The sequence below is a fragment of the Myxine glutinosa genome, chromosome 5, assembly GCF_964187855.1.
Source record: "Myxine glutinosa chromosome 5, kmMyxGlut1.1, whole genome shotgun sequence".
Taxonomy (NCBI): Eukaryota; Metazoa; Chordata; class Myxini; order Myxiniformes; family Myxinidae; genus Myxine; species Myxine glutinosa.
In genome coordinates, this window is record NC_136265.1 from 150,747,867 (window position 1) to 150,892,045 (window position 144,179).

Here is a 144,179-nt window from a genome sequence, read left to right on the forward strand (position 1 = left end):
GAGAGGAAAATTAACATGTAAGTCAATGGGAATTTGGAGGTGTCCCAGGATCAACATTATTACACTACTCCTGTCCTTGTGATACAGGTGAGTGACATGGTTCGGTGGATCCTTCCCCATTCACTCACACAAACCCACTAATCAGCCACACACATTTATCTAACAATCAAAAACACTCATTCCAACCCCCTCTGCAAGACCATGGCTGAAATGTCATTAAACACGTGTGATCCTCACTCAGGCAGCGAGGAGGTACCGTACAAGCAAGATTGTGGGGGCGCTTCAGGCTGTGGTGCCCGCAGTCCCAAAAATCAAGCGTCCAACTTGCGACTTCTTCACCCCCCCCCCCCCCCCCCCACTCCCTTCAATTCTCATCCCCATGACAGCCAAACAGCTCCCTAGCTGTTGTCCCCACCAGGCTCCTTCGGCCTCATGCTCTCATAGCCTGCAGGTCGCCAGGGGTCTCCATACCACTGGTTGCCCATGCAGACCCCCCTCCTACGGGTTTCCAATTTCCAGACACCACCGGCTGCCAGGGACAAATTACCTCAGGGGGAGCCTGCAGTCACCGCTCCTCCAGAGCTCGGGTGAGTTGGTGCAGATTTGTGGGAGTATAGTGACAGATGTTAAATAGTGGTTGGAGAGGTGGTGTGGGGGTGGAGGTTGGACTTGGAGGAATACGTGGAGATCCCTGCATCCTACTATAATTCACCAAATGTCCGTCTGTCCGTTCGAAGGTACCGCAAAAACAGCTCAACCGATCGCAACGATATTTTGGGTGGGTAATCCTGGGACCCCTGGGAGTAAAATTGGCTATATTGTTTTTCCAATTTTTCCAATTTTCCAGTTTTTCCAAACACTATGGAATAATATTTACCGATATGAACAGTGATGTGGCTTTTGTTGAAATTCTACAAATACTGTTTATTCTACGTACCTGGAGAGAGTAGATCGACTCCTGACGAACTCTTCCTATAGGTGAGGGCGAGACTACCGGAAGTGGGGCTACATCCGGGCACTGTGGACCATAGCAACCTGGCTGCCGTTGAAAACAAAACCCGTCTGACAGGTTAATGCTATGCTGCACTGCACTGTTCAACACCATTTTAACGCTATTTTCACGTTTCAAAATGCCCAAAAGCTGTGTAGTTTTTGATTGTACGAACCACAACTGGAAACCGGGAGAGAAAAGATCTTGATAGATAACAATTGGGAATAACTATTCACTTTTGTATAAGACCCACTCGATTGATTAATCTTTTCATTATTGTTCTAACGGTCGACTAGCATGCGACCATTTAGACAAAGGAGGGATTAGGCCAATTAAAGTTCTGTGTATTTCCACATGTATTTCCCATTCCACATTTCCCATGTGTATTTCCACATGACTCTTCGGACAGTATTTCCACATGTAAAAAACTACACCTTGGTACCTTCCAAAAAAAATTCTGCGAAATCGAGCGTCAAATTTCCACAGGGATCTAAACCAAACATTTCGTATTATTTTTCATAAAACTTTATATTGTTAGAAAAAGAATTACTTCTAGCTTGTCGGAAAGTTAAAAATTTAAAGATCAGACAAGAATTAAGCGAGTTATAATCAAATAACCAACACCGTTTCCATAATTTCCGGCTGTAACACGTGCCCTTTTGTGGTTTGTTTTCAACGTATCCAATCACGTGACTGTTGTCGCGAAGGGTGCACTAACCGGAAGTTACGTAGTTCCGCGGGCGGCAATGTAAACGTGCGGCTCCGAAGTAACACGGCAGCGTGTGCAAAGCGACTGAGAAACAGGTGTAGTGGCCGCTTCCGTGTTACAGATTCGGCGCACACTCTTCACACATAAAACGTGCGACCGAGAAAGACGTGTAGCGGCCGCTTCCGTTTTGCAGAATTCAATCTTTTTTCAAAATGTGCGCCATGTACTGTTTAGATTTTGATGATTTGCGTGTGATGTGATTCAATCGATGTTTATATGAATTGTTTAAAATAAAAAAAGCCTCAATTTGTGATATTTTGCCTTTTCATTTGGGCCTCCCAATTGAAGCCCCACCCATAGGGCGGGTGCCGTTGCTAGTAATCATTAATTCATGAGGCCTATCCATTATGCAAGTCCATGCTGCAAGGCCTGGGAAACGTGGCACGGTGTGGCTGGAATTGTCGCCCTCATTAAAGAAAGTGGGACCATGGGATTGATGCCTATGCAGAAGAACGTGAAGGACTTTGGACGCAATTGTCCACTCTGCTAGTATGGGCTGACAACAAACACAACAACAGGCATTTTAAGGCCATTTTCCCTGCAAGAGCGGGGGTTAGCCTTGCGGTCCCCATGACAATCTTCTCCATTTTGCCCTATTTTCTGCATCTCCCCTTGTTTAACCCCCTTGCCCACATTTCTTCTTCGACCATCTTTAGCCAAGTCTTTCTCGGTCTTCCCCGTCCTCTACTTCCTTCTACATTAATTTCCATCACTCTTCTCAACCGGTCACTTTCATCCTTCCTCAACACATGACCAAACCATCTCAAACTGTTTCTCTTCACAGCATCCATCACAGGCTCTATTCCCATCATCTTTCGCAATTCATCATTTGTCTTCCACTCTCTAAACGATACTCCGCACATCCACTGAACCATTTGCATTTCCACCCTTTCCAGCCTTCGTTGCTGCTCTACATTCATGACCCATGTCTCGCTCCCATAAATCATAACACTTCTCACACATGCAGCATACACCTTTCCCTTCAGCTTCAACGACACTCCCCTCCTGGTCAGCACGCCACTCAGTTCCCAAAACTTTTTCCATGCACATCTCACTCCAGCAACCGTTGCCGAGTCTGATCCACCTTCTCCATTAAACATGTCTACTCGGGAGCAAAATGTTTTCACACCTTCCAGCAGGAAGTGATGTTTGTGAATACGAATTGTGGTGTGGCTGGAATTGTCGTCCTCATTTAAGTGGTACCATGGGATTGATACCTGTGCAGAAGAACACAAAGGACTTTGGAGGCAATTTTCCACTCTGCTAGTATGGGCTGAAAAAGAGAGAATTGGACAGTGGTTGGAGAAAGATTGAGTCTGGATGCCTGGGACCGACTATGACCTGTCGTTGAAGCAGCTTTTCGATGCCGCACTCTATGGTATTCGGTGCCACACTGGTGGGCGTTTTCATGGTCAAGCACGAGCACAGTAATGATCATGATACAAACAAAAAATATCTCTGCATCATAATCAGAACATTTATGACGTGCTTGCTGGAAATGTTTGCCTTGTGGCTGATTTAGATGCGGGTGAACTTGTCAAACACCCTTTATTTGAATTTCTTGGAAATGCCTTGGGCATGGTTGGGGGAAAAAAGCTCCTTTTAACTTTAAGAATTTGCATGCGATGTTGTGACCATAATTATCGAAAGCCTTCATTCATTTTTGGGGGTTTTTTCTTGTTATAAATAGAAAAAAAAAAAACCTTTAATTGATTTGTCAAAGGGCTTGAAAAAATTTAACGATAATCATATTGTTATGTGGAATGGGGGGAGAGGGAGTCTGGGCGAGGGGATCCATAGCTAGACTATAGTAAGTGTAGTATGGGCAGAATGCTTCGATTAGTGGTCGATTGCCATGTACCAGGGATCTGTCAGGTTCAGTCGTTTGTTGCACGTGACATTGAGGATGCAGCGTACATAATTTGTAGACAGCCGAGTGTGATCTGTGGCGCCGAGTGGGTTAAGAATTGCATTCAATCCAATCGTTGTACATACGTTTGAATATTCCCATTTACCTCTTTGGGTCCATTTGACTCGCTTGGTTCGTTCCGTTTCTGTTTACAGCGTCTTGTTACCCTCTTCCCTGTTTGCTTTACAAATAAACACTTTAAAAGGTAAGTAAACGTGTTTCAAACATCTGTTTTTGTTATGCGTTCGGTCCATTTCCCGAGGCAAAGGTCTCGTTGCTGCGATTTCTGCACTGACGGAGCTTCAGACGTGACTATGTCTCTTCGTTGCATTTCATTAGGTATTTATTTTCTTACATGAACCAGATATTTTTTTACATGTTGCGTTGTGGTTTTGCAGCTGGGGTGCAGTGAGGTTCACCATGGGTCAGAGGGCGGGGAATCTATTGAAAATCGTCTGTCGTGTTTTTGGGTGCATCTCTGACAGGTGTACAAATTGATGGGGGTGCGGCAGGTTTAGGTGGCACGAGGTGTGTGCAGGGTGTGGGATCGCTGACATCTAGTTCAGCCTGAAGTCCTGCTTGCTACTTTTACCTTTTCTGCTGTATTGATCCTCAGCGCTGGTTTTGACACGTGATATCGTCGGATCATGGCTACTGGTACTCGGGCATACATATTTGCATTTTATTACAAGTACCCATTCACTTTTAAACTAGAATGGAAAAATAAAATCACTTCTTTGGGTGAGTTTTCCGATGTTGTCGAGGAGCCACCAGATATGATGTTTTCCTTTTAAAAAGACAAGTCCTGACATGATTTGGCATTATTTTTTTTTGTATACAAGATCAAGGCCCGTGTAAAAGCTAACATTAATCACATAAAAAGAAACTGACATGTAAAACATATGATGAAGGGAGCGGGAGACAAGATGGGGAGAGAGAGGGAAGCACACAAGTACAACAATAGAGAACAGGGACATCGGGAGATCTGTGGAAGGGAGAAGGCTTGTGGGGAGGAGGCATGGGTTGGGGGAGGAGGTGGGAGAGGTATAAAACACATGGACACTGCTATGAATTCAAGGAAAGAAGTCGGTATTTCAAAAAAAAGTGAATCTGGGGTGAAATTAGTGGGGCTAGAAAAGATCAAGGTTTTGGATGGGGGAAGATAAGAGATGGTGGTGAACAGCCGTTTTAAAGACCTGGAGGGAGGAGTGGGATTGAAGAGAGTGAGGGAGTTTGTTCCAGAGGCGGGAGAAAAGAGGAATGAAGGAGTGAAGGTGAGCAGAGAGTCTTGATTTTGGCAGTTTCAGCAGAAGAGGGTTGCTGGCAGATCTTGTGCGACCTGCAGGAATATTTGGGGGACAGAGCACAGACAGAGCTCGGGGAGCTATGTCGGAGAGGAGTCGGTAGAAGAAAGAAAGACCACCTACCTGCCTGCGGTGAGCGAGTAAAAGGCCCTCGGAGTTAGCTTCATCGCGGGAGATTCCAATGATTCTGAAACCTTTGGTTTCAACAGCGTGAAGCCGAGCTAGGTGTGAGGCAGGCACAACAGCCGAGAGGGGAGAGCGGTATTCCATTGAGCTGCGGATGAAAGCCTTGTATGTGGTGAGGAGCTCAGGTGTGCCAAGGAAGGATGTCGCACGACGGAGGATGCCCAGTCGGCTAATGGCTTTGGAGGCCAGCTTGGAAATGTGGTTTTCCCAGGAAACGTCATGGCAGATAGTGAGACCCAAAAGCTTGAGTGACAGAACTTCTTGGAGAGGGTTGTTGAGAAAGTAGATGGGAGGGTTGTCCAGTCTGTCTTGTCGGAGAGACACAGTGAGAGTGTGAGATTTGTCAGGATTGAAAGACATATTTAACTTGTTTGACCAGTCTGTGATTTTGTCCAGGTCTGCAGAGAGTGAGGAGGCTGCATCCTGCTGATCTGAGGGATGAGGTATGGAGCGTTAGAGAGTGGAGTCATCAGCAAAGTGATAGAGAGGATTTTCCAAAGAGTCGGAGAGATCATTGATGAAGACCAGAAAAAGCACAGGGCCCGGAACACTGTCTGAGGGAACTCCAGCCTGAACAGGAAGGGGAGATGAGAGAAATCCATTCAGGGCCACACGTTTCCTATGACCAGAGAGGAAGTGCGCAAGCCATGCATGGAGATGTCCATGGATACCATTGGAGAAGAGTTTGGTGAGCAAAGCGTGGTGCCACACAGTATCAAAGGCGCGTAATACATACGTCAAGGGAGACGGCTCCAATTTCCTGTTTGACATTGAGGACCTCCATCCATTGTTGAGACAGCAGAAGCAGCATGTCCAGAGTAGAGTGACCTGGTCTGAAACCAAATTGATGATCCAAGATCAAGCCATTGGAGAAGATGAAGGATTTGATATCCGAAGCAATGATGGATTCCATGACTACGCGGTGGGCGCCATGCATGAACAGTGGGTGAACGGGGCTTGGCATCTGCTGGCCTTCTTCAGCCAGCAGCATCGCCCTAACAAGCGCAAGTGTAGCGCTTTCGACCGCGAGCTCCTCGGCCTTTACCTGGCTGTTCGCCATTTCCGCCATCTTTTGGAGGGCCGCCCGTTCACGGCGTTTGTGGACCACAAACCCCTGGTTTTCGCTATGGCCAAGGTTACGGAGCCGTGGTCGGGCCACCAGCAGCGCCACCTCTCCGCCGTGTCCGAATTTACGACGGACATCCAGCACATCACGGGCAAGGACAACGCTGTGGCCGATTGCCTCTCCCGGTCCGGGGCGAACGCCGTCCACCTGGGTGTGGACTTCGCCCGCATGGCGGCCGACCAGACCGCCGACCCCGCATTGCAAGCCCTCCGGACAGCGGACACAGGCCTGCGGTTGGCCGACGTCCCCTTCGAGGACACAGGCACAGTTCTCCTGTGCGACGTTTCCCTGGGCCAACCTTGCCCCATCGTGCCCACCGGATGGCAGCGGCACATTTTTGACGCCCTCCACGGCCTTTCCCACCCGGGCCGGAAGGCATCACAGAAGCTCGTGGCAGCAAAGTTTGTCTGGCACGGGCTCCGTAAGGACGTCTGCGACTGGGCCAATGCCTGTGTCGCCTGCCAGCGCGCGAAGGTCCAGCGACACACCCAGGCCCCGTTGGCACCATTCAACGTGCCCGCGTGGCGCTTCGACGACGTCAATGTGGACCTGGTGGGACCTCTTCCCTCCTCGCGGGGCTTCACCCACCTCCTCACGATGGTCGACAGGACCACCAGGTGGCTGGAGGCTGTCCCGCTGGCATCAACAACATCCGCCGACATGGCGCAGGCTTTCATTGGCACTTGGATTGCCTGTTTCGGCGCGCCCTCAGACATCTCCTCTGACAGAGGCCCGCAATTCACCGCCGAGCTTTGGGGCGCAGTCGCCCAGGCCTTGGGGGTCAAGCTTCACCGCACCACGGCCTACCACCCCCAAGCCAACGGCTTGTGCGAGCGGTTCCACCGCTCGATGAAGGCCGCTCTCAGATCCAGCCTCCAGGACGACGGTTGGGCCGACAGGCTCCCGTGGGTCCTATTGGGCCTCCGAACGGCCCCAAAAGAGGACCTCCAGGCTTCCACTGCCGAGCTGGTCTACGGCCAGCCACTGCGCGTGCCGGGCGAATTCATCCCTGACGCCACCGGCCCCTGGTCCGCGGCTTGCCAACGCTCGAACCTCCAGGAGGCCGCCAGGAGATTTGCCCCCGTGCCCACGTCCCACCACGGCTGCCCCCAACCCCACGTTCCCCTAGCACTTCGCACTGCGGAGTACGTTTTTATCCGGCACGCCGCCGGATGGACCTTTTTATCCGTACGATGGACCTTTCCGGGTCCTGAAGAGGGACGACAAGTCGATCATCGTCGACATCGTCGGCAAGCCGGACCGCATCTCCATGGACCGCCTCAAGCCGGCCCATTTGGACCTCGACCAACCTCCACGGTTGGCCCTTCCTCCACGACGGGGCCGTCCCCCGTCAACCAAGCCCCCCGCCCGACCATCCACCGCCACGCCACCTACCACCCCCACATGAATCGCCGGGGGTCGTTTCGGCCGGGTCATCAGGACCCCCCTCAAACTGACTCTCCCGGTGCAGGTTAATTCTGGGGGGGCGCATGTAACGGTTACTGGAAGCATGACACAATTACCGTGCACTGGCCGATGACGCAACCGGCGAGCGGTCACGTGTCCGGACTCGCCCGGGTGTGTCCAGACTTGCCTTTCTAGGGCGAACACTTGCCTTGCAAACCATGTCCCGACGAGAGGCGTGACTTACCTACTTTGCATACCACGCCCCGCCTGAGGGGCGTGGCTTTTGTGTGTTCAGTTTGCGAAATAAATTGCCGCCTGTTCGAGGGGCGGATTCAGTGTGCTTTTGAGTTCTTTGGTTTTGAGCTAAATAAATAGCTCGGTGAAACTTCGTTCCTGTGTCGTCCATTTTGTCTGGCTTTATCGTGCGAGCACAGCTCCGACATATATACAGACTTGGCATTTAATATGGAATATTTTTTTTGTGGGGGTGAACTTACTTTTCAAGATGTCTTAGAACCAAAAGTTCATTGGAATTATTTTGAAATTATTCTAGATTTTGTTAATGTGACCTTTAAAAGAAACAAAAACCACATTTGACATTTCGAAACAAATAAATTGATCCTTGAAAGTGATGTAAACTGATATCGAACTCAATTCATGGACAGTACTGTGTTAAACTTCTGTACGTTTTCCAGAAGTATCTCTTTATTTTGCACATTAGCCAAATTTTTTTTTAAACAAAAACAAAAGTTAAATGACTGGGATTACGGACAGTAAAATTACAGTTCAGTACTTCGTGTAACCCCCACGAGCATTCAGGAGAGCACGTACACGTTGAGGCATGCTGTTCACGAGATTTGCCAAGGTTTGGACAGGAATCGCTTGCCATGCAGTGACAATAGCCTGCTGCAATTCACGCACAGAGGTCGGCTGTTGGTCCAAGTGGTCGATTTGATGCGTTAATTCTGCCCATACGTTCTCTATCGGATTCATATCCGGGGACATGGCAGGCCACTCCATATGCTCGACACCACGGTCAGCAAGAAAGTGTTAGATCATGCAAGCATGATGAGGCCGTGCATTGTCATCTTGGAAGACAAAGTTTCCTCGAAAGGCTGCACGAGCAAATGGAAGCAATGTTTCTTCCAGAATGGCCCTGTACTTGAACTGGTTCAGGTTTCCATTCAGAACAACCAGGTCAGTTTTGCCCCCTGCATGAAAAGCAGCCCAAACGGTCACCCCACCACCTCCAGCTTGGACTCTTGGCACTATACAATCTTTGTTGTAGGCTTCATGCACTTGTCTGCGCACTCGGACGCGGCTATCTTGACGATAGACCAGAAATCTAGACTCGTCACTGAAGATCACGTGATTCCAGTGTCCTGGCTGCCATTGACGGTGCTCTCTGGCCCACTGCAATCGGCGCTGGCGGTGTTGTCTGGTCAGGCGTGGCTTTCTCAGGGGACGCCTGGCATGATAGCCTGCTTGAACCAGTCGTTGGTTGACTCGCCTTTTGGATACAGGCACATATGTCAGTTGCTCGCACTCAGCCCTAAGCCGATTAGCTGACTTGGTACGGCCATTGCGGACTAAGTGGTGCAGCTGGCGATCATCCCTCCTTGTGGTTCTGCGGGGACGTCCTGGCCTCGGTATTGGAGTAGGGACACCCCTCTGAGCATTTCGTTTCAGGATCTTTGACACCTGACCTTGAGTGATGCCATACTGCTGAGCAATAGCACGCTGTTTCATGCCGTAATTTCGTAAAGCCACCACTTCCATGACAAACAGCATTGTCGAGTTGACGGACCATCTCCAGAGGAAGCGGCAATAACTTTTGGAGACGTGCAGCAGTTGTTTTCCACTAATACAGAACGCAACAACCCTTGTATGCGCGACTGTGAAGCCAATCATCAAATGCACCTGTCCGTACATTTTGCCACGCCACCTGTGATATAATCCTGTTGTTGACTTCTTGCTGCGACAGACAATCAGTGACATGGTTCTTTTAACAAATAAATCACCAAAGTGTAAAAGAAACTCACCAGATTGAAATACTGAGTTAATAAAGTAAACCCAAGTCAAGAAAAAAAAAATATTCCATATTAAATGCCAAGTCTGTATATATATATATATATTTGTATATATATATATATATATATGTATATATATATATATATATATGTATATATATATATATATATGTATATATATATGTATATATATATATATATATATATATATATATATATATATATTGTTACGGTCCGCGGTTAAGGATGTTATGTTTGCCGAGCGGAGGCCCCGCGTCCTAACAGTTACCCCGATTAACCCTTCCCGAACGTTGGCTGGATCGCGCCACAGCTATTCAATATGGAAAACTCTAAAGCGACCGAATGTAAAGAAAAGGAAGAAGAACTAGACAAAAAAAGGTTGAAAATACTACTAAATTTATTTACTATTTACAGGCTCAAAATAACCAAGGAGAAGGAAGGATAATAAAATAAAATAGACAGAGGGACGGACCAGAAGGACACTGAAAATCGCTAGCTTATCCTATGCAGTCTTAATTTATTCCCAGGGACAAAACAAACAGAACAAACTCACGTACACCAAAAGGATGGAAAGGCAGGACTGGCGGGAGGTGGATGGCTGGAGGGAGAGGAAGGTCCGGAGCTGGCTGGGGCTTGATCCCGCACGGGACGTCGGGCTGGACCTCGACGGCCGCTGATGCCACCAATCCTGTTGTGTGCGCGGGATCACGGGTCGGAGCTGCTTGGTGGAGCCAAGCCAACGCTGCTCGTGGGGCGTCTGGCGTGACGGGTTCTCTCTCACTCTCTCACTAACTCCAGGACTCTTTCTCTCTTGCTTAGTCCAACCACTCTTTCTCTCTCTTGGTCCAATCACTCCTCACCACCGCCAACCCAACGCAACCAACGCAACCACTGACCACCACAACGCAACCACTGACGACCAACCCAGCTCTGACCAAAACCACACAACTCAGCTCTTTTGCAACTTCTTGCGCGCGCGCCTTTATAGTGCCTCCGGCGATTAAGCCGCCGGCTTTTAGGACACGCCCATCGGTGTGCTCACCTCTGCCCTGGTTGGTCGCGCGACCCTCTGGCTCCGCCCTTGATGACGACGGGCGGGCACGCCTTTCTTCCCCAACCCGAGCACATGTTCAATGGCGGCTTTGGGGCGAAAACAACCCGCAGCTGTAACAAACTGGCTTGGCCATGACGAAAGGGGAAATGGAGGTTTTTGGGAATGGGAATGAAGGGAATCTATCTATTTCACTTGGTGCAATGGAGTGTCATTTTAATGGAAGACAAGGCCTTACCCTGATACACATAATAAGGAAATAAACTACTGAACAAGGGTATTATAGTGTCCTTCAATGTATGCTTTATGGAATTAACTACCGGAACGCCCTTTGACCTTTATACACACTGGAGCAAGGAGGGCTCAGACTAAAACAATAATAATAATAATTTACAATACAATACAACACAATCAAAAAAACACAATCCTCATTTCCGCAACAATATATATATATATATATATATATCTATATTTTTATATTGTTACATATTTATGTGAATGTATGTGAATTACTATTCAGGTCTTTGCTTATCAATGTGTAGTCGATTAAAGGTTGTTGTGATTAAAGGGTCAGGAGCCCTTCTGAGAAAAAGGAGACCGGAAACGGAAGAAGAAAAGACACGAGGTCCTGGAGACGCGACGATTCTTCTTCTTCCTCGCCAAGCTCGGACGCGAGCGGTATCGATTGAGCAACGTCAGAGAGTCGGCGTTTCAAAGCCCGTCTGGCGAGAGGAGTTACCGGGACGTGTAACTACCCTTTGACACGTCAAGTCCCTGTGGGTTCGTGCACGGAACCAAGCAGCTGGCACAGTTCGCCTCGCCGTCTACAAGGCCGCGTACGGGTCGCACCTAGGGCAGCGCGCGCTGGGCAAGCTGCGTGTTGCTTTGCCTGCTTTACATTACCCGCTTTGCTTGGCCAGGAGGTGCGTGCTGCAGCCGTTGTTTCCGGTACGGGACGTGCCCGGTGAAAGCACGTCAGGAAGGGTCCGTTCAACCGCCCACGTGCGGAGATCGAACTACAGGAGTACGGAGACATTGTGAGCGACATTGACCACGGAGGGAGTCGGGAGTGGGGCTCACGTGAGGAATGTATAAGATGGCCATCTTAGAGTTATTAATATTATAGATGAGTTTACATCTTTGTACTATTGATTGCTGATTGTGGATGTTTGTTGATTGCTCGGGGAATATATCATTGATTATTCCGGATCCTTGGTGTGGGGTTTCTTATTGATTGGAAGTAATATTGATTGCGTTACGAAAGCGCAGAAATAATAGATCTTTCTGGCGGAGTTCCTCTCACGGTCCGGGGGTCACCGAGACCAGGTAGTCACCGGGAGGACCACGTAACAGAATTGGGGGCTCGTCCGGGATCTAAAATGGGATAAAATAATAAAATAATATTTTTATTAATTAAAATTTATTAATTAAGTATTAATTGGTAAATTTTTGGGGAAATTGGGGTAAAGTCTTGGGTGAAGGTTAACAGGTGTTAATGATAGGCACCATGGCGTTTGTGCCACAGAACTTTGCGGTAACCCCGAGTGAGGCACAGTTCCGAGCGTTACTAAAGTCGGACCTCTTGAAATTGGCCAAACATTTTAACTTGGAGGTCCGAACTAATGTGAGGAAGGCAGAGTTGCAGACCACGGTGATACAATCTTTGGTGGGATTAGGAACATGGGACGAGTTAGCCTGGGAGTGGCTACCCGAAGAACCAGAAGACGTTGAGCTCCGGAAACTGGAGTTGCAATTACGGAGCCAGGAACGGATCAAAGAAGAGGAAAGGAAAGCAGAAAAGGAAAGAGCAGAAGAAGAAAGGAAAGCAGAAAAGGAAAGAGCAGAAGAAGAAAGGAAAGCAGAAAAGGAAAGAGCAGAAGAAGAAAGGAAAGCAGAAAAGGAAAGAGCAGAAGAAGAAAGGAAAGCAGAAGAGAGGAGAGAAGAGAAACAAGCAGAGGAAAGGAGAGTGGAACGAGAACTCCAGGAAAGGTTAGAAGGAAGAAAAGCAGAGGAGAGGAGAGCTGCAAGGGACCTCGAAGCAGAGGAGAGAAAAGCGGAAAGGGAATTAAAGGAACGTGACATGGAGCTTCAGCAAGAAATTAAATTCAAGGAGCTGGAGTTAATGAGAGAACGGGGAGAGGGACCACCCTTGCTGACGGGGTAGACACCTAGCCAGAACACCTGGGATGTGGGCAGACATGTGAGGCTGGTTCCACCCTTCAGTGAAAAGGCAGTCGCGAAATTTTTTCCGCACTTTGAGAAAGTGGCTCGACAGTTAAACTGGCCGGAGGAGGCCTGGACCATACTAGTGCAAAGTGTGCTGGTGGGAAAAGCTCAAGAGATTTATTCGGCGCTACCAATGGACCAATGTGCAGATTATGAGGTATTGAAGAAGCACATCCTCAAAGCCTATGAGTTGGTTCCGGAAGCTTACCGGCAAAAATTCAGGAATGCCAGGAAGAGGGAGAGTGAGACCCATGTGGAGTTTGCCAGAGTGAAAGAAAATATGTTTGATCGGTGGTGTGAGTCAAAAGGAGTCGGGAACGACTTCGAAGCATTGCGTGACCTGATGCTGGTGGAGGAATTTCAACAGTGTGTCCACGAGGACATCAAAGTGTACCTGCAGGAAAAGAAAGTACCGAAGTTGTGGGACGCAGCCACCCTGGCAGATGATTATGCCTTAACACACCGGATAGGGGTCCACGAACCTAACTCCTCGCCTAGATCTCCGCAGGGGAGGTGGGGAACAGCAGGTGCGGAGAACGACAATACATGGCGGTGGCCTCGAGAGGATTATGGGGACAACGCGGATACCCCACCTGTTCGAAATCAGAGGGCTGCGGGCCCAAGACAAACTTATTTTTCGGGGGGCCCGAGGCAGACCACGAGATTTTCCTCCGGGCCTACTTGCGCTTTTTGCAAGAAACCTGGACCCTTGATGTCCAGTTGTTACCTCATGAAAAGGGAAGACCCAGAGCGGAGTCCGACTAGTACAACTCCGAATGCGATGGCAAACGTAAGAAATCGCCCACAGAAGAGTTACCAACCATTTATTTATGAGGGGTTGGTCTCACTCAAGGGAGACTTGACTAACCCAAGACCGGTTAGGGTTTTGAGGGACACAGGAGCCCATCAATCCTTAATGCTTGAAGGCATTTTGCCATTGTCAAAGAGTACCGCAACTGGTGATAGTGTTCGGTTACAAGGGATCGGTGGCTGTGTTAGTGCCCCACTTCATGTCATCCATTTTGAATCCGATTTGGTGTCAGGACCGGTCACCGTCGGTTTACAAGCCACGCTTCCTGTAGAGGGAGTATCTGTGATTATCGGAAATGATTTGGCCGGGGGGCAAATTTATGGTAACCCGAGGGTTGGTAAAGAGCACAGCAGGGAAAATAACACCCCACCAGCTCGGGGTGGCGACAAAAGTTCCAAGTTATTTGTAGGGGGACTCAACTTCAACACAGAGGAAGAAGTTCTGACCTCTGTCTTCAACAGATATGGGCCGCTGGTGGAAGTGCGGGTGGTAAAAGACAGGTAAACGCAACGGTCAAGAGGGTTCGGCTTTGTCACGTTTGCAAGCACAAGAGACGCCAGAGAGGCAGAGAAGAATTGGAATGGTAAGGATTTGGAGGGTCGGACCATAACAGTAGGGAAGGCATTTCGTAGGCGTCGAGAGGTCTACAGAAGAGGACCACTTGGCAGGAGTTTTGGGGTTGGCAGCAGCCGATATTACTATGGAGGCTCCCAGAGTTATGGCACTTCCCGAAAGAATGAATGTCAGAGCACTGGCCGAGAAGGAGACCGCCAGTCAGGTAACGGCTGGGACAAGGGGTCCCACCGTAACGGTTAGGAGTCTGGAGAAGTTGAAGCACTATATACGGGGGAGCCGCCGAGCCGGGGCTCCTACACGGACTAACCGTGAACGCCACGTTCTTAAAGGCGTCCAGGTAGTGGACTTTCCTGCACGGACTAACCGTGAACTCCACGTTCTTAAAGGCGTCCATGTAATGAACTTTCCTCCCCGGACTAACCGTGAACTCCACATTCCTTAAGGCGTCCATGTAGGGAATACTCCGCTGAGCCTCCCGAAAAAGTGCTATAGAGAGATTTAAATTTGGGGGCTTTGGTCACCACCCCTTAACCGTCATTCAAGAGAAACTAGAAGTGGTTGACGCTTGGTCCAGAGGGAATTAATCTAGGGGATTGTGTGAAATTTTGTTGCTTTATTTTTGAGTGATGACTGTGCCCGGGGGGAACTGATGAGTTGGGGGGGGGGGGGGGGGTGAGTTATCTGGTTTGTTTATCCAAGTTGGCCGGCAAAGAAAGTTTTCGCTGGGTTCAAACTTTCTTTCTTGAAGGGGGGGAGTGTTACATATTTATGTGAATGTATGTGAATTACTATTCAGGTCTTTGCTTATCAATGTGTAGTCGATTAAAGGTTGTTGTGATTAATGGGTCAGGAGCCCTTCTGAGAAAAAGGAGACCGGAAACGGAAGAAGAAAAGACACAAGGTCCTGGAGACGCGACGATTCTTCTTCTTCCTCGCCAAGCTCGGACGCGAGCGGTATCGATTGAGCAACGTCAGAGAGTCGGCGTTTCAAAGCCCGTCTGGCGAGAGGAGTTACCGGGACGTGTAACTACCCTTTGACACATCAAGTCCCTGTGGGTTCGTGCACGGAACCAAGCAGCTGGCACAGTTCGCCTCGCCGTCTACAAGGCCGCGTACGGGTCGCACCTAGGCCGCGCGCGCTGGGCAAGCCGTGTGTTGCTTTGCCTGCTTTACATTACCCACTTTGCTTGGCCAGGAGGTGCGCGCTGCAGCCGTTGTTCCCGGTACGGGACGTGCCCGGTGAAAGCACGTCAGGAAGGGTCCGTTCAACCGCCCACGTGCGGAGATCGAACTACAGGAGTACGGAGACATTGTGAGAGACATTGACCACGGAGGGAGTCGGGAGTGGGGCTCACGTGAGGAATGTATAAGATGGCCATCTTAGAGTTATTAATATTATAGATGAGTTTACATCTTTGTACTATTGATTGCTGATTGTGGATGGTTGTTGATTGCTCGGGGAATATATTGTTACGGACACGACTTATTGAGATGTTATGCTGGGCCGAGCGGAATGGCCGCCGTGTTCGCACAAGTTACCCGATTACACTCGAACGTTGGCCGAATCGCGCTATGCTAAATCAATGAAGGAAAGGACACAACGGCTGGGTTAAATGACACGACACCAGGGGTACAGTTCTCAAGACCTCCGGAGGAGGATATAATATGGGATATGCAGAACGTTTAGATTACACTGACAAGAGGTACAGCACAGAAAGGTGGGCACTTATACCGGTCTTATCTTAGCCCCGACAGACCACAGACAAACGGGACAAGGCTGACTCACACAGGGATTGATGGCAAGGAGGGGCAGGTAGTCGATGGCTCAAGGTGCACCTTGGCTCAGGGGCAGAATCGACCCGGTCCGGTCCAGAGATGCGGGAGGTATCTTTCAGCGCTAGGAGGTGACGTCCTTTCTCTTTCGTAGCTGAGGCGCATCTGACGTCACCTCCGGTAAGTGGCTGCGTATATCCAGCGGGGAGTGACACGCCCTCGGCTCGTTAGCTCCGCCCCAGATGGAATCGGTCCGCCGCTTCTTATTGGGTGCGGGGGGGTTACCGGGCTCCGCCCTTGACGAGGAGCTGACAGTCAGCCCCTGTGTGGTAACCCCGTCGGAGCACATGGGCAATGGCGGCTAACCAAGCCGGAGTGAGGACGCACACTCCCCGCGCCGCCGCCGCACCGCCCCCGCTGTTGTTGTAGTTGTTGTTGTTGTTGTAGTTCCATGAGGAAGAGATGCGGGGAGGTATTGGGAGGTCCTAAACTCACTACTGGTGCCATACAATCACATTCTGGTGCAACGAAGAGTCAGAATTAATGGAAACGAGTCCTTAACTGACATAGACTAAGAATAACTAGCAAGATGTCCTATAGTTGTCTACGTGAGATGCGGTGAACCTGGGCACGACATTTAATGGGGGAAAAAGGGGAAGGTCGGGGCTACAGAGTGTTGTTTACAGACAATGGGACTAGGGAATGGGGGATTGGGGATAGTTGGGGAGTATTGGGGAAATAGGGGAATATTTACAAGCGGATATGGATGGAGGCCAAATCCCATATCCACAACATTGCACCCTTCTCTACCTCGGGGCGTCCCGACCCGATAAATTTTTACCTACTTTAGTGTGGCACTCAGATGTAGTTCCCTCTACTATTAACTCTATCCTGAGTGCGACAGTTTTACAGATGTTCACAAATGAGTAAATATGTCCCCCTGCGACGTTGCACCCTTCTCCTCACAGAAACACACCCACAGGATAACCGAATCGCGGAAAGAATTCTCAAACTAAACATACAGCCGGTAGGGAGCATTATTTACACAAGACTACACTGATATTTACACTACGATCCAGGACCTGTTTTTGGAGGAACACATGCAGATGTTATGCATAGAGAGAGAGCACGCATGCCAGCATCGATACACCAACCCACGAGTGCTCTGTGGCCTTACGGCCTTTAATAATGTGCAGAGCACCCCTTCCAAGCACCAAAAGCACCACCCTTATTCATACAGTCAGCACCATCCGGTGCACCAATAAAGTGCTCAACGTCACCGGTGGTGTCGCAGCCGGCCGATGTTCTGCCACTGGTCTTGCCTTGGAGCCCACTTGGTGTTCTGGCTTCCTTCAAAAATAAAGAAAGGCGCCAACCGCGTCCATTTCTAATTTGTGGCCGTCAGGGGGCCAACTATTAGTGGTTCACCTGTATGGCATAGGTGCCACGTTGACCCATAGGTCCATCCACGGGTGGTGCTTGGCCGCAAAAGAACTGCGGTCCATTGTGGGTGGCCACCAAAATTGCGGTCCATATTATGGTGTATCGATCCAGGCAGCAAGCAGCGAAAGTGCAGGCCCACAACTGCGGAGCCAGCACCTCTCTCTCCTCTCTCTCTGCCCCAAAGCCAGATCCTCGGAGGTGGGAGACAAAAGAAGAAGACAAGTGAGTAAGGTGGTAAGGGCACAAAAGTGCACGCAATATAAGATGATGCACACTGGGGGCACATGGGAACCAGGTGAGACAGGTACGTTCCTACCGTACGCCCCCCCCCCCACCAGGTAACCTACATTGCCCCTCCCTTACCCCTTACTGTATCCACAAAACACAACACTACCCATAAACATCTACTTTACACATCAACAAACATCCCTACTGTCTTCCCCGTTCCTCCCATAAACCAAATTCGTCTTCTCTCCCTCCTAACCAATCAAATTTGCCATTTCCAACTCTCATCAAAATTTGCCATCTCCAATTCAACATCAAAATTTGCCATCACCAATTCATCATCAGTCCCTCCTAAGGAGGGAGAGATGGAATCACCCCAATGTCTCATCCACGTCGTGATGCGTCTCACAAATCCAAACAGCAATTCTCCTTTCCTGCACACAGAACAAAGAAACACAGGTGTGGAGTCATCATCACCACCTCAGGTAAGTGGCTGCGTATGGTGCGACAGGTTCATCAATCCTAACTATTTCCTAAATGACTTTAACAACTTTACATTACCCGGGGTCTTTCTCCTGCCAAACCATTGGCCCACTTACACTATGGGTTCTAAAAACCAATTCCCATTGACCAAACTGTGGTGCTTTTCAATTTGGGGTCTCACTCCCCCGATTAATCTCCCGGTGCCCTCGCACAATTTCTGGGCCGCGACGTGTAGCTCTCCCAGCCGGTCTACCCACCTGCACACCTCCACCACTGTAGTTGCCACCCGAGCTTTCCTGCTCCTCACCCTAACCTATCTACCTGGGGAAGGCCCTCTGGCGCTCTCCCCACTCGGTGCCCTCTCTGGCACTGGGCTGCCCGATCCACACCCGGGATCCTCAGGCACCCACTGACACTAACGGCTCCCAGAGCCCACCTGCGGCCTCACCTGGCCGACATCCTCACAGTGGTGGAGTGCCCAAACCAACTACACACACTAACAGGCTACACGCCCAGCCATTTCCACAACACTAATGCACCCATCCGCAATACCATTCTGCAACCGCACCACAAATGCCAATATCCAACCACAATTTACCTATACCCTCTACCTAACACTTACACTACCCGCCCCGGGTATCCGTGATGGGGGTCCACTCTTACCCCATCCACACCTTCGCACCATGTACACCACTCCGTACCACTTACTCCATGTACTCCACACACCTGTACTTGCACACCTGTGCTCTCATACTTGGTGCCGCCTGCACCCTTCTCTCCCCAAGCGCATTCGCGCTGATCCACAACACTCACTACTCATACACTGCTCCACACTGCTCCACACACCTGTCCAGTTCTCACACAGCATCATCTCATCTAACTACTCCCCTCTGAAACTTGCGCTTCCCAGTCGTCCCTTTAAACTATTGCGCTCCCACATCATTATCATCCACACTAAACTACCTGCGTCCCCACTACAGGTATCAGTCACTAACTAAACTTAACGTTACCTAATGTCAATCTCTTCTAGATCCCTACAATATAACCTAACCCACCCGGCCTAGTTTTCACTGCCATACACCCCCTACTCTAGTGCTCCTTTGCCCCACATTTGTGAGGGATGACAGAGTTGCCATCCCACCACATCGGGCATCTCCCACTACCAATTTTGCACATCAAATTTCAACAAATCAAAAATTTGCCAATCACTGCCCATCATCTGCCAATCATTACTGCCAATCCTTTGCCAATCATCAAATTTTGTTTTTCTAATTTCGGGGCCAAAACACTATCCTCGTCATTACAGTCTACTTACTAATGCCTCTCGGTGCGCCAATTTACTTCTAAAGCTCGGCTGCGTACAGCCAAGCCATGAATGCGGGTCGTTTGGTGCCAGCGGCTGGACACGTCCCGCATTCGGTGCAGGGCAGGAGGTTTACCCGGGCTGAGATCCCTCGCACCATCTCGGTACGGAGCCCTCCCATGGCCCGATCTCGACCTGCCGGAATGCCTCAACAAAAAGTGGTCGCCATGACGACCCTTCCTATCGGGCTGCCCGCTCCGCCTAGTGGAGCCCGGACGCGGCCGTTCCAAGCGAGGCACAGCGTGGATCGCGTACGGCGGTTCTTTCGAAACCGCCGTGGTTCGGATCCCCGCTGGTCCTCGCGGCACGCGAAGCTGCCCGACGCGCACCGAGGGCCCGATTCGGCTAAAAGTCGCTCTAACCTCTAACCCGGTTACCTTCGATGCCTCACCTGCATGCTTACACCCCGCAACCCGTTCCTTGCTCACACATCCAGCCATTTCCATGCTCCTCGTACCTTTCCTTACACACCTCGGTACACTCATTCCACTCACAGCCTTGGTCACACACCTGACCACCGAGCACCTTGGCACACATTCGTCGCTCGCACACCTCACCAACACACCTCTTCGCGCCCCCTCCTCGGTCACCTCCTCTGTGACAATCACAGGTGTGCTCTCACTCGCACACCCAACCACGTGCCTCACTACCAATTCCAGCGTGCATTCCCATTCACGCTCTACCATTCCAGGTGTGCATCCTTCCATTCCAGGTGTACATCCTCGCTCACCTGTCACAACCAACTCACGCTCCTTGTCACTCTCACTACTCTCACCTCCATTCTTGACAGCGCACTCACCCTTACTCTTGACAGCGCACTCTTTCCTCATGCACCCGTCCGTTACACACCTCTCTCGCGCACACTCTCCCGTCACACCCTCTGTAACACTCACCACAGGCGTGCATTCTTCCTTGTCTTTGACAGCGCACTCTTTCCCCATGCACCTGTCCGTCACACACCTTTCTCGCGCACACTCTCCCGTCACACCCTCTGTAACACTTACCACACCGCGCTTCCATGTGCTCCCTCGCACACGCGCTACGACCGACTCACTCTCGCCAGCACCCTCATTCCTGGGCACGCACTTTTTCCTCACACACCCCAGGGTCGGACTTTCTCGCACACCTCCTTTTTCGCACACCAGACCTGTCGCACACTTCACCAACGGCCTCTCACGAACACCCGGGTCCATCTCGACCCCCAAGCTTCTTAAATCCCCTGGCGCACCATACGCACGACCATATTGGTCACCACTTACACCGGGTCCTCTTCCTCTTCGCTTCTCCTCCATCACCTGCGAATCCCTCATCCGGTTAATGAGCACATCATCACGATCCGAACACAGACTTCGGACCAATTCTTTTATCTCCTCTTTTATCTCTTTCTTATCCCCTCTCCGTCGCTTCTTAATTTCGCTCACCCCTTCTTCCACTTCTTCTAATTTCTGCTTCACCTCTTTTATTCCCCGGTACGTCTCCTCAAGCTCGTCCTCCAAGGCTACCTTGACCGTTTCCATGTGCGTCCTCACGTGCCGGTCCTTCGTCTCCATTACCTCTGTCACCTCGTCCAACCTCGTTGTCAGTCCCTCACGTACCATCTGACATTGCTTCTGTGTCGCTATTAAGTCATTTTTTATGTCGTTTTGTGTCGCTCTTAACCCTCCTAGTACCGCAGTGTTCCTTTGAACCTGCTCCGTTACTTCTTTTTGTCCCTCCGTCAGCTGTTCCACCTCCTGCGTCAGGTCCTCTATGCCCCCTTGTAACTTTACAGTCCCCTTTCTCACCTCCTTCTCCATGCGCTCCTTACAGTGCCTCACCTCCTCGCGCACTCCTCCGACCTCCTCACTCACACCTCTTCTGATCTCTTCTCCCATCACTTGCATCTCCTGCCCAGATGCCACCCTCATCTGCTCCATTTCCTCCCTGTGAGCTTCCAGTTTGGTTTCTACCCCCATTCTGACCCCCTCTATCTGCTGCCCCATTTGGTTAACTTCCCTTTCCGCTTGGTCCCTCATGTCCCTCAATTTGCCTTCCATACTGTTTTCTAACCCCTCTAACCCCTTTTGCATCCCTTCCATTTGATTCTCTTGAGCGGCCATTCTGTTTTCTACCCCCATTAACCCCTCCTGTATTTCCCCTAATCTATTGTCTAATCCCTCAAATTTGTCGTCTAACTTCCCAAATTTCTTGTCTAATCCCTTAAAATTATTGTCTAACTCCTCACCGGTACCCCTCGCTTCGTCCCTCATTACCCCCCATTTGGTTTCCCATTACCCCCATTTGGTTTCCCATTACCCCCAATTGGCCCTCCAATCGCTCACTCTGAGCATCCATCCGGTTCCCCATTACCCCCATCATTCTGCTTTCCATTTCTTCGCTATTCTTGTTCATCAGGGCCTTCATTTGTATAAAAAAAAGGTTCAAATCTACCAGCGGCGCTACTCCGGTCGCGGGCGCGGTCGCCGTGGCCATGTGCGAGGCGCCATTTTGCGCGCCCGTAACCTCGTGCGCGACGACGCTATTTTGCGAGCCTGCTACCCTCACTGCTTCGCTCTCCTCATGTCCCTCAATTTGGTCCTGGATCGACCCTGCCTCACTCTCCTCTACCGGAACCCAGCCGTCTTGATTTGCCATAGCGCGACTTTCAAAATTCGGGTTTTTTTTTTTTTTTGTAAAACACAATCAAATTTCGCCGTTATAATTTCGAGCGCGTGAAACGCGCTCCGGGACCGATCCCACTCCCCGACACCAATTGTTACGGACACGACTTATTGAGATGTTATGCTGGGCCGAGCGGAATGGCCACCGTGTTCGCACAAGTTACCCGATTACACTCGAACGTTGGCCGAATCGCGCTATGCTAAATCAATGAAGGAAAGGACACAACGGCTGGGTTAAATGACACGACACCAGGGGTACAGTTCTCAAGACCTCCGGAGGAGGATATAATATGGGATATGCAGAACGTTTAGATTACACTGACAAGAGGTACAGCACAGAAAGGTGGGTACTTATACCGGTCTTATCTTAGCCCCGACAGACCACAGACAAACGGGACAAGGCTGACTCACACAGGGATTGATGGCAAGGAGGGGCAGGTAGTCGATGGCTCAAGGTGCACCTTGGCTCAGGGGCAGAATCGACCCGGTCCGGTCCAGAGATGCCGGAGGTATCTTTCAGCGCTAGGAGGTGACGTCCTTTCTCTTTCATAGCTGAGGCGCATCTGACGTCACCTCCGGTAAGTGGCTGCGTATATCCAGCGGGGAGTGACACGCCCTCGGCTCGTTAGCTCCGCCCCAGATGGAATCGGTCCGCCGCTTCTTATTGGGTGCGGGGGGGTTACCGGGCTCCGCCCTTGACGAGGAGCTGACAGTCAGCCCCTGTGTGGTAACCCCGTCGGAGCACATGGGCAATGGCGGCTAACCAAGCCGGAGTGAGGACGCACACTCCCCGCGCTGCCGCCGCGCCGCCCCCGCTGTTGTTGTAGTTGTTGTTGTTGTTGTAGTTCCATGAGGAAGAGATGCGGGGAGGTATTGGGAGGTCCTAAACTCACTACTGGTGCCATACAATCACATTCTGGTGCAACGAAGAGTCAGAATTAATGGAAACGAGTCCTTAACTGACATAGACTAAGAATAACTAGCAAGATGTCCTATAGTTGTCTACGTGAGATGCGGTGAACCTGGGCACGACATTTAATGGGGGAAAAAGGGGAAGGTCGGGGCTACAGAGTGTTGTTTACAGACAATGGGACTAGGGAATGGGGGATTGGGGATAGTTGGGGAGTATTGGGGAAATAGGGGAATATTTACAAGCGGATATGGATGGAGGCCAAATCCCATATCCGCAACAATATCATTGATTATTCCGGATCCTTGGTGTGGGGTTTCTTATTGATTGGAAGTAATATTGATTGCGTTACGAAAGCGCAGAAATAATAGATCTTTCTGGCGGAGTTCCTCTCACGGTCCGGGGGGGTTACCGAGACCAGGTAGTCACCGGGAGGACCACGTAACAGAATATATATATATATATATATATATATATATATATATATATATATATACATATATATATACATATATATATATATATACATGTATATATACGTATATATATATATATACATGTATATATACGTATATATATATATATACATGTATATATACGTATATATATATATATACATGTATATATACGTATATATATATATATACATGTATATATACGTATATATATATATATACATGTATATATACGTATATATATATATATACATGTATATATACGTATATATATATATATATACATGTATATATACGTATATATATACATGTATATATATATCAGTCACTATGCGATTTCATACCATCAGTGGTGAACCGCCATTAAGGGGTATCCCATCCAGCTATGCTGTACCTTAATGGGAGCGATAAGTGCCATCTGCCACATGGCACATTACCTCTGGTATCCACTCATTATATGGAATCCCCTGGATGCAGCCGGGAGCAAACCAATCCAAATATATGTGCAGTTCTCCAGCTTTCAATGAGCGCAAGTAATGACGTCACTGCCATGTACATACGCTCTGCCTGTCAAGCTCTCAAGAGAACCCTCTGACAGAGCAGAATTTTGATCTTAGTTCAGATACTGTCATAAGTGTATGTAAAACTCACAGTTACCGACCTGGTTTCGCCCTTTTGGGGCTCATCAGGGCAACGCAGTGAGTACTGCATACACTTATGACTCTGAAAACCTTTCGGTTATATACCAGTCACTATGCGATTTCATACCATCAGTGGTGAACCGCCATTAAGGTATCCCATCCAGCTATGCTGTACCTTAATGGATGGGATACCTTAATGGCGGTTCACCACTGATGGTATGAAATCGCATAGTGACTGGTATATAACCGAAAGGTTTTCAGAGTCATAAGTGTATGCAGTACTCACTGCGTTGCCCTGATGAGCCCCAAAAGGGCGAAACCAGGTCGGTAACTGTGAGTTTTACATACACTTATGACAGTATCTGAACTAAGATCAAAATTCTGCTCGGTCAGAGGGTTCTCTTGAGAGCTTGACAGGCAGAGCGTATGTACATGGCAGTGACGTCATTACTTGCGCTCATTGAAAGCTGGAGAACTGCACATATATTTGGATATATATATATATATATGTATATTGTGAGAAACCACCGGTGAAACCACCTGTTCTCACGACCGATTTGGTGCCCCGCCCACCGCGTGACGTGGCATCCTTGGAGCCTCACGCGATCGGGGGGGAATTCGGCACGTGATTGGTGGAGGGGTGAGAGAGCGCGGTCGCCATCTTAGGCGACGCACACGGCTCGAAGGCTCCGAGTGGGAAATATCATAAGGGTTTTCCTTGAAGCCTCCGGACAGCCGAGTTGGGCTGGTCGAATACCGTTCTGTATTTTACGAGCGAGGAACTCCAGAAGAGAACGAGTGATTCCCGGTTTCGTGTTGGAGCTACTGGCCGACCGTTCCTGCCGGCCTTGTGCGGTATTCCATCCTGTTACCCTCCGAGTCCCGGAGGTCGTCGATTGGAACCGCGAGAGATATTACCTGCGTCCTGGTTGGAGCTCCTGGTGCCGACCGTTCCTGCAGGCTTTGTGCAGTATTCCATCCTGTTACCTTTTATGGTTTTGTGATCGAGCCAATAAATAATCGTGCCTTACCCCTAGAAGGCCGATTAAAACACAATTGTGTTTATTGAGTTCTCTTTTGTTCACTCCGTGGACTACTTGAAGCCCGGACATTAACGTCCGTATTCCGTGCTGGGATACATTCCACAGACGGGATCGCGACAAATGGGTTGCTCGTCCTAGGATCATTCAAGTAAGAGCCATTCGATTGAGACGGGAATTCTGCAGTGGACGACATCTTCTGGCATCTGTTCATCGCCTTCTCACCAGCGGACGCCGTCTCGGAGGAACTTTCTCGCCGTAGGACGCTGTCTTGGGCAGAGAAGTGAATAGCCTCGGATCCCTCCAAACAACCGACAAAGGATAAGCGAATAGCCTCGGATCCCTCCAAACAACCGAAAAAAAAAAAAAAAAAAACGTGAGTATTTGTACGTGGTATTTTTCTCATTGGCAATTTGATGTGCGGGTGATATTGCGTAGTTTGTGTCGTATTTCCCCAACAGAGCGTTGTGTTTGAGCGTTGTGTTTGAGGTTGTGTTTTGTGCCTGGTCGTATGATAACTCGTAGCCAAGCTATGTCGACCAGGGAAGTGAGAGTTCAACCTGATCATGTTGACAGTCACGTGGGTGGCGAGGTGAGCGACGCAAGCAGCCTTGACCCGGTCACTCAACCCGAGATGTTAGGAAGCGATCCCATCATGACTAAATGCATGCGTTCGCCCTTCTGGACCGGGCTGACTCCGGTTCAACAACTTGACATGTATAACAGGGAGAATGACAGGGCAGAGGCAGAGCGTGCGGCAGCAGCAGAGAGAGAGCGTGCAGCAGCAGAGAGAGAGCATGCGGCAGCAGAGACAGCAGCAGAGAGAGAGCATGCGGCAGCAGAAGCTGAACGCGTCAGAGAGCATGAGTTGCGAATCTTGACTGAACGACTGCGGGCAGAGGGGTCTGCTGCAAGAGTCCCGGAAACTGTTCATGTTCGTTTGCCGGACTGGACGGGAGACACGAAGCCAGAAGCGTATCTGGAGATGGCGGAGAAGTTGTTGGCTGCCGGTGGCATTGATGAGAGCTTGTGGGTCGGCCATCTTGTGAGCCATCTATCTGAGAAGGCGAGGGAGGTATATGCGAGGATGGCAACCGAGGACGCAAACAGATACAGGGCATTGAAGGCCGAGATTTTGAACGCCTATGCGGTGTCCGCATGTATTTATAGGAGAAATTTTTTCAGCTGGACTCGTGAGTCCAGTCAAACCTATGAGGAACATTCGCGGGCCTTGTTGGAACAGCTGCAGAGATGGTTCAAGGGGAGCAAGGTTGAGTTACCTCAAGCGGTGGCGGAACTCCTGGTGCGTTACCGTATCGATCAACAGCTTCCGCCTGACTTAGCATTGTTTCTTGTCGACAAAGACACTGCTTCCTTGGCAGACTGCGTCAACCTTATTGATAAACATGTTTTGGCGTGCAAAATGCTGCAAGTCACGCAGTCGCGTCGTAAGACGGAGGAGTCTGCGATCAAGACCGCCCCCCGTCTGCCCGGCGGCTGGATCGAGGGGAGGGGTTCTCCGATGCCCTCCACTGGTGGCGGTCGCGAGCCGCAGACCAGGGCAGGGCCCTGGTGCGATTTCTGCAAACGCGTGGGGCACGGTGAAAACCGCTGCTTCTCTAATCCCGCTAGTCCGGCCTACCGAGGCAACCCTCCTGTTAAGTCGGAGGGAGATCAGTGGAGCTCATCCGCCGGGCCCTCGCACACGACGGTGGCATCGGTGACCGAGGTCACTGCCACCGAGGCTAATTCCATTCATCCACTGTACCAGGATTATTCAGGGACAGCCTTAGTGGGTGGCCCTGATTCGATGCTGAAGTTTGAGGCCCAATACCTTCGGGATACTGGGGCGACACGGTGTGTTCTCCGGGCGGGGGTAGTTCCGGCCTCTCAGGTGCATTATACCGGCGAGTATACCCTCCTTCGGGGCATTGACCGGGTTCTTGGCCGGTATCCCCTTGCCCTCCTCGAGGTCCGGAGTGACATTTTTAAGGGTCCAGTGACCTGTGTGGTGGTACCCTACTACCCGATACCCGGGGTCTCCTTGCTGATTGGCAATGATGCCATGGCCAGGGAGGAGTCATTGACTCTGACCTGTGGGGGGGTCACTAGATCCCAGAGTAAACAGGCGGAGAGAGTGGCGGAGTCAGACATATCTTTACTCTGGCCCGAGGAGCCTAGCGCCTCGACTCCAGTTCCCGACGGTGACGTTGCGTCAGCTGAAGTCCACCCGAACCTCCCGTCCAGCCACCCTCAGGTGCCGTGCTCCTCAGGGACCGCTCCCGCCATGTCGCGATTCAGCAGGAACGCTAATGCTAAGGTATATGTGGGAAACCTGGGCAATGGAGCAGCGAAGGCCGAGCTAGGGAGGGTCTTCGAACATTACGGACCACTCCGCAACGTATGGGTGGCTCGAAACCCACCTGGATTTGCAGTTGTTGAGTTTGAAGAGCCACGAGATGCTGAAGATTCGGTCAGAGCCCTTGATGGAAGGTTAATTTGCGGATCGCGTGTGTGCGTCGAGATGTCGAATGGCATGTCGCGGCGGCCTCGTTTCAGACGCCCTTTGGTCCGCAGGCCTTTCGACCCGAACGATCGATGTTACCAGTGCGGTGAAAGGGGTCATTACGCATATGACTGTTGTTCTCGACACCGGAGGAGTACCCGCCGCTCTAGGTCTCGGCCCGTTCCCTTCCTGTCAACGCTTCCCCCAACTTGAGTTTGGCCCCCTTGCCTCTCTATTGTGCTTGTGTGAAGTGTAACTCTTGTAGGGTAGATATTAATGTGGTGTATGGTGTTAACTATTGTGTGTGGAAAAAAAAACCAAACTGGTTCATTGTTAACCTGTTAATGCCTGTTAATGGCCTGTGCGTTAATAATTGCGTTATTGTTGCGCTATTGCGTTGCGTTGTATTGTGGCGTTGTTGCGTTATTGTTGTTAATAAGTGTTAATACTTGTTAATGGCGTTAATTGCCTGTTAGCGATTACCGCCATCATCTTGCCATGTGATTTGCACCTACTACAAATACTGGTTTTTAAAAAACGCCGTCTATTCGACGGGGTTTTTACTTAGGGGGGGAGGACTGTGAGAAACCACCGGTGAAACCACCTGTTCTCACGACCGATTTGGTGCCCCGCCCACCGCGTGACGTGGCATCCTTGGAGCCTCACGCGATCGGGGGGGAATTCGGCACGTGATTGGTGGAGGGGTGAGAGAGCGCGGTCGCCATCTTAGGCGACGCACACGGCTCGAAGGCTCCGAGTGGGAAATATCATAAGGGTTTTCCTTGAAGCCTCCGGACAGCCGAGTTGGGCTGGTCGAATACCGTTCTGTATTTTACGAGCGAGGAACTCCAGAAGAGAACGAGTGATTCCCGGCTTCGTGTTGGAGCTACTGGCCGACCGTTCCTGCCGGCCTTGTGCGGTATTCCATCCTGTTACCCTCCGAGTCCCGGAGGTCGTCGATTGGAACCGCGAGAGATATTACCTGCGTCCTGGTTGGAGCTCCTGGTGCCGACCGTTCCTGCAGGCTTTGTGCAGTATTCCATCCTGTTACCTTTTATGGTTTTGTGATCGAGCCAATAAATAATCGTGCCTTACCCCTAGAAGGCCGATTAAAACACAATTGTGTTTATTGAGTTCTCTTTTGTTCACTCCGTGGACTACTTGAAGCCCGGACATTAACGTCCGTATTCCGTGCTGGGATACATTCCACAGACGGGATCGCGACAATATATATATATATATATATATATATATATATATACACACACACACACACACAAGTTCAAAACACACCTGGTCACAAGTGTGCCGCATTGACCAGGTCCTCAGTCGAGGTCCTCAGCATCATCCCGTTTCGGCCCTTCAACCTCGATACGGTCAGCTAAGGTGGGCCAGCAGGGGCACGTACACATCCACATGCAGCAACTGCACCTGGATGCGTACATACCCCCATCCCCAGCCAGTGCGAACAACAACACCACCAACAACAACAACAACAACAACAACACCTCCACATCCAGAATCCACAGCACCAAACAAACATGGTGGAACACTCAAACACCCACCTTTATACCCTTCACCACTCACCAACAAAACACACCAGATCATTCATACACACCCATACACACACATACACACACATACTATACAGAACACCAACCAAACAACCACCTACACTTACGTCATACACCACTCAACACACAAAAACACACTCATGCAAAAATTAATTCATGCAAAAACACACACCCTCACCCACTCACTCATATACACAAAATAAGAAGTAATAATGCTTTAAAAAAAAAAAACAAAAAAAAAAAAAAAAACCCCCCACACACACACACACATGAACCAACCAACACCGTTCGACGTGCCTCCATAAACTTCCTCCATATCCAAAATGAGCCTTTCAAGGCAATCTGGGCCACCTTGTCACACATCCTCCTTCTTTCTGTCCCACACACTCCAAGCCGAGCAAGAAATGCAGAAAAGGAATTGCCAATATACCCTCTACACCCCACCTCAAATGGCTGACACGAAACGCGCCAACCCTTCTCCCGGCACTCTGCCTCCAGCTCACTGTACTTTCCTCTCTTCCTCTCGTGCACCTCCTCCATGTTCTCTTCCCAAGGTTCCTGTGTCGTCCATTTTGTCTGGCTTTATCGTGCGAGCACAGCTACCACGTGTACAGACTTGGCATTTAATATGGAATATTTTTTTTGTGGGGGTGAACTTACTTTTCAAGATGTCTTAGAACCAAAAGTTCATTGGAATTGTGTTGAAATTATTCTAGATTTTGTTAATGTGACCTTTAAAAGAAACAAAAACCACATTTGACATTTCGAAACAAATAAATTGATCCTTGAAAGTGATGTAAACTGATATCGAACTCAATTCATGGACAGTACTGTGTTAAACTTCTGTACGTTTTCCAGAAGTATCTCTTTATTTTGCACATTAGCCAAATTTTTTTTAAACAAAAACAAAAGTTAAATTACGACTGGGATTACGGACAGTAAAATTACAGTTCAGTACTTCGTGTAACCCCCACGAGCATTCAGGAGAGCACGTACACGTTGAGGCATGCTGTTCACGAGATTTGCCAAGGTTTGGACAGGAATCGCTTGCCATGCAGTGACAATAGCCTGCTGCAATTCACGCACAGAGGTCGGCTGCTGGTCCAAGTGGTCGATTTGACGCGTTAATTCTGCCCACAAGTTATCTATCGGATTCATATCCGGGGACATGGCAAGCCACTCCATATGCTCTACACCACGGTCAGCAAGAAAGTGTTGGATCATGCGAGCACGATGAGGCCGTGCATTGTCATCTTGGAAGACAGTTTCCTCGAAAGGCTGCACGAGCAAATGGAAGCAATGATTCTTCCAGAATGGCCCTGTACTTGAACTGGTTCAGGTTTCCATTCAGAACAACCAGGTCAGTTTTGCCCCCTGCATGAAAAGCAGCCCAAACGGTCACCCCACCACCTCCAGCTTGGACTCTTGGCACTATACAATCTTTGTTGTCGGCTTTATGCACTTGTCTGCGCACTCGGACGCGGCCATCTTGACGATAGACCAGAAATCTAGACTCGTCACTGAAGATCACGTGATTCCAGTGTCCTGGCTGCCATTGACGGTGCTCTCTGGCCCACTGCAATCGGCACTGGCGGTGTTGTCTGGTCAGGCCTGGCTTTCTCAGGGGACGCCTGGCACGATAGCCTGCTTGAACCAGTCGTTGGTTGCCTAGCCTTCTGGATACAGGCACATTTGTCAGTTGCTGCCACTTAGCCCTAAGCCGATTGGCTGACTTGGTACGGCCATTGCGGACTAACCATTGCAACTGGCGATCATCTCTCCTTGTGGTTCTGCGGGGTATATTAAAAAAAAAAAATTCCATATTAAATGCCAAGTCTGTATATATATAGTCAGTTACCGACCTAGTTTCGCCTTTGTTGGGATTTCATCAGGGCAACACAGTGAGCCTTCCATACACTTGTGACTGAAAACCTTTCGGTTATATATTTTTCGGTCATTATGCGACATCATACGACAAAAAGTCAGGAGCCGCCAGTAAGGTGTTACAGAACCTTTGTTTTTGATTCAGAACTTACTGTATCCTTTTCAATCAGAAAATAAAAAGAAATGTCATTGGCAAAACTTGAATGGCAATCGGTAGAGCACATACCCCTGCCAGGGTGAGCAGGCAGTTTGTTTTGTATCCCACTGATAGGCCGGATCTCGATTTGGACCTGAGCCGAAATCTAATCGGCTTGTTCTTGTCACCAAACCAACGCATCCACCAAGTTTAGTTTTAACTCGTCCATGACGTTTTAAAATATCATGTTATATATCGCTTTTTGCACGATCCCTCAATGGTGAAGAATCGCTTAAAAATTCAATACCTCTCGTATCGGAATCCATTTTCAGATCAAATCGATTATGAAATCACCAAAATCAAATTGATTCGTCCTTGCCACACACCCAATCGATCCACCAAGTTTCGTCCAAATCCATCCACAACTTTTTGAGATATCCTGCTATGTATAGTTTTTGTCCCTATCTCTCAATGGCGAAGAATCACTTAAAAAATTCTACTAACCGGATCCGAATCCGGATCTTCACCAAAATCTAATCATTTCGTCTGTGTCATATACACTACCTCTCTGCCAAATTTTGTCCGAGTCCGTCCACAACTTTTTGAGATATCTTGTTCACAGACAGACAAATGAAAAATCACTCATAGAGCGACACTTGGCAAAACAGAACAAAGTAGAATGGCACTCAGTGGAGCATCATTTTGACCTCAAAAATAATTAGTGTTTGAATTCAGTTAGCTGACATGCAAATCGCCTTCAAAGTTTAAGTTAATCTGATGAAAATTGACAATTTTAGAAATGTGGCCGATGTTGACCTTTTGGCCTATGTTGACCTCAAAAATAGTTGGTGGTTGGTTTCAGTTAGCTGATATGCAAATCCGATTCACATTTCAAGTCATTCAGATGAAAATTGAGGATTTTAGAGATTTGAAAAAAGTGGTTGACCTTTGGCCTATGTTGACCTTATGACCTATGTTGATCTCAAAAATAGTTGGTGGTTGAATTCAGTTCGCCGATATGAAAATCCCATTCACATTCCAAGTCAATCGGATGAAAATTGAAGATTTTAGAAATTTCAGAAAAGTGGTTGATCTTTGGCCTATGTTGACCTTTTGACATCAAAAATATATAGGATTTTGTCCGACTACGAACTCTACCATTTGGTGAAGTTTTGTGAAGATCAGTTTAAAATTGTGACCTGTTGGCAAGTATAAGTGAGTGGACAGAGACACACACACACACACACACACACACACACACACACACACACACACACACACACACACACACACACACACACACACATACACATACACATACACATACACATACACATACACGTACACACACACACACATGCAAAAAAAAATTTTTTTGCCAAGTAACAAACAGACAGGGGTGAAAACATAACCTCCATCCACCTTCGGTGGCAGAGGTAAATATTGACACCCGAGACTTAATATTTGTTAGCACAGCCAATGGACAAAATAACTGCAGTCAAGTGCTTCCTCTAGCCATGAATGAGCTTCCTACACCTCTCTACTGACAGTTTGGCCCACTCCTCTTTTGCAAACACCTCCAGTTCTCCCAGATTTGAAGGGTGCCTTCTCCCAACTGCTGTTTTCAGATCTCCCCACAGGTGTTCAATGGGATTTACATCTGGACTCATTGCTGGCCACTTCAGAACAGTCCAACGTTTTGTCTTGAACCATTCCTGGGTGCTTTTTGAAGTTTGCTTGGGGTCATTGTCCTGCTGCAAGATCCATGACCTTCGACGGAGACCCAGCTTTCTGACATTGGGTTGAACATTGCGCTCCAAAATGCCTCGGTAATCTCCTGATTTCATGATGCCATGCACACATTCAAGGTACCCAGTGCCAGAGGCAGCACAGCAACCCCAAAACATCACTGAACCTCCTCCATGTTTAACTGTAGGGAAAGTGTTCTTTTCTTTTAAGGCTTCATTTTGTTTTCTGTAAACATAGAGATGATGTTCTTCACCAAAAAGCTCTAATTTGGTCTCATTTATCCTCAGGACATTCTCCCAGAAGGATTTTGGCTTGTTCAGGTGTGTTTTTGCAACCTCCAGTCGGGCTTTCTTATGTCTCTCTCTCAGCAGTGGGGTACTCCTGGGTCTCCTACCATAGAACCCCCTTTCATTTAGTTGGCGACGGATGGTGCAAGTTGAAACTGTCGTACCTTGTGTCTGAAGTTCAGCTTGAATTTGTTTGACAGTTGATCGAGGTGCTTTCTCCACCATTTGAACAATCCTTCGCTGCAATTTTCGAACAAGTTTTGTCTTGCGGCCACATCCAGGGAGGTTGGCTACAGCGCCATGGGCCTTAAACTTTCTGTTAACATTGCGTACGGTGGACACAGGAACATGAAGGTCTCTGGAGATGGACTTGTAGCCTTAAGATTGTCCATGCTCGGCCACAATCTTGTGTCTGACCTCCTCAGACAATTCTGTGGTTTTCTTTATTTTCTCCATGCTCATTTCGATACACACAGTGATGTGCGAAGTACTCCTTGATATATTTTTAGGTACACTGCAAATCTAATGTCTCACTTTTGATTTCCCTCCGTCCCACAGCACCATCCCACACTCCATCAATGATGACCCCTGCATCTTATTAGTCCCCTACCGGTGTACACCGGAGGGGATGAAAGGTTTGCACGCCGTCCCTCCGTCTGTCAGACCGTCAGTCCGTCACGCAAAGAACAGTTTTCCGGACTTTTTTTCTAAACGCTTAATGCTAATGATTTCAACCCTGGCGCATGGTTTCCTCATGATAAGTTACAGGTCAAGTTCGAACTTCACGACGTTTCGATCATTTTTGACAAAGTTATGGCACTTTGAACTTTGGTAATTCTGATAATTCTGATGATCCTTAACTCAGTGCCATTTTAAGTTTTAATTTCCTTTAAAAACCAATTTCTCTGCAATAATAGGACCGATTGAGATAAAGTTTTCACCATATGATGGACTCGGTCTGTAGAATATTTTAATGGTAATTATGACGTCACAGGTCACGTGGTTCGGCCGCCATATTGTTTTTCGTGAAAACACGAAAACCCCTTTTTCTCTGCAACGGCTGAACAGATCGAAGCCAAACTTTGCAGGCATAATCGCATACCCATGACGAACAAAAAAGTCAGCGAGCATGACGTCATGCGTTACATGGTTTCAGAGTTATGACCTTTTTAAGCATGAACATTTAAAACCGAGCTCCTCCCTCATTTTTGATCCAATCGAGGGGAAACTTCACAGATCTGTTCAGCACTAAAATGTCCTTTTGGAATTTGCGATAGGGCACGTGGTTTGGCAGATATAGTTAATTAAACGAAAATATTTTAAAAAATGGATATCTCTTGTTTATTCTCGAGTTCTCCTCAAGCCGCAATGCGCATCCTCAGCCTCGTCTCGCGGACGTCAACAGCGCGACACAGCGCGCGCTTTCCGGAGGGGTGGAGCCAAGCCGAGCAACATATATATATACACATCGATCATTGATCGTGAACCGGAAAATATAATAAATTACTGATGGTTTCAGAGTTATGACGTTTTTAAGCATGAACCTTTAAAACCGAGCCCTCCCTCATTTTTGATCCAATCGAGGGGAAACTTCACAGATCTGTTCAGCATGTCAGTCTACTAAAATGTCCTTTTGGAATTTGCGATAGGGCACGTGGTTTGGCAGATATCGTTAATTAAACGAAAATATTTTTAAAAATGGATATCTCTTGAATCGCTAGTACCTCAGACCGTGAGTTGGTAATAATTTATATAATTCACACAGTGCAATGCGTGTAGGCCGCTCCACAGAGCGACCTTGCAGGCTTATCAACGAGGCGAGGCGTGACACACGTGTCTCAGCATACCTCAGATCAAGTTTGAAAACCAGCATCAACCGTGCATAAATTTGCATGTTCGATCATTTTTGGCAAAGTTATGGCACTTTGAACTTTGGTAGGGGACATGTATTGCAGCGCAATACTCAGAATGCTTCTTGTTTCTCAGATGATGCAATCAATCGCTGCAGCCGTTTAGACGCCAGGATGACATTTTATCATCTTGTCGATTATCAAGTCCAGACTTGACGGTTTAAATTCTGAGTGTGCTACTTCTGGTTGCCCAGCCCTAAGGTTCGTCCATTCCTGCTGTCACTGCTTTTTTATACTTGTCACAAACAATACGGGGTCGACGTGGACAGGGTAATTACTTCGGGGACAGGTCTGGTTACACACAATTTATCACGAATATGAATTTTTTTTATGCCTACGCAGACGAAGAAGAAGCCGTCGGAGGCATTATTTATTTTTGAAGTAGGCAGACGTGTCTTCGAGGCAAACAGGATAGTGCAGATGTTAACGCTCTTACCTTTAAGTTGCCTAGTCTGGGTTTTATTATCGAGCAACTATGAACTGTTGGAATGGCATTTTAAAGGGTGGTTCAGTGTCATCACAATGTGCGTCATCCATCAAATGTGCTTTCAAATTGGTGTAAAGTCTGATAGCATTTGCTCATATAGGTTAAAGATCCCACAGTGTCCTCGGAGATTTTTGGGAGTTTTCACCGGCGGCCTGAACAACTACAAATTTAAGTAGTTGGCACCTGCTGGCGAACATTGGGCCTGCCGACCTAGTTCTTTAAATATTTGGGCCATACGCATTTACCTGGGCCGACCACACATATGTTGGCAATAGATTGGGCCATTAAAGTTGTCGTAGAATGAGGGTTTGAAATTTTCAGCAAACTCGTCACTATTTTAATTTAATAATAATTTTGATATCTATGTCTAATGTGTTGAATTGATTGGACGTACTGCTGTTGTTAGGCTTTACGTAAGTGTCAATTCGCGTGTGTTGACAATTTGGACAAAACAATTTTCTGTTGCTGTACAAGTGTACACCTGTATTGAGGTAGTTTTTATATTCGTGTTTGTGGTTCTATAAATATTACTGAGGTATGTGAATTATATGACGTGAACTTTCCCATGAAGCAGCTTCAGTTGGGGGTATCTCTGTTTGTCAATAATTTTCAAAAGATCTTAACCCCGTAGGCAAATTGTGTTAATTTAGGGCATGCAAGGTTTTTATGGGTATTGAGGGGTGCTGAACTCAAATCTGCTGTGTGCCCAGCTCAAAATGGCCGATAATGCCTCATAATTGAGAAATCCAAGAAGGCCGCCACCGCCGGGCTGAAATGTATTTATGTACATGTATTTTTGACTAAATAAGGTAGAAACTTGAATGGAATGTGCTTTTGTAGGTTTTCATATACACTACCGGTCAAAAGTTTTCGAACATCTCAATTTTTCCAGTTTTTATTGAAATTTACGCAGTTTAATGTCCAGTGAATAACCTGAAATGGTACAAAGGTAAGCAGTAAACTGCGAGGATAAAAAAAGTTTAGGTTAGCAAAAACGGGAAAATAATGTAAATTGCAGTTATGTTGTTAAAAAAAAGGCTTTCTTCAGGGAACAAGCAATGGGTAACAACTTACAGCTGTTCTGCAGCAATGTAAGTAAATTATGCCTTGAAAGTTGATGCAAACAATTCCTACAGGTGTCCCAACCTCTGCTGATTACTTGATTACGAACCCCCTCTCTGTAAAAAGCAGTATTGGAACAGACTGTTATTACACCCTCTGAAGCATTATTTGGACAATATTGCACTGCAGGAAGTAGTATATTGGAAACTGGAGGAAACTCTGACAGGAAGAGGTCTGGCAGACCCAAAGCCACAACAGAATCAGAAGACAAGTTTCTGCGAGTCAACAGCTTGCGTGATGGGCGGCTCACAGGACAACAGCTTCAAGCACAGCTTAACACTGGTCGAAGTAAGCAAGTCTCAGTTTCAACTGTGAAGAGAAGACTTCGAGCTGCAGGTTTGACAGGTCGAGTGGCAGTAAGAAAGCCATTGCTAAGATGGCGAAATAAGAAAAAGAGGCTTGCCTGGGCCATGAAGCACCGCCAGTGGACTACTGAAGACTGGAAGAAGGTTTTATGGACCGATGAATCAAAATTTGAAATCTTTGGTTCATCACGCAGGGTTTTTGTACACTGTCGAGTAGGCGAAAGGATGGTTCCTCATGTGTGACACCAACTGTCAAACATGGAGGAGGAAGCGTGATGGTCTGGGGCTCTTTGTGCAAGTCGCCGACTCTGGATCCAGCAAGAGTGACTGGCACCCTGAACCAAAAGGGCTACCACAGCATTTTGAAGTGCCATGCAATACCCTCTTGTATACGCCTAGTTGGTCAGGGGGTTCATCCTACAGCAAGATAATGACCCTAAACACACCTCCAGGCTATGTCGAAACTACCTTCGAGGAAAAGAACAAGACGGTAGGCTTCAAATCATGGAATGGCCAGCACAGTCTCCAGACTTAAACCCCATCGAGCTGGTTTGGGATGAACTGGACAGAAGGGTGAAAGCAAAGCAACCTACAAGTGCAACACATTTGTGGGAACTTCTGCAACAGTGTTGGGAAGAACGTCCCGAACAATATTTGATGTCCATTGTGGAAAGAATGCCACGAGTGTGTTCGGCGGTTATATCTGCAAAAGGTGGCGACTTTGCTGAGTCAAACATTTAAAAATAAATTTACTTAAACAAAATGATTCTATGATTTCTTTTTTATCTCCAATTGTTTATTTGTTCTATGCTTAATTTCAGAGTACATTGAGACATTAAACTGCGTAAATTTCAATAAAAACTGGAAAAAGTGAGGCGTTCTAAAACTCCCGACCGGTAGTGTATGGGGAATCCAATGCCATATTCAGTTTTGAAGTAAAATGTGAATAAACTGCTTGAAACTCATATTTATTTCTAAAATATTCGTTTTTAACGATTAATAATTCGTCGACCAGATAAGATCCACAAGCCCCATCCCTCTCCCTCCCCACCAGGAACACAGACCGCCCATTTAAGGACAGAGGCACACTACGTATGATTTAAATGTTGGCAGGAAACATATTAGGGATGCAATTCCCATTTTGGCGAAGCAAAGTAAGGTATCTATATAATAATACCGTAAGGACTCGACTTTGTTATCCCTTTTACGCCGCACCCAGTGACCCGATGCCCACGGCACTAATGGATTTACGATCTACGAACCGCGCTCTTTGTTTATCACGTACAGCCATACTCGAAAAATCTGAATTAGCCGACGTTGGGGCCCAAAAGCATCCGATTAACTGCCGATACGACGCCATCTTACGACGCCATCGTATTGGCGTCTGCTGGGCGAAGGCGAAGCAAGCCGTCCGCTGATTGGACAGGCGAAGGCGAAAGCAAGCCGTCCACTGAGTGGACAATCCAGAGCATGCATTTGTGCCGGTGTCGGTGATCGTTGTTCATATATGCACTCTTCATTCTCATCTTTCTTCCTAACTCTTACTCGGACAAGCAAATCCCCTATGCCATCCATAATGGTACACTCTATCCATACACTACATCCTCCCTTCCGTGGATGTTCCACGGGTTTCGGCTAGTCTCAAATAACACTGATGCGCTTCGACTTAAACCAACATTTGACAAGCAATTTATTTATTTGTAACATGACAGCAATGGCAAGAATTTTTACTTCATAGTGCATGAATTGCATGAGTTGATCATATCTGCTGTCAAAGCGTTATATACAGTCCTTCATTGTGTGTACAGGTAGATGTGCCCACATGAACTTATTCCTGGTTGTCATGAGTGTTCCGGCAGTTGTCGCCAAGTTTGCTGCAGTTGCACGCCTCGATGCATTCCATGCGAATTTTCCTGCAGCTGCAGCGTTGGCTGAGGCACCCCTTTGTACAACCACATGAGGTGATCTCCCTGCAAGCTTTCGGCATAGGTGGCACATAGAGTAGCCGTGGCACTAACTGACCATCTAGGTGCATCCATCCCATTTCGGTCACTGAAGGAAGATCAGGATATGGCGAGTGTGCTTGGTTCCAGACACTTGCTTGATCGTGTGAACGCATGATGTGAAACTTTGCTGCATCTGAGGTTGGTGGCAGAGTCTCTTGTGTACGACCGATACAAAACAACTTGACTCGTGCTTTGTTGCATGTACCGACCTCGGGCATGCCATATATCTTACAGATGAATTTCTCTGTTGATGTAGCTATGTTTTCAGTGAGAGGGCCCTTGCCAAGGCCAATCAGATCAGTGTGATGTTGCTGGAACACCTGCCAGGCTGTTTCCTTACAGTGGCCACTGAACTGACAAACACTATCACAGCCGGTGACAAACACTATCACAGCCGGTGACGGCATGGAAGGCAAGTAGTGTGTCCACTTGATCAGCAGACATGCGAATTTCAAGTACTGGGAAATACTTTGGAGCCTTCGACGTCCCAGCTTTCATGTCGAGACGTGTACAGCCCATTCTGTCATAGTGTGCTGGAAGTAGAAGAAGCACGTCTGTATCACGCACTGACACAACTATCGTTTCCATATGAGCATGGATACAAAATCAGCTGGGTATGAGCTTCTTGGTCGTCAGCCCTCAGAGAGGAGACAGCGAGATCTGGATCAGATGACTTGACAGTGGTCGCTTCGGCGAACCCCCCTGCTACTACAACCACTGGTTTATCTGTCGGGCTGTGTTCAATCAGATGGTTTGAAAGTAGTAGAGCGAGATCTGCTTTATTTTCCTCGAGTGCCATAAAGCTAGACCAGTCTGATGGGAGAGGAGCTGATGACTCGTTTTCTATTTTACGACGTACCGGTCAGTGGCGCTGCTTGCGTTTGATCCTTCTTCCTGCTTTGATTGATTCATATTGATACCTGCCGAAGACTATGTCGATCCTCTGGTATTTTGTTCCCATCTTGAACACAGTGTTGGCAAAGGTGTCAGCATCGTCATCAAACATTCTAATGTCAGTTGGCTTTCCCAGTGCCATCACGAGTGCTTGGCCATCAATGAGCAGGCAGCTGGGTTCATCGAGTGTAACATTTGCAGGGGTTTGGACTTGTTGCGTCAGTATGTTTGCTAACACAGACATGTTGGTGGAATGTAGACTACCACTAGATGTGGCCAAAGATAGTGGGACGGTCATGAGTTCATGCTGGAGGATGTTTTCTAGGTTTACGTCATGCCCTGCTCTATAAGCTGTTATGAGCCTTTGTAGAATGTTCCTGTCCACTTTGATAGTGTTTTGCTTGCCCTTGGAAAGTTGCACGACTTTGTACAAAGAGGCAAATGTCTTGGCCTTATTCTTTTGAATGGGTGATTTCAGATCCAGGTGCTGGTCACTATCTGGAGGCTCCCACAGACGTTTGTCCACGAAGACTTTAATTTGCACCTGTCCAAGGGGTTCTGCACTAAGCAGAGATTCTTGAATCACAGGCTTGACCACATCCTTGTTGATTATGTTCTTCAATGTGTCACCGCCATCTTGAAACACACCATGCTGTTTCAACGATACAACTATGCTGCCTTCATCAGAGTCGTCTTTCTCCATCCTACTTTTCGTGCACTCATTGTGTGTGTACTCATCGACTTCATCGTCCGTTGTCAGTCTCAGCATTGCTGTTGTCTGAGAAGCTATGACCGTTCTCAGATTATACAACAATGTCCATCTACTGAGTGTGGATGCTATTCTGGTGATACCTACTAAGCCTCCACTCTTCTTTCCTGTAGCGTTTAGCCATTCCGTACTTTGGTCCGCCGATACTTGATTGAAGCATCGATCATTGCGTTTTACTACGAAGTTGCCTTCCTGGAACTCGAGGAGGACTTCTGGTGGGAGAACCGACATCTCAGCCAGGTATACAGTACCCCATCTGGCGTAGTTAATATGATCGTACCTGAAGAGGAATGGCAGCATACATTTGAATGCATATAGGTGGAGACCCCATGATCCATCACGTTGTGCTCTTGTGAAGCAGAGTATGAAGCTGACCATAGTCATATAGTCCCACCAGAATTCAGCATTCGGATCATCAACTACAAGAGCTGCAGCGATCTCTTTCATGGGCTGCTGAAATCTGTCGGTAGTCAGTTTGTCGACCATCTGTGCAATGTGATCGGCGTCTATGGATGTGCAGACATCTGAGAGTTCGGCTCTCAGTGCAACATCAACCCCTTCCAGGTACGTATAGAGCCGTGGGAGGAGTAGTTGCCAAAGAGTCTGTAGGGTAAGTTTGTGCGTCCTGATGGCACATGCATACCCCTTTCCTCCCATGACATGCTGCGCAGCATTGGCTCCCAAAAGATCACACCCTACCCACAGCTCGCTCAGGCCAGACTCACTCATGTGTCGTCCTATTACACCCAGAAAGTTCATGGCAATGTGAAGTCCTCCAAGGCAAGGTATAAGCATGTCCTTGTACTCTTCTACCAACCACTTCAGTTCCAGTAGCTTCGGATAACGTTCCTCGTCCACCGTCAGAACGACATGCTGCTGTTCCATCGATTTGGCTACATGGAGCACTTGCTTGACGTCTGTGTTCAACGTATCGAGTTCAGATGCAGGAGCCTGTATGATAGGTAGGTACCCTACTGTAGTTTTCTCCGGGTTGACTGTGCTCGCCTTTTGGTTGTACAATATCCAGGAAGGCATTGGTTTGTGAGTTGACCGGGACAAGATGAAGGCCATGTCAGTTGCTTGCGCATTCTGTGCTGAGGGACATTCTTCAGGTGACTGTGTGAAACAATCAGATGCGATCACACCGCTGAATGGACGCTCCGTGATTCCTCTGTTTAGTGCAGGTATGATGTCAGTCATCGCATCGGGGATGTGGAATGTTCCTGTCTTGGAAATGTCAATTCCATTGAGGAGATCACCTTCAGGTGGACCGCGTTGCCAGGCAGCCACTTGAGTGGCATGGAATGTTCCTTTTCCATCCAGAGTGTACTCATTAATGTCGACGTTGTCCGTCGAGAAATGGAGAAAGCGACCCTTTACTAGATTTTGGGGAACAACAGCACCATCGTCGTCCATGGTCTCTAATGGCTTCTTAGTCAGTGCAGTGTCAAGTTTGATTACCTCACGGTAACTCATGACATGACCTGCCTGGTGAAACATGTTCACCAACTCTTTCGAACGTGTAGCTGAGTGAAGGGTACTGGCCATTCCTATGTGCTTCGGAGTGAGGAACTTGTCTCCATTGGCTGTGTACATAAGATCCTGAGCAATGCTGATGATTCTAAGCTGCCGTCTGGCTTCGTTCTTTTCATCGACCAGTTCGTCATCCTCCAGTAGACGCTGACCACCTACTAGTAACAAGTTGAGGAACATGTACAGGCTGTCGGGTGTGCTGTCTATTGCTCCGTCTTCGCTGATGTCTATCCCTTTTGGTTTGGGATCGTTTGGGATCGGGTTTGGGATGGGATTTTGGGATTTGGGTTTGGGAAGGATGTGACAACATGTCACAACGGATCTGCAATACCACATGAACCATGCTCAGGAACGTATCCTGATCCTCATGTTTGAATGAAGGAATGAGTCTATTAATATCAGTGGTGTCGTCTTTCACCATTGCTGATACTGAAATATGCCGGAATTTGGATGGAACCAATACAGTGTGGTTCATTTTGAGGCTGATCATGCAGTACGGTACAACGACTTCGTATTATGCCCTCAAGACGGTCAGCTAATTTGTCCTTGAAAGTGTTCCTCCGACTCAGAAATGAAGATGGTACATCTATCTGAGCATCACTAGCTATTGTGCAGTACCTGTCCCACACATTTACTAGATCCAGGATATCAGCTTGCTCTGATGATTGTTCAAGTTCTTGGCAAAGCCACGCTAACCTCATCTTTGTGCTCCGGAGTGACGTCATTTCCGTGCTCTGGAGTGACGTCATCTCCGTGCTCTGGAGTGACGTATTTGCTAGGCGTTTTGTCCTACGTTCGAACTTGACGATGCAACTCGTGTGATATTTTCCATCTGCAGCTGTAAGATCATTTACACAAGCTAGTCGAACTCTTAAGAATTGGTCATACTTCGCTGCTTCCAATATTTCGCTGCTGACTTTCATTTCTTGTATGAGATGAAGTGCTTCTTTCTGATCTTGTTGACAAAAGATACACTGCTTCCAATCTATCTGAGGGGTTTTGCTCCATAGACTAACATTTTGCAGATGGGAATTTGGTGTGGATGCAGACGCACTTTGGTCATTCATTTCTTTCAATCCAGCCTTCCTTAATCTTTCAACTCTAAATTTACTCATGTAACTAGATCGGCAGTCCTTATGCCATGAGAACGGTTGAGGTGAGTCCGCTCAAAGTATTTCAGTAAGTCGATCGGTTGCATCTCGGAAATTGTCATTATGTAATTCCGACCGGAGTTGCCTAATATACTCAAAGGCAAAAGTTATTGTGACACACAAACAACAAACAAAATCAGTGTTAAACTTTTACTGCCGCGAATGAAATGTTATGACATGGAAAGACAAATGTTTCAAGGTATGGTAACGATCAACATTCCATAAGAACAGCGCACCTGGCATATGCAAATGAGCCACAACACAAGAGAGGGTTCACAAGCAAGTTCACACAGTCAGTAGCGAGTGTGTCCACCTTGTGCATTGATGGAGGCCTGGCACCTTCGCCTCATTGAGGCCAGTAAACGTCGATGAAAGTCCTAGGGATGATCATTCCATATCCGAGGAAGGATTTGGCAGAGTTCCTGCAGCGTTGTTGGAGGATTCGGATGACGTCGTAAACGTCACTCCATTTCATCCCAGATTCCCAGACGTGTTCAATGGGTGACAAATCAGGGGATCTTGCGGGCCAGGGTAACACATTAACATTGTTCTGATTAAGATACCGCTGTACAACTCGAGCAACGTGTGGTCTGGCGTTATCGTGTTGAAACGTCACTCCAGGGCCGTTCTGTTGCAAAAACGGTAAAGCGGCCATTTGCAAAATCTCGTCTCGGCACCTCACAGCATTCAAGTTCCCCTCAATCACAATCATTGGCGTCCTTGCTGTAGCTGTTATCCCACCCCAGATCATAATGCCCCCACCTCCAAAACGATCCCCTTCCAGAACACATGGCCTGATGTAACGTTCACCTGTGCGCCTGTAGACACGTGTCCTACCGTCAGCTCGGTGAAGCTGTGCAAAATGGTGTTTCTATGGACGTTGAATCGACGAGCAACGTCACGCTGCGAGCTACCAGACTGAAGCATACCTATAGCTCTCCATCTGTCATTTTCCCCGAGGCGTGGCATGTCGAACTTGTTCCAGAACGATGAATAGAGGTGTTTTTCTGACTTCTGCACTTCTTAAGACTGCATTGAGTGGAAATGATAAGCGTCTGGTTGTCTGGCCTTTTAAAGTGAACATTGCTGGCCATTTTTCTCGAATATGTCATGCTTCTTGCTAATTTCGTGCAATTCGAACAACAACTGCTTGGTTGCGTTTCTTCGACCATTTTAACACACTCTTTCTTTGCTGCAAATCCAAAAATTCATTCACAAGATTACCAATGAAAAAATTCCATGTCACAATAACTTTTGCCTCTGAGTATATAATCAACTGACTAGAGCCCATCACTGCTGACTGTCATGAGCTTTTGCTTCTTGTCTTTCTGGCATATGAGGCATAACTGTGGCTCCAGTGACACTGGTCTTTTTCGAGTACGGTCTGTGCCTTCAGCCATGTTTTCAGTCACCGGTAGATCAATTCAGACCTGCAATAAAAAAGAGAGTTGATTATACCATCGTTAGTAATTACAATGACATACAAAGATGTTCACATCAAATATTCGATTGCAGCATATTGGACATATCTGAAAAAAAATGCAAAGTAAGTAAATTTTGGATTTTTCAATTTGGAGGCATTATCGGCCATTTTTGAGCTGGGCACACAGCAGATTTGAGTTCAGCACCCCTCAATACCCCTAAAAACATTGTGTGCCCTAAATTAACACGATTTAATTTGCCTTCAGCACTTTAAATATGCACATTTTCAGAAAATTTACCCAGTCTAAGTCATGTGATGCATGCAGTACGTGACCTTTTAATGTTTCTGACAACATAAATGTTTCTGACAAACTCGCATGAGTTTTTGCTCAAGTTTATTTATTATTATTATTATTATTATTATTATTATTATTATAATATATTATTATTATATAATAATAATTATTATTATTATTATTAGCTCACCTGGAACGAAGTTCAGGTGAGTCTTTGCGATGGTGCGTCGTCAGTCCGTCAGTCCGTAAACACTTGCAACTTCTTCTCCGAAACCGCTGATGAGATTATGGTCAAACTTGGCACAAATTATATTTGGTATGTTGGGACTAAAGTTTGGATACAAGATCGAGGCTCGTGTAAGAGCTAGCACATTGAACATGAAAACATGCACAGACACATAAAACATGCAATGAAGGGAGCAGGAGACAAGATGAGGAGAGAGGGGGAAGCACACAAGTACAACATTTGAGAGCAGGGATATCGGGAGATCTGTGGGAGGAAGAGGGATTGGGGGGAGGGCAGGGGGTGGGGGGTGGGAGAGTAAAAAAAAAACAACATATGGACACTGCTATGACTTCCAGGAAAGAAGTCGGTAATTTAAATAAACTAGCAACGGTGCCCGCCCTATGGGCGGGGCTTCAATTGGGAGGCCCAAATGAAAAGGCAAAATATCAGAAATTGAAGGCTTTTTTTTATTTTAAACGATTCATATAAACATCCGTTGAATCATATCACACGCAAATCATCAAAATCTAAACAGTATTTTTTAGAATTTCAATAAAAGCCACATCACTGTTCATATCGGTAAATATTATTCCATCGTGTTTCAAATCGTGATGATCGTGAATCGTGATCGATAAATCGTGTTCACAATCGCTATGTCGTATGTACTCCCGATACGTGTACCAAATTCCCGATACGTGTAACTGTACCAAATCAACAGTTAAAAGGATTTTGAGCCGATAGGTGTTACGGCCTTTGCAAGATCGATGGAGACAGCGATCTGTTAGCGTATTCACCGCCCAAATAGCTATGTGGAATTATCTCATGTGGAGATTAAACGGCGTTTGAACTGTGGCCGAGGTCATTATCTATCTATAATTCCAGTAATCTCTGTGTGTATGTTTGTTTGTACGTTTGTTTGTTTGTTTGTATGTCTGTGACCGCTGTTTCTCGACAACTACCGGTCCGATATACTTGAAACTTGCCAGGTATATTGCTGGGGACCCGAGGATGTGCCTTTTCAAGGTTTCATATTAATCGGACAATTACTTACCGAGCTATGTCCAAAAAACGATTCAACCAATCAGAGAGCAGCGAGCTATCGCGTGTGCCGAACGTGGCGGACACACTCTGCCTCGGATGGCACATTTGAGAGCGTATTCATTTATTTCACGTTTGCAAACTATGTTGCCGTTAAACTATGTTTTAAAACTAATAAAAACTAATTTGCGATTCATCGTAACTGCGATATACGACCTTCCGGACAGTGAGGACTGCACTTCCGGCATCCAATCACAGAACGCGTTATTGCGTAGGCGTGGCCGATGTGAGAGCGAGCTGATGCTGAGCCCAGCGCGTGCGCCATTACGGTACGTAATTCGATTTCTTCCGGAGAAAATAATAAGTTCTCGATTTCTTATGCGCATTATTTCTCCCAATTCAGTCAGAGCGAAGGGCGGAAGCGAAGAGCGTTGTTTTTTTTGTTTACGGGCGTACGGGCGGGGTAGAGTGTACGGGTAGCGTTTTTTTTTTTTTTTGGCACATTTGAGAGCGTATTCATTTATTTCACGTTGGCAAACTATGTTGCCGCTATGTTGGCGTTAAACTATGTTTTAAAACTAATTAAAACTAATTTGCGATTCTTTCGCTTTCCTGCGCATTTGTGCACGCTATGGCGATTTCTTTACCAAACTCCGCTAGCCGTTAGCTTTGGACCAAACCATTTCATGTAAATAGAGGGGGGGGATTGTCACCGTACTCGCAAGCCGTTAGCTTTGGACCAAACCATTGCATGTAAATAGAGGGGGGGGGGGGGGATATACTTTTAGATATATATATAGTACGGGCATGCCCTAGTTTACTTTTAATGATGTTTATATACGAATGATGTTTAATGATGTTTATATTGGCTTTGGGTCGTCCTTTCCGAATATCTCGTGGGATTGTAAGTTGGAGAGACGGCCGTGATGGCGGGGAGGGGGATGGAATTCTCTCAAGCAGGGATTCAACCCATGTCCTTATAAAAGGTCTTTGCCCGAGGTCACCGAGTTCGATCGGTGCAGCTGTGCAGCGATCGGTGCAGCCGTTTGTGCAGCGATCGATGCAGCCGTTTGTGCGGCACCCGGGAAAACAACATCGTCACAATGAGAACAATGAACGTTATGCAAACGCGAATGTTATGCGGGAGTCCAAACCTGAGAATGCTGGAGACCAAAGCCCTTTGTTTATGTTTAGCTCTTTCACGAGCCTCGATTCAGTATACAAAAAAAAAAAAAAAAAAAAAAAAATGAAATTGGTTAAACTAAATAGTCTATTTTACTCCTGGAGATCCCAGGATTATCCACCCAAAATATCTTTGCGATCGGTTCAGCAGTTTTTACGGTACTTTCGAACAGACAGACGGACGGACATTTGGTGAATTATAGTAAGATTGTTCACGGCATTTTTAAACAAAAATTTTGGCATTTAATTTTTTTTTTTAAAGAATGAAATTGTTCACGGCATTTAAAAAATCTGGGTTTGAGAGAGTCTTTCGGGGGTCAAAAGTGGATCCAGGTTTGACCCCCCCCCCCCCCTCCCCACGCCTCCTAAAAAAATAGAACTACACACGCTTTTGATGAAACTTGACCACAACCTTCATCACCCATGATGCGCCAACGTTTTCTCACGGCATTAAAAAATTCTGGCCCTGGGGGGTCGGTCTATAGGGGAGAGGGGTGGGTTACCTCCCCAAAATAGGTGTTTGCTTTGATTTACTTGATATCAGACATACATATACGTCACTTCAAAAATTTAATAATTCTCATATCCGAATCCATATTCAGATCTTCACCAAAATCGAATCGCTTCGTCCTTGTCAGACACCCAACTGGTCCACCAAGTTTTGTCCAAATCCGTCCACAACCTTTTGAGATATCCTGCTATGTATAGTTTTTGGCCCTATCTCCCAATGGTGAAGATTAACTTAAAACTATCTAGTAGCCGGATCCGAATCCGGATCTTCACCAAAATCTAATAATTTCGTCCTTGTCACATGCGCTACATCTCTACCAAATTTCGTCCGAATCCGTCCACAACTTTTTGTGATATTTTGTTGACAAACGGACAGACAGACAAACGGACAAACAGACAGACAGGGGTGGAAACATAACCTCCATCCACATGGTGGAGGTAAAAATGATAGCATTAATTATTTAACGAGCCCAATTATTCCCGACTTCTTGTTGGGTTACTTGGGGAACGTTTTTTTCCTTCCAACGTTTTGTTTTGAACGTTTTTTTTTTTTTTTCGTTTTTTTTTTTTTTTTTTGCCTGGTTGGCCAACCCCAACATTTGCCTGAAGGTGATGGAAGTTTGGAATTTGCGGTCAGGATGCCGGCGATAACTAACCTCTTTATGATCGAGTCGGCAACTCGAGTCGGTGACTTAAACTCGAATCAGCACATTTTGTGAATTGAGATAATGACTTAGTGACAATGTCAGGAAAATAATCATTAAATAAACATTTATTGAAAACAGGGTTTTTTGGGGGGTGGGGGTGGGAAGGGGGTTATACTCTAAGTCAAGACTCGTATAAGAGCTAGCACATAAAACATATAATACAGGGAGCGGGAGGGGAGACAAGAGGGGGAGAGAGAGTGAAACACAACAACAGTAGAGAACAGGGACATCGGGAGATCTGTGGAAGGGAGAGGGCTGGGGTGAGGTACACAGGATAAACAAGATGGACACTATAGGGGATTTCAGGAAATAAAACAGGGGATTTGAAGGAGGTGGACTTGGGGTGGATTAACGGGGGTAGAAAAGATCAAGGCTTGGGATGGGAGAAGATAAGAGATGGTAGCGAACACCTGTTTTGAAGACCTGGAGGGAGGAGTGGGATAGAAGAGAGTGAGGGAGTTTGTTCCAGAGGTGGGAAAACAGAGGAATGAAAGATTTTGGCGGTTTCACCAGGAGAGAGTTGCGGGCAGATCTTGTGCGACCTGCAGTATATTTGGGGAACAGAGCACAGACAGAGGAGGGTCGCAAGGCTTGAGAGGAGTCGGTAAAAGACAAAGACCACAACCTGCCTGCTGTTTAAAATGAATGGTTTGTCATTTGCAATTGGGCGCACGTGCAGTTGTTCGGTCAATGACGACGTTTGCGTGTACGTGCGTACATGTGCAGTGCTCACGGCTGCACGATCCCCAATCATTCCATTTCCACGCTGAGGATCAATACAGCAGAAAAGGTAAAACTAGCAAGCAGGACTTCAGGCTGAACTGGATGTCAGCGATCCCACACCCTGCACACACCTCGTGCCACCTAAACCTGCCGCACCCCCATCAATTTGTACACCTGTCAGAGATGCACCCAAAAACACGACAGACGATTTTCAATAGATTCCCCGCCCTCTGACCCATGGTGAACCTCACTGCACCCCAGCTGCAAAACCACAACGCAACATGTAAAAAAATATCTGGTTCATGTAAGAAAATAAATACCTAATGAAATGCAACGAAGAGACATAGTCACGTCTGAAGCTCCGTCAGTGCAGAAATCTCAGCAACGAGACCTTTGCCTCGGGAAATGGACCGAACGCATTACAAAAACAGATGTTTGAAACACGTTTACTTACCTTTTAAAGTGTTTATTTGTAAAGCAAACAGGGAAGAGGGTAACAAGACGCTGTAAACAGAAACGGAACGAACCAAGCGAGTCAAATGGACCCAAAGAGGTAAATGGGAATATTCAAACGTATGTACAACGATTGGATTGAATGCAACCACTCGGCGTCACAGATCACACTCGGCTGTCTACAAATTACGTACGCTGCATCCTCAATGTCACGTGTAACAAACGACTGAACCCGACAGATCCCTGGTACATGGCAATCGACCACTAATCGAAGCATTCTGCCCATACTACACTTACTATAGTCTAGCTATGGATCCCCTCGCCCAGACTCCCTCTCCCCCCATTCCACATAACAATATGATTATCGTTAAATTTTTTCAAGCCCTTTGACAAATCAATTAAAGGTTTTTTTTCTTCTATTTATAACAAGAAAAAACCCCAAAAAATGAATGAAGGCTTTCGATAATTATGGTCACAACATCGCATGCAAATTCTTAAAGTTAAAAGGAGCTTTTTTCCCCCAACCATGCCCAAGGCATTTCCAAGAAATTCAAATAAAGGGTGTTTGACAAGTTCACCCGCATCTAAATCAGCCACAAGGCAAACATTTCCAGCAAGCACGTCATAAATGTTCTGATTATGATGCAGAGAAATATTTTTTGTTTGTATCATGATCATTACTGTGCTCGTGCTTGACCTTGAAAACGCCCACCAGTGTGGCACCGAATACCATGGAGTGCGCCATCGAAAAGCTGCTTCAACGACAGGTCATAGTCGGTCCCAGGCATCCAGACTCAATCTTTCTCCAACCACTGTCCAATTCTCTCTTTTTCAGCCCATACTAGCAGAGTGGAAAATTGCCTCCAAAGTCCTTTGTGTTCTTCTGCACAGGTATCAATCCCATGGTCCCACTTAAATGAGGACGAAAATTCCAGCCACACCACAATTCGTATTCACAAACATCACTTCCTGCTGGAAGGTGTGAAAACATTTTCCAGCTCCCGAGTAGACATGCTGAATGGAGAAGGTGGACCAGACTCGGCAACGGTCGCTAGAGTGAGATATGCATGGAAGAAGTTTTGGGAACTGAGTGGCGTGCTGACGAGGAGGGGAGTGTCGTTGAAGCTGAAGGGAAAGGTGTATGCTGCATGTGTGAGAAGGGTTATGATTTATGGGAGCGAGACATGGGTAATGAACTTCCAGCCACACCGTGCCACGTTGCCCAGGCCTTGCAGTAGCAACGAAGGCTGGAAAGGGTGGAAATGCGAATGGTTCGATGCATGTGCGGAGTATCGTTGAGAGAGAGGAAGACAAATGATGAATTGCGAAAGATGATGGGAATAGAGCCTGTGATGGATGCTGTGAAGAGGAACAGGTTGAGATGGTTTGGTCATGTGTTGAGGAAGGATGAAAGTGACTGGTTGAGAAGAGTGATGGAAATGAATGTAGAAGGAAGTAGAGGACGGGGAAGACCGAGAAAGACTTGGCTAAAGATGGTGGAAGAAGAAATGCGGGCAAGCGGGTTAACAAGGGGAGATGCAGTAAATCGGGAAAAATGGAGAAGATTGTCATGAGACCCGCAAGGCTAACCCCCGCTCGAGCAGGGAAGATGGCCTTAAAATGCCTGTTGTTGTGTTTGTTGTCAGCCCATACTAGCAGAGTGGACAATTGCCTCCAAAGTCCTTTACATTCTTCTGCATAGGTATCAATCCCATGGTCCCACTTAGATGAGGGCGACAATTCCAGCCACACAGTGCCCCGTTGCCCAGGCCTTGCAGCATGGGCTTGCATAATGGACAGGCCTCATGAATTATGATTATGCAGGGATCCCCACGTATTCACAAGTCCAACCTCCACCCCCTCACCACCTCTCCAACTACTATTTAACATCTGTCGCTGTACTCCAGAAATCTGCACCAACTCACCCGAGGTAGAATCCCTGAAGAAATGTATCCTTGTGATAAAGTGGCTAGTCCACAAATTCAATACCTCATCCCAAACAAAAACTGTCCCTGGCCACCATCCCTATGCTCTCCATCTGACACGACGTCCACCATCATGTACACATGCACCAATTTCCCCATCATTCATGCTACATCTTCCAGAAAACTCACAGCACTCCCATCACTTCTTGCACCTGCAGCACTCACCAACTGCAACCCCAATCCCGTCACCACCATGTGAAACCCTCCCAACCGCAGTGCCCCCACTCGCACACCTCCGTGCCTCACATTCACCCACACCCATTACACCCAGTCTGTTGCCTACCCCCTCTGCACTTCCATCGCTAGCAGCATCGCTGGCGTCCACATCCCCCTTTTCTCAGGTTACCACCAAAGAAAGCTTTTAAACAATCCACTTTTAAGTATTTACAATATAATGTTCAAATGCATGAATGCTAATGTTAGTCATTCTTGAACTATACAACATGGTTTGGTCATCAGGAAAACTCCCCTCTGTAACATTGTATTTTGTTATATTAATGGTGTTGTATTAATTTGTGATTGCAATGAAAATAGAGATATTGAGTTTAAAGGAGAATGAGGAAATGGTGTGATACACTGAGAGCTGGTGAGAGCTTCATACATAATGTATGAAACGAATAGATGTTTCATTACATTTCATAGATTACATTTTTCATTTCATACATTACATCATGTTTCTCAGGCCTTTACCGGACTTGAACCATTACCGGATTACCCAAGTCCCTAATTTACCCTATTTATGCATTACGCACCCGCATTTTTTGTAATGGTACAACCCACAACAATCCACAACTCTCCCCATTTTTGTAATGGTACAACCCTAACTTTGGATCGGATGAAGGGTGCGAACTGCGAACTTCAGGGACATCACTTAATAGCTTGGCCGCTTTCTGAGCGGATAGGTGAGCGGCTTGCAAAACGGTTGATACGGAACTATTGTGTCTGGCTCAAGAAACGATAGCAAGCGCTTGCTAATGGAACAGTTTGTTGGCAAGCATCATAATGGGTGGTTTGCTGTTACCTTTCCAGCAGTAGTTAGGGCAGGGATTTGTAACGTGGCCATGGTGCCATGCTGTCGTAGATAGCTAGCCTACTCTTCCTGAAGGACACCGTGGGGATCTTTAACGTCCACCAATGAATGCTGGCAGACGGGACATCTGTTTATCGTATATCAGAGTGACGGCACACACATTGATAAATCACTCTGTCCGTGCCTGGGAAACACCATGGTGGCAGTTTATAGCCGGGTCAGGATTCGAACCCAGGCTAGATGGCTTATAGGGAAAATGTGCTTACCTCTAGGGTAGGCCATCCTACCAGATCTGGGATATCGTAGGACGTAAATAAGGAATGTCTTGTTTTTATCAACAGTCTTTATCTGCTCATATCTTCCCTATGGCAGTGAAGCATCATATGATATGTCAAAATCTAACTGGGAAAACCTGAAACCATCCAATCGAAGCTTTATCCGTACCTGCGGACACACGCACCTTCCCCACCCACAAAATCCACAATAACATTTCCTCCCCCGTTGCCAAGCAATTCTCAACCACATATTCCATAAAATATATCACAAAAAGATGCTGCCATGGCCTGCTTACACGTGAATTCCCCATTCCCATTCCAATCACATCCCAACCACAACTCAATTTCCATCCTCACGACCACATAAAAACACAAAACCTTCACACATAAACAAACGCCACGCACAAGACACTTTGTGGCACACATACCAATCCCCTCACCAAACATGCCATCACTCTCACCCGTCCCCATTCCGAATTACTCGTGTCCCAATTTATGAGCAAGTACTAAACACCTGGGACAGTAATCATCAAGGCACCTCTGGGACAGTAATCATCAAGGCACCTTACCTTAAGTGCAGGTAGTTGTAGGTTGGTCGGGTCCAAGAGTGCCATCCACTCTACTGGATCCCAAAATTTGTCCCATAGGGCCTATCAATTTTCCTCAAATTGCTCTTTTATCCTGACAAGTATGTGGATCCGCCTCCTCCGGTGACCTTTACTACACTACTACCATTGGCTACGACAGCTCTGCCCCTCTACCATGCAAGGGCCACCGGGATAAGTTGAGCAGCCGAAACGCCAACATGGCCAATGAGTGTCCATAAGGGTGCGACCCACCACCCATCCTTCGGCCCCCTGTGAGGAACACGGCTCAACCAGCCCCAGCTGGCCAATGTGGTGGGCAACTGCTGCCAACTCTGCCATTCCCAAGGCCTCGGACCTGGGGGGCAGGTCGCAGTGCATGGATTCTAGATCACGTCCCATGCACCTCTCACATCCCCCAGTCCACCCACATGCAGCCCCCAGTGCCCACCCACACTTGACTGCGCCCAAGGTCTAGTCAACAGCCATGCTCCCCAAGGAGACTCAATCCCAGAAGACATGGTCCACACACCTCGGCCACCCACAGCACCACGTTGACCTCCAGACTGCCCAACGCCATCCATACAACCCCACATTCCAATATTGGTGCCGTCGCCCCCGTAGCCAGTTGAAGGCTGTGTCCTGATACTCTATCCATTTGTGTCCCAGCCTCCAACACTTTGGTCTAACACACCTGGATCAATAATGGTGTCACTGCTTTCAGTGTCCACCTGGCCTCTTCACAAAATTCACCCTTAAATTTTGCATCTAACCCTCAGATTACCCTCTGTTCCTATTGTCCATGGCTCCATCATAGGAGAGGGGGGTGGATTCATGCTCGGGACGGGGGAAGTTCCAATCCTATCCTCATCAAACTCGACCCCCGGCTTGCTTCCATACTCTTCGGGATCCTCCACCCGCTTGGCCATGCCTTTTACATCCGCCATTACGTGCTGGCCGGCGGTTTCCCCCCTCGCGCGTATTTTACCTCAGGCAAAGAAAATTAAAATTTTTCGAAAGTGCGATGTTGCACTTTGCACACCAATCGACTAAAAAATTTTTTACACTGCGGTACTACGATCGCCTTCCCCTCAACAAGAGAAAGACAATCGTTAAAAAATTCGATTCCAAATGCTGAGCGCAATTTGCACCCAGCGGGTGTCGGTCTCACAACCCTCGGACACTGAGTGTCCGTCGATTTTGAATCCCACACTCCTGACACCAGTTGTCGTGTCCGTGGCCGATAAAGACCGGTCTCGGACGGAATAGCCGAACGAGCTTTAACTCCAAGGCGTTCAGTCAAAAATGACGGTGTTCTTTACACGCGAGGGAAAGGAGAATGGCGAACTTACCTTCACAGGTTCCACCAGACGACTTCGAACTTGCGATGATTAATTCAACCGACACGGATTTAAAATGTACAAAAATCCTGGCTGCCGGCGAACCGGCGAACAAAGAAATGTAGAAATGCGGCGAACAAAGAATGCACGATAAAATAAGATTCCTAAATGGGATGTCACCACACAGACCCATAAACAGACAAAGGGAAAAATAAAGGTGACAAGCGTTACGCCTAGGTCCCCCGTCGGGGAAGTGATGTGAGTTGACAAAGTGGAAGACGCAGAAAACATGCTATGATATGATATTTCGCTCACAAGGTTCAGACATACATGGAGGCGGCCATCTTAGATTTTGACGTGGCGACCCAATTTTCAATAGCTTTCTTCCTTATGCCTAGATACATCCACCCACCAGATTAGAAGTTGGTACTTCGCTTATTTTTCAAGATATTCCGCTCACGAGGTTCAGACATACATGGCGGTGGCCATCTTGGATTTTGACGTGGCGACCCAATTTTCAATAGCGTTCTTCCTTATGCGTAGATACACCCAGACACCAGATTAGAAGTTAGTAGTTCGTTTATTTTTCAAGATATTTCGCTCACAAGCTTCAGACATATATATGGTGGCGGCCATCTTGGATTTTGACGTGGCGACCCAATTTTCAAAAAAGTTCTTCCTTATGCCTAGATACACCCATACACCAGATTAGAAGCTGGTACTTCGCTTATTTTTCAAGATATTCCGCTCACAAGGTTCAGACATACATGGCGGCGGCCATCTTGGATTTTGACGTCGCGACCCAAGTTTCAATGGGGTTCTTCCTTATGCCTAGGTACACCCACACACCAGATTAGAAGTTGGTACTTCGCTTATTTTTCAAGATATTCCGCTCACAAGGTTCAGACATACATGGCGGCGGCCATCTTGGATTTTGACGTGGCGACCCAATTTTCAATAGGTTTCTTCCTTATGCCTAGATACACCGACACACCAGATTAGAAGTTGGTACTTCGCTTATTTTTCAAGATATTTCGCTCACAAGGTTCAGACATATATATGGTGGCTGCCATCTTGGATTTTGACGTGGCGACCCAATTTTCAATAGCGTTGTTCCTTGTGCCTAGATACACCCACACACCAGATTAGAAGCTGGTACTTCGCTTATTTTTCAAGATATTCAGCTCACAAGGTTCAGACATACATGGCGGCGGCCATCTTGGATTTTGACGTCACGACCCAATTTTCAATAGGCTTCTTGCTTATGCCTAGATACACCCACACACCAGATTAGAAGCTGGTACTTCGCTTATTTTTTAAGATATTCCGCTCACAAGGTTCAGACATACGTGGCATCAGACATACATGGCGGCGGCCATCTTGGATTTTGACGTGGGTTGCACCCACACACCAAATTTGAATGCGGTCCTTCGCTTACACACGCACACACGCATGTACTCATGCACGCACACACGCACGTACGCATGCACGCACACACCGACGGACGGACACACGGACGGAGGGGAAAACCATAGTCCCCCTTTCGCTCTGCGGTGCGACGGGGGACAAGAATATAGAGAGTGGGTTTGTATGTACTTAGCTCTGAGCGTCTCCTGAACCCCCTCGGGAATCGTCAAAGCCCCCGCATCCTTGGCGGGAACAGCACAAGCCTCCGTGCACAGTTTGCTTACGGGAAACACAGGCCTCTGTCCGCAGTCCATGCGCTGGAAACCGCAGGCCTCGATCCGCAGTTCGCTCCTCCTGGTTCCGTGCGCAAAGCGAGCAGGCCGCGCCTGTTCCGTCACTCCAGCCGTGCTCGTCCTCCCGATCGTCAAGACCTCCAATGTCCCTGGCGCAAGAGCTTATCAGCGACCGTTCACTTCCAGATCCAGAAACCGAGAGAAAGCCAAGAGAGAAAATGTCAGGGACACCGTTCTTTATGAAATCCTGAAGCAGAGAGAGAAAACATCGGCCCTCCAACTCCTTTGTACTCAAGGCTCTTACGTCATCCGATGCTGCCTGTGCCTGCTCCTATCAGCCAGTCCCTCTCTTCATTGCTCGCCAAATCTCACCAATCGCTGCTCTCCGGGGCGTGGCCTCCCGTACCTGCCTGCTTGAAGTTACCACATGTCGGTGGTATCATCGTTGGTGCTCAAAGCCCTGTTTCCGGTTACCTTTTATTTAGTGTCTTTTAATGCGCTTTTGCCTGGCTTTGTGCGTGTGCTGCATTGCTATAAGGAACAAAGGAAAAATAACAGAGGCCATTACATACAGGGGATTCATTATCCATAATCCCTAACTAATTCACATAGCCCCACCCGTCTCATGGGGACACTTATACATTTACACGACATACGGTTTATCGGATCCCTACTTATGTACATGAGGGTTGTTCTTCTAGAGAGAGAGACAGAGACAGAGACAGAGAGAGACAGAGACAGACGGGGACGGGAGGAGACCGAGAAGGGAGGAGACCAAGAAGGAGGAGACCGAGAAGGAGGAGAAGGAGACCGATGGGGGAGAGGTGTTGTTTGTCAAAGAGGACCAAGTGGTACGAGGTGGAAAGAGGAGGAGGTGGAAAGCAAGAGGGCTGTCAGATGCTTGTGATTGGCAGGTGGTGGCAGACCCAAAGCCACAATTGGTATTACCAGAGGAGATCTGGTAATACCAATTGTGGTTGATCTGTGTGACAAGGTTGCGGCCTGACATTGTCGTCTGGTCAGGTGCAACAAGACAGGTCATCTTAGGGGAATTGTCTGTACTTGGGAAGAGAACATGGAGGAGGTGTACGAGAGGAAGAGAGGAAAGTACAGTGAGCTGGAGGCATGGTGTCGGGAGAAGGGTTGGCGAGGTTCTTGTCAGCCATTTGAGGTGGGGGTGTAGAGGGTACATTGGAAATTCTTTTTCTGCATTTCTTGCTCGGCTTGGAGTGTGTGGGACAGAAAGAAGGAGGATGTGTGAGAAGGTGGCCCAGGTTGCCTTGAAAGGCTCACTTTGGATATGGAGGACGTTTATGGAGGCATGTTGAACGGTGTAGGTTGGGGTTGTGGGTGGTGGTTCATTTCAGTGTAAAGGGGTAGTTACTGAGCACGGAAGAGAAACGGAGGTGTGTTTGTGTGTGTGTGTGTGTAATGTATTCCGACTTCTCTTGTGTTTGTGTATGTGTATTCCCTTCTCCCGACTGCCTGGCCGCAACTGAGGTTGTGGATCTACTGATGTACCAACTATTGATGTGGATCCATGATCGAGGTTGTGGATCCGCCGTTTGGAGAGGTCCTGGGCTGAAAGGATTGAAACCTCGAGGAAGAACGGTGCCCAGCTGATGATCCATGCAGTCGGGAAACGAGTCAGTTGCTTACGGGTTAACGTTCTTGCTTTAGGTGGAGAAACTATGTTTGAGGTTTACAATTTAAATAAAGTTGAATATGGGATGTTGTGAAATTAACATCATTTACAACAATCCATTAAATTATTTAAGTTTAGGAACAACCGATACTGTACAATTAATTAAGTGTGTGTGTGTGTGTGTGTGTGTGTGTGTGTGTGTGTGTGTGTGTGTGTGTGTGTGTCTGTGAATAAAAGAGAGAAAAAGAATTGTGAGGAACAGAAATGAAAAAACGAGATGTGCGTGCGTGTGTGTGTGTTTTGCAGGAGTGGGTGTGGTTTTACATGAATGTGTGTTTGTTTGAGTGGTACATGCTGTAAGGGTGGTGGTAGGTTTTTTTTTTTTTTTTTTGGTGTGTGTGTGTGTGTGTGTGTGTGAGTGAGTGAATGGATGAGGGGCTGTTGATTCTGGGAGTGGAGGCAGTTTGGTTGGTGTAGTCTGTGTTCTCACTGGCTGGGGGTCCGGTGGGGGTATGTACGCATCCGGGTGTAGCTGCTGCATGTGGAGGCGTATGTGCCCCTGCTGGCCCACCTTAGCTGACCGTATCGAGGTTGAAGGGCCGAAACGGGATGATGCTGAGGACCTCGACTGAGGACCCGGTCAGTGAGATAGAATAGCGTCAAGGTGGTTGCACTTTTAAAGAGGTTGGCATTGCCATTGCCATTGGTGTGTCGGATCTTCCGATCATTTTCGCCCATTTGAACCAGAAGCATTCCCGACTCTGCAAGGCGTTTCTGACATTTTTGAGAGAGAGCGGAAAATCCATATAGTATTGCCATATTATTATTATGGGTTACCTCAAAGCTCCTTCATTCACTGCTTTGTCTGGGTGCGTGGCGTATATAGAGCCTGCGGCTCTGAATACTCCACACACATAAAAAGAAGAGGAGGAGGTCGTTTTACGTAACGATTAGGGGTTGGATGTTAACGTGGGAGGGTCTGGTTCGTGCTGCCATTTTGTGAAAGACACGAGACTTGGCTTGACAGAATTGCGAGGTCACCGATCCGAGGAAGGAGACGAGACCGAGACCGAGACGGACGAGTCTGCATTCGACACCACCATCGTCAGCGAGAGCAGCGACAACATTTCGTCAATGGCGACGCAGCAGCAGCAGGTCTACGACTACGGACCGCCGGCCAAGCGGTCCCGGGCGGACGACGAGAGGCGGGTGCGCTTCTTCGGCCTGTTTGAATGGGCGCCGCGGAACAGGCCTCGCCCGGCCTAGTGATTGTCCGCAGCCTCCGTGCGCGCTCGTTTTTACTGCTTTTAATGACATTTTAATGCACTTTAATCGGGCCACGTTGTGGTTCCGTCGAGCGCGATGTTCAAATCGCCTCATGACCGTTAATGCAGCGGATCGACGTCGTCCTGCCCGAACCGACGAACCGTTGCAGATTGACAAAGCGACCGTTTTTGAACGCACCGGCAATGAAATGCTCAGGCTAGACCGTTGGGCTCGGGTGTAAAAGGTTCCTTATACCTGTATTTACTCGCACTACGTTGAAAATTCGTATTTTTTTTATTTTTAAATTTAAAATCTGACCGAATTCGCTGCTTTATTGTTAATATCGGTTTCCAAGAACGAGGTGATGATGATGGCGGCCGGTCGCTATCCTTACACGCTTTCGATTTCGGTCTCGTTCGGCACGGCGGCGTGGTGTTTCCACTGGGGAAGCGAGCCGAGACCCGGGTACGTTCGGTACGGCGGCGTGGTGTTTCCACTGGGGAAGCGAGCTGAGACCCGGGTACGTTCGGCACGGCGGCGTGGTGTTTCCACTGGGGAAGCGAGCCGAGACCCGGGTACGTTCGGTACGGCGGCGCGGTGTTTCCACGGGAAGCGAGCCGAGACCCGGGTACGTTCGGTACGGCGGCGCGGTGTTTCCACGGGAAGCGAGCCGAGACCCGGGTACGTTCGGCACGGCGGCGCGGTGTTTCCACGGGAAGCGAGCCGAGACCCGGGTACGTTCGGCACGGCGGCGCGGTTTTTCCACTAGGGAAGCGAGCCGAGACCCGGGTACGTTCGGTACGGCGGCGCGGTGTTTCCACTGGGGAAGCGAGCCGAGACCCGGGTACGGTTTGGTGAAATATGAATGCTAACCATTTAATAATCTGATGCTGATTTACGTGTGTGTGTGTGTGTGTGTGTGTGTGTGTGTGTGTGTGTGTGTGTGTGTGTGTGTGTGTGTGTGTGTGTGTGTGTGTGTGTGTGTGTGTGTGTGTGTGTGTGTGTGTGTGTGTGTGTGTGTGTGTGTGTGTGTGTGTGTGTGTGTGTGTGTGTGTGTGTGTGTGTGTGTGTGTGTGTGTGTGTGTGTGTGTGTGTGTGTGTGTGTGTGTATGTATGTGTGTGTATCAGAGATTGCTGATCGTGACGATATTTTTTAATTTTTTTTTTGTATACTGAATCGAGGCTCGTGAAAGAGCTGACATTTATTTCATTTATTGACATTTATTTCGTGTTCACAAGTCTCGATTACAGATTTGCGTCGATCGAACTTTCTTGCGCTGCTTGGATTGCGCGTCCCGTTCCCCGTTCTATCCAACAGAGATTTTAAATGCCTTTGATTGTACAACTATAACGGGACAGCTCGGATAAAATGAGGAAAGTGATAACCCTAATAATTAATAATTCGGAATTATTTGTAATATTTAAGTCGCCGTCATTGTGTATCTGCCGCTGGATCGTCCATGAAAAGGCCTTTGTCGTTGAAACTTTCTAAACTTGAAGTTTAAACTTAGACTTTCTGAGCCTTTTATATAGTATTTTGGACAAAACCAAAATTGTGTATTTTGGGTTATTATTTTTTTGCGTTTTCCGTGAAAAGCGTACAACTCGTGTAATTGCACCGGTTGAGGCGCTAGGGGGAGTTTACACGTGAATGGCGCCATTTTGAATGTTGCATTGTGGGTTTTTGTACCCACGTGGCTCGGCCAAAGTGAAGGGTCACCCAGCACGTGTTGTGGCGATCATTTGTAATTGTGGGTCTCCCTGAATGACATTTTTACCACTACCGGCACCATGTGCCTTGCATGCTGCGCACGCATCCGCTGGCTGTTAGTGTTACAATCCCTGCAATCTTCCTGCGGTTGGTTACCTGCCTGATTGCAGGTTAACGGACGACGCCATCCGATTTATGCTACTTTTTGGGCCAATGAGTGACAAAGAAAATGTTAGCTGATGACCAATGGCAATAGTTCTATTCTAAGCTGAAAATCAAATGGCGATGTTTTGAGTCGGTTTGCTGGGTTAATAAAATAAATGATGGAATGTTATCACCAAAGTTGGCAAAAGTATGTGAACTACCCGAGGAAGCAAATTAAAGTTCAGGTATGGTGGGAGTGGAGTTTGGTGTGGTCTGCATGTGTCGGTGTGGGCGTTTGTCCCCTGCAGGCAGATGGTTGCGTGTGTAGTATGGGGGGCATGTTGGGTGTGGGCAATGATTGATTTGCCAATCACTAATTAATTTGGGTGTGGGCAATGATTGATTTGTCAACCAATAATTAATCATCAATCGATGCTTCATGGTGGAACTGTTGCTATGGTTGACTTGATTCGTTTTAACTCGATAACAATAACACAAACCTGTTGCTTCTGTCGGCCGTTGGAGATGTACTCGCCCTCCTCCATTAAGCACCGAGTGTTTAAACCTTCTAATCCCACCTACACACACCTTGTTTAGCTGTCTTGATAGTGTGAGTCTTTGTCGTCTTCTCCTTCTTCTTCTTCTTCTTCTTCTTGCGTATGCAGTGCAACGCTGCGGGGTGGCATCATTGGCTGAAGGCATGGCTGTGCCCCTGATGCAGTGTCCTCGGTAGGTCAGGGCAGGAATTTGGGATTTGTTCAGGGTGCCGGCGATAGCTTCACCAAGGACACTGTGGGATCTCTAACGTCCACCAACTAAATGCCAACAGTCGGGACGCCCACGTTGATAAGATATTTTACGACTACATAAGATATTTAAAGGGCCACAGACACAGAAAATCATGTTTGGTTTAATTAATAGATATTGCTTCACTTAACACTTAATCGTCCTTTTCCTTGAATAAATATCACTCGATTGGCCCCGCCACCCAAAAAACGGCGATTTGATTGCTCATGTGACTGGCTACGTCATCGAGGGAATTTTTGTTGCTGCTGGTAGTTTTTAGCTGGTAGTGGAGTCCCGCCCCTAAAATCGTGATGTTCATTCATGATGTCACCTGTGTGATGTAATCGAGGGAAAGGTTTCTCAGCACGCAATGATAACTGCCTGACCAAGAATCTTCTGATAGTCAAAATCATTATTAAAAACTACCAGCAGCAACAAAAATTCCCTCAATGACGTAGCCAGTCACATGAGCAACCAAATCGCCGTTTTTTGGGTGGCGGGGCCAATCGAGTGATATTTATTCAAAAAAAAGGTCGATTAAGTGTTAAGTGAAGCAATATCTATTAATTAAACCAAACATGATTTTCTGTGTCTGTGGCCCTTTAACTACTACATAAGATATTTTACTACTACATAAGATATTTAACTACTACATAAGATATTTAACTACTACATAAGATATTTAACTACTACATAAGATATTTAACTACTACATAAGATATTTAACTACTACATAAGATATTTAACTACTATATAAGATATTTAACGACTATATAAGATATTTTACTACTACATAAGATATTTAACTACAACATAAGATATTTAACTACTATATAAGATATTTTATGACTACATAAGATATTTTACTACTACATAAGATATTTTCCTACTACATAAGATATTTAACTACTACATAAGATATTTAACTACTATATAAGGTATTTAACTACTATATAAGATATTTAACTACTATATAAGATATTTTACTAAGTACTACATAAGATATTTTACTACTATATAAGATATTGAACTACTATATAAGATATTTTACTAAGTACTACATAAGATATTTTACTACTATATAAGATATTGAACTACTATATAAGATATTTAACTACTATATAAGATATTTTACTACTATGTAAGATATTTAACTACTTTATAAGATATTTACTACTATATGATATTTAACTACTGTATAAGATATTTTACTACTATGTAAGATATTTAACTACTATATAAGATATTTTACTACTATATAAGATATTTAACTACTATATAAGATATTTAACTACTATATAAGATTTTTACTACGATATAAGATATTTACTACTATATAAGATATTTTACTACTATGTAAGATATTTAACTACTTTATAAGATATTTACTACTATATAAGATATTTAACTACTATACAAGATATTTTACTACGATATAAGATATTTTACTACTATACAAGATATTTTACTACTATATAAGATATTGAACTACTATATAAGATATTTAACTACTATATAAGATATTTAACTACTATATAAGATATTTTACTACTATGTAAGATATTTAACTACTATATAAGATATTTACTACTATATAAGATATTTACTACTATATAAGATATTTTACTACGATATAAGATATTTACTACTATATAAGATATTTTACTATAGTGTAGCAGCATAGCAAACCTGTTGTGCATTTTGTGATACAAGCACCAAATTTGGCACAAATGTACATTAATATGTTGCGAACATTTTCAGATATTGGGCCACTTGAAATTCCGTAATTTTTTTTTTCAAATTTCGTAATTTAAAATTTTTCGGGTGACACCGTCACAATTTCGGTCTTCGAGGCCGGCCGATATAGTGGGGCGGCTTAGCCCAAATATTCAAAAGAATTGTGCATTTTGTGATACAAGCACCAAATTTGGCACAAATGTACATTAATATGTTGCGAACATTGTGTGTGTGGTCAGCAATGAAGACGAGAGTCTGAATTACATGTATGCAAAAGACCTTGTGAACCAGTGAAGCAAATACACGGGTAAGCATGAATTAAATCTAGGGCATGATATAATTTCCATGATGTTTACCTCTACACTCAATGGTGGAAGGAGGTAATGTTTTGATCCCAGCTTGTCTGTATGTCTGTTTGTCTGTTAGTCCACAAAATTCCAGACAAAGCTTGTAGTAGTGGTAGTTGTAGTGGTAGTGGTGATAACAGAAATTGTTATATAGAACTGAACTTATATTATTATTATATGCAGAAAATAACTTCATTTCTATATGCCCTGCAGTGGACAGGTTAATTGGTTTATGCACTGAAGGGGTCACCCTGGTGTGCACTGCTGTGTTCTGCCTCACTGAGTTGTTCAGGTATGATGTACTCAGCACAAGCTTCCGGTCGGCCCGGAGGTGGGGGTGCGGGGCCTGTCACGGAACGTCAAAACAAACGGCCTGCCAGGGCCGCCCGAAAGTCGGGCGTGAGGGGCGCGTCCACTAATGGAACGCCTCTCGCTTCCCAGATCGAGGGCCACGTGGTCAGGAGAACCTCGTCCCTTCCGGTCACACTTTGCCTATCGGCCGGCTTCGAAGACCGAAATTGTGACGGTGTCACCCGAAAAATTTGAAATTACGAAATTTGAAAAAATTTGAAAAAAAAAATTACGGAATTTCAAGTGGCCCAATATCTGAAAATGTTCGCAACATATTAATGTACATTTGTGCCAAATTTGGTGCTTGTTTCACAAAATGCACAATTCTTTTGAATATTTGGGCTAAGCCGCCCCCTACTACTATATAAGATATTTTACTACTATATAAGATATTTAACTACTATATAAGACATTTAACTACTATATAAGATATTTACTACTACATAAGATATTTTGCTACTATATAAGATATTTAACTACTATATAAGATATTTTACTACTACATAAGATATTTTACTACTATGTAAGATATTTAACTACTATATAAGATATTTACTACTATATAAGATATTTAACTACTATATAAGATATTTTACTACTATATAAGATACCAGCTGAGGTACCCGGCTTCGCCCGGGTTGAATAAGAATAATACAAATATATTGTGAAAAGAACATGTATATTTTAGAGCAATTTTCCTACATGACGTTTTGTCAATTTTCAATTTCTCAAAACCTCTTGGTATACAACATTTCTGGTTTTCTTACTTGGTGCCAAGACATAAAGATTGCTTGGTTTTCCAACCCTCGAGCAGCCCACGTACAGCTGGCCATGGGAAGTACCTGGCATTGCCGGGCGGGGGAAGGGAGGGGAAGAGGATGGGGAGGGGAGGAGAGGGTGGGGAGGGGAGGAGAGGGTGGGGAGGGGAGGAGAGGAGAGGGTGGGGAGGGGAGGAGAGGAGAGGGTGGGGAGGGGAGAAGGAGGAAGGGGGAGGAGAGGGGAGAAGAGGAAGAGGAAGGGGGAGAAGAGGAGGGGAGAAGAGAAGAGGAGAGGGTGGGGGAGGGGAGGAGAGGGTAGGAGGGGAGGAGAGGAGAGGGTGAGGAGAGGAGAGGGTGGGGGGAGGAGAGGAGAGGGTGAGGAGAGGAGAGGGTGAGGAGAGGAGAGGGTGAGGAGAGGAGAGGGTGGGGGGAGGAGAGGAGAGGGTGGGGGGAGGGGAGGCGTGGGTGGAGGGGAGGCGAGGGTGGGTGGAGGGGAGGGGAGGCGAGGGTGGGTGGAGGGGAGGCGAGGCGTGGGTGGGGGGAGGGGGAGGCGAGGCGTGGGGGGAGGCGAGGCGTGGGTGGGGGGAGGCGAGGCGTGGGTGGGGGGAGGGGAGGCGAGGCGTGGGGGGGGGGGAGGCGAGGGGAGGCGAGGGTGGGGGGGGGGGGGAGGTGGGGGAGGGGAGGTGAGGGTGGGGGGGGGAGGTGGGGGAGGGGAGGTGAGGGTGGGGGGAGGGGAGGTGAGGGAGGAGGGAGTGGGGAGGAGGGAGTGGGGGGGAGGGGAGAAGAGGAGGGAGGGGGAGAGGGGAACGGCTAGCTTGGCAAGCGATAGCAGGATTTTTACTTTTATTTTTACCTCAATGAGGACTATATAATTATATAGTCAGTGCTTGGAGCCTTCAAGTTCAACATAAAGTTTTTTAATGACAAATAATGCAGATGTATAACAATCCACCAATGCAAGTTCAGAAATGAATGCAGATCCTTTACTTTGCGATACAAACGCAATTCCCACCATTTACACTCAAGATCAAGGCCTCCAGAGTGATCGCGCCTCTTCTTCCTCCTTCAACTTCGTCTCACTTCTTTCACTCAAAATGCACGAAATTCTGCCGCATGAAATTATGTAGAGGCCTCGTCGGGGGGGGATATAAGGTAGATAAGGAAGGTGTTGTAACAGAAGAATCAAAATAAACGTAGAAGAACAAAAGGAAATTGGAGCTATTCTGGACCCACAGCCAAACCCGACAAACCATTGCAATACACCCCGAACGTCTAGCGCCGCCACAAACTACACCATGGAATTGCAGCTGGCGCGGTTTTTTTAAACCATTGATATTAAAATAAAACATAGCCTAAAACCACCGGGATTTTATGCTGATTCCGAATCTGTGTCTAAAACTTTTCTCCGATGTGTAGTTCTTGAGTTTTAAGCGGACACACACACACACACACACACACACACACACACACACACACACACACACACACACACACACACACACACACACACACACACACACACACACACACACACACACTCTCCTCCTTTATATATGGAGATTTTACTACTATATAAGATATTGAACTACTGTATAAGATATTTAAATACTATATAAGATATTTTTCTGCGATGTAAGATATTTAACTACTTTATAAGATATTTACTACTATATAAGATATTTTACTTCCATGTAAGATATTTAACTACTATATAAGATATTTTACTACTATATAAGATATTTAACTACTATATAAGATATTTACTACTATACAAGATATTTTACTTCCATGTAAGATATTTAACTACTATATAAGATATTTTACTACTATATAAGATATTTAACTACTATATAAGATATTTACTACTATATAAGATATTTTACTACTATATAAGATATTTAACTACTATGTAAGATATTTTACTACTATATAAGATATTTTACTACTATATAAGATATTTAACTACTATGTAAGATATTTAACTACTATGTAGTATGTAAGATATTTTACTACGATATAAGATATTTACTACTATATAAGATATTTTACTACGATATAAGATATTTACTACTATGCAAGATATTTACTACGACATAAGATATTTTACTACTATTTCAGATATTTTTTAGGTACACTGCAAATCTCATGTCTCACTTTTGACTTCCCTCCAAAGGACAGCACCATCCCACACCATCAATGATGACCCCTGCATCTTATTGTCTCTTAGATGATGCAATCAATCGCTGCAGCCGTTTAGACGCCAGGATGACATTTTATCATCTTGTCGATTATCAAGTCCAGACTTGACGGTTTAAATTCTGAGTGTGCTGCTTCTGGTTGCCCAGCTCTAAGGTTCGTCCATTACTGCTGTCACTGCTTTTTATACTTGTCACAAACAATACGGGGTCGACGTGGACAGGGTAATTACTTCGGGGACAGGTCTGGTTACACACAATTTATCACGAATATGAATTTTTTTTTTTATGCCTACGCAGACGAAGAAGAAGTTGCTGGAGGCCTTAATCATTTTTGAAGTAGGCAGACGTGTCTTCGAGTCAAACAGGATCGTGCAGATGTTAACGCTCTTACCTTTAAGTTGCCTAGTCTGGGTTTTATTATCGAGCAAACTATAAACTGTTGGGATGGCATTTTAAAGGGTGGTTCAGTTGCGTCATCAATTTTGTGATTCATCAACATCACAATTTGCGTCATCAATCAAATGTGCTTTCAAATTGGTGTAAAGTCTGATAGCATTTGCTCATATAGGTTAAAGATCCCACAGTGTCCTCGGAGGTTTTTGGGAGTTTTCACCGGTGGCCTGAACAACTACAAATTTAAGTAGTTGGCACCTGCTGGCGAACATTGGGCCTGGCGACCTAGTTCTTGAAATATTTGGGCCATACGCATTTACCTGGGCCGACCACACATATGTTGGCAATAGATTGGGCCATTAAAGTTGTCGTAGAATGAGGGTTTGAAATTTTCAGCAAACTCGTCACTATTTTAATTTAATAATAATTTTGATATCTATGTCTAATGTGAAAATTGATTGGACGTACTGCTGTTGTTAGGCTTTACGTAAGTGTCAATTTGCGTGTGTTGACAATTTGGACAAAACAATTTTCTGTTGCTGTGCAAGTCTACACCTGTATTCAGGTAGTTTTTATATTCGTGTTTGCGGTTCTTTAAATATTACTGAGGTATGTGAATTATATGACATGAACTTTCCCATGAGGCAGCTTCCGTTGGGTGTATCTCTGTTTGCGTCTCTCGACAAGTCATGTGATGCATGCAGTACGTGACCTTTTAATGTTCCTGACAACATCTTTGTTTTCTTTTCGGCAAGTGCTAGTTTTTGCTCATGCTTATCATTATTATTAATTATAATGATAAGTTCATGTTGACTCTGGCAGCATAGCCTCCAGGTACGCACACTGACCTCTAAGCCGTCTCACCAGTTTTGAATGTCAACCCATCTATAAACTGTCGTCCTAGTATTTCGCAGGTAGAGTGATTTATCTGTGTGTGATTATTATTTATTATGCTATTTTTAGCAATTTATCAATTTATCCCTCGAACGGACATTAAACTGAGCGCCCATCTGCTGACATTAGTTTGTGGACGTTAAAGATCCCACAGCACCATTCGTTGAAGAGTAGGTGAGCTATCACCTGCATGAACAAATTAAAAATTCCTACCATGATCCAAGTCGCATGTCATTCATAAGTGCCCAGCGTTCTCGTGAAAGGCTTGGGCTAAGCTTCCCTCAGCCCCTCTCCCCCCCCCCCCTCCCCAAGCATTCTTAGTTTGATTCCAGACTAACAGGGGTCCGGCCGTTGCAAATTAAACAAGTCGATATTCCACCATTGTGAGGTGGCATCTCTTGCTGTACAGCTTAAAACATTTGTTTGTTCCTGATTTTGCATCTTGAAAGTTTCTCGCCTGTATCAATTGATTCTTCCTGGTCGCATCGAAACTGGCCGAGGTAACTGTGGTGTCATTGTTTGCCGATATTATTGATCGTGGAAAATCAAGGTTACTGTTGTTCTTTGGGGCAAATATGGACAACGCAGTTGGATTCACTCTGACTACCCCACTTCTCTTTTGAAGGACTCTTACGAAGACCCACGGAAGCCTTCTCCATCTCCGGTTGTGCATGTCCGTGGGCTTTCAGAGAGCGCTGTGGAGTCTGATCTCACGGAGGCCTTGCAACATTTTGGCCCCATCGGGTAAATGCCTCTTCTTCACCAATTCTTATTTTTCTGTAAATGCGGCAGGGAAGGTGTATGGTTTTTCCAGTTTTCCTTCCTTCCACTCAATCTTATTTTTGCACACTACGCCTTAATTTTGAGGCAATCATCCTCACATTTGGCATGTGGGTTGGGTACCTTGTTCCGATACACCTGGACTGTTTATATTTATTTATTTATTTTTTAAGACTCAAGTTCTGATCTTGAGGGTTGTTATTAGGTTAAAAAAAGGTTAAAAGGTTAAATGTAAAAAAAAAAAAAAGCGCCAAAACAAAGCCTTGGAACACCACCAATTGCGACAACACCATCAATCGTCAAAGTATTGCTTCTCGGAGCAAAAATGTTGGCCGAGTGGAATCGAATCACAATGCTATCTGAGATTTTTAATTTGGAAAAATTTCAAATCAGTTATATTTAATCAAATAATAATTAATTTCCATCTTAAAGTCCTTCCTCATGTTAATCCACATTGTAAAAAAATATTGAAAGTTTATATTGAACTTTAATTTTAACGGCTAAACTTTATTACCTCGGCCACCGAAGGTGGATGGAGGTTCTGTTTTCACCCTTGTCTGTCTTGTTACTTGCAAAATCGAATATTTTTCAAGTATATTGGTCGGTTGTGTTTGTGGTTCTGTCTGTCTGTTTGTCACCAGCCTAAAGGTCACAATTTTCAACCGATCTTCACCAAACTTCACCAAATGGTAGAGTTGGTCAAAAGCAAGAAGCCTATTGTTTTTGGGGTCAATAGGTCAAAAGGTCAACATAGGCCAAAGGTCACCAAATTTGCTAAATTTCTAAAATCCTCAATTTTCATCCAATTGACTTGAAATTTGAAGAGGACTTGCATATCTGGTCACTGAATTCAACCACAAATTATATTTTAGGTGAACATAGGCCGAAAGGTCAACATAGGCCGAAAGGTCAACATAGGCCAAAAGGTCAACATAGGCCAAATTTCTAAAATCCTCAATTTTCATCCAATTGACTTGAAATTTGAAGAGGACTTGCATATCTGGTCACTGAATTCACCCACCAAGTATTTTTGAGGTCAACATAGGCCAAAAGGTCAACATCGGCCAAATTTCTAAAATCCTCTTTTCATCCGATTGACTTGAAATTTGAAGAGGACTTGCATATCTGGTCACTGAATTCACCCACCAAGTATTTTTGAGGTCAACATAGGCCAAAAGGTCAACATGGGCCACATTTCTAAAATCACCAATTTTCATTTGATTGACTTGAACTTCTTAGAGGATTTATATATATGGTCACTGAATTCAACCACCATCTATTTTTGAGGTCAAGATAGGCCAAATTTTTAATATCCTTAATTTTCATCCAATTGACTTGAAAATTGAACAGCATTTGCACATCGAGTCACTAAATAGGGAAACTAGTTTTGAGGCCAAAAGGTCAACTCAAGGTCAACCTTCCAAAATCATTTTTCATCTGAAAAATTGTCAATTTTCATCCTGTTGACCCGAGCTTTGATCAAGATTGTAAATTTTAATCTTCATGAAATGGACAATTTGCTGTATCAATGGAAAACTTGGGTGGGTGGGATGGGATTTTGCAAGTATCGTGCTGCGCATGACGTCTTCTTGTTTGTTTGTTTGTTCGTTTTTCTGTGAACAAGATATATCAAAAAGTTGTGGACCGATTTGGACGACATTTGGCAAAAAGGTAGTGTATGTGACGAGGACGAAATGATTTAGATTTTGGTGAAGATCTGGATTTGGATCCGGCTAGTGTAATTTTTTCGGTGATTCTTCACCATTGGGAGATAGGGCCAAAAACGATATATAGCAAAATATCTCAAAAAGTTATGGACGGATTTGGACGAAACTCGGTGGACTGGTTGTGTGTGTGTGTGACGATGACTAATTGTCGATTTTGGTGAAGATTGACAACATCTACAACAGCTTGACGACCGCCGCACCCGCTCCCCCTCCAACCACCTGCCCCCCCTTGTCCTGCCATCCCCTGTCTCAGTTCTCCCCAATCTCCCCTACTGACCTCTCTGAACTCCTCATAGGAATGAAAACTGCCACCTGCACTCTTGACCCCATCCCCTCCAGCTTTGTCAAGGCCTCCCTCCCTGCTCTCTCTCCACTTATCATTGCAACACTAAACTCCTCCCTGTCTACAGGCATCGTCCCACCTTCCCTCAAAATTGCTGCTGTTACCCCCATTCTAAAAAAACCTGGTCTAAACCCTGACACCCTAAACAACTTCAGACCCATCTCCAACCTACCCTTTCTGTCAAAAGTATTGGAACGCGCTGTAGCCACTCAACTCAAACATCATCTCTCTGCCAATAACCTGTATGAAACATTCCAATCTGGATTCCGCTCCAACCACAGTACTGAAACTGCTCTCCTCAAAATCACCAACGACCTCCTCCTCTCCTCTGACGCTGGCAACCTCAACATTCTCGTCCTCCTCGACCTCAGCGCTGCCTTTGACACCATCGATCACACCATCCTCCTCACCCGACTTGAATCCACCTTTAACGTTACCGGCACTGCCCTCTCTTGGATTAAATCATACCTCTCTGACAGACGCCAGTTCATCTCCATCAATAACTGCAAATCCCCCACTGCTCCCCTCCCCCAAGGTGTCCCCCAAGGTGTCCCCCAAGGTTCAGTTCTTGGCCCCCTCTTCATCCTTTACCTGTCCCCCCTCGGTCACTTAATCCGCCGTCATGGTCTCCAATTCCACTGCTTCGCCGATGACATCCAGCTTTTCATCTCCACCAAGTCCGTCTCCACCGCCACCCACTCTATCCTGACAAACTGCATCACTGAAATAAAATCCTGGCTTCAAATCAACTTCCTCAAGCTTAACTGTGATAAATCTGAAATAATCATCATTGGCCCAAAAACGCTCACAAAATCCACCCATAACTTTGCCCTCAACATCGACGGTATCCCAGTATCCACCTCCCCTCACATCCGGAATCTTGGCGTCATCTTTGACCAAACCCTTTCCTTCGACAAATACACTAAACAGATCACAAAGTCAGCCTTCTTTCACCTGAAAAACATTGCCCGTCTCCGCTCATCCCTCTCCTCCATGGCTGCAGAAACCCTCATCCACGCCTTCATCACCTCCCGTCTGGACTACTACAATAGCCTCCTCTATGGTTCACCCTAAAAAATCACCAATAAACTCCAATACATTCAGAACTCCGCTGCCCGTCTACTCACCCATTCCCGGACCCGTGACCACATCACCCCCGTCCTTTACAAGCTTCACTGGCTCCCCATCCCCCAGAGAATCCAGTACAAAATCCTCCTCTTGACATACAAAGCCCTCCATAACCTGGCCCCATCCTACCTGGCTGACCTCCTCTCCAGACACACTCCCACCCCCCGCAACCTCCGCTCTGCTGGTACCAACCTCCTGACCCCCTCCATCCGGACCAAATTCAGATCCTGGGGGGACAAGGCCTTCTCCATCGCTGCTCCCACCCTCTGGAACTCACTACCTCACACCATCAGAGACTCCTCCTCACTCACCACATTCAAAACATCACTAAAGACCCACCTGTTCAACACTGCATTCAACATTCAACCCACAGCATTTAACCCCTGACTATCACTTCTCCTTCTCCCTCCTTTTGCTTTAAATATTTCCCTATTGATTCTTGTCTTTTTGCAATTGTTGTTTTCATGTATTGTTATGCATTATGTTTTCCACTCTGTCAAAGCGCCTTTGGGCTTCTGGAAAAGCGCTATACAAAATAAATGAATTATTATTATTATTATTATTAAGATCTGAATATGGATTCCGATACAAGAATTATTAAATTCTAACTGATTTTCCACCATTAAGGGTGTAGTACTGGTGAAAAATTGAGAAAACTACATAGGTACCTTTGAGAGGCCTTTACACAAAAACAAAGTCAAGTTAATATCTAATTTTCAGTTTTTATTGAAAGATATAATCTTGGCTTTAACTCAGACCAGTTTCAACGCTTCTTTGTCATATTACATGCATATAATTTGCATAAATTAGACCTCAATAAAAAACAAGGAAAAACAAAGAACACATTTCTACTTCTATCTTCTATGTCACCTATCATTCTTTTCACACAAAACTTGGCACATGTATTATACATGTGTTACTCTACTACCTGATGAGAGGATTTTGTTAAATTATGTCAAATGTTCACTAATTAGCTAGTCCCTGGTGTTGGGCTAGCGGCTAGGGTGCCGGCTTAGGATCCTAGGATCCTGGGTTCGAATCCCGGTCAATCGCTGAATTAACGCCAGGGGGGTTGACTCAGCCTGTCATCCTTCCGAGGTCGGCAAATTGAGTACCAGTTCACTGGTAATTCCCTGCTTGTCGTTAAAGGCGGCAAAAAGGGTTGGCGTCAGGAAGGGCATCCGGCCGTAAAACATTGCTTCAAAAAGGGGACCGAAAAACAACAACACCCACAGTTCCCGAAAAAGGCCAACCCCCGCTTGCGGGGGAAAATGGCCTCTAAAAGGTGGTTTCTAAAAGGTGGTTCACTAATTAGCTAATTATGCCAATTACCAGATAAAACTTGGTTGTCCTTCAATAAATCCACAATGGCTACTCCTATAAACAAAAGCCTTCATCATTTTAAAGGAAGTGATATTCTGAATATCCTGTCCAAATTTCAGCCCAAAAGAATGATGCAAATTAAAGTTATAACAAATTTCATGCAAAATATTTTATTTCTTGTAAATTGCGTGTAAAGATGACATTAGATATTTTAAAGGAAATACTGAATGAGTTTATACAATATGTATGAATCTAAACCGTAAAAACATAGTTTTTTAAAAAAGAGGCATATTGGAAAGTTCACCAGTACTACACCCTTAAGAGATCGGGTGAAAAGCGATATATATATAGTATATATATATATATATATAGTTGCGGATCTCAACGTCGGCCTTTCCCCTTACCAAAGGGGGATTAGTCCACTTGTATTTTTGCTAGCCGACGCGATCCCGGGCTATTACGTTCCTTCCGGTCAGCGTTGAATAGGGTGGTAGGCCGAATTCTTATTACCTAATTACCAATGCCTCCCAGGAAGCAAGGAAATAACCCCGCCCGAATCACGGTTATAAGTGGAAATGCCGAGCGATAGCTAGCCGTGATCCGAGCTGTTAACAGGAACTAAACCCGATCTGAGCGGTTCCGAATCCTGCCACGCTTACCCAATGGAGGAAAAGACTGATACGGTCGAATTAGGAAGAAACAAGGAAGAACAATTGGTTTATTACAATTTGTACAGGAAGGAGGAGAAGAACACACAGTGAAGCTTATACAGTCTTAACTTATCCCCTGGACACGGGCCCGTTTCACTCTCAGACACTCACACGGGGATGTAGATGGTCGGGTTGATGGTCCAGGGATGATGGCGTCCAGGCAGTTTACTCTGGTCCCCGACTCGTACCGCGAAGCAGATGGTCAGGGCGGCAGAAGCTCCCAGCGGGTCGTTTACGCGGAGCGGACAATTACTGGGCGAAAGGCAAGGCTGGCCGGCGGTTACTTCGCGGTTCAGCCGCGTACGTAATAAATGCACTGGCGCTATACGCGCTCCCAATACCGCTCAATAGGCGCTCCCCAATGTACGTTCAATAGCATACGTGCTCTTTCAAAGCGTGTATCCGTTGCAGTCCTCTTCCAATGCGCTTTCCTCATGAGGCCTTTATCATGCGCGCTGTTGCGGCAATCCTGGACAGTCCTTTACAAAGCCAACCTTTCCCAGCGAGTCCTTTACATGCGCTTTCCTCACGAGTCCTTTTACCACCAGCCCTTTCCCAACGAGTCCTCATACAATGTGCTTTCCGCACGAGGCCTTTATCATGCGCGCTGTTGCGTCAATCCTGGACAGTCCTTTACAAAGCCAACTTTCCCCAGCGAGTCCTTTACAAGGGCTTTGTGCGCGCGTTTATATAGCGCCGCCCAGCGAACCCTCTGGAACTTGCCAGCCGCGCCCTTACCACGCCCCTCACGCCATTTCACCCGAGCCCTGGTTGGTTGTTGGCTCTCACCGTCACCGCCTTCTGACGTGCTGCTTGACGCGGCCACACCTCGTCCTCGCGCTCCGCCCCCTTTCCAGGCCTACCTCGTGGCATTTGGCTGGTTTTGAGCGAAAACCCAAGAGCAGTGAACGCTGCTGGCAAAGGAGGAGGATTAGCCGAATCGGGGCGCGGGATGGATGCTGCCCAATGAGGTCGATTTGGAGGGTGGCTGCAAAATGAACGCGACCTAAGCTTATTTCTTTTACACAACACAGGTATCACTAATGGGAATGGCCTTATCCTCACACATACTATGACATAACTAATGTTCTAAGGTGGCCTACGTGTTGCATGTGGACTAACTATGGGGGCAAACCTTTAACCTTTAATGATGGTATATTTACATTCTCAGAACCGTAACAATATATATCATGATATTTAAAAAAACTTATGGACGAGGTATGACTAAACTTGAGGGATGAGTTGGTTAGGTGACAAGAACAAGCCGATTAGATTTTGGTTCAGGTCTGAATCCAGATGTGGCCCAGCAGTGGGATACAAAACATGAACTGTTCAGCCTGGTGGAGGTATGCGCTCTACCGAGTGCCGTTTTCGTTTCTTTTTTTTAATGACAGGCAGCAGATTGTATGTGCACTTTTGAGAGTTTTCTGTTCATTCCTTCTGAAATAGTTTTCGGTATGTGCAATGTATGATGTATGATGTCCTTTGCTGTTCACCATTTTAAGAGTGTTGTGCACCTGTTCATTTTGCTGCGTCATTCACAAATCGTCGTACATCATTACTTTTTGGCCAATCGTAAGCATGCGTATGGACTGTTCTAAAATGTTAAAGCGGCAACTTGGTTGGTATATTTCGACTTGTCCTTGACGAATGCTGAAGTCCACTTGAATCCTTGCACACCACATCCTCTTAGGACTAAAGAAGTAAGCACAGGTTCAGTGTATTCCTTTTGATTATCGAGGGGTCGAGAGGGGAGGAGGGGAAAATAGAGGAGAGAGGGGATGGGAGACAATGTATTGCATTCATTTACGAATACAGGTATCGGAGATCTTGTTGGCGACGGCACGGTTTTTCGAAGCTGCACACGTTCTCCACGTTTTCGAAGTTAAGTAACTGTTCACAATTGTATTTTTGTCAAAACTGTATTTATCTTTCGGTGTTTGTACCTATAGTGTGTCTCAAAGATTCTCGGTGTTAATCTTTCATAAATTAATCTTTCTGTTTGCCTTGTAGCTTGAGGCTTCCCCCGTCAAAATTTGTTCACTTAAGTTCCTTCCTTTGCTGTTTTTGCTTGGTTCTTAGATTTTTCCCTTCTCCCCGAGTTTCCCCGAACATCTACTCTTTGTCTAACGTTTTACCCCTCCCCCCCCAAAAACAACATTTATTTCCCTTTCTCCACGTGTGCTGTTGTCCAATCGTGTGCTTCTGTCCACGTGCCCTGTCTCGCCCCACCCCCATTATCTCCTTGCCTTCCACCTTTTGCCCTGTTCATGTGACTCGTGGTTGTCCTTCGAGTCCCTCTCCCCGTTGGTATTTTGTGAATATGAGATTGTTCTTCACGGTTCTCTTTAAATATGTTTAAACTTTCCCCTGCAGTGTTTTATTCAGTGGTATATTACAACACGCTGTTTTTCTTCCGATTTAAAAGGCCCTTTTCAATTTCCTCTTCAACTTATTCCACTTAAAAAAAAAATTCAATCTCTTATAATTCTCCCTCACGACATGCTCTAAATTCACATTCATTCCACCCCTCCTCCATCGTTCTTAAACGGATCGCTAACTTGAAAATCACAACAAACCCAATTTGTTATAAATGTTCGTCTTTCATTAATCATCCACTTTCTAAGCCTCCCCCCTTTGCGCCTCCCCTCCAAATCTCCCCCCTTGCCCCTCCCCTCCTAAACTCCCTCCTTTCCCCTCCCCTCCTAAACTCCCTGCTCGCCCCTCCCCTTCAAAACTTCCCCCCCCAACCCCTCCCCTTCAAATCTCCCCCCCCCCCCGACCATCCCTCTCCAATTCTCTCCCCTCCCCCCTCCTCAAAGCTGCCTCCTCCCCACTTCGTCTCCCTTCTATCTCATACCTCCACCTCCCCCAACCTCTACTTTCCTCTGCCCCCCCCCCCCTCAAACAACACCTCACTGTGCCTCATCCCATCACCATCAAACCCTTCGTCCTCCCTTCCCTTTCTTGTAACTCTTCTGTAATCTCTGACACACTATCAACTGCTCTCATGACCTCCCCCTCTCATCCTTCATCTGACCCTACCCCTCCCCTGTCCTGCACTCGATGTTCCTCCTCATTAACGGTATGGACCTCAAACATCCGTGGCCTTCGCTCAAACCTGATTGATCTCTCCATTCAGGTTGCTTCTGACAATCCAGACTTGATCTGCGTAACAGAAACTTTCCTCCTTCAAGATGTCTCTGATTCCTTAATATCTCTTCCTGGTTACTCCCTCCTCTGGTATGATAGACCTAGCCTCGTCCTGGAGGTGGGGTTGCTATCTTTATCAAAAACTCTCTTCCTCACTCTCTTTGCACTACCCTCTCTCCACCCCACCCTCAGGAGTACCTCTGGCTATGGCTTCCTCTCCGCTCCCATCCTTTGTTCATATGTGTTCTGTACCGTCCTCAAAACAGTGATGACTCCATTTACATTTCGCTGTCTGACAACATGGACCAACTTCTATCAACTCATCCCAACTCTCTCTTCCTCATGTGGTGACTTCAACTGTCAACATGCCAGCTGGCTGGGTGTGGGTTCCTCTCTCACCAGCATGGCACCTCATCAAAGGACTTCTGCGACTCATTGGGACTGACACGATCTGTCAATTTCCCGACCCGGATCTCAGTCAATGGAGCATCTTCTCTTCTAGACTTGGTTATGACAAACTTCCCTGCAAATGTCTGTTGCTCTTCTTCTGCTCCAATCGGTTCTTCTGATCATGTGCTTGTTAAAGTGGACATCTCTCTGGCCATTCTCAGAGAGCCTCCTCAGCGCCGACGAGTCTGACACTTCACTCAGGCTGACTGGCACCGTCTGCAAGTAGCCATCAATCATCTGGACTGGTCTCCCATCTCTGCTGCCTCTGACATCAATTCTTCCTGGGAATTCTTCCAAAGCAAACTGCTCTCTCTCATGCACAGATTTATCCCATCTCGTCTTCAGTTGTCTTACCCTTCCTCCCGTCCATGGTACACTGAATCTTGTGGTGAGGCAGTTGCCCTGAAACAACTTACCTTTGCCTCTTGGAAGGCAAATCCAACTGAAGGAAATCTCAGTTCCTTCCACCAAGCTCGGAACAAGTGTGTGTCTACCCTCAGGAGTGCCAGGAAGCACTATCTCTCCACACTCAAGAATGAACTCTCAAACCTGTCTCCTTCCTCCAAATCCTGGTGGCGTCTGGTCAAATCCGTTTCTGGTGTTTGTTCCCCCTCCATCCCCTCCCTTACCTCAAATGGCTACACAGTTGACACTGCACGTGACAAAGCCGAATGCCTCAACTCTGTGTTTGCCTCAAATTCTTGTGTCCCAAACCCATCTCTCTCTGTTCCCACCTTACCCAGTCGAACCCAACTGCTCCTGCACTCTGTGTCCTCTCCTGACAATGTGGAGAAGTTTTTGTCAAACCTCGACTCTGATTCTGCAACTGGACCAGACGGCATCAGCCCACGGGTCCGAAATCCTGCTCTGCTGCTCTATCTCACCCTCTCTCTGTTCTTTTCACCCTCTCTTTTGCTCAAGGTCATCTGCCAGCATCTTGGAAATCGGCAAACATTACCGCTTTACACAAAAAATGTGCAAAAACAGATCCTTTCAACTCCAGACCAATCAGCCTGCTCCCAGTTATCAGCAAAGTCATGGAATCCATCATTGCTTCGGATATCAAATCTTTCCTCTTGTCCAATGGCTTGATCTCCGATCATCAATTTGGATTCAGACAAGGTCATTCCACTCTGGACATGTTGCTTCTGCTGTCTCAACAATGGATGGAGGTCCTCAATGCCAAACAGGAAATCAGAGCTGTCTCACTTGACATATCACGTGCCTTCAATACGGTCTGACACCCAGCTCTGCTCACCAAACTCTCCTCCTATGGTATCCATGGAAGTCTCCACGCATGGCTTGCGGACTTCCTCTCTGGTCATAGTCAACGTGTGGCCCTGAATGGATTTCTCTCATGTCCCCGTCCTGTTCTGGCTGGAGTTCCCCAAGGAAGTGTTCTGGGCCCTGTGCTCTTTCTGGTCTTTCATCAATGATCTCTCCGACTCTCTGGAAAATCCTCTATCTCTTTGCTGATGACTCCACTCTCCTCCGCTCCATTTCTCATCCCTCAGATTGGCAGTCTGCAGCCTCCTCACTCTCTGCAGACCTGGACAAAATCAGACTGGTCAAACAAGTGGAACATGTCTTTCAATCCTGACAAATCTCACACTCTTACTATGCTTCTCCGAAAAGACCGACTGAAAAACCCTCCCATCTACTTTCTCAACAATCCTCTCCAAGAAGTTCTGTCAATCAAGCTTTTGGGTCTCACTATCTGCCATGATCCTTCTTGGGGGGGAAAAACCACATTTCCAAGCTGGCCTCCAAAGCCAGTCGCCGACTGGGCATCCTCCGTCGTGCGCAGTCCTTCCTTGGCACACCTGAGCTCCTCACCACATAGAAGGCTTTCATCTGCAGCTCAATGGAATACTGTTTCCCCCTCTGGGCCGGTGCTCCTGCCTCGCACCGAGCTCGGCTTCATGCTGTTGAAACCAAAGCTTTCAGAATCATTGGAATCTCCTGCGATGAAGCTAACTCGCAGGGCCTTTCACTCACTCACCGCAGGCAGGTTGGTGGTCTTTCTGTCTTCTACCGACTCCTCTCCGGCCTTGTTCCCCCATCTCTCTCTGTGCTCTGTCCCCCAAATATTCCTACAGGTCGCACAAGATCTGCCAGCAACCCTCTTATGGTTAAACTGCCAAAATCTAGGCTCTCTGCTCACCTTCACTCTTTCATTCCCCTTTTCTCCTGCCTCTGGAATCAACTCCCCCACTCTCTTCAATCCCACTCCTCCCTCCAGGTCTTTAAAACAGCTGTTCACCACCATCTCTTATCTTCCCCCATCCAAAACCTTGATCTTTTCTACCCCCGCTAATTCACCCCAGATACACTTTTTTGAAATTCCAACTTCTTTCCTGGAAGTCCTTGCAGTGTCCATATGTTTTATACCTCTCCCACCTCCCCCCAAGCCCTCTTCCTCCCACAGTTCTCTCGATGTTCCTGCTCTCAAATGTTGTGTTTGTGTCCTTCCCCCTCTCTCCCCATCTTGTCTACCGCTCCCCTTATTTTGTGTTTTATGTGTCGGTTTGACTTTTTGTGTGATCAATGTTCGCTCTTTCACGAGCCTCGATCTTGTATACAAAAAAAACAACATCTGTGAGTCTAGTTCTCGTTTGGGTTTTTGTTTATTATGTGGAAGGGCTGTGGGAGGCTTGTTCTGTCGTGGAGTTAGCTCCGCTCCTTGGTGGTGTCTTTTTTTTCAGTCTTCGGATAATGTTTCATTGAAATTGTTTCGTGTGGTTGCTTTATAACCCAACAATGTACATTTGATCTGCCTGTTTTAGTGCAGCATATGTCCTGTGGCTTAAACGTCCGTTACGCTGGCAAAGTCCCTTTTGTGATGTAACTGATATTGCCGGGGCTCTTTTGTCGACAACACTCATTTTGTGCTGGTTGATTCTGGATGAACCAGACCTGCTGTTATAACGGGTGGTTATAACATATAACATATAATAATTATATAATGACTTAACTGGTCCTTTGAAAATGGTCATTTTACTCCTGATTATTTTTTTCTTAATTTTCTTTTCTATTCACAACTTCAAGTTGTTAAATAGTTTATTTTCAGCTTAACCTTGGTAGAGTGCCATGCATTTTATTTTATTTGGTTTACCGGTATCTGGTTCATGGCGGAGCTAAATGCATAAATCACACATACACGAGTCGACACGGGACCTGCTGACGACCTCCAGAGAAACGGTTCCTGATATTGGTGGAAGTGCCATTATTTCCCAGAGCACTCTCGGTACATTCAAGTGATGCCATAATTGATCATGTCCTTTGTTACTCCACACTCATTGGGGCAATTAAGATGAAATTTCCTCCTCCCCATGGATGCCCTCCTTTGTGCATGCTCTATTCTTTACATGCTATCACCGTAAAGCAAGGCAGCAGCATGTACTGTTTCTAATCTTTGGTATGACTTGGTCAGGGTTGGAATTGGACTGCCGACCTCCCAGACTCAGATCGTACCCTCCATCCATTTTGGACCTATTTCATAACTGCTCGTTTAGCTACAGACCATAACAGGTCGTTGGACAAATAAAATCCAATACATATGAATTATTCCCCTTTTCTTTTTATTTTATTATTTTTTATTTTTTTGCTTCTGGTTCATTTAATTGTTGCTTTAGATGTTCAAGTTGCAGTATGAATGGAGCTTCTCATGCAAACTTAATACTTGATCTCTCTGCTCTCTGCTCCTGCCAAAACTCGTCTGTCCACCTTGTGCTCTGCTCCCTCTCAAGTGTATTAACTTACTCATAGCTTGCCCATTAGCTCCATGTCTCCTGCAACCCAAACACTTGGCCTTGCTTGGTGGGCTTATATTGTCCCTGCAAGAAATTCTGAAGTAGTCAACAATACCACTGAATACCAGGTTCAGCTAGAAACACAGGAGGGATCCAATAATATACCTCATTGCCAATCTGTTTCCTTGTCTCCCAGCTATGTAGTCATCATGAACAAAAAGCGTCAGGCACTGGTGGAATTTGAGGATCTGGAGAGTGCACGGAGCTGTGTGACATACACCGTCAGCAACCCCATTTATGTCTGCGGCCAGCCGGCATATTTCAACTATTCCACCAGCCAGAAAATATCTCGGCCTGGTGGTAGCGATGATGGGCGCTCAGCTACAAACCACATCCTCCTCTTCACCATCCTCAATCCTGCATACCCCATCACAACAGTAAGTTGCTGGGCTTTAACCAAGTCTCATTCGTCTTGACCCTTTGAGTTTAACAGATGGGAGAGGCTTGCATGCATGTTTTAGTCAATATTACATTCACAGCATTAATATCAAGCCTTACCTCTACTGGTGCCTCCAAGCAGTCTTGGTCACATTTTGAGCTGGCTGATTGAGCCCGTGGTATCTGTGCTGTACATTCTGCAAATTTAATCTTGAAATGTTTTTCTGTGGCTGCAAATGCTAATGTCAGAATGAGTGAGGGTGTCTGTGCTGGTTTTCAGTTATACTGTAATAGGGGAAACTCCTACGAGGCTTTGCATTGTGAAATGTTCTGTCATGTATGTCATATTTGGTTCAGTCCAAGGTGGATCGAGGTAATGTTTTCACCCCTGTTGGTCTCTGTCTGTTTGTCTGTGAGCAGGATGTCTCAAAGGTGTGGACGGATTTGGCTGAAACTTGGTGACTGGTTGTCTGTGTGACAAGGACAAATTGATTCGATTTTGGTGAAGATTCAGACACTAATTTTTAAGTGATTCTTCACCATTGAGAGATGGGGCCAAAAACGATATATAGCACGATGTCTCAAAAAGTTATGGACGGATTTGGATGAAACTACGTGGATGAGGGGGTAGGTGACGAGAACAAGCCGATTCGATTTTGGTTCAGGTCCGGATCCAGATTCAACCTATCAGTGGGACTGTGGGAGACGAGATGTAAACTGTTCAGCCTGGAGGATGTAGTATATGCTTTCCATTGCCGTTCTAGTTATTTGTGTTTTTGTTAGCAGAACTGAGACACTATTCTGAGCCGATTATGGAAACTAATATCATATTGTGATGTGAGATGTGTATGCTGTAAGTGTTTGTTGATTAAAGGCAAACCTTGGAATCATATAAGGGTTTTTATTATGCCTTTTTTGCTTGTCTGTGAAAAAGTTTTTGCTTCATATGTGAAAAAGTTTGCCAATGATGGAATGTTCTTGTCATTTCACAGGATGTGATTTATACTATCTGTTATCCCTGCGGCGCAGTACAACGCATCGTAATTTTCAAGAAAAACGGTCTACAAGCAATGATTGAATATCCTTATTGCCAACAGCATTTGTTTTCTTGAGGAATTATTTTTTTTCTTGAGGAATTATTTGTTTTCTTGAAAAATTGTTCAATTTTGCAGCAACAGCCATTGGTGTTCAGTGCTCAATAAACGAGCAGCCATTTTGTTTTCTTCAGTTTGCTTGTTGAAAACGTTGTTGCTACCGTATGCCTTAACTCGACCGTACATTTGATTCCGTTCAAAGTGCTCAACGAGCCAAAGCTTCGTTGAATGGAGCGGACATCTATTCGGGCTGTTGCACCCTGAAGATCGAATATGCCAAGGTACATGAAGAAAACTTCCTTTATTCTATATTAGATGATCGTTTGGTCTAATTACAACGAAGCTGCTTTGCCTTCGTGCCACTTTCAAATGCACGCATTAACTTAAACCCATGGGTATGCTTGGCCAAACGTTGCATGTACACATTGTTGTATACGTAAGCGACCTGTCTCTTGCAAGGTATCGGGCAGACCAAGACATTTGATACGATGCATAAGCTCTTGCATAACAAGTTATAATACAATCACTCGGACAGAAATGTAGCTTCACTGATGACACTCAATTTGCTTGCTTTTACTGCATTTTTGGTGCAATGTCGTGAAGGGCTTTAGTGCTACCTGCATTTGTATTCTCTTTCAGCCTACACGTTTGAATGTGTTTAAGAATGACACAGAGACATGGGACTACACCAACCCAAACTTAGGGAGGCAAGGTGAGCATCTCCTGGAATCGTACTTTTATACTTCATGAAGTGTCTTGTCTGTCTGTTTATTTGTTTTTTGACTTCAATGCACTACTAAACCGCAGGACCAAATTAGCTTATTCTCGAGTGGGGTGGGACTGGTTGGGTAGGTTTCGGGTGCCTGTGTATGAGAAATTTTGACTATAACAGAATAAATAGCCCCAAGTCGGCTGATGGAAATCCTATGAGGTTGAGATTTGGGGAGCCCCCCTGATAATCTCAATGGGACCCCCATGCTCCGGAATCCAAAAATATCTAAGATCAAGCGATCATGCGGACCATCGAGGAAGAAGGGCTGTATCGGGTTTCAGAGCAATCTGTTGGTAAATAAGCGACGAGTGGGAATCCCAGGTTTCCGGTGGTAACCCCACCTGATTATGGGCTCCTGTCATGTATTTATGGGTCAAGTTTCAGAACAATCAGCCGGGTGTTGAGGGAGGCAGTGTTGTAGTCGAGTCCACCTGGTCTGAGTCTGAGCCCAAGCTGTCCGAATCAAAGTCAGAGTCCCGCCGTTCTGAGTCGGAGTACTTGGTATTCAGAGTCCAAGTGCCAGTCCCAAATTTTTTTATTTTATTTTTTTTTTTTTTTTTTGTTCTTCGGACCTTCCTCTGGTTCATTAATTGCTCGTATGCCAAATTTGGTGGTACATTGCCTCAAACAGGGAACCATGATTGTCATGGGGCCCGCAAGGCTAACCCACGCTCCAGCGGGGAAAATGGCCTTAAAACGATAATTCATTCATTCATTCATTCATTTTTACCCAAAGCATAGGCCTTGAGGTTATTGATGAGTGCAGGCCTTGAGCCCTTATCGGGCCTTGTGATTAAAAACAGTTAATATAGAAGTTAAACATGTAGTAATTAAATGCACGCCTGAACTGCATGTGTACAAGTCAAATTCAACATTAAGTATTGAAGATTAATGTGTGATTAAATGAGAAATTAATTTATATTTCATCTAAAGAGGACACACCTTTTAAAGTGCTTCATAGTCAGAAAAGTAACATGACATGTCACACTTATACATTAACCATTAGTACTAATAAATAAGAAATACCGGCTTTCTAAGGACTTAAAAAAAATAAAAAATAACCAACATGGAAACAAGTGCTCCATTAATTCGCACCGCTTTCAAAAAATACACAAATTACATGCTTAATGCAAATATAGATGTGAACATTTTATATATTAAAAAAAATGAGGACATAATTACCTTACTGTCCCCCGTTGCACCGTGGAGCGAAAGGGGGACTGGTTTTCCCGTGCGTGTGTAAGCGAAGGACTGAATTCTAATTTGGTGTGTGGGTGCAACCCACGTCAAAATCCAAGATGGCCACCGCCATGTATGTCTGAACCTTGTGAGCGGAATATTTTGAAAAATAAGCGAAGTACCAACTTCTAATCTGGTGTGTGGGTGTATCTAGGCATCAGGAAGAATGCTATTGAAAATTGGGTCGCCACATCAAAATCCAAGATGGCCGCCTTGCGTCTTCCATTTTGTCAACTCACATCACTTCACCGACGGGGGACCTAGGCGTAACGCTTGTTAAATGTTAAGTTTCACCACTCGGTGAGTTCAAATAAAGACGTAAAAGTTCGCCATAAATACGGCAAAAAATGCAGTAGTAACCTTTGTACAGAAAAATCTCACTCTGCTTTACCAGATCCAATTTTAAATGTTTTTAAAATATAAACGAATATTGCAACAAACATCTTTAGGTTACCTTTTGTCCAGGAAACCGATAGAGTATTCAGTGGCTTTTTTAGCCAGGAATCATGCTTTGAACTGAGCTTTTCTGATATTTATTTTTGGTTGAATTAATTCCTCTTTTTTTTTTTTGGTCCGATTTGACATTCCAACCATTTTCTGTAATCGCATCAATCCCCTGCACACTGATATTTTTTTTCTTCTAAATATTTCTAGATTTTTTAGATTTCTAGATATTTCTAGATTTTTTTTTTTTCGAAAAAAAAATCCCAAATTAGATTTCTAAGAAAAAAAAAAATCAGGTATGAAAAAGTCATCGTAATCCTAACAGCACATACATAAACCACTGCAATTTTGATTCCCGACGTGATATGGCACTTAGATTTTAACACGTCATTAGGGTAGCATTTGCAATTAAGCATACCAAATTTCGAGGTTCTGGCGCAAATAATAATGGAGATATGGAAGGCATCATCTTATTTCATCAGGAGTGAGATGTAATTGCTTATTTTAATTCGTTTTTCAAAACACGTAAATTAACACCGAACTTGATATGAATGCCACATAATCGTCTTTTTTCGTGTTTACAAGTACAACAATGTGCAAAGTATGTTGCCATTTTTATTAAACTTTTTTTTTTCAACATCGTTTTGAGTAAGATAGGTAAATGCAGTGTATAAATAAATGACTCGTTCTCAGTTTCTTTTTACACGACAAAACTCATTCTTACTTCCATACAGAAAATGTACCTTTTTTGTAGCACGTAAAACTAAAGCATTGATAGCGTTTAAAGTTAAGCCATTTAGTGATTAGGTTCAAAGTGATTCAGCGAATCGTTAAAAGTGCTCTTTGAAAGAACAGAATGTGTTTTGGATCGCATTACACATAGGTACGACGTTTGCGTTTAATATCTCAAAGTCTGGAACATCGATTAGAGTTATTTTTATTTTCCTCTGCAGATTGTTTAATTCTGTCTGTTAATCTTTTATAATCATCTCTACTTCATGGTTGCACGGTGCAAGCGTTTAGCGTGAAACCAATTAGGCCTGGTTACTATGTGTGTGGGTTCTTGCTCCTGTCCACTAACAGTTTTACTGTACACTAAATTTTGCTGGAATCGGGCCGAGTCCGAGTCCTGAAGAGTCGAGAGCGTGTCTTGAGTCCTCCAAAAAGTGGATTCGAGTCCCACATCACTGGAGAGAGGAGTAGCAAAAATAGCAAAAGGTTAACAGACTGACTTATGGATGGATGGACATCACAACCCATTTGATAAGGTCATCTCTTTGAGTTTCGAGGTAGAGAAGAAGACCTAAAAATATATATCCCCTGAGGTTCGGGGTTGGGGTAGCACGCAAATTATCTCCATGTAAATGAAATATATCGTATAGCACTGCTCCCTGTTGGAGACGTCATAATAAAATACCCGAATTATCTCCATCAAACCCATCGGCATCATAGAAGTGTGGGAATTATCATCCTAGTTTGTGTTATTTGACATCTATGCTTTTCTGAGTCACTGGAGTTTAAAACCGATGATGTACTCGGGGTGTACACGATAACGTTTTTGATTGTAAACAAACAATATAATTTGTACTCCTGGATGTGCGATCATTATGCGAACTAAACGACTTTATGGAATCGGTTGGATACAACAAACAGAACATAGGGAACAGTAGAAGAGAGGGGGAAATACCAAAGTACATGGAATGAAGGACAAACTAGAGAGTCTTGGACAAACCGACAACAGGTTCAAACAGACAGGTACCGACTATGGAATGGCAGCCTTCACAAATTGAAGTGGGGGAGTGGGGGGGGGGGGGGGGGGGTGGGGGGGGGTGGTGTTTGGATTTGGGGATATTTTGGATTTGAGAGTTTTCACTGCATTATGTTTGTAAAAATGTGTTTTGTCTTTTGTATATACTTGTTTCTCATGTAATATGTAAGAGTAATAAATACATTTTACAATTCACTGCATTTTACCACTTATTCATGTGATTTTCCAACGCATTAATATCTTAAGCATTTTAATTTTTTTCATTCTGCCAGTCGATCGAGACGACCCCAGAAATTAGATTATTCTCCCACGAGGGGAGTGTGCAGACATTATACCCAATAAAATAGTATTTTAAATTCGTTTTTGAATCTTGTTAAAGCTAATGTTTTTTTGAAATATACGCTATCGGTCAAAAGTTTTAGAACACCTCAATTTTTCCAGTTTTTATTGAAATTTACGCAGTTTAATGTACAGTGAATAACCTGAAATGGGACAAAGGTAAGCAGTAAACTGCTCGAGGTAAAAAAAAAAAAAGTTTAGGTTAGCAAAAACGGGAAATAATGTAAATTGCACAGTTATATTGTAAAAAAAAAGGCCTTATTCAGGGAACAAGTAATGGGTTAACAACTTACAGCTGTTCTGCAGCAATGTAAGTAAATTAAGCCTTGAAAGTTGATGCGAACAATTCCTACAGGTGTCCCAACCTCTGCTGATTACTCGATTCCAAACCCCCTGTCTGTATCAAAGCAGTATTGGAAAAGACTTATTACACCCTCTGAAGCATTATTTGGACAATATTGCACTGCAGGAAGTAGTACATTGGAAACTGGAGGAAACTGACACGAAGAGGTCTGGCAGACCCAAAGCCACAACAGAATCAGAAGACAAGTTTCTGAGAGTCAACAGCTTGCGTGATAGGCGGCTCACAGGACAACAGCTTCAAGCACAGCTTGACACTGGTCAAGGTAAGCAAGTCTCAGTTTCAACTGTGAAGAGAAGACTTCGAGCTGCAGGTTTGACAGGTCGAGTGGCAGTAAGAAAGCCATTGCTAAGATGGCGAAATAAGAAAAAGAGGCTTGACTGGGCCATGAAGCACCGCCAGTGGACTACTGAAGACTGGAAGAAGGTCTTATGGACCGATGAATCAAAATTTGAAATCTTTGGTTCATCACACAGGGTTTTTGTACGCCGTCGAGTAGGCGAAATAATGGTTCCTCAGTGCGTGACACGAACTGTCAAACATGGAGGAGGAAGCGTGATGGTCTGGGGCTCTTTTGCTGGATCCAGAGTCGGCGACTTGCACAGAGTGACTGGCATCCTGAACCAAAAGGGCTACCACAGCATTTTACAGCGCCATGCAATAATACCCTCTGGTATACGGCTATACGCCTAGTTGGTCAGGGGTTCACCCTACAGCAAGATAATGACCCCAAACACACCTCCAGGCTATGTCAAAACTACCTTCGAGGAAAAGAACAAGACGGTAGGCTTCAGATAATGGAATGGCCAGCACCGTCTCCCGACCTAAACCCCATTGAGCTGGTTTGGGATGAACTGGACAGAAGGGTGAAAGCAAAGCAACCTACAAGTGCAACACATTTGTGGGAACTTCTGCAACAGTGTTGGGAAGAACTTCCCGAACAATATTTGATTTCCATTGCAGAAAGAATGCCACGAGTGTGTTCGGTGGTGATATCTGCAAAAGGTGGCTACTTTGCTGTCAAAATTTTAAATTTAATTTTGTTAAACAAAATGATTCTATGATTTCTTTTTTTATCTCCAATTCTTTATTTGTTCTATGCTTAATTTCAGAGTACATTGAGACATTAAACGGTGTAACTTTCAATAAAAACTGGAAAAATTGAGGTGTTCTAAAACATTTGACCGGTCGTGTATAGGTGATAAAATAATATAAGAAAGCATTAAAACCTCCAAAGCCAACATTTGTCGCTGGGGCCTCATTTTACGAATGTAAGCTAATATTTTAAAGCTGATTTTTAAAAACTTTTTGTTTTTTGAAAACAAATTTGGATTAAGCTGCCTTGTCCATTTTAATTTATAGGTTTAGTTGCATATGATTTAAGTACTAGCAATTTGGCACATCAATCGAAAAGTACGATTATACAGACTTGGCATTTAATATGGAATATATATTTTTTGTTGACTTAGGTTTACTTTCTTAACTCAGTATATCAATCTGGTGAGTTTCTTTTACACTTTGGTGATTTATTTGTTAAAAGAACCATGTCACTGATTGTCTGTCGCAGCAAGAAGTCAACAACAGGATTATATCACAGGTGGCGTGGCAAAATGTACGGACAGGTGCATTTGACGATTGGCTTCACAGTCGGGTATACAAGGGTTGTTGCGTTCTGTATTAGTGGAAAACAACTGCTGCACGTCTGCAAAAGTTATTGCCGCTTCCTCTGGAGATGATCCGTCAACTCGACAATGCTGTTTGTCATGGAGTGGTGGCTTTACGAAATTACGGCATGAAAGAGCGTGCTATTGCTCGGCAGTATGGCATCACTCAAGGTCAGGTGTCAAATATCCTGAAACGAAATGCTCAGAGGGGTGTCCCTACTCCAATACCGAGGCCAGGACGTCCCCGCAGAACCACAAGGAGGGATGATCGCCAGCTGCACCGGTTAGTCCACAATGGCCGTACCAAGTCAGCTAATCGGCTTAGGGCTGAGTGGCAGCAACTGACAAATGTGCCTGTATCCAGAAGGCTAGTCAACCAACAACTGGTTCAAGCAGGCTATCGTGCCAGGCATCCCCTGAGAAAGCCACGCCTGACCAGACAACACCACCAGCGCCGATTGCAGTGGGCCAGAGAGCACCGTCAATGGCAGCCAGGACACTGGAATCACGTGATCTTCAGTGACGAGTCTAGATTTCTGGTCTATCGTCAAGATGGCCACGTCCGAGTGTGCAGACAAGTGCATGAAGCCTACAACAAAGATTGTATAGTGCCAAGAGTCCAAGCTGGAGGTGGTGGGGTGACCGTTTGGGCTGCTTTTCATGCAGGCGGCAAAACTGACCTGGTTGTTCTGAATGGAAACCTGAACCAGTTCAAGTACCAGGCCATTCTGGAAGAAACATTGCTTTCATTTGCTCTTGCAGCCTTTTGAGGAAACTTTGTCTTCCAAGATGACAATGCACGGCCTCATCGTGCTCGCATGATCCAACACTTTCTTGCTGACCGTGGTGTAGAGCATATGGAGTGGCCTGCCATGTCCCCGGATATGAATCCGATAGAGAAGTTGTGGGCAGAATTAACGCGTCAAATCTACCACTTGGACCAGCAGCCGACATCTGTGCGTGAATTGCAGCAGGCTATTGTCACTGCATGGCAAGCGATTCCTGTCCAAACCTTGGCAAATCTCATGAACAGCATGCCTCAACGTGTATGTGCTCTCCTGAATGCTCGTGGGGGTTACACGAAGTACTGAACTGTAATTTTACTGTCCGTAATCCCAGTCGTAATTTAACTTTTGTTTTTGTTAAAAAAAATTTGGCTAATGTGCAAAATAAAGAGATACTTCTGGAAAACGTACAGAAGTTTAACAGTACTGTCCATGAATTGAGTTCGATATCAGTTTACATCACTTTCAAGGATCAATTTATTTGTTTCGAAATGTCAAATGTGGTTTTTGTTTCTTTTAAAGGTCACATTAACAAAATCTAGAATAATTTCAGCATAATTCCAATGAACTTTTGGTTCGAAGACATCTTGAAAAGTAAGTTCACCCCCCACAAAAAAAAAATTCCATATTAAATGCCAAGTCTGTGTGTGTGTGTATATATGTATATGCTTTCGACCAACAAAGGTCTTCTTCTTCGTCCCCAAGTTCAGCGGAAGTCAAAGAAGGGACGACTAAGGGACGACGAAGAAGAAGACCTTTTTTGGTCGAAAGCTTGTCGAAAATTAAAGATCGACCGACCTGCAGCTACGTCCGCGTCTGATTTAATCTCCCGATTATTTATTTAATGCAAATGAGACGCCCTGCTCTTACTGTGGAGTTTCTACTATTTCTCAGTTATATATATATATATATATATATATATATATATATATATATATATATATATATATATATATATATATATATATATATATATATATATATACATTTATATATATATATACATATATATGTATATACACACAAATATTCACATTGTTTCCTTGTAGCTTGGGTAGTCCATTTTGGGAACTAATATGTTTGCTTACGAGATGGACCCGCTGCATGGAAACACTTCTGATGTGCTCAACACCATATGGCACCCGTGCAGTGCATACCACCCTCGCACCCGGCACGGCATCGCATGGCACCACCTCATGACGACAACTGCGAAGAACCAAGCAGCATCACCACCACCATCACTGCCACCACTAATCTCTATTCTCGCCTTGCTCAACCATGCCACTACTGAAGACTGCCACCTGGCTCCACTGGATGCAACCTCCATTACTTTTCACCACCGTCACTGCAAACCATGCACCGTTCTTGGAACATGAGCCGCGTGGGAACACGTATCCTCTCAGCCCTCTACCGGCAGTGTACACTGCACATTTATGGCACTTTTTCTGTGGTCTGTTTCACCAACGCCTGGTTGCCATTGACATTTCAAGGGAAAGGGGGAGAGGGGGACTGCGATTTGCACTGCCTGATCCACAGCACACCAGAACCACCAGCACAGATTACAAGAGCGTTTCACTTCACCACTGACTTTGCAGAGTGAGCAGTATTGCTGGAACTTTACAGCACCACTTAAGTTTTACCAGAAGTGACTTGAATTGGGAAGCTGTTTGTCCAGCACTACAAACTTTCTGGGCCCCTTTGTTGATATGGTTGTCCCACTGGGGCCTGTGACTAGGGCTCATCGGACGTGATGTGGACAGTTGGCTCGGTGTTTGCAGCATTGGATGAGAAAACGAAAGATCTCCTGGGCCGTGGTTGTCCTGCAAGTGGCTGCTATTGATGCTACCACGTTTGTAACGCCATCTGATCAGCCTGCCTCGCAAGTGTTTTTGGTGACATTCACAAGGGTCACTTTAATTTTTCAACTTTCTTTCCAGATGATGTTTTTTTTTTTTTGGGTTCTGTTTCAGCTCAGTTAAACTTATAGCAATTTTAAGTTTGCCATTCACGTAATTCTTCATTCAACCTCCAAAAATATTGTTTTGGATTTTCCTTCCTTTCTGAAATATGGTTGTCATCCAAGTAGGTGAGACTTGTAATGTATCTGCATGATACCAAAATGCCATCATAATTTGAGGCTGTATCAAGTAGTGCTTTCTAAGATTAAAGGAATAGCGTGTGAGTGGAGTAAAATTATCATCCTTATCGAAATGTTATTGCTCTTCACGGTATGGCAGCATCTTGTTTTGGGTGATTGAGGACAATTGGTAGAATGTCGGTGTAATTTGAGGCCTCCTGGGAAGTGCACAATTTACCATGCGTTGCATCCGAAAGTGGATGATTGGGACAATATTGAAAATGTTCTTTTTTCCATCCTTGCATCTTGCAATATTTTTCTCCTGCTTCATGACAAAATTTACGTTTTTTAAAAGAGAAAAAACCCCCCAAGTTTTGCTGTTTGCATTTGACTTCTGTCGGACATTTGACAAAGGAAAGGTGCTATCCTTTTTGTTACATGTGCAGCAATATCGATTTTCTTTACTTGGCCACAGTCCCATACCGTCATGAAGATGCATATGCCCCGTCTCAAATATTCATGCATAATATGTCGATGGATCTAAACGTTTTCCAAGCCATGTAGTGAGTATGTGTTCTGCATCCCATTATTTATTGTAGATAGGTGAGGCTTTGAATCTTTAATGTGTGCTTCCATTGACAAATTAATTGATTCCTTTCATGCTTTGTTTGTTTTTTGTAGTTTTTGCTTCTTGGGCAATGCATTGGTGTTTTTATTTTTTATTTGTATGTTTGCGATTTATTTTGCTTCTTTTGGTGCAGTTCTTTTTGCAATGTTTTTTTTGCTGGATTTTGAATATTGTTTGTAATTGGGCTTTCTCCCATTTCACATTAGATGAAGGGAAACGACAGACACGACAGCCTGCATTGCTGGGAGATCATCCCAATTCGTATGGGGAATATGGAGATTATGGTGAGACAGGAATAAATGTTGTGAAATCTTCCTCCTCTGTTATTTAATATTTCATGTCGAAACATTTTTCCTTTGTTTCTTATTTCAACTTGTTTGTCACGTAAAAATTGCCTCCTTGTGTAAATACATTTGTTTTCAAATTCATTTGTTTTCAGCTCAGGTGTTCCAATTTGATATATATATATATATATATATATACACAAAGAATTAAGTTAAGCACCCCTACACAACGAATTAAGGTAAGCACCCCCTAATATATATTCTTTGTGTATATGTATACATTGGCATATATTCTAAGGTATGTGAGATCAAATAATGATTGGTATGACATTAGCAATTATCCATTGATGAAATGCAGATACACAGGGTCTATGAGACGTAGGGTTGAGTCAGTGATCCGATCACGTGGGTCCTACACACGTTATTGACGCAAAGATCGCTAGAGGTCTTCTCAGAACAATGACTGTACGTTAGAAAACATAAACGTCATCCACACTGTCCGTGATGGACCTATAGCTCCATACTTAAATTGAGGTGCAAATATGCCTAAAATTCCCAAAAAATTTCACCTTAAATTATTCAGAATAAAATATTGAAAACGGCATGATTGTTATGTTTTTATGTGACCATAATATCACTTCTCCAGAAAATATAGCAATATCATGGGTATATTACACTGTTTTGACGACAACAAACTTGTAATGTGCGAGGTTGTAAAAAAACGGGGGGGGGGGGGGTGCTTAACTTAATTCTTTGTGTGTATATATATATATATATATATATATATATATATATATATATCTATCTATCTATCTATATATATATCTATCTATCTATCTATATATATATCTATATATCTATCTATCTATATATATATCTATATATATATCTATCTATCTATATATATATCTATATATATATCTATATATATATCTATATATATATCTATATATATATCTATATATATGTATATATCTATGTATATATCTATGTATATATCTATGTATATATCTATGTATATATGTGTGTGTGTGTACCCTGGTTAGAATAGGTACACCGTATCCCTGCGTGTCGTAAGAGGCGACAAAGGGTTGGCGTCAGGAAGGGCATCCGGCCATAAAAACATTGCCTCAAAAAGAGAACCATGAAAATTACAACTACATATGGGCAGGGTACAGCCTGAAGTGGAGATCCGTTTGAGGTTTGGGACATGAAATGTAGGGACAATGACAGGGAGATCAGGAGAAGTGGTGGAAGTATTGGTCAGAAGAAGAGTGGACATATGTTGTGTGCAAGAGACGAGATGTAAGGGAAGTGGTGTGAGAATGGTGAAGGGTAGGCAGGGACAGAAATACAAGTTTGTGTGGCAAGGGTGCCTGGAGGGTGTGAATGGTGTTGGTGTCCTGTTTTCTTAAGAGTTTGTAGACAGTGTGGTGAGTGTGACGAGAGTGAGTGATAGGTTGATGATGGTGAAAATTATGATTGGAAAGCTCTTGGTGAACTTAATCTCGGGATATGCTCCGCAGGTTGGTCGGAGCGATGAAGAGAAGGACAAGTTCTAGTGTGCGATCGAGAAACTTATGGAAAACGTGAAAGATGAGGAAGTTGTTGTGGTAGGAGGAGACCTAAATGGACATGTGGGAAGGAGTATGGACGGTTTTGAGGGAGTTCATGGGGGTTACGGATATGGTGTGAGAAATTGGAGAAGGTGAAAGGATTTTGGAGTTTGCTGATGGAGGTGATTTGTTGATTTGTAATACTAAGTAAGTTCCAGAAAGGGGATAATAAGCTTGTTACATACACGTCAGGTGGGTCGACGAGTCAGGTGGGTCGACGACAACTGTTGATTACCTGATGGTGCGTAGGCGAGATAGGGGGCACCTCCGGGACACAAAGCTGATCCCGGGGGAGGAGGCTGTTTCGCAGCACCACTTGGTTGTCTGCAACATAAGGATGAAAGGTGCGAGGAGAGCTCGGCGGGTGAAGTACCAACCGAGAATGAAGGTGTGGAGGTTGAAAGAGGTGACAGTAAGGGAGGCATTAAAAGAGAGTCTGAGTAGGGTAGAGGATGATGTGTTTGTGCTTGAACGTGGTTGGATGTCAATGAAAGATAGTCTGTTGGGAGCCGTTGGTGAGTTGTGGATGGACAAAAGGACCACCGAGGCACTCGGAAACACGGTGGTGGGATTATGAAGTTGGAAAGAGGATTAATGAGAAGAGGAAGAAGTTCAAGGAGTGGCAGAAGGCGAAGGGTACGGGAGCAGAAAAAGCAGAGCAAGACAGTTATAAGGCTGCAAAGAAAGAGGTAGCAAAGGCGCAGGAGGCATGTAGGAAAATGTTCGGAGAACGCTTGGATTCGGAAGAGGGTCAGAGAGTGGTATTCAGGATGGCAAAGCAGATAGCGAAAGAGAGGTGTGATGTGATAGGGGTGAGTTGCTTGAAGGATGAAGTGGGACAAATCGTTGTGGACCCAAATGGAATTAAAGGAAGATGGAAAAGATGTATGGAAATGCTGTTTAATACAGAGAATGAATGGGATGGCAACATAGAGAGTAACCCAGTTTTAGGACCGGCAGAGAAGATAACTGAGAAGGAAGTTGAAGAAGCGATAAAAGCAATGAAGAGTAGAAAAGCGGGAGGGCCGACAGGAGTTGTGGGAGATATGTTGAAGGCAGCAGGAAGTTGGGGTGTGAATAGAATGACAGAGATCTGTAATCTGGTGGTGAAAGAAGGCTGCATTCCAGTGGATTTGGAATTGAGTACCCTCGTCCCTCTATACAAGGGGAAAGGTGACCCTCTGGAGTGTGGCTCGTACCGAGCGATAAAGTTATTGGAGCATGGAATGAAGGTATTGGAAAGGGTGTTGGAGAGGAGGATAAGGAAAAAGGTGAAGATCGATGAAATGCAGTTTGGATTTATGCTAGGAAGAGGAACGACAGACGCGCTCTTTATTGTGAGGCAGTTGCAGGAGAAGTACATGGAGAAGAGGAAGAAGTTGTTTCTTGGGTTTGTTGATCTGGAGAAAGCATTCGATAGGGTTCCACGCGAAGTATTGACATGGGCATTGAGAAAGTTAGAAGTGGAGGAATGGTTGATCAGAGTAGTGATGGCAATGTACAAAAGAGCGCGCACAGCTGTAAGGACAAAGGATGGGAACAGTGGTGAGTTTGAGGTGAGGGTGGGAGTGCATTAGGGGTCGGTACTAAGTCCACTACTATTTGTAGCTGTGATGAAGGTGCTGGCTCAGAACGTATAGGAGGGTTTATCGTGTGAGTTGTATGCAGATGATCTGGTGTTGATTGCGGAAAGTATGGATGGACTGAAGGAAAAGATGAACAAGTGGAAGGAATGTATGGAGACAAAAGGTCTGAAGGTGAATATAGGAAAGACGAAGGTGATGGCAAGTGGTAAAGCATGTGGTGAGGTGGAAAGAACTGGGAAGTGGCCATGTGCTGTGTGCAGGAAGGGTGTCGGAGTGAACTCCATTCAATGTACAATGTGCGCTGAGTGGGTTCATCAAAAATGTAGTGGTCTGAGAGGGTCATTAACCAGTGTGGCAGCTGCATTCAAATGCAAGGTGTGCACAGAGGAGGCGGCAGATGGAGGAAATGTTGAGTTGGATCTTGGAGACGGCGTGAAGCTGGAAGGTGTGAAAACATTTTGCTACCTCGGAGACATGCTGAATGGAGAAGGTGGATCAGACTCAGCAACGGTTGCTCGAGTGAGATGTGCATGGAAGAAGTTTCGGGAACTGAGTGGCGTGCTGATGAGGAGGGGCGTGTCTTTGAAGCTGAAGGGAAAGGTGTATGCTGCATGTGTGAGAAGTGTTGTGATTTATGGGAGCGAGACATGGGTCATGAATGTCGAGCAGCAACGAAGGCTGGAAAGGGTGTGTAGTGGAAATTAATCAGTTCCACAACTTTGTCCCGTAGGTAGGTTTAATGACAATCTGATCTCTAGCAACATCCTGTAGAATACAATCATGCAATATATATATCAGGATCATTGCATCATATAGAAAGGATCAATAATATCGGTCAATGCAAGCAAGTCTAGATTATCTGCATATACGCTCCATCCGAGTCTACATGTCATAGATTAAATGTCGCAGGGGTGTCCCGGAGCCGCAGTCATCCGAGTTCTTATAGACGCCTCAGTGGTTCAAGCGAGCATCACACCTGGGTTCAACTTGGATACATTTTCATTACATTCTCCCCGCCGTTAGAACTACACTGCTGCTAGGCAGGAATCAAGCATGCGACAGCATTAGTAGAGTAGCGATGTCAGTCAATGTCAGTCGGTCCATCCATAGTGGTTAGGGCGGCGAATTGCCCTGCCAGCACGCACGGGTCCGGAAACTACCGGGTACTACATCCCCAAGCCCAGAATCCCCCGCATCGGAGTAGCCGCTGGAGGCAGGCGTCGGAGGGGGCACCACAGTGCCTTCAGGCAGGGGTGTATTTGGCGAAGGGAGGGACGGTAGATGCTCCATAGGCGGAGCACCGGGAGAGTCCATAGACTCGTAAATCGGTTCGTCGATGTCCCCGTAATGGTCGAGGGCCCCGCAAGGGGCGAGATGGCATACGGAGACAGTAGACTCGCGTCCATCTGCCATCATCATGCGAGCATGCTCGGGATTAGCCTGGAGTACCTGCACCTTATCCACTAGAGGATCATACTTGCTCGTGCGAACCACGCGTTTGAGGTAGGCCGGTCCCGGCTCAGCGAGCCAACTAGGTAAAGATCGGATACTACCCGAGCTCCTTGGGTGATGAAACATTCGTTCGTGAGGAGTTGGTGGCCGTACATAGTAAAGCCCTGATTGAGTTCAGCGCCGCAGGTAATGACCAAGCCCATTTATCTAGGCCCCGGCCGAGGGTCCTAAGGCTTAGCGTGACGGCCCTCCATATAATCCCATTGAAGCGTTCGACCTGCCCATTCGCCTGTGGTCAATACGGGGTGGTATAGCTAGAAGCGACATTATGCTGAAGTAAGAAGCTCCTCACTTCCTGGGACAGGAACACTGCACCTCGATCAGTATGTACGTAGGCCGGATACCCAAACATAGAAAACAAGTTCTGCAGGCACCGTATAACTGTGGCGGCCGTCATATCTGCGCACTTGAAAGCAAAAGGGAATCGCTTGTACTCATCAACGATAGTGAGCAGATAACGAGAGTTACTCGACACCGGCAGCGGCCCTTTAAAGTCCATCGCCAATCGCTCCCATGGTCTAGTAGCCCTGACAAGCGTCCCCATGGGAGGGTTGTAAAAATGCGGTTTGAGTACCGCACATACAGCACAGTCGCGACAGACCCGGCGAACGTCCTCAACCGAGTATGGCAGATTACGACTACTCACAAAATGAGCGAAACGCGCCAACCCAGGATGACATATGGTGTCGTGCAAAGCGCGCAGACCCTCCAAAGATATGAGACCCGCACACGTAGCCGGCCGCGATAAGGCGTCGGCAACCAGGTTATCCCTCCCCGGGCGATATTTGATGGTGTAGCAGAAGTCGGCGAGTTCGATACGCCAGCGAGTGATTTTCTCATTCTTAATGCGTTGAGCATGTAAGGTGTCGTACATAAACGCAACGCTCTGTTGGTCCGTGATGATTTGGAAGCATCGTCCGAGCAAGTAGGGACGCCGAATTGACTCGACGATCGCGTACGCTTCCTTTTCGACAGACGAATGCCTCTGCTCCGCGGAGGTGAGAGTCCACGAAAAGAAAGCCACAGGGCGCCCGCCCTGGGAGAGAGTCGCTGCTATCGCATGATCCGAGGCATCACTTTCCAAAACGAAAGATTTGTTCTCGTCAATCGTCGCCACAGCGGTCCCAGCGATGTCAGACTTTAGGCCCCGAAAAGCAGCCATGGCGGCACGGCTCATGGGAAACGCTTCGCAGGTCACAAGTGGGCGGAGTTTCGCGGAGAAATTTTGCACCCACTTAGAATAATGGGCGAACAGCCCGAGAGCACGCTTCAGCGAAGCTCGATCGCAGGGCGGGGCCATATCGAGCAAGGGTCGCAGACGCTCCTTATCTGGAGCAACAGAGCCATGGGTCACGGTGTACCCCAGAAGATCTATCGTGTGCACGGAGTGACGACACTTAGCCTCATTCATGGTGAGGCGATACCTCTGCGCGACCTCGAGGAAGCGATTCAGATTTGCATCATGATGCCCCTGGTCATGCCCGCAAACCGTAAGATTGTCCAGATATACGAAGACGTCGGTCAAGTTCTCCTTAGCGATGAGGTCGTCCATAGCCCTCTGAAAACAAGAGACCCCGTTCGTGACCCCAAAATGTAGCCGGGTGAACTGGTATAACCTTTGACCCGATTCAAACGCGGTATAGATGCGGTCGGCCCCGGAGATGGGGATTTGATGATACGCACTACGCAGATCGAGAGTGCTATAGACCGAGTACTGGGCCACCTGTCGAACCAGGGCGTCCATCCCCGGTAGGGGGTAGGCGTCCAGCTGTGTAAATCGATTAATCGTCTGCGAATAGTTGATTACCATGCGTTTGCTATGCGCTTCACTTCGTACCACCAAGACCTGGGCCCGCCACGGCGACCGACTAGGTTCTATGATACCTTCCTTTAAGAGCTGGGCCGTTTCTCCCGCAATGAATTGTGCGTCAGCTCAGGAGTAGCGCCGCAATTTTACCGCTACTGGTGTGCAGTCCGTGGTCATATTGGGGAACAGCGACAGCGGCTCAATTTCCATCCCTGCAAGAGCGCACACAGCAAGCATGTCAGTACCACCAAATTCCATGTCACTTAAGAAAATCATGTCCTAGTAAAACATTGGCACATAATGCTGGTAAGACCATGAGATGCACATCTGGAAATATTAGTCCCTTTATCACAAGCTTCAATCGACATTCCCCTTTTGTGCTGAGCCTAAGCCCTTGAGAGGCCATAAAGATCCGATGTCTTGTCCCAAGGATCGGCCATCCATGTTTTTGCACCAGTCGATAATCGACATAACTATCTGTAGACCCCGTATCGATTAAAGGCCGAGCAAAAATTCCCTCGATCATAAGTGGGATAATGGCCTGAGCCAGGCCAGGTGGTCCTGCAGGCATCGAGCCATCCGGGCGAGACGTTTGCGCCTCGCGTGTCGATCCAATGCCAGCTAAAGTTCTCCGTTCGTTCGAGCAGCCTCCGGATGGCGCTCGTGTCACGCGCGAAGTTTCAAAGCCAACTGCAGTTTTCCGTTCCGAAGCAGGAGCTTGTAGTTCGTACGAGCAGCCTTCGGATGGTGCTCGTGTCACGCCCGGAGTCTCAAAGCCATCATGAGACGTTTGGATACCGGCCAAGGACGGTCGCTCTGCGTTCGGTCATGTTTGCGCCATTTGTTTTGTCGGCCCGATGTATCTCACCAAGGTCGGGTGCGCAGCCAGGGGCCCACGAGGAGGTGCGACTCATCAAAGTCGGGTGAGGCGCCCCGCTCTGTGCTCGGCCCTTTTGCTTGGCCCTTTTGCTCGGCGATAAGCACATTCATTGTTGAGCGGGTTCGTTTGCCCCGCGCAGCTTTCCGGCAAACTTTTGCAAAGTGCCCCTTGGTCGAACACAAATGACATATCGCTTCACGAGCGGGGCAAGCCGACCTGGGATGTTGTCGATTCCCGCAGAAGTAACACGTCGTGTTTCGTCCGGGCTTCGGTCCCGCAGCGGCAGCTGCCGTCAAGCCTGGATCAGGGTCCTCCTCGGGGGAGGCCATGGATTCCGGCAGTGATGTCGAGTCTGCTCCCGCGTCCTCGGTAGTAGCTCTCTCTGGTCGGGCTTGATGAGACGTCCCCGCAGTGACGTGTCAGTGGTCATACACGTCAGATTGTTCCCGAGCCTGAGTGTAGACGTGAGCTAGCCGTAAAGCCTCCGTGAGTGTCACGTCTTCAGCTTCAAGAAGCCTTTGTCTAACGGTTGAGGAGATGAGTCCCGAGACAAAAGAATCGCGTACAAGGTCATCTTGTACTTGCTCATGTGTACGTACCTCCGGAGCACTATCGGCGAGTAGACGTTGCAGCTCTTGTGCGAAATGATCCAGCGTCTCCGTGGGCTGTTGGTTCCGCATTGCGAGCAGATGCCGGGAATAAACCACACTTCGTTTCTTAATGTAAATTCGTTTCAGCTCTGTCACAGCTGCATCGAATGTCATACACTGTTCGATTCCCCGGTAAACGCTATGATGCACTTTTGTCTGAAGTACTTCTAGTTTTGTTTCATCAGTGACAGCGGTGTCCTGGGCTTTGAATTGATTGTCCAAAGTCTTTAGCCAATGCGTCAGCTCCGAGCCCGAATCCGCTGCTTGCGGGTCGGCTGCAAATAGCGGCACCTGAATCATCCTGTGTCCCGCCATGTCGTCCTCGTTCGCCTCTTGTTCTCGAGTGGACAGCGAGATAGATTGTCATTAATTGTAGTGGAAATCAATCGGTTCCACAACTTTGTCCCGTAGGTAGGTTTCATGACAATCTGATCTCTAGCAACATCCTGTAGAATACAATCATGCAATATATATATCGGGATCATGGCATCATATAGAAAGGATCAATAATATCAGTCAATGCAAGCAAGCCTAGATTATCTGCATATACGCACCATCCGAGTCTACATGTCATAGATTAAATGTCGCAGGAGTGGCCCGGAGCCGCAGTCATCCGAGTTCTTATAGACGCCTCTCAGTGGTTCAAGCGAGCATCACACCTGGGTTCAACTTGGATACATTTTCATTACAGGGTGGAAATGCGAATGGTTCGGTGGATGTGCGGAGTATCTTTGAGAGAGAGGAAGACAAATGATGAATTGCGAAAGATGATGGGAATAGAGCCTGTGATTGATGCTGTGAAGAGGAACAGGTTCAGATGGTTTGGTCATGTGTTGAGGAAGGATGAAAGTGACTGGTTGAGAAGAGTGATGGAAATGAATGTAGAAGGAAGTAGAGGATGGGGAAGACCGAGAAAGACTTGGCTAAAGATGGTGGAAGAAGAAATGCGGGCAAGGGGGTTAACAAGGAGAGATGCAGAAAATAGGACAAAATGGAGAAGATTGTCATGGGGACCGCAAGGCTAACCCCCGCTCCAGCAGGGAACATGGCCTTAAAATGCATGTTGAGTGTTGTGTGTGTGTGTGTGTGTGTGTGTGTGTGTGTGTGTGTGTGTGTGTGTGTGTGTGTGTGTGTGTGTGTGTGTGTGTGTGTGTGTGTGTGTGTGTGTGTGTGTGTGTGTGTGTGTGTGTGTGTGTGTGTGTGTGTGTGTGTGTGTGTGTGTGTGTGTGTGTGTGTGTGTGTGTGTGTGTGTGTGTGTGTGTGTGTGTGTGTGTGTGTGTGTGTGTGTGTGTGTGTGTGTGTGTGTGTGTGTGTGTGTGTGTGTGTGTGTATATATATATATATATATATATACACATACATATACGTATACATATATACACACACACACACACACATTTTACACAACACAACACATACATATATATATGAAATATCTTATGTAACGGTAAAGACACAAATAGCACAATAACCAATGCATGTTGCATAACAGTAAATACAGTGAAGGTGATATTTTGGTAAATTTTGTGGAGTGAAAAATGTCTGCCTTTGTTGAAAATATGTTCTAACAGAATGTACTTATTTGATTAAACTGCTGGTGATATAAACTGAATTCCAAGATTTTAATGTGTCTTAATAAGTCATAAATAGCTCCGTTCTTCTTGGAAAACAGATCATAGGTAAATGGCAAAACTTTATCTCATAACTTTTGAATGACACTGATCTGCTTAATAGAGCAAAACTTCAAACGGGTTGTGCATGTCCTAAACAATTTTCGTATTGAAAAATATTCTGGCTACGGTATTTCTACACCAAGTGGCACCGCTTGATGTCTAATAAAACGAAATTTCTCCATAGTGGATGGAAACAGCCGAAATGTAGGCCATCGTGATGCTCGTGAAAGCAAGACTGACCTTTCGGTATGACCCGAGAAGGTTCTATTCCGCACGCGACCATATTCTCGTATTCTCTGCAACTTGCCTTTTAAAAATGAACAGTAATGGTTACCAGATTCAATTTGTATGTGGCATTGAAATCGGTCAAGTTAATGCAAGTCTTCGCCAATGATGAGGAAACAGGGCAGGCGATTTATAAATGTTTTTTCTAATCTGGAATAATACTGCCAATGTAGCATATTTATTGATATTTGTGCACATTCCTTGGCACAGCAAACTACCAAGGTGGTGCATACCCGCCCAGTGGCCCTGCCTTTGGGCATGAGATGGACTCCGGAAGAATGGGTAACCGAGGCATGCCCCCTCCGCGACACGGCTTGCAGCCACCCCCACCACAGCCGCAAGCACCAATGCAAGCACCACCACCGCCACCAATGCAGCCACAACAGCCAGGTGCATCGAGCAAAGTGCTGATGGTGTACGGATTTGATCCTGATCGCGTCAACTGTGATCGTGTGTTTAACGTACTCTGCCTCTACGGTAACGTGGAAAAGGTGAGCATTGCCTGTAAAGATGTTTTGTGGTTGTTTCCTTGATTTCTTGATTGATTATGTAGTCATTTCCAGGAGTTTTTTTTCCCCTTCAGATTGAACAGCTGTTGACATGTTCTCGTTCACCTCCTCACCCAACAATGGATGGAGGCTCTCGATGTTAGACATGAGATCAGGGCCGTCTCCCTAGACATATCTCGTGCTTTTGATAGTCTGTCATCCCACCTTGCTCTCCAAACTCTGTGCCTATGGCATCCAAGACCAGCTCCACACATGGCTTACTGACTTTGATAGGGATATTTTTCAGACAGTAGTATGTAATAGATGAATCAAAAAATTCAATGTCCATAACTTTGTCAGAAGAAGAATCACAAATTTTAATTCCCGAGGAGGACAACACTTTCTGTCTACAAGGAAATACACAGCAAGAAACAATAAACTTTATCAAACCATAGAAGAGCATATTACAATTCACAAATTACATTGCAAGATTCACAGAAGGTCCCAAGTGAAATCCTGGTACAGTAGAGATGTACATCAAAGGAAACATCATAAGGATACAGTAGCATGCACAGTATACAGTCAACATAGTCAACATACAGTGTAAACATACAGTGTAAACATACAGAATCGATCAGCCAAGTAAAACATCCTAACTACAACATTTACAGCATTACAAACCTAGTGAAAATCCTAAAGTACAACAAACCAACATCTTACAAACCCAGTGATAATCCTAATATTTTGATGTCAGTCCTGACTTTTATACAATTTGAAGTGGGAGGAGCGAAGAGAGGGGAGGAGAGCAGTAGGATTGGTTAGGCAAAGTGTGGGTGGGAGGGAGTAAGGATCGAGGGATACAATGTGATTGGTCGAGTGAAATATTGAGATGGGAGTACTCCCCACTGAGAGCAGGTCTGCATTTTCAAATTCTTTAATGAGAAAGATGTGTTATTCGAGACTCTTCGGCGTCAAGGTTCAATCAATCATAACGTTGCGTTAACGTTATTATAACTTTGCAGCAACGTTTTATAACGCCATTACAGGGACATTTACATAACGTTTTTTGTTTCATAACTTTATGGTTTAATATTCAGAAATCAATAAAAACAGGCATGCAATAAGAAAGTCCTTATTTAATCAAAAGGTCACTCAGTAGCTATGAAAACCACATCCTTTGTCGACCTGCAAACTCATCTTTTCCCTCATAAGTCAAAATCATATATAAGAGGTATGAACCTATATACTGTCATCTTACAAAACCTACATGCTGTAATCCCTTACAAAAGATTTTTACTGAGAAGATATTGGATCAGAGAGCCAGAGAGAGCTAGCCTACCAGACTAGACTGAATGTACATGGATTTTTTATAGGATTTTACACTTTTAGACTAACCGTTATCAAACACTAATAAGCTATAAGCTTTATTTGATTCAGTGGTTAATTATCGTTCTTTTGAAAGATTTACTGAGAACGTTGACAATTCCATAAAACTATCTATCAAATTAGCTACAAGTGGAAGTAGAAAAAAAGGGTGCGCTGCGCTCATCCTCCATCGGCCAGCGCAGAGTTACTCATCCACTCCCATTGTTCAACTCTGCAAAATAATTACCATGTATTTTGCATAGCTTTGACCTCGTACTGAGTCGATTATTCACTAGTTTTACCAAACACAATGGGATTTGGAAAGCAGCTTGGTGAATGCTAACTACTTCAGACAGCTGGTCAGACATTGTGGAACTAGCTGTATTATTTAATTATTTACCAAGAAAACAATATCTTTTGCTTCAATTTGCTTATGGAACTTCAGTAAGACATACTCGATCTAACATTACATTATTTCCAAAAAAACACCCTATCTGTAATCATATTACCCTCAGTCATAAAATAATTTTGCCATGACAATATGTGGTCTACCATTGCCTCCACTAAGAATTTACTTTTCTCGAGCAAACAAACTTGGTCGGAGTGTCGGAGATAATTTGCCTACTGGAGGAAATCTCAACTTATAAATGGAAATCACAAAAACACTTGCACACGAGGAGAGCAGGTTGTAGCTCATATAAATTACTTGCTTCATAAATTTTACACTTCCACAACTTCCTCTACTCATGTAGCCCATGTGGGGCTCTAAATGGAATAATTTCATCTCTCCCTGTCAAGTGCCCCAATAAGGCAATGTTCTGGGCCCAGTCCTATTCCTGATCCTCATTGATCTCTCCGAATCTCAGGAAAATCCTCTATTTCCTGAGGACTCCACCCTCTGCATTGACATCCTGCATCCTTCAGACAAGCAGGCTGCAGCCTCTTCCATCTCTTCAGACATTGAAATAAATCACAAACTGGTCAAACTTGTGGAATATATCTTTAGATTCTGACATATGTCACACACTTTTCGCTACAAAAGGGCCATCTGGCAAACCCTCCCATCTACTTTCTTAATCCTCTGGAGGAAGTTCAGTCATTCAAACTCCTGGTTCAAATGCCAGCCGCCTACTGGGCTTCCTTCTCGTACAAAGTCCTTCCTTGGCACACCTGAATTCCTATCCACCGACGAGGCCTTCATTGACAGCTTGGAGTACTGCTGCTCCCCTCTGGGCTGCCCCCCTGCCTGACACATTGCTCAGCTTGGCGCCGTGGAAACCAAGGCCTTCAATATTATTGGAATCTCCCACGCTGAAGCTGGGTCTGTGGATTTATCACTTTGCCATCACCGACAGTTGGTGGTCTCTGTCTTCTACTGCCTCCTTTCTGGTCTTGCACCTTCTGCTCTCTCCATGCTTTTCCCACTCTCCAGGTTTCTGCAGGTCACATGGTCCACCATCAACCCCTTCTTGTTAAACTACATAAATCCAGGATCACTGCTCCCCTCTGGGCTGGTGCTCCTGCCTCACACCTAACTCGTCTTCACACTGTTGAAACCAAAGCTTTCAGAATCATTGGAATCTCCCACGATGAAGCTAACTCCGAGGGCCTTTCACTCTCACCGCAGGCAGGTAGGTGGTCTTTCTGTCTTCTACCGACTCCTATCCGGCCTAGCTCCCCCAGCTCTATCTGTGCTCTGTCCCCCAAATATTCCTACAGGTCGCACAAGATCTGGCAGTTACCCTCTTCTGGTGAAATTGCCAAAATCAAGACTCTCTGCTCACTTTCACTCTTTCATTCCTCTTTACTCCCACCTCTGGAACAAACTCCGTGGAAGCCATCTCTTATCTTCCCCCATCCAAAACCTTGATCTTTTCTACACCCGCTAATTCACCTCAGATACACTTTTTTTTTTTTTTTTGGAAATTCCAACTTCTTTCCTGGAAGTCCTTCAGGAAGGGCATCCGGCCATAAAAACATTGCCTCAAACAGGGATCCATGATTGTCATGGGGTCCCGCAAGGCTAACCCCCACTCCAGCGGGGAAAAATGGCCTTAAAACGATCATTCTTTTCCTGGAAGTCCTTGCAGTGTTCATGTTTTATGCCTCTCCCACCTTCCCCCAAGCCCTCCCCCTCCCACATTTCTCCCGATGTCCCTGCTCTCAAATGTGTTTGTGTCCTTCCCCCTCTCTCCCCATCTTGTCTACCGCTCCCCTTGTTTTATGTGTTTTATGTGTCGGTTTCACTTTTTGTGTGATTAATGTTCGCTCTTTCACGAGCCTCGATCTTGTATACAAAAAAAACTAATAAATAAATAAATAAACTCCCTCACTCACTTCAATCCCACTCCTCCCACCAGGTCTTTTAAACAGCTGTTCACTGTTTTACACCACCACCCCAATTTCTCCTATGAAAATTCCAGTTTTCCTCCTTGGAGTTCCCTTCTGTAGTCTCCTTGTCTGCCCCATGAAACCTATCCTGCTCCTCATTCCTCCCCACACCCATTGTTTGGCCAAGTCTTCCTCTATCATGGTCTTCAACTCTGCTGTTGGTGTCTTCCCTCCTCTCTCAACTGTTCCTTTTGTCCTGCTGTGTCCTGCTCTGTTCAGTGTACTAATTCTTACTCTTCCACGAGCCTTAGCTCTGTAAAATTTTTTTTTGTGACAGGACAAAAATGAATATGATTCCATTGAATATTCCATTAAATGAATATGAATATGCCATTGTTGTGATGTCGCTGATGGTCAGAGTACCCCAGGAAGTTCATTGGCTATGTTGCTGTTTGTGCGTGCATGTCAGCGACATGACAAACCTTCAAAAATGTTTAAAAAAAAGAAAGAAAAAAAAAGAACAACCCATCTCTAAAGCAACAGTAATACCAGCCCATACTAATTTTTTTTACCTGTGTAAGTTAATATGAAACTTTGTACAGCCACTTTTGCTTTTAGTTCATCATGCTTGAAGAAGAAGCACCTGCTCTGTGGCGTAATAACAAACTTGTACACCGTTATGTTGTGTATCTTGGCCTGTCACATTATTCACAATTCGATCGCCTAATTAGTATTGATCTGAACGAACTCATGCTCAATCTGTGAAATTTTAATGACTATTGCTTCAGTGATTTGTATTGTAACAAGTACACAAATAACGTGGATTGGTTGTTGGGCCATTTGTGTTGCTTATAATTTGATAACGGTGGGTAATTTTTCTCTTGAATGCTTGGTTGGCAGATTTAATTACAACTACATGAGATTCAGAGGTACTTAACTGGAGTGCATGGCTCGTTTCAGGTAAAGTTCATGAAGAGCAAGCCTGGAGCTGCAATGGTTGAAATGGGAGATCCTTACGCTGTGGATCGAGCCATTGTGCACCTGAATCAGGCATCTATCTTCGACCGGAGGATAAACTTGTGGTACATCCGTTTCCTCAACTTGTGTATGGGGAGGTGAAAGAAGGAGGGTATAAGATTACAGGTGGGGCCGGGATGGAAAGAACTACATGGAGAGAGGAGGGAAAGGAGCGGTCAAACATGTCTATTTTTTATTCAACCCTTGATGGTTGTGCAATGAATTTTTTTGTTTGTGAGGGGCGGTCAACATACTTTTGTAGTTGTATTGAAACCAATTTTGAGAAAGGAAATGGAGTTATTTGGAATGAACAGGTAAAGCAATTAGGAAGAGATTGGTGTGGAGGTGTCGGGGGTTGTGGGATGGGGAAGGAATGGAAGACTTGATCAAAAAAAGGATGGTGGGAGGTTGATCAAAGATCTTGACATTTTGCAGATGTAATATGTGGCCTATCTCCAATAAATTTCATTTTCCTGTGACTAGACAAAATTTATTAAGAGGTCCAACTGGCTGTGGTTCTCAAAGTTATCATGCTTTTGTCCTGGCAGCGTATCCAAACAGTTGTCCATTGTGCCAAGCCAGTCGTATGAACTACCCGATAACTCATCAAGCTACAAAGACTTCGCGGCCTGTCGGAACAATCGCTTCACCAATCCCGAGAAGGCGGCCAAGAATCGCATCCAACAGCCATCTAGTATCTTGCACTTCTTTAATGCGGCTCCGGATATAAATGAAGAGAAGATGATTGAGGTGCGTTTTCATTGTCACCTTTTGACAATTTGATGAAGGAATTTTGCATTGGTCGCGTACATTACACATCTGACTCTTGCAATTTTATTTGGCATTTGATTTATCTTCGTTTTATTTTGGGGTTTTTTTCAATGGGAGCTTTTCTTGAGGATGTCAATGGTTAAAAGTGTTTGTTTTCCATAGATGTGTGAAACTGCAGAAATCAAGAAACCAACCATTTTCAAAGCCTTCACAGGAAAAAGTAAGGCCTAACGAGTCTTAAAATTAATTGGGCCACAAAAGTACTTGCCTTGTACGCTCATCCTCACCATAAGATTGTCATTGAAGGGGTGGGGTGGTGGTAGTGACAATGTCATGGCAGCCAATAGAGTGTTGTTGATCATTTACAGTCAATGGAAGAGACACTCCACATCCAATCTTAAGTTGTACACCGCACATTTATTGCTTTGACTTGTTTTATGCTGAGCTTCTTGTCATCCCACCACCCTCTTCTCCCACCTCTCACGCAGGTGACAAAAGTGCATCTGGCTTGCTGGAATGGGACAGCAAAAATGATGCCATGGAAGCCCTTGCTATCCTCAACCATGTTCAGATGAAGAACCCCAGTAAGACTTTTTTCTTTTTTTTTCTTTTTTTTTGTATACTGAATCGAGGCTCGTGAAAGAGCTAACATTTACTTCACAAACAAATCAACCAGACAAACAAAATATATAAAAAGCGGGAGCGGAAAACCAGATGGGGAGAGAAGGTGAAGCACACAAACACAACATTTGAGAGCAGTGAGATGTGTGGAAGGGAGAGGGCTTGGGGGGAGGAGGCATGGGAAGGGGAGGGGGGGTGGAGGGAGAAGTATAAAACACAAGGACACCAATGACTTCCAGGACAGAAGTTGGTATTTCAAAAAAGTGGAATTGGGGTGAAATTAGCGGGGGTAGAAAAGATCAAGGTTTTGGATGGGGGAAGATAAGAGATGGTGGTGAACAGCTGTTTTAAAGACCTGGAGGGTGGAGTGGGATTGAAGAGAGTGAGGGAGTTTGTTCCAGAGGCGGGAGAAAAGAGGAATGAAGGAGTGAAGGTGAGCAGAGAGTCTTGATTTTGGCAGTTTGACCATAAGAGGGTTGCAGGCAGATCTTGTGCGACCTGTAGGAATATTTGCGGGACAGAGCCCAGAGAGAGCTGGGGGGGCAAGGCCAGAGAGGAGTCGGTAGAAGATGGAAAGACCACCAACCTGCCTGCGGTGAGTGAGTGAGAGGCCCTTGGAGTTAGCTTCATCGCGGGAGATTCCAATGATTCTGAATGCTTTGGTTTCAACAGCGTGAAGACGAGCTAGGTGTGAGGCAGGAGCACCAGCCCAGAGGGGAGAGCAGTATTCCATTGAGCTGCGGATGAAAGCCTTGTATGTGGTGAGGAGCTCAGGTGTGCCAAGGAAGGACTTCGCACGACGGAGGATGCCCAGTCGGCGACTGGCTTTGGAGGCCAGATTTGAAATGTGGTTTTCCCAGGAAAGATCATGGCAGATAGTGAGACCCAAAAGCTTGAGTGACAGAACTTCTTGGAGAGGATTATTCAGAAAGTGGATGGGAGGGTTGTCCAGTCGGTCTTTTCGGAGAGACATCGTAAGAGTGTGAGATTTGTCAGGATTGAAAGACATGTTCCACTTGTTTGCCCAGTCTGTGATTTTGTCCAGGTCTGCAGAGAGTGAGGAGGCAGCAGACTGCCGATCTGAGGGATGAAGAATGGAGCGACAGAGAGTAGAGTCATCAGCAAAGAGATACAGAGGATTTTCAAGAGAGTCAGAGAGATCATTGATGAAGACCAGAAAAAGGACAGGGCCTAGAACACTGCCTTGTGGAACTCCAGCCTGAACAGGAAGAGGAGATGAGAGAAACCCATTCAGGGCCACACGTTGACTACGACTAGAGAGGAAGTCCGCCAGCCATGCGTGGAGATTTCCATGGATACCAAAAGAGGAGAGTTTGGTGAGCAGAGCGGGGTGCCAGACCGTATCGAAGGCACGTGATATGTCAAGGGAGACTGCTCTAATTTCCTGTTTGGCATTGAGGACCTCCATCCATTGTTGAGAAAGCAGAAGCAGCATGTCCAGAGTAGAGTGTCCAGGTCTGAAACCAAATTGATGATCAGAGATCAAGCCATTGGAGAAGAGGAAAGATTTCATATCTGAAGCAATGATGGATTCCATGACTTTGCTGATAATTGGGAGAAGGCTGATTGGTCTGTAGTTGCTGGGATCTGTTTTTGCACCTTTTTTGTGCAAAGCGGTGATGTTGGCAGATTTCCAAGCAGATGGAAGATGACCTTGAGCAAAAGAGAGGGTGAAGAGAACAGAGAGAGGGAGTGAAAGAGCGGAAGAACAGGATTTTAGGGCCCGTGGGCTGATGCCGTCAGGTCCAGTTGCAGAATCCGAGTCGAGGGTTGACAAACTTTTCCACCTTGTCAGGAGGAAAGGACACAGAGTCCAGGAGCAGCTGGGTACGACTGGGTACGGTGGGAACAGAGAGGGATGGGTTTGGGACACAAGATTTAGAGGCAAACACAGAGTTGAGGCATTCAGCTTTTTCGCGTGCGGAGTCAGCCGTGTGGCCATTTGAGGTGAGGGAGGGGATGGAGGGGGAACAAACACCAGAAACAGATTTGACCAGACGCCACCAGGATTTGGAAGAGGGAGACAGATAAGAGAGTTCGGTCCTGAGAACGGAGAGATATTGTTTCCTGGCTCTCCTGAGCGTGGACACACACTTGTTTCGGGCTTTGTGAAAGGAAATGAGATTTCCTTCCGTTGGATTTGCTTTCCAGGAGACGAAAGCAAGTTGTTTCTGGGCAATAGCCTCACCACAAGATTCCGTGTACCATGGACGGGAGGAAGGGTATGACAACAGAAGACGAGATGGGATAAATCTGTGCATGAGAGAGAGCAGTTTGCTTTGGAAGAATTCCCAGGAAGAATTTATGTCAGAGGCAGTAGAGATGGGAGACCAGTCCAGATGATTGATGGCTGCTTGAAGACCGTGCCAGTTGGCCTGAGTGAAATGCCAGACTCGTCGACGCTGAGGAGGCTCTCTGAGAATGGTCAGAGAGATGTCCACTTTAACAAGCACATGATCAGAAGAGCCGATTGGAGCAGAAGAAGAGCAGCAGACATTTTCAGGGAAGTTAGTCATAACCAAGTCCAGAAGAGAAGATGCTCCGTTGACTGAAATCCGGGTCGGGAAATTGACAGTTTGTGTCAGTCCCAGTGAGTCACAGAAGTCCTTTGCTGAAGAGCCATGGCTGGTGAGAGAGGTACCCACACCCAGCCAACTGGCATGGTGACAGTTGAAATCACCACATATGAGGAAGAGAGAGTTGGGATGGGTAGATAGAAGTTGGTCCATATTCTCAGACAGCGAGATGTAGATGGAGTCATCACTGTTTGGTGGACGGTACAACACACATATGAACAAAAGGTGGGAGCGAAGGGGAAGCCGTAGCCAAAGGTATTCCTGGGGGTGAGGTGGAGAGAGGGCAGTGCAGGGCGAGTGAGGAAGAGTTTTTTATAAAGATAGCAACCCCACCTCCAGGACGAGGCTCAGGTCTATCATACCGGAGTAGGGAGTAACCTGGGAGAGATACCAAGGAATCAGAGACATCGTGAAGGAGGAAAGTTTCTGTTAAGCAGATCACGTCTGGTTTGTCAGAAGCAACCTGTATGGAGAGATCAGACATGTTTGAGCGAAGGCCCCGGATGTTTGAGGTCCATACTGTTAAGGAAGAGGAAGGGGGAGCATCGGATACAGAACAGGGGGGGGAGCGGTAGGGTAAGATGTGGAAGAGGAGGAAGAGGTAGGGAGAGCTGTTGAAGGTGTGTCAGAGATTACAGAATAGCTCGGAGAAAGGGAAGGATGGGGCAGACAAAAGGTTTGATGGTGATTGGGAGAGGCGCAGTGAGGTGTTATTTGACGAGGGGGAAGAGCGAGGCAGAAGGTTGAGGGAGATGAAGGTGAAAGTTGGAAGGGGGAAGAAGCGGGGAGGACGCTTTGAGGGGGAGGGGTGAAAGGGGAGTCTAGGAGGGGAGGAGCGAGGGAGAGTCTCGGAGGGGAGGGGTGTGGGGGAAGATTTGAAAGGAATGGGTGATTGGGAAGATTTGGAGGGGAGGGGCAAGGGGGAAGATTTGAAAGAGTTCTTTTGAAAGAAAGAGTTTTGAAAGAAAGAGTCTTTCTTTTGAAAGAGTTTTGAAAGACTTCTTTTTTTACGACTTATTTGACGTATTGTCTTAAAGGAGTACACTTGCTTAACTCTTTAAATGCAAGCTAATATGCACCTCTGAAGGTACTTCAACGAATAAGAATGTGGGTGTCATCTTGTTAATAACTTTGTGTTTAGAGATAAATTTATCTTTGAAGAAGAAGCACAAGTACTGACCGAGCCAGTGCCAACATTTGCCTCGGTTTCATTTTTGTTGTGGATCTCCAATGGTTGCACGATAAAAGTGACTGCATAAAGACTTGTTTGTCGTTTTAAAGCTAGCCTGGACCTCCAGTCGGGAACAATATATTTTAATATTCTTGTATTACTGCTGTAATAATAATATCAATTTATGTGTACTAAGCCTGGTGTTGGCTTGGTGGTTAGGGTGCCGGCTTGGGATCCTAGGAACCTGGGTTCGAATCCAGGTCGATCGCTGAATTAACGCCAGGGGGGGTTGACTCGGCCTGTCATCCTTCAGAGGTCGGCAAATTGAGTACCAGCTTCCTGGGATGAATGATCCCGGTGTGTACCCCGGTTTAGAATAGGTACACCGTATCCCTGCACATCGTAAGAGCGTGACCAAGGGTTGGCGTCAGGGAAGGGCATCCGGCCATAAAAACATTGCCTCAAACAGGGAACCATGATTGTCATGGGGCCCCCAAGGCTAACCCCCGCTCTAGCGGGGATAAATGGCCTTAAAACGATCATTCATTTCATTCATGTGAACTAAGACCAGGTAGTAAAGATGCACTTGCTGGTCCTCGTCTAGCTCGACACTGATGGACGTACGTCAAGGCCGAGAAAAATATATTTCCGGGTTCTGGTCAGCGCGCGCATCGATTTTGACCCTGCGCGTCAACATTTTTTTTTTTAAGTTTGTTATCGACGTTCGCGAATGGTTCTCCCCTACAAAACTGCGTTTAGTTTGCCCAAATCCAACCAGCCGTTCCAAAGATATGAGTAGTTTTGTGTGCCGTGACGTCATGAATCCAATAAGGAAGTTGCATGTGACATCATCTTAGTCACGTGACCGCTTGGGTGGCAAAACATTGTTTCTGCCACGATACGTAATGGCGGCAATTTGAAACTCGTCACATATAAATTGCCCCCTACACGATGGTAAAGAGTTGTTGTGCTGTCGGATGTACAGCCCGATTTCATAAGGGATCGGGCTTGTCATTCTACCGTTTTCCGGACGACACAACGTTAAACGGATTCATGGCTGCCTTGACTGCAGCTCACAGGTGAGAATATGGCTCATGAGGTTGTTACCTTCGCTCGCGAAGCGAAAAGCAGGATTAGGCATTTGGTTACATACATGTGGAGTGCGTGTGGCGTACTTGTGTACGTGTGCAGTGTGTGGTGTACATGTGGAGTGCGTATCGCGTACGTGTGGCGTACGTGTGGAGTGTGTGTGGCGTACGTGTGGAGTGTGTGTGGCGTACGTGTGGAGTGTGTGTGGCGTACGTGTGGAGTACGTGTGGAGTGTGTGTGGCGTACGTGTGGAGTGTGTGTGGCGTACGTGTGGAGTGTGTGTGGCGTACGTGTGGAGTGTGTGTGGCGTACGTGTGGAGTGTGTGTGGCGTACGTGTGGAGTGTGTGTGGCGTACGTGTGGAGTGTGTGTGGCGTACGTGTGGAGTGTGTGTGGCGTACGTGTGGAGTGTGTGTGGCGTACGTGTGGAGTGTGTGTGGCGTACGTGTGGAGTGTGTGTGGCGTACGTGTGGAGTGTGTGTGGCGTACGTGTGGAGTGTGTGTGGCGTACGTGTGGAGTGTGTGTGGCGTACGTGTGGAGTGTGTGTGGCGTACGTGTGGAGTGTGTGTGGCGTACGTGTGGAGTGTGTGTGGCGTACGTGTGGAGTGTGTGTGGCGCACGTGTGGAGTGTGTGTGGCGCACGTGTGGAGTGTGTGTGGCGTACGTGTGGAGTGTGTGTGGCGTGCGTGTGGAGTGTGTGTGGCGTGCGTGTGGAGTGTGTGTGGCGTGCGTGTGGAGTGTGTGTGGCGTGCGTGTGGAGTGCGTGTGGCGTGCGTGTGGAGTGCGTGTGGCGTGCGTGTGGAGTGCGTGTGGCGTACGTGTGGCGTACGTGTGGCGTACGTGTGGAGTACGTGTGGCTGTGTACTGTGTGTGGCGTACTTGTGGGTCCACACGGGTCCACAGGCAGATGACACAGCCTCAGTTTCTCGCAATACCGCGAAAAAGCCTCAACGGGCAAGCTATGGGCGTAAACTGACAGGTCCGTCTGATCAAACGATAGCTTTCCCACCATGTTGTTTATGCCACCCAAGATGGCGGCCGGAACCGGTTGCCATGGACGACGCTCACGTGATGCAAGGCTTCTATCGGCTGGATATTGTCATTTATTGAAACGAAGACGTTCTTTGTCGGGTTCGTGTGAAGCAACCAGATGGCCTAGAGAGCTGCAGGTGGTCTCGTTAGTTAGGCCTGGATCCTATCTCGTTTGTCATGACGTTGTAAGTGTCTGTGATAATCTGGTGGACTGGGAGAAGAGATCGTGGGAGACCATCGGCCTGTTCGACCACTTGCGCATGCGCAGTGTTGACACGATGGACGCATTGGAATGTTTAACGGTACGGCGAGACGATCTCGAGATCGAAATGGCAGTCTATAATATGCTTGAAGAACTTCATGATTTTCAGAATAAATACATTTTAAAATAACTTAAGCTTGTGTTCATTATTTACAAAAAAAAGGCCTACAAGTCCCATTGGCTGTCTTTAACTTCTCTGGACGGCACCACAGCAGATGAGGATTGCAAGGCATGAGGACACAAAAACACCTCGATATGTGCAATCCATGCTTTAAAAAAAAAAAACAAGAAAAAAAAAAAAACCCGCATCGCCGCATCAATTCTGGAACTTTGGTCTGACCAGAGACCAGCAATATATTTTTTTTGGCCTAAAATCTCAAATTATGTCCAAGTGTTATTTATCTTCTTGAGGAAGTTCAGCCATTCAAACTCCTTGGGCTGACCACATTTCGAAGTTGGTCTCCAAAGGCACCCGTTGACTAGGCATCCTTCATTGGCACACCCGAAATCCTGCCCTAGAAGGCCTTCATCCGCATCTTTATGAAGTACTACACACCTCTGGGTTGGGTCCCCTTTCTCACATTGTGCTCAGATTGATGCCGTGGAAACCAAAGCCTTCGATATTACTAAAATCTCTTGCGATGACGCTGAGTCCGTGCTTATTACTTTGCCACTTTGCCACCACGGTGGTCTCTATCTTCTACCGCCTCTTTTCTGGTCCTGCACCATCTGCTCTTTCCGTGTTTTACCCCCCCCCCCCCCCCCCCCGCCTCACTCCAGATTGCTGCAGTGCGCACACACTGTCCATCATCAACCCCCTTCTGGTGAAACTACCTAAATCCAGGATCATTGCTCACCTCAATTCATTTGTTCCTCTTTTTCCCCACCCGTGGAACCAACTTCCACATCCTCTTCAATCTCATGTTTCGTTCCTCACCTTCATCTCAGATCGTCCCCAATCCAAAACAATGATCTTTTATACCCTCATAAATCCACTCTCCTTACACTCCTGAAATCCCTCCTTCCATTTTTCCAGTTTCCTTCCTTGGAGTTTTCTTATGCATCCATCTTGTCCACCTCATATCATGCCTGCTTTGCATCCTGTTTTTGGCTGTTACATCCTGATCCATTCAGAGTACAAGCTCTTCCACGAGCCTCGACGACGTATACAAAAAAAGGTCGTTGGTGTTTAAAGACAGACCGAAGACTCGTCACTTGACTATTGCAACAGCCTTTCTGCTGTCTTACCTGCAGCATGGCCAGTACAAAGCATTTTAGGATTGTTTCCTGTTCCAACAGCTCTCCAAACGAGCAGAACTTGTTACCAAATACAATACAATTCGAGCTCTCTTGCTTAGATTAGTCCTTTTAATTTTCCCCTAATGTCCCAGCCCCATTTTAAAAATTGAACTCGATCCCACATTTTCCCCTTGTCCCAGCTCTTTATTTTACTTTTGCACGCTTCAATTTGAACACCCATTTTTTGCCTTTTTCCATAGCTTGGACTTTCTAGAAATCTCAGCTCGGCAACTCCTTGTGCCACTTAATGGTATCTACGGTTTTGTTTTTAACTGCCTTCAATTTACTTACAATAGAGTTATATAGACTGGAATCTGATGATTCATGTAAGGCAAGTTCATGTTAGATCCCACATGGTCAATGCCTGTAAATCTTGATTTAAGTTCTTATGAGAATGTCTCGTCTTGTCCTCACATGTGATGTTTGTGTTTCCTTAGGTGGGCAGTATCCTTATACACTGAAGCTCTGTTTTTCCACCACTCAGAACACTGGTTAGCAGTTGTTTTTGTGTGCATCCTCCTCCAGTTATTACTAGGTTGGCATTTGTCAATCTGTTAAGAATGAATAGGTATTGTTCGTTTGCAGCGTAATTAGTTTTTTTCTTTTTGTTTTTTTTTCTTGAGAATTTTTTTGTATGAAAAACTTGTCAAAACTAAAATACTCTCATTTACCCATTTTTCCTTTATACTTTGCTCATGTACTGTTTTCTTTATTTTATTTTTGTTTTGACTTGACTGTATCAATGTCCTTTGCTTTTAACCCAGCTTCTGTGTAGAACAGCGATTGTTTGTTTTATGGAATAAAGCTGGAGATTATTTTATTTTGTCTGTTCTTACATTTGTGCTCTGTTTTTCTAAAGTTTTGTAGACCTTGTAGTTAAAGCTTTGGAGCACACTTCTCCAAAGAAGAAATATTATAACTTCTGGCACAGGCATTAAACGGATTTAATTCATATTATATGAATATATAATAATATATAATGAATTCATATTCATTCATTCATTCATACAGGCATTAAACGGGTCGAGATCTATTATGGGTAATTAATTTGGAGAAATTAAATTTGATGTTGGTTAAGTGGTTCATTTTGTAATTCCCACTGATGTGTATTATCACACCAGTGTACAGTCTTTGCTGGAGTGTTTAATTTGTGCTTTTCATCAATGGTTGTTGTATAGCCCCGAACAGTTCTCAAACAAGCCGCAGTCTCCGATGAATCGATCTCGCAGGGGCGACCTAGAGATCCCCCGCATCCAGGGTAGTGTACCCCCACCTTCACAAAATCAGGGCTATGACAGAGTTGGAGAGAGGGATGGGGAGAGTTGGAGATAGTTGCAGAGAGAGTGACAGACAGACAAGATGGAAAGGGCTGGTCCATGGGCACTGATTGGCACTCTGACCATGAACGCGCGCTGCCTGACAAATCCGGGCAACAGGGGAAAATGGGGAAGATTTCGCCCCCGACTTGCGTTGGGGGAGGGGAGGAGTTTTCTGAGGGGGAATACAGCCACCACAAAGAGGTATTCCCAATAGTTCAATGATTGCAAAGCGGAAAGGTGAGGTGTACAATGTTAGGGGAGGGCAAGAGAGAGGGGAGTCTGGAAGCCTATGATATACCAGATGCTGTTGACATTCGAGTTATTGTTCCCACAAGGCACATGAGGGCTCGGCGATACATTTATCAAGCTGCTATGCTGCATGTATCTATACAAGGCCACTATACATCCTGTCATGGAGTATCATTGCCATATTTGGGCTGGTGCTCCAGCTATCTGTGGGTGCTATGTGGATCTATCACAGGTTGTTCCACCTGAGCATACTTTCAGTCGCTCGACACGTTTGGCAGTTTCTTCCCATCCATACACTATCTGCCTCAAGGAGTAAGACTATGAGGTATTCTTCTAGTTTGTTTTCCCCTGCACGGCATCACTCTGGAACAGTTTACCTGCACCCTGCTTTCCCCTCTATCCCAACCTACCTCAATTCACGAGGAATGTCAATAGATTCCTCTTTTCTGTCTAATATCTATACTTTCCTTTGTGTGGCCCCCACCTCGAGTTGCCTGAAAGGCTTTGTTTGTGGTGGGCGATATCTCACTAAAAAAGGGCATTTTTGTATGCCTTGTACATACAATGTTCCATAATTTTTGTACACCTGTCCAGGTCGTGTCATATCTATTCCCTGCCTCTGTTCATCGCTATGAACCTTAAAATGGTCAAAACGAGCAATGCTCAAATTTTAACCGAAGGATTCTATCCCCGCGTTAAGCTCTTTCAAACAATTTGCACAATTTCGCACTTGGTGGTTGAGATTATTCATGCATTTGTCATCACCAGAGGATTTTCAGGATTGAAAGACAAATTCCAAGTATTTGAGCAGCTCGTGATTCCATCAAGGTCTGCGAAGAGGGAAGAGGCTGCTACCTGCTTATGTGAGAGATGAGGAATGTCACGGTTGAGGATGGAGGCATCACCAAAGAGAATTTCCCAGAGAGATCTTTGTTGAAGATTAGGACTGAGCCCAGAACCCAGTCTTGGGCACTTCAGCCTTGAACTGTGTTCCATTCATTCTTCATTGTAGCTCCAAGTCTATTGTCACCAATTTGAACGTGATGTCGTGCTGGCGGATAATGATGAACTGCAGCGATGATGCTTCGTGGATGGGTGAAATCAAAGGTGGTGATGCTCGAGGGATTTATCAAAGCTGTGGCAAATTGATCTCTCACGCATGACGTTTGGCAATGGTAGGTCACCACAGGAAACATGTTATGGAATAACAGGCTTTATTGAAAGAGACCACATGCTCACCTGGAAAGGATGATGAGACATTTAGAATCCAGGAAAATTCAGGCTTACAAAGTTCTTTGACAAACCTAAACTTCTAACAGCCAAGGCCTTTTTCCCGAGCTCACTATGGTACTGCCATTATACCTGTGGGAAAGTGCCTCCGCTGCTTCTGGCCTGTCAGTGGGTTAGTAAATTGTCAATTGTGCAAAACTAGCAAAGCACCCATCCTTTCATACGGTCAATTCCCTCACTTTTATGACATCCATGAGGAATTTCATTACGACTAATTCCGACTTCCACAAGGTGGTGCTATATGACATACATTTCCATATGGAGAAGTGAATCTGCTGCCATGGTGGCTATGGTCATTCTTGTTTTACTGCCTAAACACCTTATACTGGTCATTTTCTGAGACACAATTCCCAGAAATCAACAAAATTTGAGTTTTGTTGACCAAAAAAAAAAAAAATGTTGAGATCAGTTTCTACGATGTCATTTTTTTGAATTTGTTGTTTATTCCCCGTAAATTAATAAATTTTCGTAATTATAAAATTCTATGCTATAATTGAAAATTTCACTTTGAGGTAATCACACTCATTCAGTTGTCTTCACTCGATTTGGTGTATTTGATTGTGTTCGTTGGTTTCCCAGAAGTTTGTGGTTTTTATGTTATAGCAACGTCCTTGCCTTGGCCAGACATTCACCTGGCAGGAAGAATCTGATGACTCGACCAAGGGAAATGGAGGCGAATTTTCATTTTAAATGTTCTCTGAAAATGTTATTGGTTCACGAGTTATCAAGTGACCACTATATTCGTCGTGTGTGTGTGTGTCTGTCTGTCCGCAGCATAACTACCCGATGATATCATCCGATCTTGATGAAACTAGGGTGGGAGGTTGACATCATGATCTAGTTGTGTCCTGCCTAGAGTGGGCGTATTGCGCCCATTGTTGGCGGAGCCACGCCCAAAAAAGATGTATTTTTATGGGGTAATCAAGTTCAAGCTACATGTTCTCTGAGGGGCTTGGTGGAATCTGACGGGTTTCGATATTTGGTAAGACCAATGTCATGTGTCCAGCCGTACGGAGCTCGATTTTTCCTTTTTTAAATTTTATTTTATTTAATATTTTTAATTTTAATATTTATTTTTTTTCATTTCATTTTTCACCGAATTTTCGGTATCGTGCAGCTAACTAACCTCATAACTGATACATTATTTTCTATCTCATTTCAAGGTCAGTAACCTTCGTTTTGACATTTCCGGGCCTGGCCTGTCCGGGCCTGTTTCAGTTATAGTCCGTCCTTTGTCATTGAATACCGCTCGCTCGTGAACCATCGTCGTCTCCTGACTTGTTTGATTATATAACCAAGTAATGGTGACAATAACAACCCTCGTATTTAAATTTAAAACAATGTATATGAACTCGAAGGGCACTTTTTTTTTTTTTTTTTTGTGTACAGAGTCAAGGCTCGTGAAAGAGCTAACATTTATCAATCAAGCAAACAAAGTATATAAAAAGGGGAGCGGTCGATAAGATGGGGAGAGAAGGGGAGGAAGCACACAAACACAACATTTGAGAGCAGGGACATCGGGAGATGTTTTTGGAGGGAGAGGGCCTGGGGGGAGGCAGGATAGGTATAAAACGCAAGGACAACAAGGACTTCCAGGAAAGAAGTCAAAAGTCACCTCAAAAAAGTGGATTTGGGGTGAAATTAGCGGGGGTAGAAAAGATCAAGGGTTTGGATTGGGGAAGATAAGAGATGGTGGTGAACAGCCGTTTTAAAGACCTGGAGGGAGGAGTGGGATTGAAGAGAGTGAGGGAGTTTGTTCCAGAGGCGGGAGAAAAGAGGAATGAAGGCCAGAGGCGGGAGAAAAGAGGAGTGAAGGTGAGCAGAGTCTTGATTTTGGCAGTTTAACCATAAGAGTTATGGGAGTATGGGAGACCATAAGAGTATGGGATCTTGTGCGACCTGCAGGAATATTTGGGGGACAGCCCAGAGAGAGCTGGGGGAGCAAGGCCGGAGAGGAGTCGGTAGAAGACAGAAAGACCACCAACCTGCCTGCGGTGATTAAGTGAAAGTCCCTCGGAGATAGCGTCATCGCGGGAGATTCCAATGATTCTGAACGCTTTGGTTTCAACAGCGTGAAGACGAGCCAGGTGTGAGGCAGGAGCACCAGCCCAGAGGGGAGAGCAGTACTCCATTGAGCTGCGGATGAAAGCCTTGTATGTGGTGAGCTCAGGTGTGCCAAGGAAGGACTTCGCACGACGGAGGATGCCCAGTCGGCGACTGGCTTTGGAGGCCAGCTTGGAAATGTGGTTTTCCCAGGAAAGATCATGGCAGATAGTGAGACCCAAAAGCTTGAGTGACAGAATTTCTTGGAGAGGATTATTCAGAAAGTAGATGGGAGGGTTGTCCAGTCGGTCTTTTCGGAGAGACATCGTAAGAGTGTGAGATTTGTCAGAATTGAAAGACATGGTCCACTTGTTTGCCCAGTCTGTGATTTTGTCCAGGTCTGCAGAGAGTGAGGAGGCTGCAGACTGCCGATCTGAGGGATGAGGAATGGAGCGGCAGAGAGTGGAGTCATCAGCAAAGAGATGGAGAGGATTTTCAAGAGAGTCAGAGAGATCATTGATGAAGACCAGAAAAAGCACAGGGCCCAGAACACTGCCTTGGGGAACTCCAGCCTGAACAGGAAGAGGAGATGAGAGAAACCCATTCAGGGCCACACGTTGACAACGACGAGAGAGGAAGTCCGCCAGCCATGCGTGGAGATTTCCATGGATACCAAAGGAGGAGAGTTTGGTGAGCAGAGCGGGGTGCCAGACCGTATCGAAGGCACGTGATATGTCGAGGGAGACAGCTCTAATTTCCTGTTTGGCATTGAGGACCTCCATCCATTGTTGAGACAGTAAGCAGCATGTCCAGAGTAGAGTGACCTGGTCTGAAACCAAATTGATGATCAGAGATCAAGCCATTGGAGAAGAGGAAAGACTTCATATCCGAAGCAATGATGGATTCCATGACTTTGCTGATAATTGGGAGAAGGCTGATTGGTCTGTAGTTGCTAGGATCTGTTTTTGCACCTTTTTTGTGCAAAGCGGTGATGTTGGCTGATTTCCAAGCAGATGGCAGTTGACCTTGAGCAAAAGAGAGGGTGAAGAGAACAGAGAGAGGGAGTGAAAGAGCGGAAGAACAGGATTTTAGGACCCGTGGGCTGATGCCGTCAGGTCCAGTTGCAGAATCAGTCGAGGGTTGACAAACTTTTCCACCTTGTCAGGAGGAAAGGACACGGAGTCCAGGAGCAGCTGGGTACGACTGGGTATGGTGGGTACAGAGAGGGATGGGTTTGGGACACAAGATTTAGAGGCAAACACAGAGTTGAGGCATTCAGCTTTTTCACGTGCGGAGTTCAGCTGTGTAGCCGTTTGAGGTGAGGGAGGGGATGGAGGGGGAACAAACACCAGAAACAGATTTGACCAGGTGCCACCAGGATTTGGAAGAGGGAGACAGATAAGAGTTCGGTCTTGAGAACGGAGTGATATTGTTTCCTGGCTCTTCTGAGGGTGGGGACACACTTGTTTCGGGCTTTGTGAAAGGAAATGAGATTTCCTTCCGTTGGATTTGCTTTCCAGGAGACGAAGGCAAGTTGTTTCTTGGCAACAGCCTCACCACAAGATTCCATGTACCATGGATGGGAGGAAGGGTATGACAACTGAAGACGAGATGGGATAAATCTGTGCATGAGAGAGAGCAATTTACTTTGGAAGAATTCCCAGGATGAGTTGATGTCAGAGGTGGTAGAGATGGGAGACCAGTCCAGATGATTGATGGCTGCTTGAAGACCGTGCCTGTTGGCCTGAGTGAAATGCCAGACTCGACGCTGAGCAGGCTCCCTGAGAATGGTCAGAGAGATGTCCACTTCAACAAGGACATGATCAGATGATCCGATTGGAGCAGAAGAAGAGCAGCAGACATTTTCAGGGAAGTTAGTCATAACCAAGTCCAGAAGGGAAGATGCTCCGTTGACTGAGATCCGGTTCGGGAAATTGACAGATTGTGTCAGTCCCAGTGAGTCCCAGTGAGTCGCAGAAGTCCTTTGCTGAGGTGCCATGTCTGGTGAGAGGTACCCACACCCAGCCAACTGGCATGGTGCCAATTGAAATCGCCACATATGAGGAAGAGAGCGTTGGGATGAGTCGATAGAAGTTGGTCCATATTATCAGACAGCGAGATGTCGATGGTCATCACTTTGGTGGACGGTACAACACACATATGAACAAGAGGTGGGAGCGAAGGGGAAGCTGTAGCCAGAGGTATTCCTGGGGGTGAGGTGGAGAGAGGGCAGTGCAGGGCGAGTGAGGAAGAGGTTTTGATAAAGATAGCAACCCCACCTCCAGGACGAGGCTCAGGTCTATCATACCGGAGGAGGGAGTAACCCGGGAGAGATACTAAGGAATCAGAGACGTCATGAAGGAGGAAAGTTTCTGTTAAGCAGATCACGTCTGGTTTGACAGAAGCAACCTGTATGGAGAGATCAGTTAAGTTTGAACGAAGGCCCCGGATGTTTGAGGTCCATACCGTTAATGAAGAGGAAGGGGGAGCATCGGATACAGAACAGGGGGGAGGAGGGGTAGGGTAAGATGTGGAAGAGGTAGGGAGAGCTGTTGAAGGTGTGTCGGAGATTTCAGAATAGCTCGGAGAAAGGGAAGGATGGGGTGGACCAAAGGTTTGATGGTGATTGGGTGAGGCACAATGAGGTGTTATTTGAGGAGGGGGAAGAGCGAGGCAGAAGGTTGGGGGAGATGGAGGTGAGAGTTGGAAGGGGGATGAAGCGGGGAAGACGCTTTGAGGAGGAGGGCTGAGAGGGGGGAAATGAAGAAGAAATGAGGCTGGGGCGATTTGAAGGGGAGGGGCGAGGGGGGAGTTTAGGAGGGAAGGGACAAGGGGGGGGGGGGTGGATTTGAAAGGGATGTGAGATGGGGGAGATTTGGAGGGGAGGGGTGAGGGAGGAGTCTGGGAGGGGCGAGGGGAGGGGTGAGGGGGTAGTTTAGGAGGGAGGGGGCAAGGGGGAGATTTGAAAGGGATTGGTGATGGGGAGGATTAGGAGGGGAAAGGGGGAAGATTTGAAAGGGATGGGTGATGGGGAAGATTTGGAGGGGAGGGGTGATGGGGTAGATTTGGAGGGGAGGAGTTTTGGGGAAGATTTGGAGGGAGGGGTGAGATTGGATTTTAGAAAGTGTACGATTAATGGGAAACGAACATTTATTGCAAAATGAGTTTCTTGTGACCTTCGAGTTAAAAAATACGTTTAAGGACGCTGGATGGAGGATGGAGTGCAGGAGAGTTTAGGGAATGTAGAAAAAAGGCACTATAGGAGATGGAATTTTTTTTGGGGATGAATAGATTTGGTGAGCAAGTCGAAAGCAGCCTTTTAAAGAAGAAGAAGAAAAATGTGTTATAATATATGATGGAATACAGAACTTGAGGGGAAAGTGTAAACATTGAAGGTTAATAACAGTGAAAACTGTCTGGGGAAATGGGGGAGAAACACGTGGTCGAAGAACGAACGAATAAGAATGAATAAACTAATGAGAACAAAGAATAAGAACAGAGAAGGAAATGTTTTTTTTTCTTCTTTTTTTTAGTTGAGATTTACACGGATGTAGGCTATGGGGTGAAAAGACTGGGAAAAGCAGAGAACGAAAGTTATTGGAGCACAAACGACGGACCGCTGAGAGAAACAAAGCCTCAAGGTTGTACACTGTACAAGGCCTCAAGACACGACACGAATTAACACGATTTTCAATACAGGTATGAAAGATTTGCACAGAAAATCTTCCTCGGGACAATATACGTACACACACCATAAAATAAATACAGTTATAACGAAAATACAAATGGGAACAATTACTTAACTTCGATTTCAAATCGCTCGCGACGCGGCAAAGGCCTTGCTCGCGCCGCGGCAAACAGACGATTAATTTATGAAAGATAAACACCGAGAAACTTCCAAGGTGCACACTATAACTTCACACACCGAAAGATAAATACAGTTTCGACAAAATACAATTGTGAACAGATTTAAAGCTGAACAGTTTCCTTATAGTCTTATAAACAAGAACCATGCTATTAGAGGTCATAGAAGTACCCCTAATTATTGTTATCTTTACATGCAATTTACAAGAAATATAATATTTTGCATGAAATTTGTTATAACTTTAAATTTGCATCATTCTTTTGGGCTGAAATTTGGACAGGATATTCAGAATATCACTTCCTTTAAAATGATGAAGGCTTTTGTTTATAGGAGTAGCCATTGTGGATTTATTGAAGGACAACCAAGTTTTATCTGGTAATTGGCATAATTAGCTAATTAGTGAACATTTGACATAATTTCACAAAATCCTCTCATCAGGTAGTAGAGTAACACATGTATAATACATGTACCAAGTTTTGTGTGAAAAGCATGATAGGTGACATAGAAGATAGAAGTAGAAATGTGTTCTTTGTTTTTCCTTGTTTTTTATTGACGGTCTAATTTATGCAAATTATATGCATGTAATATGACAAAGAAGCGTTGAAACTGGTCTGAGTTAAAGCCAAGATTATATCTTTCAAGAAAAACTGAAAATTAGATCTTAACTTGACTTTGTTTTTGTGTAAAGGCCTCTCAAAGGTACCTATGTAGTTTTCTCAAATTTTCACCAGTACTACACCCTTAACTTTGAAAACGTGGAGACCATGTGGAGCTTCGAAAATCCCTGCCGCCGTCTCCAAGATCTCGCGATCTCGCGATCTTGGTAAAGCGCAAACCTCCAACAGGTTGAACAGTTTACCTTTTGTATCTCACTGATTTGGCTGGATCTGGATTCGGACCTGAACCAAAATCGAATCGCCTTGTTCGTGTCACCTACACAACTATTTCGCAACTTTTTGAGATGCTGTCCTACATATAGTTTTTGCCCCCATCTATCAATGGTGAAGAACGAACCCTGGTGTTGGGCTAGCGGCTAGGGTGCCGGCTTAGGATCCTAGGATCCTGGGTTCGAATCCCGGTCGATCGCTGAATTAACGCCAGGGGGGTTGACTCAGCCTGTCATCCTTCCGAGGTCGGCTAATTGAGTACCAGTTCACTGGTAATTCCCTGTTTGTCGTTAAAGGCGGCAAAAAGGGTTGGCGTCAGGAAGGGCATCCGGCCGTAAAACATTGCTTCAAAAAGGGGACCGAAAAACAACAACAACCACGGTTCCCGAAAAAGGCCAACCCCTGCTTTGCGGGGAAAAATGGCCTCTAAAGGTGGTTTTTATCAATGGTGAAGAACCACTTAGAAATTCTCATTCGGATCGTCCCCAAAATCCAATCGATTCGTCCCCAAAAATTCAAACGCTCAACCTGCACCAAATCCATCCACAACTTTTTGAGATATCCTGCTCACAAACAACGTCCGTCCACCTTCGGTGGTGGAGGTAACAAAACGCATTCGGATACTATTTCAACCTGTAATCATAATTACGAAGTGCATGTGACACTAAACGTCAATAAATAGCACCGCAAAGTGGGCGTAACCCCTCAGCCCATGCATGGTGGAAACCAATTTCAAGATGGCTGCCGTGGCGGCCATATTGAAAATCGCAGCGCGCCCATTTTCGAAAGGAACCTTCCTCTACTCAACCCCAACACCCACTGTGACACTGTAAAAATTGATTTAATCGGACAAGCCGTTCTCCTTGAAATTGACGGAAACCAAAAGTTGACGGACGCCCGTGACGAAATACCCCTTAGCCCAATTTGGGCTGAGGGGTGAAAAGCGATTGTCTTTGATATAATCATGCATGCGTGTTAAATCGCCGAACCAGTTACCTTCTCCAACGATCAAGAGGAGGCGCTCTTGCACAGGACAAACACTGAGTGTCACCTTTACGCTGAGATTAAGGCAAACGAGGATGTGAATCAAACGGGGCCAAATTTACGAAAGGCGTTTAAGATTTAGATGTGTGTAGAATCGCTAATTATGTGATGATCACCCGTTCAAAGTTGATCACCTATTGCTGTGACTTCCAGGAATGAAGTCGGTATTTCAAAAAAAGTGGTTCCGGGGTGAATTAACGGGGGTAGAAAAGCGCAAGGATTTTGTTGGGGAAGATAAGAGATGGTGGTGGACAGCTGTTTTAAAGACCTGGAGGGAGGAGTGGGATTGCAGAGAGTGAGGGAGTTTGTTACAGAGGCGGGAAAAAAGAGGAATGAAAAAGTGAAGGTGAATAGAGAGTCTTGATTGTGTTGGGGTGGGGGGGGGGGGGGGGAATGGGGGGGGGGGGGAATGTGTTGTGGGGGGGGGGGGGAATGTGTTGTGGTGGGGGGGGGGGGAATGGGGTGGTGGGGGGGGGGGAATGGGGTGGTGGGGGGGGGGAATGGGGTGGTGGGGGGGGGGGGGGGGAATGGGGTGGTGGGGGGGGGGGGAATGGGGTGGGGGGGGGGGGGAATGGGGTGGTGGGGGGGGGGAATGGGGTGGTGGGGGGGGGGAATGGGGTGGTGGGGGGGGGGAATGGGGTGGTGGGGGGGGGAATGGGGTGGTGGGGGGGGGAATGGGGTGGGTGGGGGGGGGATCTGGTGGGGTGGGGGGGATCTGGTGGGGTGGGGGGGGGATCTGGTGGGGTGGGGGGGGATCTGGTGGGGTGGGGGGGGGGATCTGGTGGGGTGGGTGGGAGTGGGGAATCTGGGGGATGGGGGGAAACCGGATGGGGTGGGTTGGGCGGGGGGAACCGGATGGGGTGGGTTGGGCGGGGGGAACCGGATGGGGTGGGTTGGGCGGGGGGAACCGGATGGGGTGGGTTGGGCGGGGGGGAACCGGATGGGGTGGGTTGGGCGGGGGGAACCGGATGGGGTGGGTTGGGCGGGGGGAACCGGATGGGGTGGGTTGGGCGGGGGGAACCGGATGGGGTGGGTTGGGCGGGGGGAACCGGATGGGGTGGGTTGGGCGGGGGGAACCGGATGGGGTGGGTTGGGCGGGGGGAACCGGATGGGGTGGGTTGGGCGGGGGGAACCGGATGGGGTGGGTTTGGGCGGGTGGAACCGGATGGGGTGGGTTGGCCGGGGGGAACCGGATGGGGTGGGTTGGGCGGGGGGAACCGGATGGGGTGGGTTGGGCGGGGGGAACCGGATGGGGTGGGTTGGGCGGGGGGAACCGGATGGGGTGGGTTGGGCGGGGGGAACCGGATGGGGTCGGTTGGGCGGGGGGAACCGGATGGGGTGGGTTGGGCGGGGGGAACCGGATGGGGTGGGTTGGGCGGGGGGAACCGGATGGGGTGGGTTGGGCGGGGGGAACCGGATGGGGTGGGTTGGGCGGGGGGAACCGGATGGGGTGGGTTTGGGCGGGGGGAACCGGATGGGGTGGGTTGGCCGGGGGGAACCGGATGGGGTGGGTTGGGCGGGGGGAACCGGATGGGGTGGGTTGGGCGGGGGGAACCGGATGGGGTGGGTTGGGCGGGGGGAACCGGATGGGGTGGGTTGGGCGGGGGGAACCGGATGGGGTCGGTTGGGCGGTGTAAACCGGATGGGGTGGGTTGGGCGGGGGGGAAATCTGGTGTTTGAAATGTGGTGGGGGGACGGGACCTGGAGGGGTTGGTGAGCGGAGGAGCTGTAGGGTGACACATGGTCCTGAGTGTGGGGGTGAAATTTGGAAGGGGTGGACTTGTGCTGGGCTTGGGGGTGTTTGGGGGGGAAGGTCAGTGTGCTGTTGTACATCTATTCTGCTACTCTGTCTGGACTTCCTTCCGGTATCGGCAATTCTGCATGCATTGTTCGGTGCACCATTGTAAATATATATTGTTACGGACCGCGGATAAGATGTTGATTTGCCGAGCGGATGGCGCCACGGCCCGAACCGTTAACAATGACTAAGACCTGATTTCTTTAACGTGGGCCAAATCGTGCCACAGATATTCAATGGGGAAAAGACAAAGACGACGTGGATGTGAAGAAGAAGAAGAAGAAGGAGACAAAAAGGTTTGAAATACGATTATTATTTATTACTATTTACAGGATTGAAAGAAACCAAGGAAGAAGGAAGGATAACAAAATAAAGACAGAAAGAGGGACGGACCAGAAGGACACAGTGAAAATTCTAGCTTACCTATTACAGTCTTAATTAACCCAGGACAGAACAAACAAAGACGGACTCACACGAATGGGGAATGGAGGCAGGAACGATTGGCTGGACCGGGAGGAAGGTTCAGCTCGGACCAGAGGACGGCCGGGCCGGGAGGGAGCAGCCGCCACCCTTCCTCAACAGCAACCTGCCGTCAACGCTCAAGCTGCGGCGGTCAAAGCTGCGATGGTTCAAAGCTGCTGTGGTTCAAGCTCCGGTGGTTCAAGCTCCGGTGGTTCAAGCTGCTGTGGTTCAAACTCCTGTGGTTCAAGCTCCGGTGGTTCAAACTGCTGTGGTTCAAGCTCCGGTGGTTCAAACTGCTGCCGTGGGGACGTCGTGTGCTTTCTCAGGACTCCTTTTCATCACTCCTGCGCACTTCTCTCAGAGGCTTCCTTCTCACTTCTTTCGCGCACTTCTCTCAGAGGCTTCCTTCTCACTACTCCTGCGCACTTGTGTCAAAGGCTTCCCCCGCGTTTCTGTCAGCGGCTTCCGCACGCGCTTTTTATAACGCTGCGGGCAAATCAAGCCGCCGGCCTCTAGAACACGCCCATCGGTGAGCTCGCCTCGGCCCTGATTGGTCGGCACGGCCCTCTGGCTCCACCCTTGATGACGATGGGTGGGCACGCCCAGGATTCGGCGGCTCCTCCCCCTTCTTCTCCGAGCCGACCGCGTGGCTAATGGAGTCGCGGTGAAAACAGCAACCCACAGCTGCAGAAAATGCGGTTGGCAGGAAAGGCTTTGGGAATGGGAATGAAAGGGGATCTATCTATTTGAATTCGGTGCAATGGAGTGTCAATTAATGGAAGACAAGGCCTTACCCTACTACACAGAATAAGGAAATAACTGTCAACAAGGGGGAAATCTATGATTGGCTAACGTGATTGTTTATGAAATAACTACGGAACGACCGTTGACCTTTATACACAGACTGGAGGCAGGAGGGTCCAGAATGAAACGATAAAAAAAAACACAATCCTCATATCCACAACAATATGTAAATATGTAAATATATATATATATATATAAATATATATATATGTATATATATATATATTGTTGCGGATATGAGGACTGTATATTTTTTTTGATTGTGTGAATTATTATTATTGGTTATTCTGCGCCTCCTGCCTCCGGAGCTGTGTAAAGGTCAAAGGGCATCCCATAATTAGTCCATAAAGCATCCACACCACAGCCAATCATAGAATACCCCTGTTCAATAGTTATATCTTATTCTGTGTTTTAGGGTAAGGCTGTGTCTCCCATTAATTGAAATACTCCATTGCACCAGTGAAAGAGATAGATTCCCTTCATTCCCATTCCCAAAACCTCCATTCCCCCTTTTCGTCGTTTGGCAATTACCTCCCCTCCAATAACCGCCATTGACCACGAGGCAGGGTCGGAGAAGAAAAGCGTGTCTCCACCTCGTCATAGAGGGGAGGAGTGAGCCAGCCCCACTCGACCAACCATGAGCCAGGGGATTGGCTAGGGAGGGCGGAGGAAGAGCTATCGGGGAGGTTCGCAAAGGTTGAGGGGCGGGGCCTATATAACCCACAGCGCGACGCTCCCCAAGCAGTCGAGCTTTGAAGAAGAAAGAGATGAGTACTGAGCATTGAGATGAGAAGAGGCTGCGCTTTTAAAGAGAGGCGCTGAGAGGAGGGAATGAGCAGGCGTGACCGCAGCTAAAATCCACAGCGCGACGCTCCCAAAAGAGAAGCTGAGACAAGCTTTGGGAGATGAGCTTTTACCGGGAGAGAAAAGGGAGCCCAAGCCGTTGAGAAGAGAGAGGGTCCAAGAAGCAGAGCTGAGTTGTGTGGTTTTGGTCGTCAGTGGTTGCGTTGTGGTGGTCAGTGGTTGCGTTAGTTGCGTTGAGTTGTCGGTGGTGAGGAGCGATTGGACCAAGAGAACATAGAGAACATCCAAGGAGAGGACATCCCAGAAAGCACAAAGCCTGCTGTAATCCTGGAAAAGCACGCGACGTCCACAGCAGCAGCAGCAGCGGCGGCCACAGCAGCAACCACACTCAACAGCCGCTTGGGGCCTGGACGGCGGTTTTGAGCAGGGCCGCGAAGGAACGGCGGCTGTTAAACGCGCCGATCGTGCTGCACAATACAACTCCTAGCCATCCTCTCCTTCCAGCCAATTCCTGTCATCATTCCCCGCGTGAGTCTGTCTTTTGTTTGTTCTGTCCCTGGGTTAATTAAGACTGTAGGTAAGCTAGCGTTGCACTGTGTATCTAATCTCATCTGTAAATAAACGTGACTGCTTTCTTTTTGCTTGTGTGTATAATAAATCCAATTACTCTTCTGTACGTCTTCTCGTCTTATTCCTTTTCCTCTTTGCATTCGGTCGTTTTAGAGTTTTCCAGATTGGGCAGCTGCGGTGCGATACGGCCAAAGTTTGGGGTGAATCGGGTGAGTTGGGGAAGAATCGGGGGAACTGTTAGGTCGCGGTAATACACCACCGCTCGGTCAAAATAACATCTTGTCCGCGACCCGTAACAATATATATATCTGTGTATATATATATATATATATATATATATATATATATATATATATACATATATATATATATTGTTGCGGATATGGGATTTGCATCCATCCATATCCACTTGTAAATATTCCCCTATTTCCTCAATACTTCCCAACTATCCCCAATCCCCCATTCCCTAGTCCCATTTTCTGTAAACAACACTCTGTAGACCGACCTTCCCCTATTTCCCCCATTAAATGTCGCATCCAGGTCCACCGCATCTCATGTAAGACAACTATAGGACATCTTGCTAGTTATTCTTAGTCTATGTCAGTTAAGGACTCGTTTCCATTAATTCTGACTCTTCGTTGCACCAGAATGTGATTGTATGGCACCGTTAGGAAGTTTAGGACCTCCCAATACCTCCCCGCAGCTCTTCCTCACGGTTCAGCAGCAACAACAACAACAACAACAACAGCAGCGGCGCGGGGAGTGTGCGTCCTCACTCCGGCTTGGTTGGTAGGGGGTGTTGGGAGTGCACCAGGCCTTTCCAACGAGCCGCCATCGAGCATGTGCTCGACGGGGTTACCAAGTAGGGGCTCGCTGTCAGCTCCTCGTCAAGGGCGGAGCCCGGTGACCCCCGCACCCAATAGAAGCGGCGGACCGGTCCCATCTGGGGCGGAGCCAACGAGCCGAGGGCGTGTGACTCCCCGATGAGCATGCGCAGGAAGAGGGAGGTGACGTCAGATGCGCGCTGAGCTTGGAGAGAGAAGGACGCCACCTCCGAGCGCTGTGACACCTCCCCGCATCTCTGGACTGGACCGTGCTTTATCCTGTCCCTGAGCCAAGGTGCACCTTGTGCTATCGACTGCCTGTCCTTCCCTGCCATCAATCCCTGTGTAAGTCAGTCTTGTTCCGTTTGTCTGTGGTCTGTCTGGGTTAGATAAGATTGTGTCTAAGTGCCTATCTCTTCTGTGTCTTTTACCTCACTCTACCTTGTAATCTACCCCTTTTTTTTCCACCACTAATTATATCCTCCTCCGGAGGTCTTGAGAACTGTACCCCTTGCGTCGTTTCATTTATCCCAGTCGTTGTGTCCTTTCCATCATTGATTTAGCGTAGCGCGATTTGGCCAACATTCGAGTGGAATCGGGTGAGTTGGGGGTAATCGGGTAAACTGTGCGAACACGGCGGCCATTCCGCTCGGTCAAGCAACATCTTAAGCCGTGTCCGTAACAATTGGTGTCAGGAAGTGAGATTGGACCCGAAGCGCGCTTAACGCGCTCAAAATTACAAGCAGTGTGAAATTTGTTTTGTTTTAAAATAAAAACCCGAATTTTGAAAGTCGCGCTATGGCAGATCAAGACGGCTGGGTTCCGGTAGAGGAGAGTGAGGCAGGGTCGATCCAGGACCAAATTGAGGGACATGAGAGCGAAGCAGTGAGGGCGGCAGGTTCGCAAAATGGCGTCCTCGCGCACGAGGTTACGGGCGCGCAAAATGGCGCCTCGCAGATGGCTACGGCGACCGCGCCCGCGACCGTAGCAGCGCCGCTGGTGGATTTGAACCTTTTTAAAATACAAATGAAGGCCCTTATGGCCCAGAATAGCGAACAATTGGAACAAAGAATGGGCAAGCAATTAAGGGAGGACATGGGGGCCAATAGCCAACGGTTAGAACAAAGAATGGGGTCCAATAGCGAGAAATTGAGGGAGGACATGGGGGCCAATAGCCAACGGTTAGAACAAAGAATGGGGTCCAATAGCGAGAAATTGAGGGAGGACATGGGGGCCAATAGCCAACGGTTAGAACAAAGGATGGGGTCCAATAGCGAGAAATTGAGGGAGGACATGGGGGCCCAGATCGGAGGGTTAGGGAGTAGAATAGAGGGATTAGACAATAGATTAGGGGAAATACAGGAGGGGTTAACGGGGGTAGAAAACAGAATGGCCGCTCAAGAGAATCAAATGGAAGGGATGAAAAAGGGGTTAGAGGGGTTAGAAAACAGTATGGAAGGCAAATTGAGGGACATGAGGGACCAAGCGGAAAGGGAGGTTAAAAAAATGGGGCAGCAGATAGAGGGGGTCAGAATGGGGGTAGAAACTAAATTGGATGCTCACAGGGAGGAAATGGAGCAGATGAGGGTGGCATCTGGGCAGGAGATGCAAGTGATGGGAGAGGAGATCAGAAGAGGTGTGAGTGAGGAGGTCGGAGGAGTGCGCGAGGAGGTGAGGCACTGTAAGGAGCGCATGGAGAAGGAGGTGAGAAAGGGGACTGTAAAATTGCAAGGTGGTATAGAGGAGTTGACGCTGGGAGTAGAACAACTGACAGTGGGACAAAAGGAGTTGGGGGAGCAGGTAAAGAAGAACACAGCGGTAATAGAGGGTTTAAAATCGACACAGAAGGAGATGAAAAAGGACGTAGGGGTAATTAAAAAAGAGTGTCAGACGGTACATGAGGACCTGACGAGGAAAATGAACAAGATGGTAGAGGTGATGGAGGTTAAAGAGCGGGAGGTGCGGGAGAACATAGAAAAAAATAAGGTGGAGTTAGAGGAAGAACTTAAGGGGGCGCACGAGGAGATGAAGGAGGTGAAGCAGAAATTAGAAGAAGTGGAAGAAGGGGTGAGCGAAATTAAGAAGCGACGGAGAGAGGATAAGAAAGAGATAAAGGAGGAAGTAAAAGAATTGGTGCAAAGTCTGTGTTCGGATCGTGATGATGTGCTCATTAACCGGATGAGGGATTCACAGGTGATGGAGGAGAAGCGAAGAGAAAGAGGACCCGGTGTAAGTCGTGACCAATATGGTCATGCGTATGATGCGCCAGGTGATTTAATAAGCTTGGGGGTCGAGATGGACCCGGATGTTCGTGAGAGGCCAAGAGTGAGGTGTATGGCTGGTCCGGAGGGTATGGAACGAGGGTGCGAGCGAGAGGGTCCGGTGATGGGAGAGGTGCGAGGTGTGAGTGAGCAAGGTTGTGGTGGTATGGAATGGGTAGCGGGTTGCGGAAGTGTGACCCATGCATCGACACCAACAGGGGTAGTTTTTAGAGGGACAGGGGAGGCACGGGAGCCCCTTGGGGGTAATGTACTGTGGGGGCCCGGCCGGTTCGGCCCCGCGCAAGGGGCGACGCACGGGGTCCGGCAGGCGGGCAACGACTCGCATACGAGGTGGTCCCACAAGGTCCCACTCGCGCCGTATGACGGCAAGAGTGATCTACGCGCGTACCTGGCGCAGTTTGACTGTGTGTGTAAGGGCAACGGTTGGGGTGAGGACGAAGGTGGAGTACACCTGGTGGCCGCATTGCGCGGCGCGGCGGCGGAGGTGCTGACGGCATTACCACCGGGTGCTCTCACCCTGCCAGCCCTCCGCGACGCCCTAATTAATCGATTCGGCGTTGAACAGCAGAGCGAGCTTGTTAAGGCTCAGCTCGCGCTGCGAAAACGCAAGCCCCAGGAAGCCATCGGGGAACTTGCCCACGACATTCGCCGCACAGTGGGGATCGCACATGCTAGCATGGCAGCGGATTCCCGGGAAAGCCTGGCGCTGGACCATTTTATCCAGGCCCTCCCGGATATTGAGCTCCGGCAACAGCTCGCCATGTGGCGCCCGCAGACTCTGAGCCAGGCGGCTGACGCTGCGGCCCGTTGGGAAGCAGCGAGGCCCCTGGCGCGGGGGAGCGAGCGTCATGCAATGGCGGTCCGCCAGGTGGGACCCCCGATGGAGGGCGGACCCCTTAGGGGGCCCGCCCCCGACGTGAGTCCTGACCTGGCGGGCATGGTCCGGAGGCTGGTGGACCAGCGCCTGGCGGGACCTGGACCATGGCAGGCGGCCCCAGAGGTGGCCCGCGGTGGACCACGAGCGGGTAATCCAATTCGGACCTTCAGGGTTGGAAATTTGGAATTCCGGAGACAAGCACCTTATCAGGTGAGGTGCTATACTTGCAACCGTCTGGGTCACCTGGCGCGGCACTGTCGAGCCACGCGCCGGGATGATCCCCGGCGGTTGAGGTCCTCAACTCCGCCCAGGGGGGAGCGGGTTAGCCGACCCCAGACACCCCCCCGCCAGACCCCGGGAAACTAGAAGGTGTCGGGCACGTAGGGCGGTGTTCGGCAGAAGAGGATGGAGGAGAGCCCTCATTGACGCGACAGGTCATTTATTGTGGCCAGATTGGAACCGGTAGCCTGACAATCAGATGCAAAATTGCCGGCCTGGGGGTAGACGCCGTAGTGGACACAGGAGCTAGCGCCACGATCATCAGCCCTGTGGTCCTTGATTCGAGCGCAGGTGGCTGGGATAAGATCCAGCGCCTGCAAAATTATAGTTTGCAACTTGCTACCGGGGTATCGGCCCCGATCATAGGGCGTGGTTCTGTGACCCTCAAGTTAGGGTCGGTAAGGAGGGAGATAGATGTTTGGGTGGCGGAGGTGTGCGACCCATGTTTAATAGGGTTGGATTTGTTGACTGCCAGCGGTTGTAAAATCGACTTGTGCCGGGGGATCCTGCAGGTGGGAGTAGAAGAGCTGCCGTTAGGGGGAGTGAGCACGGCCGAGAGAGCGGAGCTGGAGGCTTCCGAGGCCGTGACCATTCCCCCAAGGGCCGAGGCGGTAGTGCCGGCCCGGTGGGCAGCTCGCCCAACATGGCAGGAGTCCTGCGGCCTGGTCGAACCGGTGGCAGCGCAGTCCATACCGGGTTTAATCGTGGGCCGCACCCTTGTAAAAACGGACGGACCGGTAGTGGCCGTCCGAGTAATAAATATAAGTACAGAACCACGCACTATAGTAAGGGGCACGAGGGTAGCTGGCTGCACCCCAGTTGAGGAAGTCGCGACAGTGAGGGGCGAGAACGTCCAGCCGAGCCGGCCCCGGGGGGAGCCTTCAATAAGAAGTAGGAATTGGCCCGATCCCATTTGCGAGATGGTAAATCGTAGTAGCGTAGAGTTGGGAGGTACCCAGAGGGAGGCCTTACACAAACTGGTTGGGTCCCATTTGGACCTCTTCTCCCTGTCCACCGAGGATATTGGACGTACGGGCCTGGTGAAACATCAGATCCACACCGGTGAGGCCCGGCCTATTCGTCAGGCCGCCCGACGGCTCCCTTGGAGCAAGAGGGCGGAAGCTGACGAGCAGGTTGAAAAAATGCTCGACGCAGGCGTGATCGAGCCCTCGGGAAGTCCTTGGATGTCACCTGTTGTGCTGGTCAAAAAGAAGGATGGGACCACGCGGTTCTGCGTGGACTATCGCCAGCTAAACAACGTGGCACTCAAGGACTCATATCCCCTGCCAAGGATTGATGACACCCTCGATGCCGTTGCGGGCTCAAATTGGTTCTCAACTTTGGACCTCAAGAGTGGGTATTGGCAGGTGGAGATGGATAGGGCAGGGAAGGAGAAAACGGCATTTTCCACAGGTAAGGGACTGTATCAGTTTACTGTGATGCCGTTTGGTTTGTGTAACGCCCCCGCCACCTTTGAAAGATTGATGGAACATGTACTAGGCGGCATGCCATGGCAATCATGCCTGGTGTACCTGGATGACGTCCTAGTACATGCCAAAACGTTCCCCCAGGCAGTAGCTAATTTGGACCAGGTGTTCGGGTGCCTCAGACAGGCAGGGTTGAAGCTGAACCCGAGTAAGTGCACCTTGTTTGCCAAGGAGGTGGCCTATTTAGGCCACATCATCGGTTGCGAGGGGGTAAAAACGGACCCAGACAAAATTAAAGCGGTAGAGGAGTGGCCCGCACCACGTACCATCAAAGAGGTGCGGGGATTTTTGGGACTCTGCTCCTACTACCGGCGCTTTGTGGCGAAATTTGCGGAGTTGGCCCGTCCCCTCCACCGGCTTACGGAGAAGGGGACGCGATTTAATTGGACACGGGAGTGCCACGAGGCCTTCCAAAAATTGAAGGGGTGTCTAACATCTGCACCCCTTCTAGCTTACCCCACTAGCAACGGGGCATTTACCCTGGACACGGATGCGAGCCAGGAAGGATTGGGCGCAGTTTTGTCTCAGACACAGGAGGGCGTGGAGAGAGTGATTGGTTACTATAGTCGGGCCTTAAGTAGGCCCGAGCGAAATTATTGTGTCACTCGCAAAGAGTTATTGGCTATGCTGGCTGCCATGAACCATTTCCACCCGTACCTGTATGGGCGGAAATTTTTGGTTAGAACTGACCATTCCTCCTTGCAATGGCTCCTTCGGTTCAAGGAACCGGAGGGCCAAATTGCAAGGTGGTTGGAAAAGTTGCAGCAGTACGATTTTGATGTGGCCCATAGGGCCGGGAAGGCCCATGGTAATGCGGACGCACTCTCTCGGCGGCCTTGTCTGGGGGAAAACTGTAAATTTTGTGCGAGACACGAGGAGAGGGAGCAATTGGGCGATTCCGCCCCGATTCTCGTCGTCCGGGCAACCCGGGTGAGAGGGCCAATTTTGCCACTAACCGCAGATGAGGAATTCGGAACTTTGGCTTGGAGCGCGGCCCAGCGGGAGGACCCCGTACTGGGGCCGGTGCATGAATGGGTGAGATTGGGGCAAAGACCTAATGGGGAAGAGGTCACCCCCCTCGGGGCACAGACCAAGGCACATTGGGCTCAGTGGAAAACCCTGGAATTGAAGGATAACATCTTGTATCGCAAGTGGGTGGAGGTTCCCTCTGATAAAACTTCCTGGCTGGTGGTAGTCCCAAATAAATTTAAGACCGATATATTGCAACAGGTGCATGGTACCCGCCCCGGCGGCCATTTGGGCAGGACAAAGACGACATCGCAGGTACGCCGGAGGTTTTATTGGGTGAATATGGGGCGCGACATACAGGACTGGTGTCGGAGATGCGATGCCTGTACTGCCAAAAAGGGACCAGCACGGAGGATGAGGGCCCCCCTTCAATTACACCAGGTGGGGGCCCTCCTAGAGCGGGTGGCCATGGATATCCTAGGCCCACGACCCCGCACCCGCCTAGGTAATAAGTACATCCCCGTTGTGATGGACTACTTCACCAAGTGGCCGGAGGCCTACGCCCTCCCCAACCAAGAAGCAGGGGTGGTAGCGCAGGCCTTCGTGGAAGGATTTGTGTGCCGGCATGGGATTCCACAGGAGTTGCACACCGACCAGGGACGAAATTTTGAGAGCAAATTGCTAAAAGATGTGTGCAGTCTCCTGTCAATTCGGAAAACAAGAACAACGCCTTTAAGACCTCAATCTGACGGGATGGTGGAAAGATTCAACCGAACTTTAATCCAACAACTGGCACTGTTCACCGCCACCCGTCAGGATGACTGGGACGAACATCTCCCTTATTTGCTCATGGCCTACCGAACCAGCCAGCACGGGGCCACCGCATGCAGTCCAGCGTTGCTTATGTATGGGCGGGAGTTACGGGCTCCCGCCGACTTGCTATGCGGTCCCGTGCCAGACACAGTGGTTAACCTGCCGAGGGAGGGGTACGCACGTCACCTAGAGGAAGGCATGGAGCTAGTCCATGCCTTCGCCCGCCGCCAACTCCATCTGGCGGGGGAAAAGATGAAGCGCAGGTACGACCACCGGAGCCAGGGGAGTCAGTACACTCCGGGGATGAAGATTTGGTTCTTCAATCCCCGGAGGAGGAAGGGTAGGTGCCCGAAACTCACCTCTCCCTGGCAAGGCCCGGGGGTCGTCCTGTCGCAAGTCTGTGACGTGGTAGTAAAAATCAAAATGGGGCCACGAGCCCTCCCTCGGATCGTCCACGCCGACCGGATAAGGCCTTACACCGGCGAGCAGGCGCCCCCGTGGATTGCCTCGGCTTTAGATGCCGAGGCGGGACCCAGTACCTCTGAATAAGGGGGGGCTTATTAGTGCCAGAGGACTGGGGGATTGATGAGCGATGGGCCCGGTGGGTAAGGGTGGCATCCCTGCCACCCTTCCCATGGGGGGGGGGGGGCAAAGGAGCTATAGATTATGGGGTTGATGGCAGTGAAAACTAGCCCGGGTGGGTTAGGATATTGTGTGTAGGGATCTAGCGAAGATGACATTAGGTAACGTTAAGGTTAGTTAGTGACAAGGACACCTGTAGTGGGGACGCAGGTAGATTAGAGCGGATGATAATGACGAGGGAGCGCAATAGTTTAAAGGGACGACTGGGAAGCGCAAGTTTCAGAGGGGAGTAGTTAGATGAGATGATGCTGTGTGAGAACTGGACAGGTGTGTGGAGCAGTGTATGAGTAGTGAGTGTTGTGGATCAGCGCGAATGCGCTTGGGGGAGAGAAGGGTGCAGGCGGCACCAAGTATGAGAGCACAGGTGTGCAAGTACAGGTGTGTGGAATACATGGAGTATTGGAATGAGTGGTGTGGAGAGAGTTGGAGTAAGTGGTACGGAGTGGTGTGCATGGTGCGAAGGTGTGGATGGGGGAAGAGTGGACCCCTTTTCACGAGTACCCGGGGAAGGTAGTTTAAAGAATAGTTAGAAGGTATAGGTAAATTGTGGTTGGATATTGGCATTTGTGGTGCGGTTGCAGAATGGTATTGTGGATGGGTGCATTGGTGTGGTGAAATTGGCTGGTCGTGTGGCCTGTTAGTATGAGTGTGAATGGTTGGGCACTCCGCCACTGTTAGATGTCGGCCAGGTGAGGCCGCAGGTGGGCTCTGGGAGCCGTTAGTGTCAGTGGGTGCCTGAGGATCCCGGGTGTGGATCGGGCAGCCCGTGCCAGAGAGGGCACTGAGGGGGTGAGAGTGCGAGAGGGCCTTCCCCAGTTAGTTAGGTTAGGGTGAGGAGCAGGTGAGCTCGGTAGGCAACAACAGTGGTGGAGGTGTGCAGGTGGGCGGACCAGCTGGGAGCGTCACACGACCCAGCCACCGAAATTGTGCGGGGGCACCGAGTGATGAATCGGGGGAGTGAGACCCCAACTTGAGAAGCACCACAGTTTGGTCAATGGGAATTGGTTTTTAGAACCCATAGTGTAAGTTGGCCAATGGATTGGCAGGGAAAGACCCCGGGTAATGTAAAGTTGTTAAAGTCATTTAGGAAATAGTTAGGATTGATGAACCTGTCGCACCATACGCAGCCACTTACCTGAGGTGATGATGATGACTCCACACCTGTATTCCTTTGTTCTGTGTTGCAGGAAGGGAGAATTGCTGTGTGGATTTGTGAGACGCATCACGACGTGGATGAGACATTGGGGGTGATTCCATCTCTCCCTCCTTAGGAGGGACTGATGAGGAATTGGTGATGGCAAATTTTGATGTTGAGTTGGAAATGGCAAATTTGATTGGTTAGGAGGGAGAGAAGACGAATTTGGTTTATGGGAGGAACGGGGAAGACAGTAGGGACGTTTGTTGATGTGTAAAGTAGATGTTTATGGGTAGTGTTGTGTTTTGTGGATACAGTAAGGGGTAAGGGAGGGGCAATGTAGGTTACCTGGTGGGGGGGGGGGGGGGTGTACGGTAGGAACGTACCTGTCTCACCTGGTTCCCATGTGCCCCCAGTGTGCATTACCTTACATTGCGTGCACTTTTGCACCCTTACCACCTTACTCACTTGTCTTCTTTTGTCTCCCACCTCCAAGGATCTGGCTTTGGGGCAGAGAGAGAGGAGAGAGAGGTGCTGGCTCCGCAGTTGTGGGCCTGTACTTCCGCTGCTTGCTGCCTGGATCGATACACCATATGGACCGCAATTTTTGTGGCCGCCCACAATGGACCGCAGCTCTTTTGCGGTCAAGCACCACCCGTGGATGGACCTCTGGGTCAACGTGGCACCTATGCCATACAGGTGAACCACTTTTAGTTGGCCCCCCTGACGGCCACAATTTAGAAATGGACGCGGTTGGCGCCTTTCTTTATTTCTGAAGAAGCCAGAAGGCCAAGTGCACTCCATGAAGGCAAGACCAGCGGCAGAACATCGGCCGGCTGCGACACCACCGTTGACCATGGACACTTGATTGTGCATGTTTTTTATTGAACACTTTATTGGTGCACCGGATGGTGCTGACTGTACATAATGGGGTGGTGCTTTTGGTGCTTGGATGGGGTGCTCTGCACATTATTAAAGGCCGTAGGGCCACAGGGCACTCGTGGGTTGGTG

The 144,179-nt window shown here is 46.8% G+C and overlaps 1 protein-coding gene across 3 annotated transcripts; it reads left to right on the forward strand.

Annotated features, from left to right (window-relative positions):
• Positions 1-59,317: 59,317 nt before the first annotated feature.
• On the forward strand, positions 59,318-119,545 carry HNRNPL (heterogeneous nuclear ribonucleoprotein L). 3 transcript variants are annotated; one of them, XM_078778860.1, is made up of 13 exons: positions 59,318-60,038; positions 70,040-70,158; positions 82,977-83,217; positions 84,211-84,296; positions 84,497-84,593; positions 84,952-85,024; positions 94,596-94,673; positions 104,893-105,173; positions 109,827-109,948; positions 110,432-110,633; positions 110,817-110,874; positions 111,143-111,238; positions 119,163-119,545. In XM_078778860.1, exons 1-13 carry the CDS (start codon positions 59,964-59,966, stop codon positions 119,219-119,221), a joined length of 1,587 nt encoding a protein of 528 aa, XP_078634986.1. In that variant the 5' UTR covers positions 59,318-59,963; the 3' UTR covers positions 119,222-119,545. The 3 variants fall into 3 exon arrangements, with proteins under 3 accessions (XP_078634986.1, XP_078634987.1, XP_078634988.1); XM_078778861.1 differs by having other exon boundaries at positions 59,346-59,468; XM_078778862.1 differs by having other exon boundaries at positions 59,775-59,984.
• The last annotated feature ends 24,634 nt before the right edge of the window (positions 119,546-144,179 follow it).

Coding starts and splice junctions, on each gene's coding strand:
- HNRNPL (XM_078778860.1), top strand. CDS start 59,964: ATGGCGACGCAGCAGCAGCAGGTCTACGACTACGGACCGCCGGCCAAG. Junction 84,594..84,951: donor TGAAGATCGAATATGCCAAG/GTACATGAAGAA, acceptor ATTCTCTTTCAG/CCTACACGTTTGAATGTGTT. Junction 110,634..110,816: donor ATGAAGAGAAGATGATTGAG/GTGCGTTTTCAT, acceptor TGTTTTCCATAG/ATGTGTGAAACTGCAGAAAT.